Genomic DNA, 144179 nt, shown 5'->3' with positions numbered 1-144179 from the left:
CCTGGGTTTTGACTATTCGGGCTTCAGCTATGAGGTTTAGTGTCGTGTCCTCACATCTGTTTTTAACATGCTGGACTTATGTGTTGTGCATTTCTGAAAACAATCATGTAAGCAAATAAATACGGACATCTAAAGTTGTTCTACCATCAACCAGGTTGTGCCTGGGCAGACACGTGTAGCGCAGCAGGCAGTGGGAATCGTGCTACAGTTACAGCATAGAGGTGGATCAGACCACCGTGAACATGTTCATTCCAACCGTACTGTAGAGCCCTGGCATTTAAGGGTGTGGAGAAAGTCTCGGGAGACAGGCGGAATGTTAGCATAGCGCTGAGCTCGTGTTTCTTCAGTCCGCAAAAAAATTCTCAGAGCACACCTTCACAAAACTAAAACAGCTCAACAGAAACAGACTCGCAGCTTTCAATGAGTCATGTTCATGCTCTGTCTGTGTTTGTGTATTGCACAATCCACCCGCTCAGCCACTTACTCTCATATTACCGCACAAAGAGGCACGAATAAATAGACTGGCTGTAATGAGACACAGGTGAGAAGCATCACACATAACCTGCTGGTTCGATCTGCCTCTTCTGCATCCACAAACCCGTGACAATTCCCTCGCCACCACATGTGTACCAAAAATATTTCTTATTTATTCCTAGTTGTCCTCCAGGCAACTTCCAATAAAAAAAAAAAAACATGCAAAATAATAGCCTGGACACAAAATCTACTTGTATCCAGCACCCAGGCTTGATTTGTCCCTCCCTGCACTTAAAAAGTCTAAAAGCTATACATTTTAATTATAAGTATTCATATTTATTTACTCGTAATAAACTAAAGACCAAGATCTTTTCCACAACCAACCACACTTGAAATACACTCCCTCAGGGAAATTATGCTGAATCCAGACATCCATCACTGCAGAACTCGCAGCTCAAACCCTCAGTGACGTGAGCATGGTGTGGTGGTGATGAGACAGCTGTAACACAGAGCTGGCAAGAACAAGGATTATATAGAATACTGTGAAGAAAATCTTTACCATGGCCATTAACTTGTTGCTTGATTCTTCTTGAATACTAACTGTATGCTGCAAATTTAAAATGCGGCTGAAAAACCCACAGCTCCATCTGGTTCAGATCTGCAGCCACTGTACTACTCCAATGAAACCCCCCTCCACTAATACCACTCCCTTTAAGTCAACATTACTCATTACTGTTCATCTTTTACTACAAAGACTGTTCCTCCTACTAACATACACACACCTAAAACAAATCTCACACACACACACAGAATAGAGAGTGAAGCTGACCAGTGCAATGGCTGTTCCAGGAGACAGAGCCAGCATTAACATATAACAAACATATATGAATATATGATATATACAAAAACAAGTTGAAACGTGAGTGAGTGAGAAAATTGAGAGTTACATTCTACTACACTGGCTACACTTTCTTTCCTTTACTCTGTCTTGCTTCTTCCAACCTAGCTCTGTCTCTCTTTCGTTCCTCTGTGGTCAGTCTTGATCGCAGTCTCCAATTTTTTCCTGTGGTCTCTCTTGGTTTTAATCTTTGTCTCTTTTACTGTGACCTTCTCCATCTAGATCTCGGTCCCTCTCTCTCTCCCTGTGTCTTGTTCTCAGTCTCTCACCCTGCCTGTGTCATCACAGTCTCTCTATGCCCTGATTATAGTCTTTCCCTTTGCTAATCACACACACACTGCCTCTGTGTTGATCTTAGACCTTGTCTAGATCTCGGTCTTGCACATTTCTTGCACACTTTGATGACAATCTCTTTTCCACTCCATCTCTCTCTTTTTCAATGTCTCGGTCTTGAACACTGTCTCTGTTATCACCACAGTCTCTCTGCCATGATAGTGGTTACACACACTGTTTACTCACAGTCTCTCTGTCTCAGTCACTCTTACTTTGTCTCGATCCCCGTCTTTTGGTCGGTGTTGATCTCAAACTCTCCATCAGATTCTCAGTGCCTGGCTCGATCTCCGCGCAATCTCTCACACAAACAGTTGTACAATCTGATTGCCATTTCCAGTGGAGAAAACCTAAACATTACTTTCCATATATTTTGGTTTCAATTCATGAGCAAGTAAAACAGCCAGACAGTGGAAACTCTTGTGGCATGCCAGAATATGCCACAAATAATCTAAAAGGGGGCAGATACTAAAGTCATGATTATAACCAAAATATATACATCTCCTCACTGCAGGTATCTGAAAGAGATATTATATACACACACCATCCAATTTACTGTGCTACACTGACGTCAAATATATTCTTACGTTTTAATTTGTTGTTTTACTTCATTATAACTAATCTGCATTAACTGTTAAGTTGAATGTTTATACCAGTGGCTTTAAGAGCAAAATGGTTACCAATTAGTGTGAACCCAGGGTAAGAGTGAATCTAAGCCAAAATCAATGACACTATTTTTAGCTCCATGTCTCCATTTCTTTGGGTCATTTTTACACTGGTATTCTTTCCCTTAACACTGCTTTGTTTACAATACAAACCTTAACAAGAAATCAGGTAGCTGTACACAGTGCTAGAAAATCTGTACATGTAATATTTTTCATTTCATTGTCTGTACCACTTATCTGATCTATCCTCGGGTTACAGGGATCTCAGGTGTTATCGGGCATCAAGGCAGGATACACCCTGGACGCCCTGGAGTGCCAACCCTTCGCAGAGCACACAAACACTCATTCACTCAAGCAATCACACACCACAGGCAATTTAGAGACTCCAGTCAGCCTTTGGACTGTGGGAGGAAACCGGGGCACCCGGAGGAAACCCACCAATCACGGGGAGAACATGCAAACTCCACACACATAGTGAGTGGGAGCGAGACTTGAACCCAGGACTACAAGTATTGTCTGGAATGTAATTTTTTGAGAGTCTGTACAATTGTTACCAATAACGTTTTTTTTTTTTTGTTAAGAGGTTTTGCACAGTGTTTTCTTGGCTATTCTACCAGAACCCATAGAAATGGATCAAAGTAATAGCATTTCACAGTTCCTTTAAAAATAATAGTAATCTTGAATTCTTGACCTGCTGGAAAACCCGTGCGTGGAGCCCATCACAATGAGCCTCGTCACACTGCAGAGCATGACAAGACCTCCTGCTGACACCAAATCTCTATCAGAGCTGCCTTTTCAGGATGACAAGACAGAAAGAGACGAAAGATTAAGCTTTTGTGTGGAAATTTATGCTCGCTGTCAGTAGATTGTGTAGTTTTCTTACGGCAGGAGGCACAATCTGCCTACGGGCTATACTCATAATCCTGCATCTTTAAAGCAGACGTGCACAGGTGTAAAGGGATATGATCCAACAACTTTTTTTTTTCCACGTGTGCTTTTGTCAGGAGATTGTACATTTAGATTGTTTACAATGCCACAGCCATCCATGAGTGTAAACGTCTCTGTCCATCAGAACAACACTAATCAATCATGGACATCTATATGCTTGTGTATGCAGAGGTTCATGCTTTCCTCCGAGTGTTCAGTTGCCCTGTGATGCAGAATAAGCAGCAGTTTGGAAATATGTGGTGGCTGATTTCATGTTTCGGAAAGGAAGCCTTCTGTCTTGACAGTCTGGAGCTGTCGTTTTTTATATGAGAGAGATGGGAAATGACAAATGGATGAAATGAAAGAAAAACAAAGAAATAAAACCAGTAATGTTTGTTTTACAGATAAGCATCAGGAGATGAACGTTCAGATTGTGTGGCTTAGTTTGTGAACAAATTTACAGAGCTCTTTTGATTCCTAGCGTTATTCTAGGAGGCAACCAGTTTCATCAAAATGAGTTACGTTTTAACAAAATGAGGGATGTGGTAGCTTAGTGGTTAAGGTACTGGACTACTGAATGGAAGGTTGTGAGTTCAAATCCCAGCTCCACCAAGCTGCCACTGCTGAGCCCTTTAGCAAGGCCCTTAACCCCTTGGTTGGGTAAGATCAGATAAAAAAGGGTGTCTGCCAAATGCCAGAAATGTAAGTGTAGCATATGAGCTGTAGTTCCAGGTCATATTTTTAGTTTCTGCTCCAGAGTAAGAGTTGGTTTCTCTTTTCTACCTCCCCCTCCCCAAAAGCATTTTCCAAAAGCATATCTTACATCAACGGTGTTGCGCCATCACTAGATTAAAGGAAGTCTTCCGTGTTGTTTTTGTTTTTAATGAAACCAAATCTTCATGGGAGTGTGTTTTGTACACGTGCGGCATGCTTCTCATGTCAAGGTTCTGAAGTGTGAATTTGTGCTTTGTGAGTCATGACTGCTGATCTGTTGCATGCCACGTGCACCGGTTTTAAAGAAAATACATACTAGCGTCATGTTCGTGTCACTAAGTAATACAAATGCATTGTTTTGCTCTCACTCAGGTTAGTTTTGGGAGTTTCCTCTGACTTCCATTTCCTCGGATTAAGAAACCTTGTTGGAAACGTGTCTCGAGTGTCCCATCATTTGAAACCAAACCTCCAGCATTGTGCACACCTTTATTTGAGTAAATCCTTGTTAATACAGGAAGAACACACCTGGAATTATGCAAGAAAGCAAATACAAAGAAGCTTCTAAAGACTAAGAATAAAAAGACAAAAGCATAACTGGTCAACTTACTCCAAGTTACTGTTGTGTGTAAGAGACTAGGGTGTTCAAAACAGATGCCACAAGAAGTCAAACAGCAAAAGGAGAATAAAGAGAGGTGAATTAGTATTCATGCTGGCATCTCCTGTGCCACTAGTCCAGGTGTTTGGACCAAATACAGAAACTCGTAGAGAGAGGGTGAAAGGGAGAGAGAGAGAGAGAGAGAGAGAGAGAGACAGACAGACAGACAGACAGAGAGGGCTGAGCTACATTCCACAGGATGGAGTAGCGATAGGGAAATGGAAAAGACAACATAAGCGAGTCATGGTGGAAGTGGAAAAAGTGCCCCATTTCTGTTTCCTCTCTCTGAGAAAGGGTGGAGGAAGGGATAGAAAAGTATTTGGAAAATGAATAGTTGAGCAAAATCAATGAAATCTGGTAATGGAAAAAAGATGACAGACTCCCAAGACCATGATTACCTGTTCCCAGTTACAGAATACACACACACACACACACACTGCCTGTCTCCCCTACTGCAAATCTGCTTGGAGAGTGTGTGTGTGACTGAGTGTGTGTGTGTGAGAGAGAGAGAAAGAGAGAGAGAGACAGTTTCAAGCCACAGATGTACCAACACAGTGACTTCATTCCTGATCAGCAGGTCCAGGTTGTCTGCCTGAAGACATATTCAGGGGTAACTTGTATTTTTGGAAGTGTGCACCTACAGTGACTACGCCTGTGCGTGTGTGTGCACATGCGTGTGTGTGTGCATGTGTGTGTGTGCAAGGGCCAGGTTTTTATGTGGCTTTAGGGTGGGCCTAGCAAATTACCTAAAGTGGAAAGAGTGAGATCAGGTGTATTTCTGCTATTTTGGAGTCTACAATAACGAACAAGATGATATCTTACTATCCTTGTGAGGAGATTCCATTACCTATTCTTAATACATCTAATTAAATGTCATGCCTACAACTAAACTTAACTCTAGTAAACGAGTAGAACCCGATGCCAACAGCACTGGCGGGGATACCGCTGCTGCCAACAAGTTTAATTCTTCTTGTTACCAGTTTGCATGCCTGAAAAAAAAAAATCCCCTTAACATATACTTGAAGCAGAAAGGAAACTAGTGGAAAATACTATTTCAGGCATTTGACCCTACTGTGACCTTGACCCTGGATCAATTCCAAAGTCTGTTCAGTTCATCTGCTGGTTATGAGTCCAAACAAATCCTACAAACATTCAAGCACTAGCTCTCGAGATATCATGCTAATGAAAACTGAGAGACGGACAACCAGAAAACATGATGGCTCATGTGGCAGATGCATGACTACAGGAGACACACTTAAGCTGCTTCATTACAATCGTATGCATGCACACACTTTTCTCAAAACCGGAAGAATACACTTTACACAACCTTTGTCTTGCTTATTATAAATTCTGAAACTGACTGAAACACCAGCAGCCTGGTGAGCTGGCTGGGGCTTTGTTTGTGTGTGTGTGTGTGTGTGTGTGTGTGAGAGAGAGTGCACAGGAGATCTCACAGATGAAAAAAGAAAAAAAGAAGAAAGAAGAAAAAAAGAGACCAAACAGACAGACAGAACTGCATGTGTTCCTATACACTTTGCAACCCAGAGATATCTGGAGTCACTGTCTGAACATTTCTTACATTAACACTTCACTCATCTTCTGGACTGAAATGCTGAAGTGGTATTTATTCAATGATGCATTTCAGGTTTTGCCTGAGTGAGTGAGAGAGAGGGAGAGATCCGTGTTTACTCAGCCAACACAACACAACACAACACACAGAAACAGGAGGCGAATTATCTTAAAAGGATGCTGTCGTTATGCTTGTGATCCATTGCATTGTACAGTTAGCTTGGTTATTAAAGCGATGTATATTTAGGATCAGTATCAAAAGATACTGGAGTGGCCTGTACACCGTGCTCTGAGATCAGCATTGCATCATACACAGAAAAGATGTGATCAGTCCCAGTATCACTCCCTGAGATGATATGAGGAAGAAACCTGGAAAGGAACCAGGCTCAGAAGGGAACCCATCCTCATTTGGGTGACAGTGGACAGTAAATAATGTAACTGTAATTGATTAATGTCCTTTCTACAACAGCAATCAAGGGCCCATGAGGAACTATTAGGTCATTGTAGTTTCTGAGTTCATTATAGACAATAATTCCTTGCCGTCACAAGCTGACAGATGAAATGGCAGATCTGCGACAGTGTGAAAGTCCCCAAACTTCTCTTTACTGACAAGTAACACAGATCTTGCATCTCTCTTCTCTCACCAACAGATGGTTTATATGGGGTAGGTCGGATCAATTACAGTAAGGTACCATCAGACATTTAATGATAATATCTCGTATCACAGCGTAATGGAATTCTCGAATTCTGATAGGCCAAATGATGCTGATTATTTCTTATATATATATATATATTTTTAAATATTATCATCAATGATGATTATCCTTTAAAAAATATTATCATTATTATTAATAATATATTATTATTAAACAGCAGTTGTGATAGTAGTGCTGACTAGACTACAAGTCAACTAGTTTGGCCAGCGCCCTCATCCAAAAGTATTGGAACAAGGCGGCCACCCGTTCTTTTTTTGCTATAAACTAAAGACATGTGTGTTTGAGATTATTTATAAAAAAAAAAAAAAAAAAAAAAAAAGAATTAGAGCATTCATTTTCTGATATATACACACACATGTAGACATATTATACAAATTATAACCTGACACTTCTTGCTTGAACCCACTCAATTTTCATGTGATCAAAAATATTGGAACACGCGTTAATTGATGCCTGGGTGTGTCCTGTTATATTGATTACTTTTAAACAGCTGATAGCTCCAAGGGTCTAGTTTTGGTCTGAGCCCTGGGTTTCGCTTGTAAGGACTGCATTTGTTGTTAAAAGGATTAAAAAAAAATCATGAAGACCAGAGATTTGCCTATGGGTGAAGAGGAAGCCACTTCGAAGATCAGAAAGGAAGGAAATTAATCAGAGCCATTGCACAAGACTATCTAGACTATCTAATTATATAATACGTTGGTATGTGCTTTAAAAAAATAAAAATGAAACCACAGGTGTACCAACAACCAGACATTAAAGAGATTGGGAAAAGAAAAACAGCATCAGTTGATGACAGAATCATTGAGTGAGCTGTGAAGAAAAACAAAAAACAACAGTGTGTGTCAGTGACATCAACAACTTCCACAAAGCAGGAATGAAGATATCACAATCCACTGTTTGAAAAAGAAATCCCATAAATCACTCATCAGTGAGAACCAGAAAACCTGGAACCAAGTGATGCAAAGGCCAAAGTGGAGAGAGAAAGGATCTGCTCATGATCCAAAACATACAAAGCTCATCAGTCAAGCACAGTGTGGTAGTATCATGGCTTGGGCTTGCATGACGACTTCTGGAATGGGATCAATAAACTTTATTGATGATGTAACTCACAATGGTAGCAGCAAAATGAATTCTGAAGTCTACAGAAACTTTCTATCTGCCAATTTACAGAGCAATGCATCCAGTCTAACTGTGAGGAACTTCATCATGCAGCAGGACCATCACCCAAAACACACTCAAAACAACAAAAGACTTAGTTGATGATCAGGGAATAGAAGCTTGGAAAAGCATTACAAAAGAAGAATGAACACTTGGATATGTCAGTGGGTCATTAGGTTATTCCAGACACGAGCTATGCAACCAAATATTGAATGTTATTTACACCGATCAGGCATAACATTATGAGCACTGAAAGGTGAAGTGAATAAGACTGATTATCTCCTCAACAAGTGAACATTTTGTCCTCAAAGTTGATGTGTTAGAAGCAGGAAAAATGGGCAAGTGTAAGGATTTGAGAGAGTTTGACAAGGGCCAAATTGTGATGGCTAGACGAATGAATCAGAGCATCTTCAAAACTCCAGCTATTGTGGGGTGTTCCCGGTCTGCAGTGGTCAGTATGTATCAAAAGTGGTCCAAGGAGGGAACAGTGGTGAACCAGTGACAGGGTCAGGGGCGGCCAAAGCTCATTGATATACCTGGGGAGCGAAGGCTGGTCCGTGTGATCCGATCCAACAGACGAGCTACTGCTGCTCAAATTACTGAAGACGTTAATGCTGGTTCTAATAGAAAGGTGTCAGAACACACAGTGCATGATGGGTCAGGGCTGTTTTGGCAGCAAAAAGGGGGACCAATACAATATTAGGCAGGTGGTCATAATGTTATGCCTGATCGGTGTACATCAATGTACAGAAATTCGGATCTAACTCATTTAGGCTGCATTTTGATATCAAACCTTAACATCTTCAGTTTAAAGCAAAGAAATTAAGTCACTGGTGTTCTAATACTTTTAAAGGGGACTGTGAGTTTTAGCTAGGAAAAAAAGAAGTAAAAGTTTAACTACATGTCCCGACATATTAAAGTTATCAGAATGGAGGGATTTCCACATCAGGAGGTTTCTCAGTAACACGACAAGCAGCATTTTTGTATTATTAACTTCAAGGGGAATAAAACAGAAACAAACACTGGTAAGGGAATTGACTGTTTATAGCTGTTCTAAGGACACCAGGAGCTTAACTGTTTCATGGACATTCCTCATCTGCAATCTGATCAAACATATATACATAAAAATTGGAAAATGGTGTACTGTTATTGGAAAATAGTCAGCAAGGGCTGATGTTATCTGTTACCACCCTGAAACCCTACCACCTATTTTCCTATAACACACACCACTTGTTTTATTCCATACATACATTTACATGGGAGTGGTGCATCACTAACTAACTCACAGCTCCAGTACTAAAGCATAAACCTTTAAGTCATATTCTTCACTCAGTCCTTGAATACCCCGAGCCACTCCTCTCTTTTGTACTATTATAGCTCTCTGGACAGGTTTTCAAGATTTTATACCTCTTTCCCCGGGAATTTGAACATATGTTAAATTTTTGTTTACATTAATATCAGTAGAACAGAGCGCTAACCACACTGACCACATCAACTCAGACTGCAGTCTCTCATTATTTTGCCGGACTTTCAACATGCATGTAGTGCGTACTGATTCATTCCACAACTAGGAAACAAGTTTTATTTAAAATGCACACACTCACGTAAATAGCTACAGCAACAGTGTGATTTTCCACTCAGTAAAATAATAATTTCCCCTTCCTTCTACATAAATAATCCATTTAACTGACCCACGGCCATGTAGACTGTATCAAACAATCTAACTGTTCCAAGCCTAACTCTATAATATTTAACAAAAGGAGTGTTGCTCTCATCCTAGTCTCAGCTCTTTACACATATACACACACGCTCAGAACGTTCAGAGAGGAAATAACAGAAGCAAAATTGCCTAATCCTACAGTAAACTGGGTTTCCATTACACAGTTAAACACAGAGAGAGAGAGAGAGAGAGAGAGAAGAGACAGAGTGAGAGAAAGAGAGACAGAGAGAGAGAGAGAGAGAGAGAGGGGAAGAGAGAGAGGGGAAGAGAGAGAGGAGAGAGAGAGAGAGAGAGAGAGAGAAGAGACAGAGTGAGAGAAAGAGAGACAGAGAGAGAGAGAGAGAGAGAGAGGGGAAGAGAGAGAGGAGAGAGAAAGAGACAGCTAGTGAGAGATAGAGAGAGAAGAGACAGAGTGAGAGAAAGAGAGACAGAGAGAGAGAGAGAGAGAGAGAGAGAGAGAGAGAGAGAGAGAGAGAGAGGAGAGAGAAAGAGACAGCAAGTGAGAGAGAGAGAGAGAGAGAGAGAGAGAGAGAGAGAGAGAGAGAGAGAGGAAGAGAGAGAGGAGACAGAGAGAAAGAGAGACAGCGAGTGAGAGATAGAGAGAGAGACAGAAACAGAGAATAATTCACTGTAGGCACAATTTGCCAATCTGTAGACATGTCCAAAAACAGAGAGGAGAGTATACAGTGTAAGATGTCTGACTGGCCTTTAACTAATTAAAGCTGTCTAGCTGTAAATGAAAATAATTGCAGTCTGTTTAGAGATGTGTGTTTGCTGTACATATGTAATTGAATACATCTGAATCTCTTTTTTTAATCATTCAAAACATCTTGCCTCAAGGTGTCTCTTAGTCTTTGTTCTGTATTGAGACACTTTTTGAGGCCTTAGATATGCTACTCTGGCATTTCCTAAAAAGACCCGTGTTTTTTGCTACCCTGCCTCTTTCTGTAGTTTTATCCCAACAGTCCTCTTAATATGACCATCGTGGCCTTTTTGTAAAATTCCTGGAACGGTTTGTACATTTAGTAGTACAGTACATTTATCTCAGCTGTTAGTCAACACCAGAGCTGCTGAGATTTTAAAGACTATTTTAGACATTGTCTGGGCCTTCTGGACTTTCAGCCTCCGCACTGATTCTGCCAGAAATATGTACTAAAGTCTGACTAATCATTATCCCAGGCTACGTATATACCAGCTGTTATGCACTGGGCCTTACACCATCATCTTGCTTGTTAGACTGCGCTCACATACCGCTAAATCTGTTCGGAGAAAACACGACTGATGATGAAAGAGAGAACTGAGAAGCGGCCACGGCTGCATGATGCACAAAAACCAACTCTCTCACGTCAGGACAAGAACTCACAATAACACATGAGTGCAGAAGAGCTGCATTTCATTAACTGTGTAAAGAGATGAATAAGATGACATTCATTATGTGGAGTAAAGCAGAGCAGTCCTTAAACCCTACCCTATTAACACATTGTTATGCTGTAAACACTTCACCACAGGCGTGCTTAAGCTGACCTCAGGACAGCCTCTGACCCTTTTGATGGGGTCTGTAAGGAGAAGCATCAACCTACTGTACCCCAAAGAGTACTTTAAACAGATTTTATATGCAGTTGTCTCTGAAGTACATTTGGTGTAAGTGCATCAGAACCACAACTGTTTTTGTTTATTAAACACAACAATTGTGGTATGAACTTTTGTTTATTAAAGAAAGGGCATGTGGCATTTTTTATCCATTTATAGTTATGTTTACTGTTCTAGACAATCCCCATTTAAGTTAGATTTTTCACTGGGATTTCACTCAACAGCTAGAAATCGTCTTATTCCTCTCTCCACAATCACAAAAATAAAAACCCACTTGTAACCAAAAAAAAAAACTCCTCCACAAACCACTTTCCTGACCATTACAAAGTGAATAAACCTTCTGACCAATCAGATTTGAGAGCTCTGATGTAACAGCAACGTTGCAATAAATGATATACACATTGTAAGACTTTGCTGTATTTTTACAACACCAGCTAGTATTGACCCACTGGTACTTACAGTGAAATACCGCACATTAATTTAACGCGTTATTGGAGCCTAAACAAAGGCCTCAAGGATCATGAGATTTTTTTTTTTGCAATACTGCCCACTCCCACCCACAACCTGTTTACAGCACACAGAGAATGGTGTTTTTCATACTTCCGTCCCAGTAAAGATGAGACAGAAAGATAGCATGTGAGAGGCACATCTGCCAAGTCCTATCATACACACACAACACAAAGAGACACAAAACACCTCGGCCACGCCTGTATGTAGTGTGGAATGCCTGCTCCAGGTGCAGGTACCTGCTTGTAGTTTGGCATCGCATGCCCACTGCTGCCTTCAGTAATTCCTCGAACAGTCAGGGATAAACAGTAACCAGAGCTAATCATTAACAAAGTGTTTAAAAGGGGAAAAAAAAAAAAAAAAAATACACCCTTGCACGGCCATGGAATGTGAGCAAGAACAGAGTTGTTCAGTTGTAACAGAGAAACAGACAGGAAAATTCCATCAGGACAGGACGAGTACAATATCAGGCTTTATAACAACAGGAAGCGTGGCGGAGTGAATCCACTGTGTGTTTCACTCTGAATGTGTTAGGATATTACAGTGCACTTTATGTTCAAAGTGTCTTTTGGAAATGTAGGAGAAGCAGAAATAGGAGGATAACGAATATTCTGACAGATCCACTGACCACTTAAGTAAAATCATACGATTTCTCTTGACACTCCATACTTCACACACGTTATGTGACAAAAGAATGATGGACAGAAATTTCCGTATGAGCAAAAGTAAGAGAAATGAATTAGGGCTGTGGAATATGGCAAAAAATATCATATGATAAACCATTGTAGGTTTACAACCAACTACCAGCAAAACACTTATTTAATGCCTATTAACGTAAGCATTTCCAGTTTCATTTTGTTAGTTTCAATATTAAATCATTTTCACTTACCCGTATTGGCGCACTAGAGAAGCGAACCTTCCTCCTGGCTGAGCATTCTTCCTCCTCCGAGAGACCGATAATTTCATCATACTCCTCATAGTACTGATCATCCTCTTCTTCTTCTTCTTCCTCCTCCTCTTCTTCTTCTTCTTCTTCTTCTTCTTCCTCCTTCTGAGCAGGCCCTGTCTCCTTATCATCCACAAATGCTGCATTTTCAAAGCTATAAAACACTGGTGATGTCTTCGCACTTTCATCCTGGTCATCTTGCTCACTGTCTTCCTCTTCTTCATCATACTGTTGGTCACTCTCTTGCTTTGTAAGCTTCTCGCTCTGTCCCTCCTGTAACTGAGAAACTGCCTTTTCCTGCTTCTTGACCTCTGTAACCTTCTGAAGATCATCTGGAGATGGAGGACTCAAAGCCTCTCTGGTCAGACCTCCTCTCAGGACATCAGGACTGAGCTCCCTTTTGAGCTTCAGCTCTTCAAATACACAGTCCTCCTCATTCTCCTCGCTTTCGGATGATTCGTTCTGGACCCTGACTAGTTCTGCACGAACCACTCCTGCCCCAACAGGATCCAAGCTCTGCGGGGACTGAGGAGGTACCGTGTCTCCGGATGAGCTCCGCAAAGTAATGGACTCGTGCTTTGCCGCCTCTGGACCCTTGACTCTGTTGTAAAAACTGCTGATAAAAGCTGACGACTTCTGATCCCTAGGAGGAACACTGGGTTTGGCTTCCTCAGGGCCTGTGCAAGATTTATGTAAACCATCAGCTGATGAGGACGGATGTCTGGAAGTGGGGACGCAGGTCTCATCACTGCCTTTTGTAGTAGGAGAGGTGGGCTTAGAAGGTGCTTGAGAGACCACCGAGCTAGATTTTGATGCCGGGTCACTGGTTGGTGAGGTCGGAGAGTGAGCTGGTTTGGAATGATTAGTCGGGGAGGTTGGCTTTTGAAAGTGGTCATTTAACGGTGAAGTTGGTTTGGGAGTGGTGTTTCGTACAGGAGGCACGGGTCCTGATTTTTCTGTAGGGCTACACACCTTCTCTGGTGTTTTAGCTGATGTTCTTGCTGACTCTTCATTATCACTATCTGCCATGAAATTCTCCAGTCTTCTCGATATAGGTCCTGCATTTAATAATCGATTGGCCTGCTTCGAGTTCTCAGCATCCTTGCTTTCTGGCGAGGCAGGGCTTCGATCTGTTTTAATAACGCTGTTGTTGCCATTTTCGGATGATCCTACGGGTTTCCTGCCCGCTTTCTTTTCTTCACACACATTACTCTGGGAAAGGCGTCCAGAGGCCCTGCCTGGGGCCTGCCTCTCTACTGTAGTCTGATCCTTTATACCCCTCTCAAATAGTTTTCTAGTTACAGAAAACTTCTCAGCCAAGGCCGCTTTATCGATCTCTGGGTCCTCTCCTTTTGGGGTCCTGTCACTCTGAGGGTCCAAGCTGTTCGGGCCAGGTTTGTGTGTGGCACTAGCTGGGAATTTTGCTGGGGGTGAGATCTGAGGCGCATCCTTCATGGTGGCTTTCCCATCTTGACTCTCTTGCTGCTGGCTATCCATCTGCAGAAAAATGTTCTTGATCTTATTGACACGGTTGCCAAAGTTTCGTCCCCTGGACATGTCCTCACGGAGCTCACCGGAGGAGCCATTAGCACAGGACTTGGAGGCGATGTCGGGCTTGGTTCCGTCAAAGGAGCACTTGATGGCGTGGAAGTCCGCCTTGTACGCGTTTCTGTGAGGAGACGCGCTCCTCAGAGTCCTCTCGCCTTTGCTCTCGGTTTTGATCATTTTCTCACACACACTCCCTAGTGAGCTGAAGGAGTAAACCTCTGATCCGATCTCGCTGTACTATTTGTAGCTGAAGCGTTTTATCCTACTCGCCCGAAGCCATAAAGTCCGGAGTTTCTCGGGGGCATTGTTTCAGACCAAACAGGCGGCGGACATCTGCAAAAAAACAGAGAGAGGCAAATTCCCTGTAGATGGGGGAACAGTGTCACATAACTTGTGTGCTAACTCGTAGCTCCTAGTCACTTTTGTAGTCCATTGTTAAAACAGTAGTGTCCTACAGTCTGGCTAGGCTAGCGATTTTATCAAGTTTCGTTCACAGCTCAACTTAGAGCATCAGTATTACTATTATTATTATTATTATTATTATTATTATTATTATTATTATTATTAGCACACCGTCTACTTGTCTTGTTACTGACTTGTTGCTTGTGTGCTTTTTATATACACGCTATAGATGTATACAAGCTACTACTGAGAAGTTAAACCCTGCAAACAATGGCCTTTTCAAAACACAAAGTCTCAGTGGGAATCTTTTCCTTGGCCGGCGCGAAGATTTTCTGAAGTTGAGTCGCGAAGGAAAATGCAAAAAAAAAAATAATAATAATAAGAAGAAGAAGAATACTTTTACGGGCCTCTCTCGCGCGCACACACACACACTCAGTGTTACCTTCAGCAAAGGTGCTTTGTTCCTTTGTGCCGGTCGACTTGTTCCCGGTGTTCCCGGTGTAACACTTTCAAACTTGTCATTTCTTCCCCGCCATCGTTACTCCTACCTCCTCACCTCACTCCTGTGTGTTTCTCACTCCTTGAAAACTCCAGACCTGTCGAAGCTCCGCCGCCGCCGCTCGTGCTCGTGTGTGTAGCGCGCGCGTGCAACACGGTAAGAGGCGGGCGCGTGCACGCTCGCATTCCAGGACCGCTTGTAAAATCCCCCCCCCCCTCCCTGTGCACGCGCCGGGTGAGCGGAAGCGGTGTGGAGAAAGAAAAAAAAATCAGTTCTCCCTGACTGCCATAGCTCAACAACAAGTGTCCGTGGAAAAGTGCAAGAGTGATAAAATGCTGCGTTTCCTCCTTGTGTAGGTTCAAGCACCGAAGTGGCGTGTTCAGTTATGAGGGCAAAGAGAGGAAAGAGTGGCATCTCAGACTTAAACAAATCTGCATGTGTAGAATAGATTTGTGTCTTGAATAAATGCCACTACTCTACTGGCTTTATGGCTGCTTTACAGTTCAACATTCATTCATTCACTTGTTCATACATACAGCCATTCATCCACCTTCACCAACCGCCGTATCCTGGTTAGTGTTTGCAGTGGAATTCAGCCCAGCCCGTCTTACACACTCACTCACACTCACACACACACATTCACACCTAGGGGCATTTTATCATACTTAACCGTCCTATCTGTATGTTTTTGGTAGATGGCAGGAAACCAGAGAACCCCAAAGAAACCCAGACCGTCACAACCAGCCAGAATATTAACATTGATTACATCATTGGGGTGGGATATATTAGGCAGCAAATGAACAGTCAGTTTGCAAAGTCAATGTGTTGAGAGCAGGAAAAATGGGCAAGCATATGGGCCAAATTGTGATAGCTAAGACTGGGTCAGAGCATCTCCAAAGCAACAGGTCTTTTTTGGGTGTTCCTGGTACGCAGTGGTTAGTACCTACCATAAGTGGACCAAGGAAGGAGAACCAGAAACAAGGTCATGAGCACCCTAGGCTCAGTAATGCACACAGGGAACGAAAGCTATAGGCCGTCTGGTCCGATCTCACAGAAGAGCTACTTTAGCTGTACTGTAGACGGCACCAGGATCCACTCTATGGGAAAAAGGCAATAGGTGGTATGATGCTCTAGGCAATGTTTTGCTGAAAAACATGGAGACTGGCATTCATGTGGGTGTTACTTTGACATGTACCACCTATCAAAACATTCTTGCAGATCACTTCATGGTAACTGTATTCCCTATAGGCAGTGACCTCTTTCAACAGGATTATATGCTTAGCCACACTTCAAAACTTGATCAGGAATTGTTTGAAGAACATGGCACGAGTTTAAGGTGGTGACAGAGCCTCCCTATTCCCCAAAATTCAAAATCCATTCAACCATCTGTAGGATGTGCTGAAGTCCAATCTATGGAGGCTTTACCTTGCAACTTACAGGACTTGCAAAATCTGCTGCTAATGTCTTGGTGCCAAAAACTAGAGCACACCTTTAGAGATCTTGTTTGGAGTCCATGCCATGATGCATAAAAGCTGTTTTGGGAACCTACACATTATTAGGCAGTTGATTTTAATGATATGACTGATGTGTATTAATGGCTGTTTATTTTGTGTGTGTGTGTGTGTATGCAGATGTCTACCAGTGTCTGAAAAGCAAGTGGGTCACAGTTGCAGTGGTGATGTGGCAGTTGGAGTGTTCAACATCCATCACTGCATTCCCATGTGTCTGACTTTTATTTCTAACAGATCTCAACTCTGGCAAGTGGCTCGCCTCATTCAATCAGTTAGATATTTATTGACCTGCTAATGCAGCAGCTTTATGACTGATGTAATGCACTGATGTATCAGATAAATCTATGCAATGCAGACATATAATGTATACATGTTATCATTAATATAAGTTGCTAAAGTCACTTTATTCACTTTGAAACTGTAAGCTGTATAAAACTATACCAGGGTGCATAGACTTTATTTTCCCCCACAGTTTCTTTTAATATTATTCCTTACTGTGAAAAATGTGATTGAATAATCAATCCAATTTGTGAGGCTTGTATGTCATGTATCTTTATTTGAGTTCATCAGGCATCTCTTTCTGAGTATACTGAAATACATTTTGGATGGGTCTAACAGTCTGATGGCTTTAATTAAAATGTTGTATTCATGTGCTGTTAATGTTGCACTGATGTAAGCAATGAATATGTTGGGAGTGTAGGATGTTGGTTTATATACAGTATACACATTATATACAGAATATCTAGCATATACACTGACCAGGCATAACATTATGACCACCTGCCTAATATTGTGTTGGTCCTTTTGATGTCAAAACAGCCCTGATCTGTCAGGCACTGTGTTTTCTGACACCTTTCTATCAGAACCAGCATTAACACTAAACACTAGCATTAAAATTTCAGCAATTTGAGCAACAGTAGCTCGTCTAGTGGATTGGATCACACAGGCCAGCATTCACTCCCCACGTGCATCAATGAACCTTGACCACCCCTGACCCTGTCGCCGGTTCACCACTGTTCCCTCCTTGGACCACTTTTGATAGATACTGACCACTGCAGACCGGGAACACCCCACAAGAGCTGCAGTTTTGGAGATGCTCTGATCCAGTCGTCTAGCCATCACAATTTGGCCCTTCATCAAACTCACTCAAATCCTTACGCTTGCCCATTTTTCCTGCTTCTAACACATCAACTTTGAGGACAAAATGTTCACTTGCTGCCTAATATATCCCACCCACTAACAGGTGCCATGATGAGGAGATAATCAGTGTTATTCACTTCACCTGTCAGTGCTCATAATGTTATGCCTGATCTGTGTATTTGCATACGAGATGCTTATACTCTGATAGACATTCATTCATCTTTAGCAATGTCTTTATCTTGGTCAGGGTTACAATACAGCCAAAGCTTATCCTAGGCCAGAATCACCCTAGAAATACACCCTTAATAAGGTACCAGAACACACACATTCCCATTTTGAGGAAACTGGATACCTCAGATGAAATCCATGCAAACATGTGAATGTGACAATAACCTGAGTTCAAGACTGAGCCAGGGATCCTGTGGCTGTGAGACGAGACAGCAATGCTACCCACTGCACCACCGTTTTGATGCTTGCCAATGATTTGATGGAACCCGTTAGTAGATACGTGACAAAAATAAATTCATTACTACTTAATACCTTAACATATTTTAAACCATGGAACCTGAAATGAAACCTAATTATAGTAACAAATAGAAAACATACGGTTCCTCTCTATAACAGTTTTTTTCAAAGCAAAACTTGGCAGATGATGCCGAAGCAGATGGCGATCTGTTTTACTAATGCATGTCCTGCCTTTTTAGTGTTTTTCACCATGCCAAGACTGCACTAGTATACATATTTATATTTAAAACGTGAAATCAAAACAATGAAACTATTAACACAGAGAAAAGGACTAAACATTCGGAAAATCCATTTAAAAATAGCATAATCATTTACTTAAAATATACCATATACTGGAGGCTTGAAATTCAGTTTGATTAGCTTAAAAATTTTTAAGCCCAAAACGGAGTCTTTGGAATAATACCTAAGTTTTATGTATTTCATTCACTTCAAGAACACCATGGGCAGTATATGTGTGCCATGTCTACTTCTAACTTGCTCACAAGTTATTTCCATGAGTTTGGGTCTTGTGGCATTTCCGGCAGATATCTGCTCTTTCATTTCGGCTTGACTGAACACAGAGTTATCTGATGAGGTCCACGTCGCACAACCATTCAGTCCTCCTCACGTACACAACTGATGTAATCATCTCATAGCTCAAGGCACAACGGAATTATAGGCATATTTCCCCAGTGTTGCGCCAAGAGTAAGGAGATGATTGCCGTGATTGTGTATATGACTTTAGTTAGCAATGTCACTTTATTTATGACTGGCTTCAGGCTTATCCTAGTCCTATAAACAATTTACTCGAGGCAATTTACTATTTACTGTGTAAATTACATACGCTAAGTAAAAATGTCAAATGAATTCCAAATGTATTCATCATGAATAACTCTATCTAGATGTAGGCGTGACTTGGACTGGTTTTTCCTAGTTGTTGATAAAGACATCAACGTGAAACTGATCACTTTATCATACAAGTCTAATTTTAGTTCTTGAGGCCATATAACCTTATGCATGGATAGCTCTGGTTACTTAGGCCAACATGTGTGCAGCAAAAACTGCATGCCTCCTACACATCTCCTAGTAACTGCAGTCTGAAATGCAGACAGACAATTATTAATGGCAGAAGGTCCTCTGCCCTCATTTCCCAGGAGTATAACTGTTTTGTTAAGCACACTGTTGTCAGGCCAACCCCTGCCCCCGCCGTCTCCGTATACTCAATCTGTGACTCTGAAGATTACAAAAAGTCAGGCAAGGGTTCATGGGTGTGCAGAGGGTTTACACCATGCTGCTTTTTCATCAGTCAGGAGAAGCAGCTAAACTGAACAGTACGCTTCATGAGTGTGACGTGATCGCAGCAGTGATGCATTCTCAGAAATAAAGGTAACAAGCTGTATGGTTCCTTGTTACTGGTGTAGTAGACTTGTTTTGTACTAAGGTACAATGGATCACAAAGTAATTCAGTATGTCCTGTGATGAAATAAAAAGCTACCTTGACCTCCTTGATTAAAATCGGCCATGTTAAATATCCACGTCTTCCTGACACAAACTCACAACCCGATGTCCAGGGTTCTCTTTTCTCTCCTAAATGGAATTAAATGGAATAATGTTCGCCAGTAAGATCTTCACTACAAGCGAAACCTTTATATATCTTTTTTTAGGGCATGAAATAACTTTAGTATAAAGAATAAAAAAGAACGCTCATTCATTCATAAGAAAACAGATCTTTAAGACAAGTACATACTTTATTATCATAATGGCTGGACGTTAATGAGACTATAATGAAACTCTTCTAATCCTATCAATAAACCTTGAGAAAGGTAGCAAAGCAGAGCAATATGAAGTGCTGGATAAACACCATGGTCACGTCTTTTATAGGATTACAATAGCCAATCACCATACAGTAAATCTACTGTCTCAAAGACACTGAGTGATTAGGTTAGTGAGTTAGAAATCCACTCTCTTAATTTTATATCACTCATTCATTTTCTCTTACCAACTCACTCATTTCTTCCCCTTCACTAACACAGCAATTCACACACTCTCAAACACACACGCCATGTGAAAGTGTTGACACAACTTGATGTTTTTGCTTAAGCAAAAAAAAAGCACTTTTGTTTGCTTAAGAAAGGTCAAATTGGGACAGTTTTATGCACAAAAACACAGATACCTGGAACACATGTACTCCTGCTCTTTTATGCAATTATTAAATCACTCATTAGTGTGGCAGCTGCACAAGTCCAGAGCTTCATTGGTGGCAAGGTTGTTGGTGCCAAATGGTCTGGTTTGAGCATTTCAGAATCACCTATAAATTTCACAATTTTGTCTCTAGCAAAAAATTTGGTAAAACTGATGCTGATGAACAAGATCAGAAGAAAATGGCCAAGCTGGTTTTAATCGGACAGGAAGGCTGTGGTCACTCAAACAACCACTCTTCAATCATAGTGAAAAGAGAAGCATTGTGAAATGCACAACTCACCAATTTTGAAGTGGTCCCAGACTTTTAAACCTGTGTTTTTATCTTTGTATTTATCCCTTAAGCTGCTTAGTAGTAGTTTAAAATATTCGGTACCTGACTTATGCAGAGCAACAGCCATCTGTGCTCTCTTTCTGCCTTGCTGATGGACGATAAAGAAATCTGTGCAACTTCATACTTCCTCAAAGGCAACAATATCGGTCATTAGCAATATTGACTGAAAGCTCATATAAATATTTTAGGTGAGAAGTTATATAACCATTGTTTTTCTAGGATAATAATTTGTTTATCTCTTAACTATTCTTTGATTCTTCCAATAACTGTTACACACAATCAGGTGACAAAGGAAAAACAGGTTCTTCTACTACTGATCACTGTTATGAATGAATCCGTTGATAAACATTTCATTAAAGAGTATAAAAATGATGTAACTCAGACACTATGGCCTTCACAGTTACCAGATGGCAAATTAACTGTACATGTGTGAGATTTTCATGTGTTAGTGCTGTCCACCATCATCACCATCAAAACACAATCTTTCAGAAGATATTCATCTCTCAAGTACTGTAGCAGACACTTTACGCTAAGTATTACTGAAGTACTGACTCATAGTGACCCAATACCTACTAAGAATATTGTGTTTTCCTGCCAAAGCAGCCCTGACCTGTCATGCACTCTGTATTCTGAAACTTTTCTGTCAGAACCAGCATTAACTTCTTCAGCAATTTGAGCAACAGTAGCCCGCCTGTTGGATCGGATCACACGGTCCAGCCCTCACTCCCCACGTGAGTCAATGAGCCTTGGCCGCCACCAGTTCACCACTGTTCCTTCCTTGGAACTGCAGACCGGGAACACCCCACAAGAGCTGCAGTTTTGGAGATGCTCTGATCCAGTCTTCTAGCCATCACAATTTGGTCCTTGTCAAACTCGCTCAAATCCTTACACTTGCCCATTTTTCCTGCTTCTAACACATCAAACTTGGGGACTAAATGTTCACTTGCTGCCTAATATATCCCACCCACTAACAGGTGCCATGATGAGGAGATAATCAGTGTTATTCACTTCACCTGCTCATAATGTTATGCCTGATCGGTGTATGTCACCCATTTTGTTTGTTTTTGTTGTAAACAAAAACCTGCACTAAAAAAAACGATATAAAGTGTAAATATTATGGATTACATTTGTTTTTATTTTATTAAAGGGTGCCAATAATTCTGGAGGTGATTTGTGTTATAAGGCTCTCTAACTGTGAATAGAAATGTTTTGTAATAATCTTTGTAGCAGACTTTATTAGTAGTACATTATAAATAATGTGAACATTGCTATTATAAAGAATGTGAGTAAATATATTGAATATAGAGAATAGAAAATATAGAATAGAGAATCCATCCATCCCTTTTCCATACTGCTTATCCTACACAGGGCTGCTGTAAGCCTGGAGTCTCAGGGCACAGGGTATCAAACACACACTACGGACAATTTAAACAGGAGGAATCAGGTCCTGCTCCTGCTTGATTGTAATGATAACCTGTACCTGCATTGGCCCTTTGCGAATAAGATTTGACACCATGAATCCACATAAATGCCGCCACCTAGTGGACAAACTATGAATGTTACAATATTTCACTTTACTCGTAAGACATACAGCTGAGAGGCAAATTATTTTAATTTAAATTATTTTAAATTAATTATTAATTAATTTAAATTATTTTAATACTTATTGCATACTTTGTTACATAAACAAAAAAAAACCAAAAAGTCCAAATCCTAGGCATTGCACACATTTTAGTGCAGGACCTTCCGGGTGGTCACGTCCAGTCCCTGCTGTGAAACGAAGCAGAGAAATTGTGAAAAACACAAGCAGGTGTACCTAGTGCCGTAGCTGACAGGGACAAGTGTTGAGTTGAGTCTTTTACCCTTAGTTACCTAGGAGACAAGGAACGTAATGCTGTTTTTACCAGCTATTGCCCACAGAATTTCCATAGCTGACCTTCTGTAAGCACAGAGTCTGAGTGAGACATTATCAAAACCAAGGCACTGGCTCACAGAAGCTATGTATCTTTATCTCCACCAAATTTCTTTTTTATGAGTTGCCAGAAAGCTGTGTTAAATGAGATCTGTGTGGGATGCATTGCTTTTTTTGCACCTAACTGATGTAGCTGTAGTAGGAAGTTCAAAGTCAGCAGGAAAGACTGCTTTCTTTCGCTCACTCTCTCTCTTTGTGTCTGTCCCTTATTTTCTCTGCAGAAATGAATACCTTAGGGTTGCTGAGTGGACACATTACAAATGAGACTCTGTGTCTCAATGTCTGAAGCTTACACAGAACAAAGCAGTTTTCTTCTGATCTGTGCCAGCAGACACAGCTTCTGCAGTACCTACCACAAATCTGACATGGAGCCAAGCTCTGACTGCCACTTATACATTGCCATATTGCTTTACTATTTTAGTTGATTAGTTCTCTATGTAAGGAGTAAACACACAAAGGGGGCACACAAAACATAATCAGCGATGGGATGGTGTGATGCAGCCTGATCCATTACAACAATAACAGCAAGTCCTAAAGTGTTTTATTCCTCTTATACAATAACTATTTTTATATACATGCCATAATTTAATATACATTTATCGTTACATTTAATGTTGTGGAACATCCAAGACAGGCCTCTCTCTTTTCTTCTTGCTTCTCATCTTACAAAGAACCCACAAAACCTTCATCATAAATACTTTTCAGAAAATGTAGATACACTTTACCTCAGACTGTTACAAAGTGCTGACCCTAACGGTGAACACAATAGCGCTATGAAAATCCCTTTGCACAAACGTTTATAGTTTCTTTGCTATAGAAACAATAAGACTTTGGAATGAGCACATTAATCTAAACTTGTGATTTGTCTTGTAGCTGGCACTAATGTCCGAGTCAGGCTTGCATAGAAATTTAATCCGCACCTTTCACATATGAGAATTCAACAACACTGTGGCCTAAATACAGGCTATTACATCAGTGAAACAAAATACGGAAAATATTATATCACACTAATTCTCTATAAATAGTCTGCAAATGGAGAAATAGTCATTTTGACTTCAGTGAACATTGCTATAACTATTAATTGAAGAGTCCCAAAGGCAATTATCAACTATTTTAAAACCAATGACCAGTCCTGAATTTAACACCCATGAAGTTATTCAATTATTCATCATATAATAATGATATAAAGCAGTAACTACCAAAAAACGTTTCAATATGTATTCATATTCTAGATAACTCAATATGATGATGTAATATTGACTGCCATGTTCAGTCCTTATACACTTGTTATGAGTATGTGTATAGTGTAAATTGTGAATAAGGGGAAAACTAAAGAGGAAATATTAGTATTTATTTGGTTGTGTTGCACCTGGCTGCAGCTGTCTGTGGCTCCCCTGCATTGTGTTAGTCTCATGCCTCACTGCACAGTGTGTGGGAGGTGTAGAACAGCAGGTCGGCTGCAGTCTGCCATACACTTCCCTCTGCCTGACATGAAATAAATAACAGCGCTATTCACTACACTTGACACACCTCCATAATATATTTATTTAATACAAGTAACTCCAGTCATGGGAATCCAAACCACTGACCATTTGCATACATGCCCTGGTTTGCTACCACTAGCCCATAAAAAGCCTAAACTATGAAGTACCGTCAACCTCCAGGATTAGAGTTACCTGTTTTCTGATTCTATTTATCACATTTTCCTTTTTAATTAAAGTCATTTAAGTCAATAAAGTCTAGTGCTTTAAGAAGCATTTTGTGTAAATATTCTTAAATGCCACATTTGGGATTATGGTCATGAATTTTGTGGCATACATTTATTCTTATCCTTTAGTCTGAATTTATATTGTCATTTTCATAACAGCTTGCCTCTCTTATTAGTTTCACTGAAATCTGAAATAATATATAGCAATTACTGAATAATTAGCTTTAAGCCGAGTAATTGAATAACAAGCCACATCACTTCCTGGACATTAGAAATACACTCTGTAAGGCTTTCTAGCCATCACAGACTACAAAATGAAGTCTTCTACACACAATATGAAGCACTAAACAATAGGTGTCTAAAAACATCAGCCTTTAAAAACTGTCTACAGATGACATCAGGAAAATTCAACTTCTATGGCTGGCAATATACAGTGCTGAATGTGTTGATCGGCTTGCTGATGCGTTACATAAAAATAAACCATAAAGGTAGAGGTTATGTTTTGAGACCTTCACCATCATCCCAGTGCTGGAAAAATCACCAATGTCCTGCCTCAGGGACTCTTGTTTTTATCCAGGACACTTAATGTGCTGCATCTGCAAAGCCACCAGCATTGCAGACAACCCCTCCCACCAATCGCCTTGGACTATTTATCAGAGCATCCATGCCTTATCAGGCACATTATAACAACTTCCTTCCCTCAAGCAATCCAGCTCCTCAATACCCTGCTCTAATGGACTACACTGTAAAACGCCAAACTAAACAACACCCCAAACAGCACTGTACTCATGTCCTAACAGATGTTCAATGCGACATTTATATTTAATTTCTGATATATAAGTTTCGCCCAGGTCGTGTTGTCATGCAGTGTGTTATATATCATGCCTAATCAAGCCTGAGTTGTGGCTGTGTTCTGCCATATTATCCCACTGTGAAATGTTGGCCAGATGAAATTAGTAAGTGTGAGTCAGCACTTGGGCTCCACTCATTTATCAGATACACCTACCTGCACTGACTGGCCATGTAATCATATAATGCATATATAAATCATATATATATAGGTCCACTTTGTATATAACTCATCTGTTTCAGTGCACAATCTGTCACCTCCTACCCAATCCATCAGAGTGAAAAAGGACCACCAATGGACCTCCGGTCTGGGTAGTGAATTCTGACAGCAGAATAACAGAGGTGGTATTGACATATAGAAGCAGCAGTACTGGCATAGCATGGTGCAATGCTGGTATGAGCAGCATACAACTTTAAAAACAGAATATTCTCGAATAACCTTTAAAGAGGGTACTGATATTTCATGCATAATTTAAAGTAATATCCGTCATCCATTAGAGGGTTCCTGTCTAGGTATCCTCCAGGATCCCTGCGTGTCTCCTTCCATCCCACAAACATGCCAGTAGTGGAACTGGCAAAACAAAACTGACCCTATGCATGAATGATTGTGTGACTGTGTGCATGATACCCTGCAATGGACCGCTGTTACACGCATGGTGTATTCCACCCTGATGACCAGAGTTTCCATTATACATAGTTGAGAAAGATCCATCACCCACTCAAAAATAATACTGTATATATAGTCCTTGTCTAGTGACCTACAAGGAGAAGGGAAAATGACCAAATTTTGCATAGTAATAAATGGTCTATAAATTGGTAGCTATAAAAACAACACTCTTCTGTAGAGGGTGAACCTGCTAAAATGGTTTATGGGCGTGTCTAAAAGGTAGCTGAGTGACTAATAGGGAATTTCTCCTGGCCAGATGTGAGTGAGAGAGGACAGTGCAGCAGTGAAGCAATGCCTACAGAGTGAACCGTTACCGAGTGTGTACACGGCGCCAACGGTCTCTCCAATGATCTCTCCAAAGATGGTAGCAGCTCACACGTCTGCTCATTCCTCAGCATCTTCAGAATGGATAGCCTGTCTCGACAAGCGGTAAGATGCATATGCAGTGCCATTTTCTTTTTCTTTTCTTTTTATATCACGGCGGTTTTTCCATGTGCTTCGCGCTTTGTCACGGAGGTCGACCGTCTCTGTGTGTGTGCGCGTGCGTGTGTGTGTGTGTGTGTATGTATGTGTGAAGCATAATAAACAGCTAACGTTACTCCGCTAGCCTATACGTTATTAATAAGAAACAGTGACTTATTAAAACGTTTGACCAAAATCATCTTTATGTCAGAAGTGTGTGAACAATGTGTCGGTCCGAGCATGCAGTCATCCCCATGTCTTTTATCCCTAGCTCACACCTCTCGACGTCGCACACCTTATGAGTCATGATTTCGCTTACCTTAATCATCTTTTACTAGTACATGCATCCCATATTTATTCATTTTCGAATTTAGGATATTGTTGAGAGTTAAATAAATTAATAAATGAAATAAAAATAAACCAGGAAGTGATGTTTAAAGGGACATGTATAACCTGAGGCAGAGTGGCAGTGACAGTAATACTGCAGACTCATTCATGTTCCTGCTCTGTGCGAGCTGTAAAGCAAAGATATAGTCTTTATGCTGGAATAAGGATTGTACATTCACCCACGTTTCTCTCTGCTTTCATGCTAATAATGCCTCATGAAGCTGTGTGTCCGTATTTATTTCCCAATACGAGCTCTTTCACTGAAACTTTATCTCCGGTCTTTTACAAACAAGCTGACTGTCCGTCATATATTCCTGAGACACAGCCCATTTTTTTTTTCGTTAATTTCACTATTATCGACTATTGTAGCTTTCCTAATGTGCTTATGGCACACGCGGAGACAGCTTAATGAGCTCCGATCTGCCCGTGGTCAGCTTTAATGGACGCATAATCCGTGAGCAAATCAATAATATGCGCAGTTTTACAGGAGGATGTTGAGAATAAGGCAGAGCCACGCCTCAGATGCCCTCGCCCCTTCCTCACATCACTGGGCACAAAGCCTAAAGCCTCCATCTTCACATACACACTAGTCATTTTTTGTCATTTTTTAAATCATATTTTAATTAAAAAGCGTTTTCTTTCTTTCTTTCTTTCTTTCTTTCTTTCTTTCTTTCTTTCTTTCTTTCTTTTTTCCCCCTTCCTCAGTATTGTTGTCTGGGCAAAAACAATAGACCAAGCCCAAAAGGTAAAATATTTAAGCTTTTAACAAATCATTGGTCCAGAAATGAGCTATAATTAAAAACAAAACAAAACAAATGCACTTCTGAGACCTCATGTATCACCATTTACTTCTGCAGTGAACTGTTTGGGCTAGAAAATGATCTGATGAGAAATACAATAGTGATCAAAAATGTGCTGAGAAACACAGTAGAGAACGCATCTTTACCACATTCAAGGTCTCATGGTGTGGGGAGCCTTTTCAGCTGCTGGTACTGGTGAGCTGCTTTACTGTGAAAAGTCCATTAAAAAGTCAATCAAAAGCAGTCCATAAGTTTACCCACAAGGCTTAAACATTTAAAGAAATCAAAGGGAAAATCCCATACTAAGTTACGTGATCTATTTCTTGCTAAATTCCTGACTAATGATTTTTTTTGTTTGTTTGTAAAAGCATGCCATTTTAAGCCCAGGAGTGCATACTGATACTGAAATGATCTGCTTACTACACAGTGCTCTATATATACTCTTTAAATGCAATGAAAAATATTCATTTAAACACTAGAAAGGAGGAAAAAAACAGAGACTTAGAATAAAATTTGAACGTCAGCTGCTTTCGATCAGTTATTTTGTGTAATACATAATGTCATGAAATTGTTTTTAGAAAATCATTAAAAAAAGAGTATAAAAAGATACACTGTCCACAACATCCCTGAAAATCCTATTGAGACATTAATTTCTGGCTATAATGATATCATCTCATTGCCCAGACCTACCTTTAATTCTCAAAATGTATTCAATTTAGTATTCTTTGTCCAAGTATAAGAAATGATTTACAACCAGATTTGGGTTATGTATATAGTTGCCCTTTAGGACAAACCCGGTGAGACAGTGATAGTATAATTTAGGTAGTTTTTAGACACATTCATGTCTAGATGTTCTTAAACTATGTTTCCCATGCTTTAATTTCTCTACTGTGTTTATGTAAATCTATTGTTTGTTTCTTCACAAGGCACTGAAAAGTTGTCATGTTTTATTGAGTTTTCAACCATACAACATCTTCCTGTACAGTTGTTTTGTTCTCTTTTTTGAGAGTCGATGACAACAGACTCCAAGTGCGAATATCACAACTCGAATAAAATCCACAGCTTTTGTTAGTTCTCTTGAGCAAGAAATGGCTTGATGATGCAAGGATACACAGTTGTGCAGTTATTCTTTTGGCCCTTAGAATGAAGGACTGTGTATAAAAAAGCACTGAGAGTGCTGCAAACCCAGTATGGGTGCACATGCTCTCCGATAAAACTGACAACCTGCATTATGACAAGAAGATGCTTTATCTAAGCATTGCACCATAGCTACTCAGTCGTTATCTGTATCTGAGATCATTCACGTTATAAATTACACTGTGGTTAAGGTAACTTTCATATCTTCAATTACTAATTGTGATGATACTTGTGAAGCTTGATTTAAAGCAAAATTGTTTCACTATGGCTGAAGGCTCAATGTATAACAGGCAAAAAAAGAGGAAAAAAGATTTAAGAGTCAGTTAATGTTATATTCATGTTACACGACTGGACACTGTTCTGGGATCAGGGTTACAGTGCAGTGTTCATGGTGATGTGACGCACTGCGCCAGATGTGTTTGCATAGTAAATGGGATGTTAGTTCCGCTTTAACAAACACACTTGCGTACACAGATGAAAGGATGAAAGTTTGCTCAGGTGTAATTCACCTGTAAGCTCCTCATTAAAGGCGCAAGGTTTGTTCACTGTCAAGACTGCTGACATTTCCCTACTGTTTTTTTTTTTCGAAACTGTTGAAATTGTAAGATCTTGATTGTGTAGCTGTAATGCTAAGAGAAAGTGCACAGCTAGTTACTGATTACCTAAATCTTGCTCCGGGCCAAGACCCTGCTTGCTATATAGGTGAGCTTGGCAGCGGTTAAGAGCAACACTTTACAGCTTGCTGTCTTTTGCTTTACTTCCACTATTCTGCTATAGTTTTACTAGCAGTTGATTTAGAATAAGCACAGACTGATATTTTTGATATTTCAACACACTGATGGTTGATTACAGTGACTTTTGCAGACCAAAATGCTTGATATATCTGTGGAAATTTGCGATCTAATGTGCATCGGTTTTTGTGCTTTTTTTTCCCTGGAAACTACTTAAATGGGGGAAATTGCAAACGCAGGACACTTCTTTGCAACTATTACCAGTGAGGACACACGCAATTACTTTCTATAATAGCCGTACTCATGTATGACGCACGTGAATCGAAGAGGGCTTCGGCTCAGTGTCCGTTGCGATGACGTCAAATGACGTGTCTCGACTCAAATCTGCAGAACCTCTGTGGTAATTCTGAAAAATTGCCCCCATCTCCCATTGAATATCCCAAAATTTGCTTGATTTTGCATAAATTTTTCTGATTGCAAAAATAATGAAATTCTAGAAGGTCTGTCTGTAGTATTTTTCTGGTAAAGGTCAGGCACCAGATTTACATCAGCACATTAGATTTAAAGATCTATGGTAATTTCATTACACTTCGTTTGTGTGTGCATGTGTTCAGTTTTGTTTGTTCGTTCTGCATGTAGGATACATTGCAGCAAAGCTATGTCCATTTGTGGGGTGGGCAAACCTGGCTTTAACCGAGTCATGAGTTAAAAAAAAAGGTTATATTTTTTCAGTGTCTTTTAGAGTAGTTAATGCGTGACATGCTTTCAGATGAAGAACTGAAAATTAAGCTGAGGTTTTAAGGGGACTTAAAAGTGGAAACAAATATAATATAAAATATATCTTTTGTTTTGCATGGTTAGCTACATGTATCTTTTGATTGTATCTAGCATTTTTGAAAGTTATGATTGCATGACTGGTCATTACTGACCACGGTTTCCTCAGACCTTGTCTTTATTCAGGCCCAAACCTACAGGGCAACTGTCCAACATAATCAGCTCATTGAGCTTCAAGTCTCACACACACACACACACACACACACACACACACACACACACACACACACACACACTGTTATCTCTGGCTTTAAAAGGGAACATTGTCTCATGCTTCATATTGTACAGCCCACAGTTTAAAAATATACTACTATATAAATCCATACTGTTGTTGTTATTTTGTTTCAAAGGTGTCTGAATCGTTTTCTATAGCTGAAGTGAACAGTCAGAGACCAATCAAATATTTATAATCACGTCTTTCACCTCCAATGCCATAAGCATAAAGAGCAGAATTGGTAATGCATTTTTGAAGTTTTATTTTAGAAAACAAACTCATTTTTTGTTGCTGTTCTCAAAACAGAATTTTTTTCAGACTAATGATGAGAGCAGGAAGCTGCTGATTCATAAGACAAATACTCCGACCAAGCATAACATTAAGACCACCTGCGTAATATTGTGTTGGTCCCCCTTTTGGTGCCAAAACCCTGACCCGTCATGCAATGTGTATTCTGACACCTTTCTATCAGAACCAGCATAAACTTCTTCAGCAGTTTGATCAACAGTAGCTCGTCTGTTGGATCAGATTACACAGACCAGCCTTCACTCCCCATGCATCAATGAACCTTCGCCATCCATGACCCTGTCGCCGGTTCACCACTGTTCCTTCCTTGGACCACTTTTGATAGATACTGACCACTGCAGACCGGGAACACCCCACAAGAGCTGCAGTTTTGGAGATGCTCTGATCCAGTCGTCTAGCCATCACAATTTGGCCCTTTGTCAAACTCACTCAAATCCTTACGCTTGCCCATTTTTCCTGCTTCTAACACATCAACTTTGAGGACAAAATGTTCACTTGCTGCCTAATATAGATAGATGATAGATGAGGAGATAATCACTGTTATTCACTTCACCTCTCACTGCTCATAATGTTATGCCTGATCGGTATATTCTTTATTTGTTTTTTCTTATTTATAATTATTAAAGCAAAAAAAAGAGACACATACAGATTTGTTTGCAGAAAGACACTGAATTCTTAACAATTTTAAACACTTGAATTTATAGCTGGGAGCCAAGGGAGCAAAATTGGGCTTGCGCTCTGGGTGGAATGGATGGCATTACTTTTTCTCCCCTGTCATAGAGACACTAGGTCATTGTGGGCATCTTGTATGTGGAAGAGGTTTTGCTGCATTTCTCCGAATATGTTTCACTGTCCTGTGATGCAGCATGAGCAGGAGCTTTAAAAGATGCTGGTGAATAGGAATTATCTGGTCAAGTCAAGTCAGGAAGCTTTATTGTCATTGTGACCAAATATAGCTGACACAGTACATAGTGAAATGAAATCTCCAGGTCCTCCAGGACCCTGGTGCTATATAAAAACTCAGAGATACAACATAGAACTAAGGGCTAAAAAGTAAGTTAACCTAGCCAGATAACGTGCATGTGTGAAACCTAGTGCAAACAGTGCAGGACAAAAGGAAAAATGACCAAACTTTGAGAAAAACAAAAACAAAAATACAAAAAAAACCCCAAAAAAAGCACAGCACACCTTCCTTGAAATTTCTAGTATATCTATTTCAGTGCTCAGAGCTTCAGTAACTTGTATATACATATAAAACTGTGCACTTTTGTAAAATGTAAATCTCTGAAATTACTAAGAGATCAAGCCAAAAAAGAAATAAATACAGATTCAAAGTAATGTATCTCAGTACTATGAATTCAATTGTGATTTATTTTTCATTTTGCATCCATACTTTATCCTTTTTGTACAACTATTCTGTGTATTTATATACAGTATGTATATGTAATGTTTTTTATATAATAACAATGATTGTCTTGTGTAGACCAGAGGAGCGCTCTGGGGAAGATGTGGACATTATTATGGCACGTCTGAAGCGCGTGAAAGCTTTTGAGAAGTTCCACCCCACCATGTTACAGCAGATCTGTCTATGTGGCTACTATGAGTGTCTGGAAAAAGGCATCACATGTGAGTCATACCATACATTCAATCACAGCGAACATGTACACAAACATAAGCAGACGCAACCGTGCAGTAACAAACTACGTCTATTCATATTGTAACTAGAAGTTACAAGCAAGAGAAAAGAAACAAGAAGACGCTTGTCTCGACTATCATGACTCTTAACTCTGTTGTCTATTCACTTTGCGTTCTGTGCTGTAGTGTACCGGCAGGGTGATATCGGCACTAGTTGGTACGCTGTCCTCTCCGGCTCGCTCGATGTCAAAGTCTCTGAAACTGCCAACCATCAGGTAAAACGCTACACATTTTCTGCTATTGAATGTGTATTTTGAGGAATCCACCTCCTCGTAGACTCCTTTTGCTTGAATCTTATTTGTTGCACACTGTGCTCCTCTAAAATGTATATTCTTAAAAATAATACTTGCTTGTCTTGTATTTGAAAGTAAAACGCCAGCCACATTATAACAGCATCAGTATGTTATGAAGATGATTGAACAGTATTTCAGATAAGGATGATTATACATACAGATTTATAAAGATTTTTTCCCCTTCCTGGTCTGGTATGTTAGACATTATAAATTAGACCTGGTATTTATTGACAGTTTGCTCAGTATAGGATTGGGTTATAGCTTATTTAACACCAAACCTACTGTATATTGACATAGATTGTAAAATATTCTTTGTGTCTCTCAAATACCATGAAATGTAAATGCCATCACTTGACCCTGCAAGCTGCATTGTCTTGTGTATAAAACTGTCGATTCTGAAAATGTTTGCAATTGAACCCACATGAGCTTTACAGTAAACTCAATCACAGCTCTGTTCCTAAGAGAAAATGCATACTGTATTGATACTTTCAGCAATAAATAATTAACATCTTCATGTTTTTGCCAAGTAAGACTTCTACTCATTCTGTCTGTCTCTCTTTCTCTTTCTTCCTTACTCTCTCTCTCTGTCTCTCTCTGCAATTCTCTGTCTTTGTCTCTCTCTCTCTGTCTCCCTCCCTCTCTGCAATTCTCTCTCTCTCTCTCTCTCTCTCTCTCTCTGTGTAATTCTATGTCTCTGTCTCTCTCTCTCTCTCTGCAATTCTCTGTCTCTGTCTCTGTCTCTCTCCCTCTCTGCAATTCTCTGTCTCTCTCTCTCTCTCTCTCTCTCTGCAATTCTCTGTCTCTGTCTCTGTCTCTCTCCCTCTCTGCAAGTCTCTGTCTCTGTCTCTCTCTCTGTGTTTCTGTCTCTCTGCAATTCTGTCTCTCTCTCAATTCTCTCTCTGCAATTCTCTGTCTCTATCTCTCTATCTCTGTCTCTCTCTCTCTTTCGCTCTCTCTCTCTCTCTCTCTTTCGCTCTCTCTCTCTCTCTCTCTCTCTCTCTGTCTCTCTCTCTCTCTCTCTGCAATTCTCTGTCACTATCTCTCTCTCTTGCTTTCTCTGCAATTCTCTATCTCTATCTCTCCATCTCTATCTCTCCATCTCTGTCTCTCTCTCTCTGTCTCTCTGCTCATTGCTGTTTGAGCCGCACTGTAACCTTTTTAACCTTAATGTAGGACAGTACAGTGATTTAAGCGATTGCCTTCTGCCTGGAAATGAGGCTGGAGCCAAACCTTTTTTTTTTTTTTTTTCTGATGGCCTTTAAGTGTTTACTCATGCAGGCTGTGTTCCTTCCTGCTCTACATCCCCTTAAGGATGCAGTTACCATTTGCACACTGGGCATCGGCACAGCATTTGGGGAGTCCGTTTTGGACAATACACCGCGTCACGCCACGATTGTAACCCGAGAGTTCAGTGAGCTGCTGCGCATCGAGCAGAGGGAGTTCAGAAGCCTGTGGGAGGTAAGAGCCCTCACTGAGTTACACTGCCATGTAGGAAATACATACTAATATATTGACATGCAGGTCGTTCATATGTGAAATTACATCAGTGGTTCTTAAAGTGGAGTTCAGAGACCCCCAGGGTTATCCGTGAAGTGTAGCCACGGGTCCAAATTATTATTATTTTTTTTTCATTTCTGTTCTAATAACGATTAGTACAGCTTTTATATTTATTTTTGTTTTTTTTATAATTACTAATCTGAATGAATATAATGTTAATATATAAGTAATGTCAGCTCTGTTTAATGTCTGGAAAGTACAAGAATAAAAATATATATGTGCAGACACTGGGTTCAATTGAGTGCATATTGTGTTGGCTTAATTGCTGGGAGATTTTTTTTATGCTTTGCTTTGTCTGTTGTACCACTGACCAGCAGAGGGGAGTGTTTTGTAAAAGAAACACTTGGTCATCTCCTTCATGACTTTGGACCGATATGATATTCTTCTGTCATCTTTTAGTGCTAATCAATATTGAAAGACGTACAACAGGGTCTGTTTGCATTTGAGGAAATGGAAAACATACTCTTTTATTAAGTGATACACACATACAAAACAAACATAATTGTTAGGGCTATAAATAATTTAAACACTACCAGGTGGTTTACAAAAGAAAAAAAAACCCCACACAATATCACATGGAAATATTTATACAACAAAAACCAATGAAACCTCCAGAAAATATTAAAATGCTGGAGTCCCTTGTGCTCATGAACTGTTAAATAAACATTTTGATCCGGTTTACAGCCACGTTTAATTCTAATTGGAATGACTCACAGATTAGAATTAAGTATAATAAACTACACATGCATATAGCTTCAGTGTTGAAAGAACAACAATACCAGAACAGCAACAGCAATACAAAGATAACAGCCTAGATTGGTAATCTTAATAGTCTTATAAAGACTTAACATATATACATGTTGCACTCACATTTTTATATGAACAGTCCAGTTTTAGAGAGACTGTAGTGCTTCCTGCTGGATGTACCAGAGGATCATAGCACTGGTTTGACACCATTCTCTCTGTTTTGCTCACTAATAATGTGATTAAACCTCTCTTAGAGTGACTTGATTAAAACCAGAAACTACATAAGCTGCTTTATTACATGCACATCTGCTGCTTTCCGTTTTTATAAATCTTTCCCAAGGCTTGAAGTTATATTTGGGGTTGTCTTCTGAAACATTTGACTAGTCGTGTACCTTGCTTTCCTCCTAACTTGACGTAACAGAATAATGTGAGGAAAGCAGTGTCCAAGGGAACATTTCCTAAAGTTTTGGGCCAGGCCCAGGGCTGGATAAGGGCCTGGAGAGAAGTGTTGTGACTGAGAGTTGAAAGAATGAGTCCATCATCCTGCTTCCTCTGAGACAGGAAGCTGTCTCTCTAAGGGGACTGTGCCGTACTTTTGGTGTTGTGGGTCAGTTGGCAAGTTGTTACGGATCTTTGTTTCTGTAATGCTATGAACAACAGGGACAGTACCAGCGGCACTCCGGCTCCTGTGTGAGGTGAGGTGAAGCACAGACCTTTTAAATGTGTACTATGTATATTATATATTAATGCTTGCCTATATGGGTTCAGTGGTGCATTAGTGAAGATGGGCAACAGACTAAGTGAATTATGAAGGAACAATCTGATTTAGTGACGTTTGGAATGGTTATTCTGATGAGCTTAAAGCAATAACGTACATTTTGATACCAAATGAATACTGGCAGTATAGTAATTTCACAATAATTACAATATATGTTAATATAATACCATGTGCAATACCATACCATCATACCATCATGTGCAATATTACAACCATAGTTCCCTAGCACCTTTTTTTGTACTTTGAATACATTATATATATATATAATATTTTATTTATTTTTCATTAATATTTCTTAATATGTTTATTTATTTTTTATTTATATTTCATTTATATTTATTTTTCTTGTAATCTGAAGCAGCAGTCCCTGGCTAAAGAATTTCCTTTGGGATTAATAAAGATCTATCTTATCTTATCCTATCCTATCTTACATTGAAATCTAAAAAAAAAACAGTGGTCTAGTCACAGAGTCTGGTAGTGGATATGGTACTGTACTTGACCATGACCTGCTTTCACAGAAAGGGGTTATTTATCTGACATTGCAAATGGCTGACCACAATCAGCAGCTTAGTGGAGGTTGGGAAATGTCGTGTCATTAACTTTTAACCCTTAAAGATGGGCGGCTGTGAAGCTCACCAAGATTTTTCCAGTCATTGCGTATATTTTTCTCCACAAAGCTCATCATTTCCCTGACATATGGTATCTGGAAGTGTGTACACTCTGAGGTGCTGATAGCCAGTGAGATGGCAAGAATATCTTGGTTGTGGCCAGATAGTTGAGGCCTTCAGACGGTCCGTGGGCGAAGCATCTGAAGCTGAGTCTAATTACGAGGCTAGTGTTCACTGATGCTCTTGATTGTCCTTTTACAGTCTTTCTTCAAGTACGCCTCAGATTAGTGTTTAATTAGATTACCCAAAGAAATGAGGAAACAACAGGTTTAGGACTCAAACCAATTAGAAATGTTTGAGTGAGGTGAGTTTAGCAAGGAGTTGCTAGAAAATGAATGTTTTGGTAGATTTTCTCTTTGAAAAATGAGCAAAGTTTCTTTATACCCTCTAATAAGAAGATGAATGTTTTTATGCTAATGTATCTCCATTAGTCACTCATAACCAGGCCAGAGAAGACAGGGCTCTACCTAATAACACCATGCACACACACTCAACTAATAACTAGAGGTCATTTAGAATTGCAAATCCACTGACTGACATGTCAGTGCTGCCCCTGCTTTTACTAGACCAACACTGTCTGACATGTTAAATGTGAAAATAAATACTTATCTACTAATATTAGATCAATATTAATTGTGTGCTCTAAAGTCCTACTGGAAGTGTTTTAAGGCACTTGGGAGATAAAGTTGTTAAACCTACAGATCAAAGATTTTAAGACACTGCTTATATTAACCGTATAACGTAAATATACAGCAATCAGGCATAACATTATGAGCACTGCCAAGTGAAGTGAATAACACTGATGATCTCCTCATCATGGCACCTGTTAGTGGGTGGGATATATTAGGCAGCAAGTGAACATTTTGTCCTCAAAGTTGATGTGTTAGAAGCAGGAAAAATGGACAAACGTAATAATTTAAGGGAGTTTGACAGAAAGGTGTCAGAATACACAGTGCACGATGGGTCAGGGCTGTTTCAGCAGCAAAAAGGAGACCAACACAATATTAGGCAGGTGGTCATAATGTTATGCCTGATCGGTGTATATTGTTTTACAAGTGCCTAAGTGTGATAAAGAGTTTGGCTTTTTATTAAATTGAATTATTTCCAGATTATTCCAGTAGAATAAAGTATTTTTTGTAATACTGAATTCAGTAGACTCTTAGTGATTATCTGTTTCTCATTCCATTCTCAACATCTTTTGTCTGGATATAAAAATAGTATAAAAATAGTCTTGCATGGCAGTGCACTTTGTTCAAAGACTTTTGTCTGGAAGTGTTATTTATTTCAAGGTTTGGCCAAATCTACAGCCAGGAAACAAGCTTTTGTTTGCACTCTCTTTGTATTATTTCTTATTAGTTAACATTGTGAGTGTCTTCATTCTCAGCTGTGTGGGTGTGTGGGTTAATGTGAGAGTCCCTGTTCCACACATGTTTGGGTGTTTGCATGTCTGGCAATGTTGGATTATTATAGTCAGAGTTCAAGGAAAGCTGACTAACATAGGAAGTGGGAGAGACACTTTGTGTTTATATGTAGACGCAATGACTGTAGGCTTGGGCAGCACAGTCATAGCACAATCCCTGTACCACCCACACAAGTCCATATGCACACGCAGACATCCTTATAACAACTCCACACACACACACACACACACACACACCCCTTGCCTTCAATATCTCCTCTTCTACGGATAAACCAGCACTAGAAACACTGTTGTCTTAAACGAAAAGAAAGACGATGTAAATTAAGATCTCAGCCAGTGCTTGGTGATGTGGGAGTGATCAGATTGTGTTGTTCTGAGCTTCCCACAGCATCCATCATCCAGCTTAAAAAGAAACAAGAAATGATCCATGTTACATCATTTTAAAGCTTTTTTAGCACACACAATCACATCATTTGAAATCGATCTGTTTATATAGAATAGTTGAGAACAAACCTTAAGTACAATAAAGACACATGTAACAAAGTAGCTTGCACATGGAAATAATTCAATGTGCCTTATATTTTTTTGTTTGAATGGCTGGTGTACATTTTATTTTCATTAATTTATGTTTTGATATTTTCAGTGTAATCAGATAAGCTTGTTCAAAGAAAACTGTAAATTCGAAAAAGGAAAATACAGCTAATCACGCTAAGGAAAATCTACATAATAATAATAATAATTCTTTATTAGAGGCATTGAGTCTCATTTTAAAGAAGGATGTCTTAATCTTAAGCTCCTTCATCTATTTTTCCCTATTCTTCAAATACAGTTTCAGAATATCAAGATACAATTCAGCTTTGCAATGAATATTACTGAATGTCACTTGAAAAGGCAAAGCATACAATGTGTTTGTGTCCCATCAGTCCTAATATAAGATCAATACTAACATTAGCAGTTTTACTGTTATTAATCCCATGCCATCCAGAAAGATTAAGGACTTCCTTGTGCATTGGGTATGTTCTTTTCTTTTGTTCATTCATCTTGTATGAAGTAAGCACTTTTATTTCACAGTGCTTTTCCTTTAACCTTCAAATGGCACATTATTTAAGTCTATGGGGTTTATGTATGCATTTTGAAATTGTGTCATGTCTGATAGCCTGTTTTGGAAAGCAATTGGAGCGTAGTGATGTTAGCATACACTCGCAGACACAAAAGTATCTGTACAAGCATTCATCCTAACAGTTATATAATGAATTCTGACGGAAGCTCCAGGCAGAATGCCCCTGCTATGATCAATGCACATTTATAAATGGAAATACTCGACTGATCATGCAGAGGACACACAGAGACACACACACACACACTTTCTCATTCATTTAAAGAGCCACACAAACATGCATGAGCAAAATGCTCCTCGTCTAGCAAAAGAAAGAGGCCCTGACAAAAACCCCCAGCAGCACCTGTTTGTATGTCAAATAACTCATTTCTATTTCAAAGCTGGCGGCTTCTGATTGGTTATTGTGTTGTCTTTGAATGCAAGCTCTTCCTTTTGAAGCCGCATGGCTCTGTCAGCCATAAAACCTTTATAGAGGCAAAGTGAGGCTTTAATGTGAGCAAATGGACAGTGTACTTACTATGTGCAGTCCACCTCACTTTCTGCTCTAATGCAGCCATGAGGTCCAGCATGTCCAAAACAACATCTCGAGCCTTTTCTGCATTTGTGTACAAGGGCAAACCGTGTGCTTTAATTATTTAGACTGAAACTCTTCAGCATTACGCATGGATTAAAGTTGACTGCCATTACTTTCACGTTTGGCTATGTCATCACTGTGACTGTCTCAGTGACTTTGTTTGCTTGTTGGGAAGACGATTTTTTTTTATGATCATTTGCATTTTCAGCAACACATTAGTCTAATATGTGGTTTAAACCCATTAGGGTTGTAAGACAGTACCCCCCCCCCTTGGGGTTGATTGAAAAAATCTCCACACTCTCACCTTGTGATGGCAGATTCAGCCTCAATTTCCTTTGCTTAGGGTTACTCAACTGGTTAAAAAACACAATCGATGACATCAGTGTTGATCAGGTGTTCTTAGTACCACAGTTACATGCAAAATTAGCACTGTATTTCACCCTTTTCCTAATTGGCAGCGGTGGTGAAAGTAATTATCATGCAGAACCAACATACATTAGGACTGAAAAAGTGTTCAAGATAAACTCCACACTCTCACCAACAGGAGAGGTGATGTTAACGTTGTGGAACCTCGAGATGGTGCACGGTGATGGCCATATAGCGGCCATGTCCATGAAGCAGAGATGCTCCTCTTAGAGAGGCATGACTTACAGGGGCTGTGCATCTGGCCAAGGTTTGCAGGTCAATGTTAAGACATCTAACACCCAGTTGGACAGTCTCTGTTTGGACAAGAGAGCTCCTCATGTCTTCCCATCATGGCAGATGATCTGCCATCTTGTCCAAATAGTACCATATGGCAAGAACTGGCCAACAAGCAAAGCTCAATGGGTTTATATACGTATATAATCTAGGTTTTCTGGGTGCAGAGAACCACCTCTGCCCTGCCAAAATTTTCCTGCATCTCCATGACTCCATGTACTCTGGATTTCTGAATGCAGATGCCACTCTCTCTGGTGTATGCACTGTCTTGAAGGAACATATCATAGCACAGATCAGCAGCTTACCTTGTGCTACCATAGTGACTGCTTTATCTGACCACCTGTCACAATGTTGTCCAAACGGACCAGCACAATTTGCCATCTACACTGACCACTCTGAGAGCATGATAAAGTCTGCTACATATTGAGGTGACAGAGTGGCTAGTGTTCTCAATTAATTTAGCATCAGCTGATGAATTATGTGAGCTGCTTTTATATCATAAAGCTTTTTTAACCTGAGACTGAGCACCATGTATACCCATAAGAGGGTAGATATGTCCCAAATGGTCTTGATAATGGGAGGACAGGAACCAGTCAACTAAATATGGTAGTATCATATATCTACAGTCATCAGAAGTTACAGGGCTGCATACATACATCTTGAGAACACCCATGGTGCTAAAGAGAGGCCAAAGGATGGGACATTTTTCCTGGGAATGCCAATCATGGATGGAAATCCTCAGAAAGCATTATTGCATTATCTGCTGACATGAACCAGTCTTGTGACTACATAAATAACTGAATTATATGATGGCTGAAGCCGGAAGGCTTTTAAGAACCAGTTCAGCCCTTTTAAATCTAAACTTAGATGACATCAACAACCCTTATTCTAAAGTAGTAGAAAACCCCCTGCTTCTGAATAGCAAGGTCTATTCCCTCGAGCAAACAGGCATCTTGGAACAGAGTTGCGGGCTTGAGGGGGCCTCTAAACCCAAAAAATTGACCATTGGGGATTGACAATGATTTAATGAGACTGCACTGGTTTGATGGAGTTGTTGATAGAACAATGTTTTCAGCTGGAAAATGTCCAGTTGTCAACCCTCTGTTTTTCAGACGTGTTCAGGTCTTGCTTGAAGCTGATATAAGAAATATGGTGCCAGTTCATTTGGCTCTAGTTTTCTAGTTTACTAAACCTGAGTCGTTATCTCCAGGGCATCTTTGGCTTCAAAGTCTGAAGAGCCCCCTTGGCACACAGGAAATGTTATGCAGGGATAATTTACACATATATTACAGTATGGATTGTGCTGGCCACACTTGGTGCCATCCATAAACCAGATCATCAGATCAATAATGCATCCTGGATTAAGTGTTTCAATGCTATGAGTGAGATTTCAAACAGCCTCCGATGAAAATGGTGTACCCGAGTGGTGCAACCAAAAAGCCATATCCTCAAGGTTTCTGTAGTAAAATTGGCTATAGTCTCTGGGTGTGATGGGATGCGCTCTCTCTCTCTCTCTCTCTCTCTCTCTCTCTCTCCCATGTGAGTCGCAGCAGCACTTATTTATTTTTCTTGTGGCAAATTAGCAGAGAGGCCAAACCTTTGATCTTTGTTGGTATTGCACTACTTCCCTAGTCGTGCTGTGACTGCATCCTAGAGTAACTCTATAATCACTCCAACACCCCTCAGGATTCAGACAGTATCTCTTTAGAAGCTTGTTGTCATCAGATTTTTCAAATACTTTTCAAATTTGTTTGCAGTGTGGATGTCAACATCAGACATTTAGAAGAGTTTTGATTTAGTCTTGGTAACACAGACAACGTCTGAAGTATGGTGTTGCGAGTATGGTTATGTGTGTGTGTGATGCTGGTATGGACCAGTAACTGACCCCTCCCCAAGACTCGGAGTGGTTGCTAGGCAATTAGAGTACTCCAATCATCATCATGCTCAGATGAGTGCTCACTCTCTACAGAGAGCACACACTCTCACACACATGCGCTGCAGTCAGCTTGCTACTCAGTGGGACCTTGGAGCAAAGAACAGGACTCTGGGCATCTCTCTCTCTCTCTCTTTCTCTCTCACACACGCACACACACACACATCCTGTCGTCGGTTTACACATCCACCCTTAGAAGCTATCTCAGAAATATATGCTTCATTGCAGGGGAAAGAAGAGAGAACTTGTATTGTAATGCATAGATTTACTTTGTGATTGGATCTGAAAGCAGGAAAGGATGCACAGAGAGAGCAACAACAGGGAAAGTCTCCGATTCCCTGTGCTTATGGGGTTTACTGTATTGTAGGTAAGTTTTTGCTCTAACTATCTATCTCTGGCACCCCACTGTGGTGTCATATTTTGAATTTCAACATATTTTTTACACAAGTGTAAAAGTGTAAAAGTGTTCTCAAGGTGAATATGCTTAGTCATGGTAGCTTTTTAAGTTTACTTTGTGTTTCACGCTGTGAAAGGTTTATTTAACCCCTTAAATTTCCAGAACCTGCCAGCGGGTCTATACCTAGATTCTTTACTGCTGTAAATACTTACGTGTTCTATTACTTTCACTGTACTTATTGAACAATTTATAGTACTTACTGAAGATCATGCTTTAAAATGAATAACTGTTGCATTCTGTATGTGGTATGTTGTATGCATACAGCAAAAGGCTCTAGGAGAACATATGATTAGCTCAGTTTCCTTGTCTGTCATATCTGTAACACATTGATTCTTTAAATAGCCTTCAAATAAACTAACAGCTAAAGAAGTGTGATTGACTATAGACTATGTGTAAGACTATGTGTAAAAAAAAAAAAAATTTGTAATCTGTATGAACAGATCAACCTCTGCAGTGGAGCATGCTGATGAGATGTGTATCTATCTATACAGGAACTAGATTTTCTCATCAATCAAATTAAGAGTGTTTGTTTATGAAAGATATATTTATATTAATAGCAGCCGGTTTCTTGAATCATGCATTACACCCAGATCTTACGGCACATCATGTGATTCAAATCATTCAGCTATTGTTGGCACACCACTTTAGCTCGCCTTTTAAGGTAATAAGTGATTCAAACTTTGCCCGAATCTTATCATGCATTATGTTATGATCTGAAAGCTTGTATCATATAGAATACAGAGATTGAAGAACACATTAGCAGGTCTTTTTGATTGTTTTTATCAGGCTGCTCCTCCAGCCCCTTATGCATAACATGGCTGGGGTATGTCTCGTATTTCTTTCTCTTTGCTTTAGTTTCCGTCTCGCAGTAAAATCTGAGATGTTAATGTGCAGGACCTGGGAGAGGAGTTTTTTTGCAGTATCTGCACAGAGGGCTCTGGTTGTCATGGAGATATGGAACTCCTATCCTTAATTTATGTTTCATCTTCTGGTGTTGTTCCGATCCGGCAGATGGTTTAAGTCCATCTGTGTAGCCTTCAGAGCAGAAGAGCACATATCTGGTCTTAAATAATTATGGATATTACTTCAGTACAACATTTTATTTAGTGTGTGTGTGTGTGTGTATACACCTGTGTAGACATAATCCATGTTAGTCTTTTCTGATTTCCTGTCTTTTTCTTTCTGCAAAAGAATCTCTATATTACTGTAACGGTCAATGCAAACAACCCAGTTAAGTGACACTGAAGAATGACTTCCAGTATTTATATTAATTCGTTCACGGTAGCAAGTAGAGGCACACAGACAAATGATAGTCTTTACATAGAACACCCCTCTCTTATTGACTAATAAATCTTTTAGATAGAAGGGATAAGCATGCAGAAGAGACACCTGGCCTTTCGCTTCATTCAATTTCTGTATACTCACAGATTTTATGTATATGTAGTAGCTATGTAATAAGCATAGTAATTGACAGAAGGTAAAAGATGGCAGTTTATTTTATTTGGGCAGTACAGGTGCTGCAGAAATGATAGCAATTTTGAGTTATATATACATGTTGTACATGTTTTCTGCTTGCTGGAGTCTTCAGTTGCTGGCACTCCGGTGCACTGAGGCTGGAAATCACATAACACATTTTATTTGGAGTGAGACTATTACACTGCAAAAAACAAGTGGGCATACTTTAAGTAGAGTCAAATTAGCTAGTGTTTTATTTTATAAGATCACCGATCTACTAACCAAGATTATTTAACATGTTTCTTGAAATTCTTTACTCATTTTAGACATGAAATAGTCTTATTCTTTTGGTAGACACATTAATAAGCAAACTTATCTACCAATAGAAATATCCAGAAATAGCTTTAGTAATTCGATATTTGGCTTAAAAATAAAGTACTATATGCACTTGACTATATTTAAGATATTTTCACTTGCTAAGAAGGTATTTTCTTTGCAGTGTAGTGTCTTTGAGGCTCCATGATCACCTGGTTACATCAGCCATGCTCCAGCACAGGGAAGCTGCGATGAGTGTTTATAGATTAGTGTTGTATGAATGGTTGACATGCTCAGAACATTGTTATTGATTTCGAACTTTCAGAGACCAAGGTTTGAATATGAATATGCTGTTAAGTGCCACCGAATATTGCTTGTGCAAATAAATGTTAAGTTGTTTTGGCTTTGTCCTGAGGGCTAAGATTTGAACATTGTGTGTCATCATTCAGCTGTAAATGATGGAAAATAAACTGGTGCTTTGTACCATCCTTATGATTTTAAATAAAGTATATATAATACTGGACTTATAAAAACATTTAGTGTGCTCAATATATTAAAGGAAAATGTTTTAGAAATATGGTAACACTCAGTCATAGGTTTAAGCAGCAATTTCCTGTGTGGGAGTCTGTGCAAGGATATCTAGGATTCAAACAGCTTTATAAAGTGTACAGAAGTATAATGGGTGAAGAACTAATAGCATAATGGGCCCTAGCACTATTAAACTTAATAACTGTTGCAAGGGTTCATGTCCTCCAATGAAAACTATAACTACATGACCAGTATATCAGGCAATGAGTTGGATAGTGAACTAGAGACCGATGTTGATAATTAAGATAGATAAGTGTCCATGAATAGGAAAAGTGTGCCATTTTTAATTAGCTGCTTTTGAATAAACTCTCAGCATGGGTTATTGGATATCCATTAGCATCCATCTTCATCACATTCCACATTTTATGAAATCTGGCCTTATGTACTGTAATGTTATAAAACAAATCAATTTGCTTTTAGTATAATTATGATATGTGGCACTCTCTGTCTCTCTCTCTCTCTCTCTCTCTCTCTCTCACACCTTCTCTCTGACTCTTGTTAAAGCCACTGCTCCTAGGAGGGGAGAAGAATTAAGCCTGCTATAACATCCCAGGTGTCTGTATTGACTAATGGCCCCTGCAGTCTATGTCATCACTCACCATGCTTATTAATGCTAAACTGTACAATGGCTTGCAGATAACAGATATTCACTTATATCAGCTTGATTTGTTTTTTTAGACTGCTTCGGACAACGATCAATCCTGACGGTGTGCAGTATTCACTCTGAAATGCAAATGAATCCTGCCTCAGATGAGCACTGCTGAATACATCGGCCAGGATAATATATTAGAGAACTAGCTAGTGCTGAAGCATAAAATTGTGAATTTTTTCCCCCCATGTCTGAACAAGCAAGCAAATAAGCATGATTTGGAAAGTAAAGCATACAGAGCTTCTTAGGAAATGGGCTTTCGTTTGCTTTCCAAGCATAGTAATTCTGGAAAAAGAAGACTCATGAAAAGTAATTACATTAAGACTCTTCCTGTATTTTGCTGCTTTAGTCTTCTTTGGTTTCTTTCCTCTACACCTAAAAAACTTGAATTTCTTTTTATATCTCCATGAATTCATCTCGTAGTAATGCACTTGCCATTATTCTGTCTCGTTCCTAACTCCACACTGTGATCTCATGCGGATAGAAATGTCATTTTCATTAACCTAAGCATAAAATGTTACATCATCATCACACTGCTGCCACTGACTGCAGCTCTGAGCCTCTGACAGCTGCACTGTTCTGTTGTTGAGCCAAGTGCCACACAGCTAGTGCTGTACTCCATATACATATATACATGACAACCCTCTCCTGAGATGTTTCTTTTTGCTTACTGAATGTAGTGGGTTTGTGTGGCTTTGTGTTGGTCTTTGATTTTAAGGGCTTTTGAGTTTGTTATCCTTTGTAATTCCATCTGAATCTCAAATAGACCAGATTAGAGGGATTATAACCATTCACGGACCACAGTACTATGTTACATTATACAGATACATCATCTCTTCTTACTATTCTAAGCCTCTGACCAGCGCTAAGTGCCATACACTGCACACACCTACACACTGCCTCTGAAAACGTAGCAGGATGAAAGGGTCCCTTAAGGGCATCCCAGCTGTATAGCTATAGTATAGTTTATGCAGATATACAGATGAATTAAGTCTAAACTAATCTCATATTAAAGTAATCAGCGAAGGTTATGTTTTATTGCAAATGCAGAACAAAGCTAGATTTTTCAAATTTCTATGTAACTGGCATCCACGGCTTGGTTGTTTTCTTTTTACTCCCTGATAATACATGCTAGCCAATTAAAAGTGACATGGAATTTGTCCTGTAGGGATTCCTGTTACATTTGGCTGCTATTATGCTGTACAATACAGGAGGAAATTGGATGATTGGCTTTAATTGCTTTATAAAATGTTTGTTTCATAAGAAGAAGCAGGAAGTGTGTAATGGACAGTTTATAGTAGTCTAATCTGGCATCTATGTTCCTCATTCACACACAGATCTTGCCTTGTGACCTTGTGTATGTGTGTGTGTGTGTTAATCTCTATGCAAAGGCCCATGATGAAGTTTTGAACCTATAAACAGGTGCCATCTGTTTCTACCACACTTGGATAGATATCATTAAAATGGTATAATTGCTTAGTCATGGCCCACTCATTCCTTACTCTTTTTTTCCCGTGTTGTCTGTTGTTGTGTGTTGTTGTGTCCTCAGAAGTATCGTCAGTGCATGGCTGGTCTCCTCGCCCCTCCTTATGGTGTTATGGAGAGTGGGACCAGTGCTGACAGTGAGTCTACTCTCTTTTCTTCAATTGATTAAAAATGAATACATTTCTATAATATATCTGATTTTTAAAGATAAAACTCATTTTGCTTATTTGCCAAAATCGCTTAATAAAAAAACAATATGAATTGTTGTGTATGTTGTGTATAAAACAAATGCTTAATGTCAAAATGCACTGTGCAGGTGGGGCCAGAGGGAAAATTACAGAGATTGTATTATCTGTATAATTTCTCCTAGACAATGATGACAAAAAAAAGAAGAAGACTTCTTCTAAAGCCTTTTGTTTCTGTTTTTTTCCTCCCGAGCAAAAAGCTTCATCTCATGTCTTGAGAGTTTTAGTAGACCACGTCAACCAAGTCACACACTGAGCTCAATCAAATATACAGGAAAGCTGAGCTAAATTTACTGCAAGCAGTGATGTTCAATTTATCTTCGGTACACTATCATGTCTAATATGCAGTATTATTAAGAGAAGATACTCTAGTCTAAGTATATACTGTACTTTGTTTTATAATAACTTTGTTTTATGAGTTTACTTTTTTTACAACAATTTTTTATTTTCAAAAGTTTTCATGAAGGTTAAGACAACAGTTCAACTGTTCACTATAACTGGATAAGTAAATAAAATATATATATATATATATAAATAAATAAAGGTAATAATAATAAGAAGAAGAATAATAATAATAATACATGAATAAATAAACACAAAGATAGCTCAATACCCTAAACAAAAAATAATAAATAAATAAATAAATAAATAAATAAATAAATAAATAAATAAATAAATAAATAAATTCTGCAATATTATACTTGTCTATATACCCTGTGTCCATCAATTCCACAAAAGAGTCACCACAATTCTGGAAAAAGTCATAGAACACTTTCTAGATGGACCAAAATACATTTTTTAAAATCTTTTTTAAGGCAAGGCATGAGGTTATCCCCTTATCCACTGAGACATGCCAGGACTTTCTTCCTTTTTCCAAGAACCTGCAATGACATGTTTAGCTTCCAACAAACAGAATTAATAACAATCTTTCATTTTTGGTGATTGCAAAATTCAGAGAGCAAATATGTAATATACACACCCTGGGATCAAGAGGAATTACTTTACCAATGACACTATTCAATATTTTAACCCAGAAACTATTACCTTTAGTGCATTTATAACATACATCAGGAATATTCAGGTTGAAGTGATGTAACTTAACCGGAGTGATATATTGTCTACTCAACCTTTTATACTGAAGCAGTCTCAGATCGGTGCTCATTGTCTGAGTTTGGGCTTTTAAAAATGCTATTTGCCACTCATCCTCAGTTATATCAACCTGCAGGTCAAACCTCCATGCTTGAAATCTGTCATTAAATGATTCATGAGTTTACTGGATGAATAAAAATTGGTCTTTGTAGAAGAGATTTCAATCCAACTTTTACTTTTATTCTTTAACTCAAAAGTTTAATTTTGACATTAATCAGACCCTTTCTTCAATCAAACTCTCAATTTTCACAGAAGTGTTTGTGATATAAGTGTTTCCTGTGGTATCTCACCCGCAGATATCTTTTTAGAATATTTTTAGCAGGGTTTTTCAAAGTCTATAAAAGGAATCATGTCTCAGCTGAGAGAAAGGGTGTGCTTTGTGAAAGATAAGAGTATTAGAAGGCCGGATGCTCTAAATGGACTGTTTGTCCTGAAGGAGCGGTGCTTACGTTTGTAACCTTAAGTGAAGATCAAGCCTCTTTTCCTGACCTCCCTCAGGATGTGCCTCTACAGATTACACACATCCTCACACACACAAACACTCACCATGAATTCCCAGCAGTTGTGTCTCTATCATGGGGCATTTCTGTGCCGTCCTTTACGTTTTTTGCTGCAGTCTCACTGGTGTTTAAACTGTTATATGTTTGACAATCTCTATTAGAGACAGAGAGGGATCTCTATGGCTGTGTACAGTATGTGCTAAGATCGTTGTTCTTCTGGAGAATTTTATCAATGCCTTTTGTAAATGCAGTTGTTTTTTATCTGTTTATAGGAATGCCTGACAAAGAGAATCTGGGTCACTCCCTAGGATCAATGTCCAGACACCTGAATAAGGTATGAATGTACTTCTCATGCATCATTTTCCTCTGCTTAAAGTTTGTACCTTAATACATTCAAATAAATTACAATTAAATATTCAGTCAATTGGAAGCAGATTCATTCTCCAGTGATATGTGACACTTAACTGTAAACTGATTATTAATGACGCTGTACTGCTTCGAGAGCTTCTTATTGAACGATACAATATGATACACCATATTGCTACACACCTATGTGATGTATAACTGAAAGAATTTGAGAGAAGCGTTGTAATGCATAATGCATAATTGAAAGTGGGAGGGTGTTAAAAAATGCAGTGTGCTGGCATGTGAACAGGACATGGCCATGGGGGGGGACGAGGACGGTTCCTCTTTGGCTCCCAGAGACAGCATGGGATCATCTCCTGCAGCTGAGCACATGCTGATGTGCCTGCAGGGCCTCCACTCCCGCTATTCCAGGGGAAATGCAACCTTTTCATGAATGGGAAATCCTTCGATATGTTATGCACTTTAAAAGTTAGGCTCATACAGTGAGCCAGTGTAATTTTTCCAACACTTTGTCACTCTTTCATCATTAGACCCAAGTGGAGCAATTCAGTTCACTTTTGTTTTTTCTATAGACCTTTTGTTTGTCCATGTGTCAAATACACTAACACTCTTGGGTCAACTAGATAACCCTTAAGGAACAGTGTGTTTCCCTATCAGAAAGCCTGTGAAACTAAAGAAAACTATACAAAGAACCCCACTGAAGGGACATTTTTCTAAGGGTATATTTTAGAAACACTTGCTATCTAAAAAACATTATTTATTTAACTCACAAAACGTTGCACTGCTTGATTGAGCGCTGAAATGGATTTGTTTTGAATGGCGCCATTAATGGCTTTAACCCACACAATCACTGTATCTGCTTAGGAAAACATAATTAAAATCAGGACACACTGAAATGCGCTAATGCAATTAATTATTGCAATCGGCGTACCTTTTCATCTTTTCCTTTGACTTGCTCTTATGAGTTATAGTTTATGTACATAGTGGCACACTGCCATTAAATGTGCTGCCTTCCTATTTTTAAAGAGCAGAACTGAGCTGCACTCAGAAAACAGAAAGTTTACTGTGAGTAGTATGTTGATGTGCAAAAAGAAGCTCTTCATGAATTGCCATTATTCAGTTGCTGATAATTATCATGGCTGCATTTTCAGATTGTAGGTATTACCGTAGTCTGAGTCTGTCTTTTTGTCATTTAACAAGACAGAAATAGTCTAAGAAATAGTTATAAACAATTATCAAAGATTTGTAAGATGGAATCAGTAACCTGTACGTCTTCCAGTTTCTCTCTACATTTTGTTTTTCAGCAATCATTTATTGGAAACATTCCCCAACTCATAATACAGATAGTCCATCCCATCATCCGACTGACAGCTGTGTTAGCCAATCACGGTGCAGAAGAATGCACTTTCCTGTGGTGATACAGATATTTGTGAATTTTGTAGGTTCCATCTGAGAAGATCATGCGGGCCGGTAAAGTGCTTAGGAATGCCATCCTCACCCAAGCACCTCACATGATCCGAGACAGGAAATACCACCTAAAGACTTACAAGTAAGCATCCGAGGAGCAGCGACATTCCTGTCTAATAAACTAATGCACATTTGCAGACACATTCACAGAGGCATTTTGGTACAGCTCAGTCTATGAAAGGTGCTTTGTGTGTGTGTGTGTGTGTGTGTGTGTGTGTGTGTGTGTGTGTGTAGGCGGTGTTGTGTAGGCACGGAGCTGGTTGACTGGCAGATGCAGCAGAGTTCCTGTGTGCACACGCGGGTTCAGGCTGTTGGGATGTGGCAGGTGTTGCTGGAGGAAGGCGTACTCAACCACGGTCAGTTATCACCATCATTACTAATTAGAGAAACAGTAATAAATATAAATTTAAATTTTACACTTTGTAATTTTTATTCTGAATTTTTATATTTCTGTAAAGCTACAATTGATACAATGTCCGTTGTTAAAAGTGCTATACATAAAAACTGAATTGAATTGAATTGAGTTACTCTTGTGCAATATAAGAGTATATTTCTGTATATTGATATCAGTGTTTTCTATTCAACCTTTCCTTTAACTTTTTAAATCTTATGCAAAATTGGGATGACTGTATTGTGCACCATTAAGAGCCAAACTGTTTTGGTTTTGGTTTTTAACTCCAACTCTCATTATCCAGAAACTTTATTGTTGTCTTGGCCAAATTATGTATATAAAAATACATATACACTTTAACTCGGGTCACGTACATGGATTATTTAGCATGAAAATGACCCCAAACAAGCAACCAAATCAACCTAACAATATAAAGGACCATGATAACAAAGTAGTGTTATTCTTTCTGAAAGAACTTCACCAAATTGTTGGGGTAGCAATAAAAAACAGAATTTTTAAAGCCAGTGATCATGAGTGTGAATCCTGTTGATGCCACAGCCATCCGTGACTGGGACAGCAAAGTTGCCCATGCTGTGTGGGTGGTAGAGACACCGTACAATAACTGTCAATAGCACTAGCCATTTCTTGCTAACTATTCATAGTGACACTAACCAGTCCTGGGTGTTGTGTATGTGGAAGAGGATGGATACAACTTCCTCTGAATGTGTTATGCTAGGCTGTGAGTAGCAGTTTGAAAAGATGCTTGGCTGCTTCCCGTGTCTCAGAGGTAACACCTTCCCTGGTGAAGCTGTTGTATGATAGGAGAGAGTGTGGGATTTGGTCAAGACTAAATTAGGGAGAGCATGAAAGAAAAAATATGCTGTGCTAAAAATGTGTTTAAGCTGAAAATATCACTTATTGCCTAGGTTCATTTTATTTCTTTTTCTATTTTGGAATGATATTATTATGCCATACTTATTTTTGTCCACTATCATATCTGATTATACACTATCACAGGTAATTACAGTCTAATCACACGTTTGTCTCTGTGTGAAAGAGCTGTATGACTGGAACTGAGCTGATGTTCCACTTGCTGAATGAGGCAGGCGTAATTTACAGGCTTTGTCGCTCTCTGTGGGCACGCACTTGGCACACGCTCCAGTCCAGAGCTAGCACTGGCTTGCCTGCTGCATGAGAAGAATCCTAATTGAACCTTTATTTCCTTTCTGTTCAAATCAATGGGACACACACAGTCAGCGCAGCATATGTTATGGTGCTCTCAGGTGAATGTGTGTTTGTGTGTGTGTTTAGTCCCTCGACAATGAATAACGCTGGCCTTTTTTTTTTGTGGCGCAGTTGATCAGGAGCTGAATTTCCAGGATAAGTACCTGTTCTATCGCTTCCTGGATGATGAGCAGGAAGATGCACCACTCCCCAGTGAAGAGGAAAAGAAAGAGAGTGAGGAGGAACTGCAGGACACCCTCCTTTTCCTGTCTCAGATGGGCCCGGACGCCCACATGCGCATGATCCTTCGAAAACAGTACGTCCCTGCCACAGAAATAGGAGTGACCTCTAGAGCTGTACTGTCATTGTATTTCCTCTCAAGGGCACAGCTATGAATAGAACAGCTGTGAAATTTAACTGATTAATACACACTCTTGTCCTGGCAAGCTTCCTGCTTAGATCTTTTTTTGCAAATAGTGCTGATTAGGCACAGGTTGAGTAACATACAGTAAATCACCACAGGAAATGTCTTTTCTTTTTTTCATCAGATTAGGGGAAAAAACACTAAAAGTGAAGCCAAAACTGTACTGTTCGTTGTTCAGCCTGTATTTTGATGTCTTAAAACTCTCTTTTATAATATTTTCTAATCCTATTCTAGTTATAAAAGTCATCTACATATCTTTCTTTCAGGCCCGGCCAGAGGACAGTAGATGATTTAGAGATTATTTATGAGGAACTGCTGCATATAAAAGCCTTATCTCACCTTTCTACAACAGTAAGTGTGCATGCTGCAGAATTAAATTACATTAATGTCCCTCTGATCTCCCTGTGAGTGGCCTGGCGATGCGCTGTCAGGTCACACAATAATACAGTATAACCTTTAAAGGAGCGATTCCTCGGACCACATTGCACTGAAGAATAACATACTACATAAACAACTGATATTCAACTGATTTCTTAAAACAAACTGAGTAAGAAGCAGAAGATTGTTTATGAAAATATTTCAGAGATAAGGAGATTGTACACTTGGGTTTTTTTATTGTGTGTTATGTATTTTTTAGGTCAAAAGGGAGTTAGCAGGCGTCCTCATTTTTGAGTCCCATGCGAAAGCAGGAACAGTATGTGAGTAGATAAATGAGTCCTGTTTGAGCAGAATTCTACACACACATTTTACTAGATTAAAGCTAGTTTAATATGAAAATGATTACTTCCTGAATATGTATTTCTGTGCCACTTTTCTCATCAGTTTTTCATGGGTGTGTCTGTAATTCTTTCATTGCCAGTGTTTAATCAGGGAGAGGAGGGAACCTCATGGTATATCATCCTGAAGGGTTCAGTCAATGTGGTCATTTATGGCAAGGTGAGATCATTATATTTACTGTTCTTTCTTTTCTAACATAACATAAAACCTGGAAAGACATTTTTTCAGCGGGTTTAATGTGATGATGGTGTGAGGGGTGATGATGGGTGCAACTACAGCGGAGGGGTGTGTGTGTGTGTGTGTGTTTGCAGGGTGTGGTTTGCACACTGCATGAGGGGGATGATTTTGGGAAGCTCGCTCTGGTAAATGATGCACCGCGTGCAGCCTCCATTGTCCTGCGAGAGGACAACTGCCACTTCCTGAGGGTGGACAAAGAGGATTTTAACAGGATCCTCAGGGTGAGATCACAATTAGAATAATATTGATGTTTTCTGTGTTCATTTAATGTGCTCTGTGATGTACTGTGGTACTTTTATTATTGAGTGCTTGTTGCTCAATAATAACTTTTGGGTGCATTGCTACCTCTTTATTTCTCTGTTTCCGTCTCTCCCCTTTTACATGCCATGTCATTTACAAACTGTTGACTTTGACAGGAAAATCCTCTTTGCTTAGACAATAGGAGCCATAGCCCAGGAAGAGCGAAGCAGTGTCTAACCGGATACTCAGAGTTAGACAAAGAAAATTGTCTACTGAGAGTTTTATATATATAGCACATTTATTTATCTGAGCAGATCTGGCCTTATACTAGTTTACTGATCAATTAAAGTCTCCCTCTGTTGGAGGTTTCGCAAAATTGCAACAACAAATTCTGTAACTGTGCTGCTTCAAACCTCATGGAAAATGTTGAGAAATCTTCTACTCAGCACTCTTAGAGAGTCACCACTCTAATACACAGATCAAATATCAGCTATTAGTGTATGAATATAATAAACACTAAAACTATGCCTTACTTTACCATATTTATATTTCAATAGTTACCCAGAGCAATCCTGTGTGTGTGTGTGTGGTAGATCCCAGGATCAGTTAATCTGCTGACTACACTTCTTCTCACAACATTGCTAATCCAGTATGCTGACCCCACTATTCAGCACTCTGTGTGTGTGTGTGTGTGTGTGTATGTGTGTGAGTTTCTACTGTTGTGCATGTCTGCATATTTCCATTAAGCAGTAATGTTTTATTCACTTACTTTTGTAACTGTTAAGATAAGGCCTCTGTGTATTTTGTAGGATGTAGAAGCAAATACAGTGCGTTTGAAGGAACATGAAGCAGATGTTTTAGTTCTTGAAAAGAGCAACATCAGAAGCTCCAGCCATGCAGGCTCCTCACCACTCAAGTATGACCCCAGCACTACCTCTTTATCTCAGTCTCTCTGATTCTCTTCTCTTCGTTCATTAATGATTCATTCACTATGTGTGTGCATCTGCACTTTATCAGATGTTAATAGCGCTTTGTGGATACGCTGAATGTTTATTTAATATTGTGTGCTGTAGATACACTGTGATGTCTGGAACTCCAGAGAAGATTCTTGAACATTTCCTAGAGACCATGAAACTAGATTCCAAGTTTACAGAGTCAGGTACTTTCATCACATGTAAGGAATAAAACTCAATGGTATCAAATTCAAATCACATATTATTTGTCACATACATAACCATACACAGTATGACATAGTGAAATGCTTATAAATGATACATGCTGTTACAAATAAAATAACCTTTCAGTGGGTGGTGTGATGCGGCATACATCTCATTTATTTGCGCAATGTATAGTTATGTTCAGATTGTAGATATGTTTATATATTTTATATAATGGTATCGTATGTAATTATATAGCTACATGTAATGTATGGGGGATGTGGTAGCTTAGTGGTTAAGGTGTTGGTCTACTGATTGGAAAATCCCAGATCCACCAAGCTGCCACTGCTGGGCCCCTGAGCAAGGTCCTTAACCCTAAAAAAACGCTCAGTTGTGTAAAATGAGATAAAACGTAAGTCACTCTGGACAAGGGCATCTGCCAAATGACAGAAATGTAAATGTAATGGAGCATTTAGAAAACAAGTAACCCTTTCTCCCTCTACACTGGTGTCTGCCGAAAGGAAAATGGACTTTTTCAGTCAGAATAAACAAATGAATTATTGTAATGCGTGAAGTCTGCATTAAGATTTGTCAGGACACTGTTGGGTTTCTGTGTGTAGAGCATCATGACTCTAACTGCTAGTGAGAAGGGTAATGGGAAATAAGGGGAGTGTGAGCCCCCTGCTGGCCAAACAATTCTAACCTCTCCACAGTATCATTGATGCACATCACAAGAAAAGGTTTTTTAAAAATAGTAAAACACTGTATACAAAGGACACAAAAAATGAAATCATTTAATCCTATCAGGAAACGGAAATAGTTATTAAAACTGCAAAGTGTTAAGACCTGAGTGTCTCCACTACTGTGGAATTCCACATCACAAATAATTCAGTGCTGAACACGGGCAACCCTAAAATTCTTACTCTTTTAGACTTGACCGGCTTTTAATATAAACTGATACAGACAACAAAATAAAGCTGTATTTTTCTAAAGCTTGTTTGCATAAACAGTTATTGGCTGTAATACCAGCTCATTCATTCATTTGATGTTAATTACAAATGAATATCAGTTAAACAGCTTTTCAGTTATTTGGAGAACCGTGTAGAAATTCTTGTCCAAGGTAATCACATATACTCACACATAGCGAGGCAGTCATTACAAATTAAATTGACAAATGTGGAAAAATTCCCTAGGCTGCATTTTCTAATGAAGTTAGCTCATTTCTTTCAGTGAATGTTGACCAGTCTCAGTCAGGTTCATGGATACAATTTACTGGTAAACTGTTTACCATGTATCCCGCAGCATTTTCCCTCTGAGACGTAGGAGTGTCGGGTGAAGGATGAGTGAACGAGTCCAGATTGGACATGTCTATATTTAGTACTAAACACATCCACTGATCTAATGCAGACCAAGCCATGTGCTTAGTATACAGGGGTCTGGCTTGATGTTTACTGGACATGTTGAAATGTGATAAAGATCATTTTTTCTTCCTCTGTCACTGTTTTTACATTTGTCTATGTTTCTTAATCTGTCTTTCACTCTTTCTATCTGTTTGCAGATCCAGCGTTGGATGACTTTGTGCTTATGCACTGTGTATTTATTCCCAATAAGCAACTGTGTCCACTCCTCATGGCCCAATATCCTTTACCTCTGTAACTTTTACCATATTTTAAATATAGCCTTTCTTTAATATACCTTAAATATGTTAATCTAATATACCTTTAATATTGCTTTATCCTTCTCTCTCCCTGTTTTGCATTAGGCTCTTGCTTATTTTAAGCATTTCTGATAGCCTTAGTAACTTTCTTTTTCAATACCATAGTCAACACATTCTGTAGCATAAATTGGACCATACTTCTCATTTAAACCTTGCAAGGCATTGTATCTAGACACTTCTGGAAGCTTCTCAGCAGTTGTACCCAGGTCATGTGCCGCATTGTACATTGTGTCCTTAACCTCAGTGCACCTACCAGTCGCAGGCGTCTCAGGGCAGTGATCAGGAGAGGCTCGACTACACTCTGAATAACAAGCGCAGAGTCATTCGTCTGGTGCTGCAGTGGGCTGCCATTAACACCCCCCACCTGCAGGAGGAGGAGAGCTCACTGGCCTTCCTCCAGGTCTCCTTCAGCACATAAACACCAAGGGCAATTTTTCAGTCCACGTTACAATCACACACCTGAATAAATGATTCTGCATCAGCTTCAGTAAACGATAGGTTTTATATTACACGGTGGTGCAACATTTCGATTTTCAGGGTTTCATCACTGGCTTAAAATATATTATGATGACACTCCACGTCCTGCATTAATTAGTTTTCCTAAAAATGTATACAGTGAAGTGCAAAAGTTTGCACACCCTTAATTCAATATCGTAAAGTCACAAAGAGAGTACAAACTTTACTTGAATTATTGGATGTATGAAAAAATAATGTCAGAATTATTAAGACTGGAACAATCAAAATGATATTTCTGAATGAGATGATATGGGCTTTTATTCCACTTGTGACTAATAGCGTATTGTTTCTGATTTTTGAGAGTCTCTCAGGCACTCTTTTTTTTCCCCCAGATAATTTTTCCACTCTCTGTAAGTGCTCTTATCTGTGTTCCTTCCATTTCTGAATTATAGATTTTTAATGCTGATAATGACCCCACAACTCTTTTTTTTCTTAGACCATTTTCTTAGTTTCATTTTTCTTTTTTAATTCTTGTTAAAGCTTTTTTTCTGATTGCATTGACTCAACTTTACCGCTCTTTGCAAACTGCTTGAGAGTTTGTGCCTGTTGAAAAATGCTGACATTTTTAGATCATCAGAAAAACCCTAACTAGAGCAAGTCGAGAGTGATTCAAACTTTTCAGCTCATACATATAAATCCTGATTTATACCCCACTGCTGTAATCTTAACACAATTAAGTGAAAAGATACTTCTAAACTGTCCAACCAGAAACCAAATGCAAACATAATTGTGAATATAAGCAGGGTTGTGTGTAGAAGATCTCTGCTTGATACTGAGTGTACTTTATTGTTTGTGCTGCAGGATTTTTACATGGCAGTATCTGAAGATGCCAAACATATCCCTGCACTCAAAGATCAGCTTCCTGAGCTGGAAACTGTCCTCAAACAGAAGTAAGATCGTATTCTTCCTCTAAGTTTCTACTGGTCAGGTATTAAAATGTTTTTTTTTTTTTAAAAAGCCATGATGAAGTTTATTAATTCTGAGCATGACAAATCCATTCATTTTTATTTTCAGTTCAGATGATGCGAATCCCTCTCAGAAAAAGGTGAGGAAAAAAAATATTATGTCTGTGAAAGAACAGAGCGATTTGCATTATTACTTGATGTTCTAGAGTAGGGTGTATCATCAGTAGTTTATGTTTAATCCCTCTGATTGCAGCACAAAGTGCTCCTTCGGCAGTTCAGCATGGGAGATGAGAAACTGCAAAAAAGGCAGCCAATCAAAAGCACAGATGAGAGTAAGTATCCCTGAGTTTGAGTTGTATTGTGTTCTACTTCATAAAGAAACTTTCAGTGCAAAAAAAGGTCAAATGTATGAATTCAGTAAAGGTGGTCAATGATGTGTTTATGCTGTATGTTTGATCATTAATGCAAAAATGTGTCCATTTTATTTTTTTGCTCTGGTACAGATTTTGGTGTTGTTGAGTGTTGGTTTACATTGCCACATGTGTTTTGTTGTGGTTCATGTCCTGTCTCCACCCAATGTCTCGTCATTGGTTGACTCAGTAATGTGTCTTACCTGTTTTTAGTTTGCCCTTTGATTACTCTGTGTATTTAAGCCCTTGCGTTTCTTTGTTCTATGCAACATATTTGCTCTGTATTCATTTTGTTCCATCTGTTACCAAGCCGGTTTATTTAGTTTGCTACTCTGCTTTTATTTGTGTTTCTGGTTTTCTGTTGTTTTTTTTTTTTTGTCTATAGCCTTGCCTGGTTCATGTTGTTTTTTAACAGCCTGACCATTTCTTTTCTTTGACTGGCAAGTACAATCAAGTCTTGTATACTTGCATTTGTGTCCGTACCCGCCTATGAGACAGAATACTTTGCCCTACAATGGATGCAGCGGGGAAGCAAAAGGGAAGTAAGAGTAATGCCAAAATCACCATGCTGGCGTTCAGCTTGATGCAGTTTCCCCCAGTGGATCCCCTTGGACACCCCAGCTCACATTGACAGCACTCAATTTGCACAGGATGGGTTCTAGCTACAGTGCCAATTTGATTTTGAATGTCTGGTGAACCCCAAGGCCAAAGACAAGGAATGGCTGAGGTTCATGTTGTACTGGCTTTAACAGGCTAATGACCGGGTCGCCCAAGGTCAACTGTGTTTGGAAAGCATGCCTTAGTTTGTGATCTTTCTGAGATGCCTCAGTTCTGGGAGACTGAGGAAAAGTTACCCCTAAAAATTTAACCCAGTCGGACACACATGACCTGCTACATGGAGGGAAGGGCTGGAGATGAAGGGGAGATGAAGGCTTAGGCAGCCGATTGGCTGATCTCCCATACAATGCTCATCTCATAGCCCAACAGTGTGGAACCTCCAAACAAGCTTAAGTCAGAGGCCTACGGTGTGGCTTCTCCAGCCAAACACAAGCCAGAAGGTGATGAGCTTCATGAAGTTCAATCCAGTTGTCAGCATGTCATCCTCCCATGTCCACTCTCACTCAGCTACCTGACCCTGGCGAGGATGCCCTGTCTAGGATGCCCTGCTCATGTCCTGTTGTCGGTTGTATCTCTACCGCATCTTTATTACTTTCTTCTGTTTTTAGTTTGCCTTTTGAATATTCTGTCAATTTAAGCCCTTGTGTTTCTTCCTTCTTTGTAAAGTATGCACTTTGTGAGTTCACTTTGTTCCAGATGTTCCAGAGTCATTGTATTTATTTTGCTTTTCTGCTTTAGATCCCATTTTTAGTTTTCTGTATTTTGTCCACAGTCTTGCCTAGTTCATGTTGTTTGTTGAACATCTGACCATTGCCTGTACCTTGTTTGATTTCCAAGTTTAATACAGTCCTGTATGTCTACACCTGTGGCCATAACTGCCTACCTGAAAACACAGCGTGTATGACAGTCAATGTCACAAGAAAAACTGTGGCAGATTCTCTGGGATGCTTCAAAAAACTTACCTTATAAAACTGGACAGTTATAGACATTACTGATGTATATTCTAATTAGTTTACTGTTGTTTACTGGTTATAGACGTGTTGAAAAATCGTAATTTCATGATTTTTGAAGCCGTTTTTGCAGCATTTGCACAGTATTGTACATCTTAGCCAGAAGTCATATTTTTATATTATTTTAAAGAAAACAGACGATGCAGTGAAATCTCATTTCGATTATATCATTTCTTATAATAACATATAAATTAAAATGTAGCATTCCCATATTGTTGGTGCAGTTGAAAGATATAACGGCTAGAAATCCCAGTCAGTAAAAGTAGAAGTGTTGATGATAATTATGAGTTTTAAGCCAGACTCTTCCTTGTCGATACTTTTAACCACTCTTGTGTTTTCTCCCTGCAGTTCTGTTTAAGGTGTACTGTAGTGACCACACTTACACCACCATCCGGGTGCCTGTGTCTGCCTCTGTCAGAGAGGTTGTGTCTGCTGTATCAGATAAACTGGGCTCACAAGACGATCTTCTCCTGGTTCACCTTAGCTCAGCTGGTGGTGAGAACATTTATCTATGCACACGCTTCTTTTGTTATTAGTCATTTTAAGAATGGATTCACCTCTTGTGAAAAAAAATGTTTATTTAAACTTGGTAAGTGATTCATTAGAGTCCACTTTAATTTTCAAGTGTGTTTGATGAATGGCTATGGAAATGCACTCTAAGTGTGTGACCTCTGGCTGCTTGCCACATGAAGGCTTTATTCTCAGCAGCGCATCACTATCACTGCATTATATAAAATTCTGAGCACCACTGTGGCTGCTGGAGAGGAGACAGGCTTTTCCATAATGGCCTAATACTGACCTTCATAATAGCAACACACACACACACATATAGTTGTAACTTTACTAATGTTTACAATGGTACTATTACATTATTTTTTGTCATGGAGTTTCTGATGCCGATGGTAAGACACTGATGTATGTGTGCTGTCTACATCTGCTTGTTACACAGATGTATTACAGCATAAATGTCACATTTAGAGGTTTGAGATGATAAAGAGGAGAGTGAGGGCTCTGGGTTATTATAGAACAGCAAGCACTCTGTTATGGCAACCAGGCAGGAGAACACACACTCCTCGGCCCTGCTTCAGGAAAAGTGTGTGAGTGCTCCAAAACAATAATAACACACTATATTTAGACCTGAAACCATGAGCAGGGATTTTTGGCACCAGTGTTAATGATAGGTGAAGTCATTAATTGGTCTTGTGTGAATTCTGGTGAGCATTTTTCTTTTTTCAATTGGTTTACATACCAACAACAACGTGTTAAGTTTTCATTTGGCAGAATATATATATATATATATTAAACACTCATTAAACACTGGTTAAACATTGTTTTAGGAAACAATGATTATTAAAAGCAGTGTTATAAATCAGATGATTAAAATCCTCCCGCATAATTCACAGAACGATAAATATATTGTTTAACCTGTTAATCTTGTCAAAATGAACATCATTATTATTATTATTATTATTACTGTTAATAATATAATTATTAAATAACTACTACTGTTATTTAATAAGTTTTTTTTTCTTTTTCAGAAAAAGTGGTTTTGAAGCCAAATGAAGTGTCCATTTTCTCCTCTCTCAGCGTTAATGGCCGTTTGTTTGTCTGCTCCAGGGAACAGATTAACTCTTTGGTAAACACAAACACACACATACACACACACACACACACACACACACACAGACACACACACACACACCTTATAGAGTGTGGTGTCAAACTAGTGGCAATGTCTCTCTCTCTCTCTCTCTCTCTCTCTTTCACACACACACACACACACACATGCTTTACTACACTTTTCTGTTCTTTCGGCTGGACTTTGCAGTCTTCATTTGCAAAAAATGTGGAGGTTTATCCAAATTGAAGCAGGATCCTACTGACTAGCTGGTATTCCAAAAACAGCCACTTGAATAAAGAGCACAAAAAATGCTAGGCTAATTTTCTGATACTGACACAGAGTATACACTATTCGTATTTCAGCTTAAAATGCTAGATTTCCCATAATGCATTGCATTTTCTGGCACTTTAAGCGCTTTAATTGCTCGTTTGCTTACAGTACAATCCTGTTCAATACTAACAACATTTTGCTGAAAACAAATGCTATATATATTTACAGGAATTTTTATGTGAATGCATGAAGCCAAACATGGTGTACAAGTTATGATGACAAGTTTATAAATTATTCAGATATGCGCTCAGAGGTTATTTAAAGCTGAATTATAGATAGTCAGGTAAAATCCTTAAGACACTTCAAAAACTCATCAAACACGTCAAAAAACAAGTCATAACTGACTAAAGATGTCTATGAAGCAACAGCTTTTGCAGGTCTAAAGGTGTATAAGGTGCATAGTGTTGTGTTTCATGAAGTCTATAAACCCTGAGTGATTATTATGCTTCAATGTGAACACAGACCCCATTACCAGAGCAAGAGGGACCATCCGCTGGCTCCATGTCCACCCTTGAGCTAATGAGCTCCAAAGAGGTGGCCTACCAGATGACCCTTTATGAATGGGAACTCTTCAACTGTGTGCATGAGGTAAACATGCACACATTTACATTTATTCATTTGGACGATGCTTTTATCCAGAGTGACAGGGCTATGACTACAAACTACACTACAAATTCTAGTGTAGTTTTTCCACAACTATATACCATACAGGAAAGAAAACAAATGCTACAAAATAAATGACTATAAATAAACACTGGCACATAGTATGGTTTAGCACAGGAGAGTGCAATAGTTTCACATTAACAGTTGATGTTACTTTGAGAGATTGTGCAAGATGAACGGAAATAAACTTCTGCTACTGAAAACCACAAATTCACAGCGTGTGCAGAGAGACGTGTAATGAAGGCAACACATCCCAGCAGTTATTCACAGATTATAATGAATGTGACAGAGTGTAGAATCACACTAGTGACAATGTCTCACACGCACACACATACACACTTATGAGCGTGAAAGCATAAGTGATTTGATACCTGACATTATGTGACTGTTTTTTCTTCAGCTGAACTGATAATATTTCCTCTGCTTTCCTTCAGCACGAGTTGATTTACCATACATTCGGTCGGCAGCACTTTAAAAAGGCCACGGCGAATCTAGATCTCTTTCTACGCCGGTTCAATGAGATCCAGCTTTGGGTGGTGACGGAGGTGTGCCTCTGCTCCACCCTCAGTAAACGTGTCCAGCTGCTCAAGAAATTCATCAAGATCGCTGCACAGTGAGACTCATATTTATCTGCTTTTTTATTTAGGACAACCTTTGATAAATCAAAAGAGTTAAAAAAGACACTAGGGCTCCATGATAATGGGTCGAATGCTAATTATTTTGCTCACAAGAATGCATCACAATTACTCAGCTTAGAACTAGCATGGTGTACAAATTATAGTTTATCAATTATTTGGATATGTACTTGTTTCTGAGAGCTTATGCACTGTTTAATGATAGATAGGTAGATAGATAGATAGATAGATAGATAGATAGATAGATAGATAGATAGATAGATAGATAGATAGATAGATAGATAGATAGATAGATAGATAGATAGATAGATAGATAGATAGATAAAATAATGTCTGTGTTTCTCTATTTTTCTTTTTCTTAGCTGTAAAGAGTTTAAGAATCTGAACTCGTTCTTTGCTATTATTATGGGATTAAGTAATCCAGCAGTCAGCCGACTCAGTCAGACATGGGAGGTAAGCATTTACATAATCATCATCATCATCATCATACACTGGGGTCAGACTTAAACTTCCTCAGACCTTCCTCATATGTGCTTTGTATGTGTGTGATGCACATGTTATAAGACCTCATACACATACTTAAATGAGAAGCTTCCATTCAGGGAAAAAAATGTAAGAATATTTTACCTTCTTGCTCCTTACAGAAACTTCCCAGCAAGTTTAAGAAGGTTTATGCAGAGTATGAAAACTTGATGGTAAGCTAAACTCTTACATTGTAGTACATATGGGAAAGAAGTAGAAAGCAAATTGCATCTCTCCCTCACTCACTCACTCACTTCCTCCAACTTTCTTGATCTTTCTGTGAATGTTTCAGGACCCGTCTAGGAACCACAGAGCATACCGCCTCACTGTGGCAAAACTGGACCCTCCCATCATCCCCTTCATGCCTTTACTGATTAAAGGTGGGTGCGATTTGGGCCTGTGTAACTGCATTAATCACTCACTTATAACATAATTATAGAACTAATATACCAGGAGCATTGACGAGTTTATTAATCCGATAAAGTGCTATAACGAATGTCTAATTTATGATTTTATATTCCTGTCAGATATGATTTTTACTCATGAGGGCAACAAGACATTTGTTGACAGTTTGGTGAACTTTGAGAAAATGGTGAGTTTCATATTTAAAGCCATTTAAACCTTTAAACTCCTAGGATGAGGCACTCCTTACTCTCCTGACTGTACCTTTCCTATAACATTTTTGTAGTCACTATAATATTCATGGTAGTTACTGAATAACACCTTCATATCAATAACTGAATAATAAATCATACATTTAAAGAGTTTGTAATATATAACGTTGTAATGGCTCTGTGGCAGATTATTACAATGGTTTTATATTTTTCAGCGAATGATTGCCAACACGGTCCGGATAATAAGATACTGCAGAAGTCAGCCCTTCAGTAAGTCCACAGTTTGAAGGACAGCTTTTTTTCTGGTTTAGCTGACTATGAACAAATTAAGTTGTCCAGTTTCATTTTTTTTCGGCTTACAGACACTATTCTTTATAATTGGGGTTAGTAGCTTGTAGTTAGGAAAATTCGATGGTAATTCTGAAACTTTCTTTTTCTTCTCTTTCCTCTCTTTTTTTTATTCTCTTTTTTTCCAGCAATATGTGAGTCAGTTAACCTTTTTTTTATTATGACAGCCAGTAAATTTAAATTATATATTTATATAATATAATAATTATTATTTGTATCTATGTTTAATTATATAGAATTATAATGGCAAAGGGTATTTGCCATTTTAACCAGGTAGCAGTCAAATTATAACATGAATATGAACAAACCACATCCAAAATTGCTTGCACTCTGATCCCCTTGTATCATTTTCATATGTTTATAGACCATGAAGCTCCTCAAGCTACCAAGAACCACCAGGACGTTCGGCTCTATGTGCGACAAATCAGTGTGATCGACAACCAACGTACTCTGTCCCAACTTTCTCACAAGCTGGAGCCCCGACGCCCCTGAGCCCTGCTCATCACAGAACAGAACCATGCTGCTTCACTTCTTCCAGTGAATAATCTAGCTGTATACAACCACTGGTCACTTTAATAGGAACAGCTGTATATCTGCTCATTCGCAATTATCCAATAACCCTGTCAGGTGGCAGCACTGCAGTGCATAACATTATACAGAGGAAAGTTATGCATTGCACAGCTGCCACTTGACCGACTGATTAGAGTGTATGACTGAACAGGTGTACAGCTATTCGTATTAAAGTGGTCAGTGAGTGTATATATGACAAGCCTACAGAGCTCTTCCTCTCATGTTCAGCAGAATCCACAAGCATACCCACAGTGAAAATATATGTGCCATTTGTAGGATGCTGTTTTCATTTTAATCCATAAGGAAATTATCCGAGACAATCTTTTGCAGTTTTTTGTACCTTTATGTACATAGTATATTTTTCTGACATGCTGAGGTGTTGTCCTATAATTGTTTTCAGATCCATCAAAAAATGTTAAAGGACTGGGCTTTCTACTAAAACCTCAATGGTTTTATGGAGGAATCTGGAGGAACTATCTGTTTATTACTTGTACTGTTCTGTTTGGTGGAGTATCAGTGAGCTTGTTGAATTGCAGATGATCTCGTGATGAACGTTGCACAAGGTGTGTTCTTTTATTTTTGCACACAAGTTAATTTGAACGAATGGGGTTTGTTGATGTTGTGCATCTGATGTAATATCAAGTGTTACTTCATTTGCACCTCAGCATGAAATTAGTTCGACATTAAATGAAGGGACCCCAAGCACAAGTCCGTGGGTAAGCTTTGTTCAAACTTTTAACTGTTATATGTGGACTGCACTGTGTAAATAATTGGAGTGTTTCCTGAGGGATGTATGCATTTTGTAAATATTTGAAGTCTATTAAAGAAGGCCTGTTTGCCGATCTAAATTGTCTCACAGTATGTTCATCTATAATATGATTTCAGTTGTCATTTTATCAGGTGTGTGACTTCAGAGTTCTGTTACGGACAGATTTAGGTGGTGGATCATTCTCAGCACAGCAGTGACAGAGAAATGGCAGTGATAGAGTACTACAGTATGTATGGCGATGGTAAGAGGGTGTCTGGCACTGTAACACCAAGAGGTTCACGAAGTTAGACTGTAGCTACTATTTTATCATGCACAGATTGTGTTAATTGACTTTTGTCACTTTTAAGAAAAATTTTTGAAGGGATCTTAACAGTGAAGTGTTTCAACGAATCAGCACCATACAGATAGATAGATAGATAGATAGATAGATAGATAGATAGATAGATAGATAGATAGATAGATAGATAGATAGATAGATAGATAGATACTTTATTGATCCCTAAGGCAATTCCATATACCATTACTATGTCGCTGAATAAGGAGTGTAACACTGGGCTACAGTGAGTGATTGTAAACCTTTGTCCATCTCAGAGTTTAGATTGGCCTGGCAGTACAGTTTCCGTCCACCATGTGACGCTGTTGTCACGTGTGTACGTGTGTGTGTGTGTGTGTGTGCGCGTGTGTGTGTAAGAGGTAGTCACCGCTGTTTCTAGACATTAGCAGCTGAAAGTAGTTGAGCAACACGTGAATTCCCGGCGGAAAGGAGAGTCGCGAGTGTCACAAGCTCCGTGCTGACCTTTACCAAGCCTGAAACAAGTCCAGCCTAAAGAGCGGACAGGGCGCGGAGCAACAACACCTGGTATGCAACCATTTGTTTGATGTGTTAGTAAAATAAGTTTATTCCTAATAGCGCGTTTCTGCGTGGGTTTTCTGTTCAGGAAGTGACGCTGTATTCATCGGTCACCACTTGATATATATCTCACCATGTAATTATAGGATATGGGGCAATGTCTAATCGCATGGCATTTAAACATGCACCAAATACTGTTTAATATCACCTTTGTAATGTTCTTTGTAGTATTGGTCAGTTTCGGATTTAATATATGTTTTAATGCTCGTGCACATCTGTACGTCACGCGCGTTTATTAGCAATGTGAAGGTGAAGTTTTCCAGGCCCTCAAGCCTTACTTTGTGGGCTACAAGTATACTTGTATATCTATATACTTGCCATTGCTGCGTACTATTAAATGTCAGGATAGGAGGGTTCTCCTGGCCTCCATTTCTGTTGGGGTTTTATGTAAGACAGGCCATATATACAATGTGGTTACAGCAGATTTACGTATGTGCTACACCTCGAAGCTGTACTAAATATACACAATAAGACAGGCTTGTTGCTCCTGTCATCTGTCAAGTTTCAGTTGGACACAGAAATTGGTGTTGTAGTTTGATAAAGTGTGCACCAGGGGCTTGGGAGGCTTTTCGGCTGTTAGTGTAGTGTCGGTGAAAGGGTCTCTGCTTTTATAAATGGACAGAGCATCAGGACCATATTGGGAGCTTTTACTTTCTTTTTCCAGTTTCAGTCACGTGGTCACGTGACCGCGCCTGGTATGCGTGAATTTCCGATAATACTGATCGCCTCTGTTCGTTTTTGTCGATAATGCACATTCATTTATATACCTCATGCTATATTACGCAAGCACATTGTTTTCCGGTGACGCTTTGGGCTAATTAAAACTTTTGAGCATGGTCTTGGACTTACATAACTGCCTGCAGTAGAGCAGATCGAGGCCATTAAATGTATGTGGATTTATTACTTTCCGAGATGTTTTGAAGTTGTGCCAGCCTAAAGCGTATGTACGCGAGATTTTGCCTTGACCTCTGCTATAGAGGTTAGTACAGACAGTGTAATACCCGCTGTCATCTCCTTTTGTGTGGAGCAGCCATGCTGCTGAACTGCAGCGCTAAATATAGACTTGCAAGGAGAGAGAGAGAGAGAGAGAGAGAGAGACAGACAGAGAGAGAGAGAGAGAGAGAGAGAGGGAGAGACAGACAGAGAGAGAGAGGGAGAGAGAGAGAGAAAGAGAGAGAGAGACTGTACGCCTCTGCCTCTATCACCCTCATGCCCACATCACTGCTGCGTTACATGCAAGCAGGAGCTATATTTAAGGGTAAAACTGATTGATATCACTGATTTTATTTTTGACCCAATTCCAAGTGAATCCAATACGCATGCACAAGTCTTCTTTTGTAAATGAAAAGAAGGAAATTTAAAAACGAGAATTTGCACATATGGATATCAAGCATTGGTAATTCTAAATTGCCCACAGGAGTGAGTGTGAGTGTGTGTGGTTGTCTGTCTATATGTGGCCCTGTGATGGACTGGCGACCTGTCCAGGGTGTACCCCTGCCTTTTGCCCCATTGTGCGCTGGGATAGGCTCCAGCAGAACCCCGTGAACCTAATTTGGAATAAAGCTGGTATAGACAATGGATGGACCGATATCATCATTTGTGAACTTAATAGTGTTTTCTTATTGGGTCCTGTGTGATACAGAAATAAGAAATATACAGCCTATTAGATACATTTACAATACATGGTCGCTTCCTTGTTGGAATGTGTGTGAGTGTTTATAAGAGGCAGAGGGAGGTGACAGAAAAGTAGTTCCTGTCATGCACAACAATCTTATTTTTTAACTGTCACATGTTTGATAAAAAATGCACATAGTATATTAAAAACTGACACAACAGAACTGGAAGTATACACTTTGTGGCCAAACGTTGTGGACACCTAACCATCACACCCACATGTGGAAGCACAAAATTATCTAGAAAATAAGATTTCCCTTCACTGGAAATGGAACAGTTTAATCCAAACATGTTTCAGCAGGACAGTGAAGTCATGGTTTGACAAGGTTAGAGTGGAAGAATGTGTGTGCCTCGTACTCCACTGAACAACTTTGGGATGAACTGCAACACCACCTGCATGTCAAACATCAGTACCTGACCTCACTAATGCTCTTGTGGCTGAATGAGCACAAATCCCCACAGCCACTCTTCAAAATCTAGTGGAAAGCCTTTACAGAGGAGTAGGGGTTATTTACGTCTAGAATAGGCTAAAGCATCACCTTTTAACCATGTTATGTAGACGTGCAGAAATGCAGTCTCGCAAAAAACATCATAAACCTTGGATCATAGGATCAGAGAGAGTGTGTAACGTGATACTTGTTCAACCATTTAACAATGAAATTTGAACTGCAATATATTTAGAAACTAATTCAAGCAAAGCTTTCAAAAGCAGGGAAAGAAAACAAGACAGTGTTTTCAAATAAATTACTTGCTGAAGAGTAGCTTCCTCTGCTTCTTTGTTTGAAAATGCTGTCTCACAATTTGTTTGCAAAAGAGCAACGTTGAGCGCCTTTGTTCTTTTTATTTCTGGACCAGAAATATGTAAACAGAGGCCTGAAACAAAGAAATTAGCATGGCAAGTTTGTGAATCACAGTTTTTCTGTCATCTTCAAAATTACATGATTATTACAGGCCTATAATCTCTACTAAGAGTTACAAACTGCAGCTTTAAATTAATGGCCTGAATTAAAATTTCTACATCAGTGACTCTACTATCTATAACGTTGTCAGTCATTATCTTTACTTTTCTTAGTTAACATGCTAAATGAAACAACATTCATTTAAGATGAATCATTATATTAGGTGGATATACTCAATATAATCAATCCTATACTCTCAGATAGGATTGATTCATCGAGTTGTCAAGTGTGTAACCTGTGGAATTGAAATGCACAATAGAGAGAATACACTGGGGCATGGTTTTTATTTAAAGCTGATCTGGAGTGGTCGGGAATGTTCTAGAACAGTCTCGGGTTCCCCGTGATGACTGGTGATCTCGGAAATTCATGCACTGTGTTTGACATGAGTGTGTAACAGGCTGAATGCCAGGAATACCTCAGGCCTAAACTAGGGCCAAGAGACTGTGTGCTGTATATGACTGACTCACGCACTCAGTTTGGGGTTAGCTGAAGGAGGGGGTAAAGGAGGAATCTGCTGAAAAGCACTTGCATGGAGGACGAATACCACACACACATACGCATATATATGTAGTAGTTCAGACGGCTCACATTTTCAAACAAATAGTCACCTACATTTACTGTCACTTAAATAGTCTTCTGTAGACTCTGGCTTTGGAAATACACCACTCCCCGCTGGCACAAACGCCTCTTGCATTCGAGACAGCCCATGACACCGGAGTCAAACATGTTACTGTGAGTGCTCAGTGAGCTCACACTGCCGGTAACTCTAACCACGTGTGTGTTTGTGTGAGTGTGTGTGAGTGAGGTGGTGGGTGGAAGAGTGTATATCTTTATCCGTGTCACTCCACAATGATGCCAAAGTAGACATAAGAGCAGCTCAGACCTGGATGTCACTGCGCACAGGGACTCAAATCAACTTCATCTCTAATTTGCCCGTTTCTCTCCCCTCTTTTTCTGCCTACTCACTGCCTATACAGGAGAGCGGAGTGTTTTAAAAGTGTCATTATGCCATGGCGTCTCTGGGCGCCTCCTTCGTTCAAATCAAATTCGATGACATCCACTTCTACGAGAACTGTGGCGGCGGGAGCTTTGGCAGTGTATACCGTGCCCGCTGGATCTCGCAGGACAAAGAGGTGGCGGTGAAAAAGCTGCTGAAGATTGAGAAAGAGGTGGGCGACGTAATTGCCTGCGCTTTTCATATTCGCGTTTTAATTGTCAGTGTGATAATCATTTTAATTGCCTCTCTGCATGCAGTGCCTGGTGCTACGCACCAGCCTCGAATATGCTTCCCCCTTGCTCTGAAGAGGGTGTGTGGTGCTGAGGGTTTCATTTGTGATCTTAGAAATGCATGCACTGTGTCTTTAAAAGAAAATTATCACATAATTAAATCATATTAGTCTCAGGTGAGAACTGTGTTTGGCTTCAAATTACTTTGAAGTGATGGATTTGTCATTTTTTTTTAACGTTTTAATTTTAGCTCAGACTATGTCATGTATTACTGTGATCCCGGTAATACAGCTGAAAAAATAAAATAAAATAAAATATAAAATAATAAAATAATAAAAAAAAATGTTATGTGAATATGTACAAAATCTCTTTTACAATAGTATTGTAAATATTCTTGCCACCCTAATATATAAAATTTGAATGTCATAAGCAACTCATACACTGTAAAGACATTTAACACATGAAATGGTGTTACAATTTTGTTAGAAACCTCGGAGTGAACAGATATCACAGGATGGTTTGGTTATGGTAACTGTTATATGTACTGTTAGTGTTATTGATGAATGTAAAATCATGTATTAATGTATTTTGTTTTTGGTCTTTATTTTTTGCCTCATCTGTCACAGGCAGAGATCTTGAGTGTACTCAGCCATCGAAATATCATCCAGTTTTATGGCGCCATTCTTGAGGCCCCAAACTATGGAATCGTCACAGGTCTGTTTTTGTACCTCTTCTACCTCGTAGTCTTTTTCTGCTCTGAGTGATTATCTCAACTATCCTTTTTTCCCTGGTGACTTACTCACAACAGAATAATTAAAAAGCCAGTGACAACGTCTAAATATGTAATAATAATGTAACCTCTGGCAGTGTATGAATGTCAATATTTGCTCGGTCATGTTCATAAATTTTTTATTGACGCTTTCGAAAAAAATGGACACACAAAGTCAACAAATGTTAATCACAGTGTATTTTATCACATTCATCACTGGTTAAAGTCAGCATTGCTGGGTTTGTGTAAATTGTCAAGGCGCCATGGTAGTTGTAATTTTGCGTTTATTAAAGCTTGTAGTAGACTGTCAGGTGTAAAATCTCTTATTTAACAGCCTGCTCCAAATAATGAAATAAAAATACATACTAACCTCTGAAGAAGGTAACGTTAGACTTATTATAATTAATATTGTTATATTAATGTTGTAAAGTTGTTAGATGGTAGAAATATTTTCCTGTTACTGAACCAAGCCAGATTTCGTGAAGAGACTATACTCCCCAATCTTAGCAGACATACCAGAGACGTTTAAAGTCCTGTGTTCTGTCGGACATTATTTAGCATTGCCTTTAAAATAATGGCTTGGCCTTGCACAGCTATAGGCAGAGCATTATATAATGTTAAATGTTTATTTGAAAGACTGTCAGCCCAGTGATCAGTGCAGCAGTAGGAAAGCTATAGTATATAGATGGAGTGTGGGTTGTCAGGGAACTGCCATCTCTATTTATCAAAGACTGAACTAATTAGCACCAGGTAAAGGAAAGACATTTACAGGCAGCCTGGCTGGCAACTTGTGTTTCCAGTTTCATCAGCAGGGTTATAAATCTCCCGTCCAATCATATTTCAATAATGAAGCCCAGTGTTTAATAGACAGTTTATTACGATTCTCTTGCTTCTGTAGATGAAATGGCCTCTCTGTGATATATCTTTTAAATTTCATACAAATAGCATTTGAAACATTGTTGAAGTTTCTGTATTGTAGTCAGGTGCAGTTTATGTTAAAGATCTGATCACATGCCAAAAAAACACTTCCCAGAAATAGGTAGGGCATGTCCTCGAGGAAGTCAAGATAAAGAGTAGGCAGGATATGGCTCATGAAAGAATGAAAAGTCCCTAGCAAAGAAAGCTTCTTGCATCAGTTAGTGTTGTGGTATTTTATGAAATGTAGCTTGACATAAATGGCACATTTTTTTTTTATTTACAAGTTTGATATCTTAGTATCTGAAAGAAAGAAATTTGAAAGAAACATACACTCCTATACATACACCGCTAGATGAAATTATAGAACACATGTAAATTATTTCACTTATTGCTTTTGCTTGTTGCTTTAGCTTGGACATGATGTTTTTCCTCATGATAAGGTTATGCAATAAACTATGATTTCCCCTGAAAGAAGGAGGAACTCCACTGCTGAGAAGGGTTATATATCTTTCACCATACTGTTTATAAAGTGTATTTATATATGTAAGGGTGTAAACCCTTGGACATATTAACTGGCCACATTCCCATGGGAAAGGTACTGGACAGTAGGGGTCACTCTCACTCCTTCATGGAAATATAAGCTGAACACCAGAACCATAAATATATATAACATAATGAATATGAGTAGTTAGTGGTCTTCTCTAAATATATTAAGGCTTTTTCATTTAAAAAAAAAATAGGCTTAGGCCTGTTACTGTAACTGTGAGTTTAAAAACCATATAAAATATTTTGCTTTTGCATTTCTAACATTTATTTCAGAGTATGCTAGTGGAGGGTCGTTGTATGAGTACCTGTCAAGTGATGCAAGTGAAGAAATCAGCATGAGACAGATCATGACCTGGGCAACAGAGATAGCTAAAGGTACACACAAACATGCACATAACACTAAAATGTAACTGGAACTAATGACAAAAAAAAACATTAAATATTAAAAACACATGATGTAATTTGAAACATTTAGATCCTCACCCCAAATATTGCGATTTCATCAATAACAACAGTATTGATTCGCAATGAAAGAAGTGAACATTGTGAAAACTTGTTTTGTACATAGTTACAGCTGCAGTCATTTCTCTCTTTGTTTACTGCAGGAATGCATTATTTACATGCAGAGGCCCCGGTCAAAGTTATCCACAGGGATCTCAAGTCCAGAAATGGTACTGTTGCCAGTTCTCATGAGTTTTTCCCAGAGAAATCAGAGTGATTCATCTTAAAATGCCTGATTCAGTAACTACTAAACTATGTACAGTAGATGCAAAAGCAAGAAATATGAGTGTAGACTAAAGATTAAGAAAGTTCTTATGAATGTAAAACTCTGGCCAGAAATAGTACAAGCCTATTTACAACAGGAAATGTTTATGCTGTCTTTCTTTACAGTGGTCATGACAGCAGACAAAGTTCTCAAGGTATTTCTCGAGCTCTATTCATCAGTTCATTGATGGTGATCTCATCATGCATCTACTGACAATTAACAGTTGTATAAATGTGATTATAGATCTGTGATTTTGGAGCATCAAAGTTTCACTCCCACACCACACACATGTCTTTGGTTGGCACGTTCCCCTGGATGGCACCGGAGGTCATCCAGAGCCTTCCTGTTTCTGAAACATGTGATACATACTCCTATGGAGTGGTGAGTCTGCCTGTCTCTCTGTTTGTGTGTGTGTGTGTATGTGTATATGTGAAAACCCTTGACATGGGCAAATTTTACATAATTCTGACCTGATAAAGGTTTCTCATTTGTATGTATCTCAACGACCGTAAAGCGCCAGCATTTAATTTTCAGGGTCACACCAAAAGTGAACAGGGAGAAAATTGTAATTGTATATAAAATTTCAATTCCACATAAAGGCATCAGTAGCCTGCAAAATAAACTTGAATTTAATTTAATTGTTAAATTGTTCCCTTTTTATACCCACCTTTATTCGGAGTCTGTTAAACCTTAAAATTGGCTTTTTATCTACCTGACATGAAATATATTGTTTTCTTAAAATTCTTCTGTCAATTTCTGTTCTAGGCAGAAAATCTCAGTTTTGGTTAAAATCAATAGTCAATGGATTTTGTGCAGCATTTATGACTTATATTTGACTTTGATGATTTGGAATTGAGACTATTTGTTAATTTCAGAATTCTCTCTCTCTCTTTCTCTCTCTCTCTCTCTCTGTGTGTGTGTGTGTGTGTGTGTTAGGTCCTATGGGAGATGCTGACTCGCGAGATTCCATTCAAAGGTCTTGAGGGGCTGCAAGTAGCTTGGCTAGTTGTGGAGAAGAACGAGGTAAACCATAACTAATCATTCTAATCTAATCTACAAAACACAGCTCTCTGTCTCTGTATAAACATGCTCAGGCCTGCACTCTTTGATTTTCATCTAATCAGAAATACAGTACTTATATTCGCTCAGACTGGTCATGTGAAACTGGGTTTCGGTTCACCAAACCCATAACCCTGTGTGCTGCAGAGTGATATGCTCCTTTCCATGTTCCGAGCTCTTTGTATCTTGTGTGTTGTAAAGTGGAAAGGATGTTAAAAGTAAAATGTGTGTGTGTGTGCTGCAGAGATTGACTATTCCCAGCAGCTGTCCTGCCAGTTTTGCAAACCTGATGAGGAAATGCTGGGAAACAGAACCTATGGTAAGAATTCAGTCTTTAGTCATGAAAAAAGTTAATCTCTATTAAAAAGGGTCTGTTTCCGCAAACACAATTTATTCATGTTAAAATTTATGACGTTACACGAATGCCCTGCAATAAACTCTTAATAATATATAATGCAAACATTATAAAATGTTCTGAGTTACTACCTTTATTTTAGTGTTAATCCCATATGTAGTCAGTTCAGCAGAGCAGAGCAAACAATTCACTAAGAGGAGTAAGTCATCCACATTAAGACATGACCCGATGTTTCACTTGCTACGCTTCCTAATGCTTCATATCATTTGAATGAAATGGTAAGCTCCAAGAATCCAGAGGGCTTCTGTCATCTCTCCATCAGGCTTCAGTTTGTCAGGTCACATATCTCCTCAAACACTTCCACACCCAGTCCAGTGAAGATGATAAATAGACATTCACTGGCTCAGCCCTCATCCTGCCACTCAGTGAGCCAGCTTTTTTTTATTATTTATTTATTTAAAACCAAATTCCCAACTAAACATGTCAGTGAATTTTTTTTATAGTGGGATAAAAGGCTGTTTATAGGCTGTGTAAGAATGATGTCTATCTCTTAAAGCACTTCGAAAAATATAATATCTTCTTATGATGACTTGTTTAATCAGGTCCTGGATATTACTACTGCATGTGATTCAAGTTTTGAGTATCTATTTTCACAGCCAAATGATGATGTATTTATTTTTTAAAGGAGCATTTAATAGTGATGGACTGTTCTGCCATTTTAATCATTGCAGTAATATATGACTACTAGCCAACTGTGTGCCAGAATTAGCACAAACAAGCTTATTAAACTTCCTGAAGCGCTATTTATTATAAATCCTTATAGGTTTGCCAAAAAACACTAGAAGATTCATTTTCCCTGCATATTTTTTCCATGCACAGTTATTCATATTAGTATTAGAGTTGGTCACAGGATGTTGTTGGCTGAAGATTTTTGTTTAGGGGAGAAACCCAACAGAAATTTTTGGGTGTGTGTGTTTTTTCTTTTATAATCTCAACAATGCTGCTAAACCTGATATATTACCATATCAGTGTTTCTGCTGTACTGAGAACGAACACCAATAATATCTGTTTAGTAAATTGTACATAGTGACATTTGGACTACTAGTCACTAGTCCTTCAAAACAAACTTACATAGTAAGCGATGAACAAACTGCCCTGTGTAAACAAGTTATACCCATTCCACTTCTGGTCTTTTAGAAAAGTAGTGCATTTTTTAATATTAAACAAATGTATTTTTGTTCTATTGTAGAAAAGGCCTCTGTTTAAAGAGATCCTGTCCATCCTAGAAGCCATGTGCAATGACAGCCAGCTCTCTGACCAGTGCAACTCCTTTCTGCATAACAAAGCAGAATGGCGGTATGGTTATTCACATCCACATCCACACACACACACACACACACAGACATGCAGTATATGGTCATGCATGGTCAAATACCAGAGAAATGTAATGTATTATTTGTCACATAAACATGCTTAGGCCCTCATTTACTGTTTATGTGATGTTATGTTATCAACTCTGAAGTTGATAACACTCGCAAACAATGTTCAAGGTGATTTATGACAACACTTTAGGAATAAGGTTCACCTCATATATATTCATTTGTGCTTTCAAATCCACAAAATGAATAAGCATTTGCTTTTAATAAGCATAAGCCTTTTCAGGACAAAAGCCACTGTGCGCACGCAGTGAGATTCGCTTCCCTTTAAAAATCACATAGAAACTAAAAGCTCGATGTGCAAAAAGCAGGTGTTCCTTTATAGCCATTTCAACAATATAGAGATAAAATAAAGACCTAATTATATTATAGTTTCTCAAAAAACTTTAATCTTCTCATGCATCTAAAAATGTTATGACTTTATGAAAATATTATGTCTTTAATATCACATATTACTATGCGAAAATCTTTTCTCCAGGTTTTTTTTTTTTGCTCAATTTTGCTCCAGTTATGTTTTGAAAAGTTGTTTTTCAGTTGAGTTTTAGTTTACTCATCAGCAATCTAAGCTCACCACTATAATCAAGAAGAAATAACAAGATTTAAATATTGGTTCCTCCCCTGCATTAAATTGGGATGTCAGGAAATCAAGGTTTTGGATTTGATTGAAATTGGGATAGTATTTATAACATTGCACAAATCTGTCAATATGCAATTTAAATTAATTTAGTCACTCTTTCACTGCAAATCTAATATGCTAGATGGAGCACAAAATCTAAACAAAAAGGATGCCTTTGTGTAAGTGTTTACTGGCTGCACTGCATACTGTGATTTTTAGATATAAAAAGTTAGCTATATGATGTCAGCTGTGTAATGAGATATTATGAAGGCTTATTTGGAAGGAGTAAAACATGGTCAGTATGAAGTTTTTCCACCATGCAGGCTGGGACTTCAGTGTTTTGGTGCTGTGACAGACAGCTGTAGAAGGTTCTGGGTGTATGATGTTAGACCTATATTAAGACCGGGTGGAAGAGGCCCCTGGAGCAGAACAAGAGATTCCCGTCTATCAGGTCCTCCCTATAGAAAGAGAGAAAGTAAAAGTAGCAAATGTGATGTCTGGAAAACAAGTAAGCTAATGGCACATGTGAATGTGAAATTCCGTGTGTGATTGTCGAGTAAGTGACAAGCATGGAAAGCAATTACATGGGAAGTTTGGAGTGGGAGTGGAAGCCTGGCTGGAGGGCGCTGAGTGGGAGGTCTGGGTTGCGTCACATGCTACTTTATAAATAACGGCCGTGGGACAAAAATTTGCAGCCTACCCACTGCCCCCTCTTGTGGTCTTCTTGGTGATCACAAGTCAGTAAGACGCCTATGTGGTGGCACCCAAAAGAGTTGAAGTGGTTCCCTCTTAAGATTTTTTCCATTTTAAGATGTCATCTCAGAGAGGTTTTCCCCCGCCGTTGTCACCTCTGGTTTACTCATCCAGATTTCTGTAAACCTGCTTTGGAACCATGCCTAATGCCAGTGGTGCTATAGAAATAGAATAAAATAATATTGAATTGAAATTAAAATGAAAACAGAGTGTATGTACTGTAACTAGCATTTAAATGAAATTAACAGCATCTCATTATTTAAATGAAAAGTTGTACAAAAAGCATATTAGAATATAATAATAAATTATAAGAAGGATGCGTTGTTGAGTACGTTGGTAAAGGTGAATAAAACAGGAAGTAATAAAGAATTTTGGACCTTGTGATATGTCTGTGATTGTTGAATTGGTGTGCGGGTTAGTCTCTGTGAATGAGTGCACCTGTGATATGAAGGTGTTTGTGTAATGTTTCCCCTGTGTGAAGGCGTGAGATCGAGGCGACTCTGGATCGCTTGAAGAAGCTGGAGAGAGACCTGAGCACTAAAGAGCAGGAGCTGAAGGAGAGAGAGCGCCGCCTCAAGATGTGGGAAAAGAAACTCATAGAGCAGTCCAACACTCCGGTGAGTCCTCGCTCTCTCTCTCTGTCTGTCTTTTTTCACACCATCACCTGCCAACTTTCTCATACACACGCACTCACTCTGTGTAAGGCAGGAGGTAAATGCATTGTGGAAAGAATCATTGGGTTTGTTTTGTGCTGCTGCTCCACACAGCATGCTGACAGATATTAATCTGGATGTGTTCACATGGCCTGCTGCAGAATGCTTGCAGAGCACTAAAAGGGAGACAGTGATGAACATTTAGTGGCACAAACTTCTAGGCTATCCTCATTTTCACATTTCACCTGGTGCTATTCTGTGTGACCATTCCACTATCATGAAGAAAAAAATCACTAATTTCCTCCTTTCCATCTTATGTTGGAGTTTCGCTTTTTGTTTATGTCTGTTTGTCTATTTACTCTCCCTCTTTTCATTTCCCATCTCATTTTGTCTCATTTTCCCTTTCTCCCATTTTCTCCTCTTTTCTGCTTTCTCTCATCTACCTTGCTTTTTCCGCTCTCCTCTCAGCGCTTTGCCCCCCTGGCCACTAAGATAAGTTCGGAGTCATTTTTTGAGGCTAAGATGGAGGAGTCAAAGAGGTCGGAGCTGTCGTGTGAGATAAGGGGCTGCTGTAACGGAGAGCTGGGCGCTTTGGCTCTGCAGGCTGTGATGAAAGGCTTCGAGGACGTGTTCAGCCTGGACGCCCCCTCTGTCCCTGTCCTGCACTCGGACATGCAGGTCAGCATGCAGGCCACGCAGAACTCCTCCAAGACCTGCTCCATGCGAGAAGGACACAAAATCAGCATGGCTGCATTTAGCTGGTCTGATGACAGTGACAGCGATTAGGAGTAGCCCCTCTCGGTTAATTAGCCGGCCTCAAAAACTGTGGTCTTATACCAGCTTTCTTCACTGTTTGCAAAAAAAATATTATAGATATTATTCATATTATAGATATTACTATAAAAACAAATGTTATCTGTAAGGTTTTGGATCTCTTTGTAGGTATGATCTATATGTAGTCCTGATATCCCAGTATATGTGCTTTTTTGTTGGTTTATTTTTCTAATAATAACACCACCTTTTTCTTTTTTTTTTTTCAAAACACATGAAGAAACACATATAGAAACCTCAGATTGAGCTAAGAGGTGAAAGTAATAATTGTTTCCCACTCCTACGTATGGACTGCATTAGCCCTGCCGGTCCTACGCCTACAGAGTCCTTATGGATGTCATTTATGGCAAATGAAGTGGACGTATAGCAGCGTGCTGAGGGGCGAGTGAGCCGCGTGTCAGCCTAGTGAAGATTCGTCGCTTTTATGATGAAGTGACATTTTGCTGACATTAAGATTGGCCAATTTGAGCAGTGAGGCTGGGAGATACTCACATAGGCAAGAAAGGCTAGAGAGAGAGTGTGAGAGTGTGTGTGTGTGTGTGTGTGTGTGAGAGAGAGAGAGAGAGATTTCTGTAAAACTTTGTTCTTGATAGAAAAGACTAAACAAACATTTCTTTATGTTCTTGGATTATCTAAAAAAAATCCTTACATTAGATAAGCTACGAAGTTTGCATGGTCATGAATGTAGCATAAATACATTGCCGGACATTTGTTCCCTACATAATTTCCTGAATTTGATGCAGTTTAGATCTGTATTCATTACAGTCTAATTAAAAAGGAACTAATAACTGCATGGTTTATCAGGGTAAATACCTCACATATGATCTATACACACATATGAATGAGGCCACACGTTTGCTTTCGTTTAATAAAACACATAATGAACTGTTCACATTCTAATATTTATTCCTTAAATGTTTTTTTTTTTTTTTTTTACTTGTAGTGCTCATGTTTGCGGTATCACATTATTCAGACTTTGATAAGGTTTGCATTTAACAATCAAATTAATTTACAACTAAGAACACTCATATACACAAATACAGTATACACATATATACTGTATATATATATATATATATATACATTATAGAAGGATTTGCATTTGTCTTTGCAGTTTGTCTTAGATCCAGTGTTTTCCTCTGACATTATATTATTCATATTCTGTTTTCTTTTTTTGATCTTGATTCTTTCTGCCTTTTGCAATAAACTTTGTCACAAAAATTATGCTTAAACTCTCTTACTTCCATATTTTGCTTTTTATACTTTGCATAAATCTGATACAAAGCTCCAGTTTTGTGAGTTTTCATGACGGGTATGTTGAGTCAGATGACCTGATTTCAGGAGACAGATGTGCCACTACTTAAATGACTGTACGCAACACACATAATAAAGCACATATACACTGCAACTGCAATTTTTTAGATCAAGAGTGGCAAAGGATGGGGTTGCCTTGATGTGTCCCCGAATAAGCTCTATTTTTCAATGTGATCTCTGGACGTGATGTGTGGAGGTGCTCCTGCGGCGTCAAGTGAACATAAGGTCAAATCATGGCCGTATTCTCTCGGATAACACCAGCAGGACAGAGTGCACTCTGCACCCTGCTGAACTCTGCTGAGCTCTTAAAGGAATTTCAATTACAGAGTCATTTGTGCTGACTGTCTCCACGCCTCCCTTCATCCCGTCTCCTCTTTTGTCAACAGTCTGCTTCCTATCCTTATGAAACCATGCAAGCCAGTTGTGAAATACAAGATGGCTGCTTAAAATGCACTGTTATATCACTCTAATTAGGCAAATGTATGTCATGGAGCTTTAGCGTGTGGCAGATGTTTTTTTTTTATACATATTATAATTTTGTTTACATCCTCAGATATGAGTCCTGCACAGACGGGGGAGTTAAGGGCCCATCTGGCTACACAGAGGGAAAACACAACAGTTGTGCTTTCTCTGTCTTTCCACCTCTCGCTCCATATTTTTTATGCACGTTACATACTCCATGCACAGATTACTGATTCAATTTGATTTCCTTCACCATCTTTTTGCACAGCAGTGTTCTTCTACGACAATATTACCTGCTAATAATGCGATTTGTGTTTTGACTGGCATTTGCCTTTTAACGCATATGTTCCCCTGGAGTTTGTTAGGACATTTCATACAAAAGTGCTGCATATTACATTTGGTACATTTGGCATTTTAGCTTGATGAAGAATTGATGGAATTTATGTTAACATACATTATAATGTGCATTCATGAGTCAATTAAAATCATTCTGTAATAAGAGTTCACTGTTTGTATGCATCACTCTCTCTTTCTCTCTCCAGCTGCTCCCGAACCTGGCCATCCATATCTGGACAGAGGAGCATGTGGTCAGTATCAGTGTTAAAATGTGCATTATGATATCAGTAGATAGCACATGGCTTTTTTTTTTTTTTAATTTGTAGTCATTTTACATTAAATCATTTCTAAAGCTTAAATTAGTCTCAATCAGCAGTGAGCTAAAATGTGAGTTTAAACACAGATAGATAGATAGATAGATAGATAGATAGATAGATAGATAGATAGATAGATAGATAGATAGATAGATAGAAAGATAGATAGATAGATAGATAGATAGATAGATAGATAGATAGATAGATAGATTCTTTTTTGATCCAAAAGGAAATTCAAGACAAACCAACAAAACATTTAGTGTGTGAAATTTCACAGATGTCAAGATATTAATCAATATATCTTATTATTAATTAATCATTTATAAATGGAATAAACAAAAATAAGATCAACACTTTTTATCTCTCTTTTTAAATTATTGATATGATCTGTATATGGTATATATGGTCTTTACCTATTTTTTATTCTCTGAACATCTTTTGGATGATCTTACACATAATCTCTGTAATATAAAGATGTCAACTTTCCTTTAGAAATTGATCAAATGTTCCTAATTATTTACCCCAACAGAACATACTGCTTGCTTGAATTGTAACAGGTTTATTTACTAAAAGATCCTCCATTCCACAGTACTTCTGGATGTCGCAGATATTTGGCACAGGTAAGACGTTCTCATAAGACGATTATTTATAACATACACTTGGTTTCAAAAATACTTCCCAGATGTTCATGCGAAGCAGTCAGGGTAGTGGTGGTGCATGTAGTATAGTTGTAAGTGTAAGTTAAGATTTCCTGCTGTACATGTGTGTTTGTGGCGCTGTTGTTGCAGGAGTAGAGTGCGAGATGCAGCGCTACGCCGATGTCTTCAAGAATAACCACATCACCGGACGCAGGCTGCTGCTCCTCTCTGAGGCAGATATGAGAGATATGGGCATCTCCTCTAAAGGGCATATCATACACCTGAAGGTAGTGTAGTGAAACTGCTCCATGAGATGGAAAGCTGCTTGCTTGTAATATAATTTAAAAGAACCGAATGAAAAAAGCATACAGATTTTTCGAAGTATAATTAACACGTTCAGGTAGAATTGGGTCTGAGTCAGTTTGAGAGATTTGATGCACAAATGAGGCATATAGTCATAATAAAATTATCATTGTGAGGTGATGTATGGAAAGGCTGGTGAGGGAACAACTGTTTATTATTTCAACATCAGAAATAACTTAACATTATCTTTTAATTCATAAAAAAAAAAGAGAAAGAGAAATATAAGGAAATAATTTTACATTTCGGAAATTATCAACTTTTCCCTAGTAATGGACATTTCCGAATATCACCTCATCGTTGATTTTTCCTATAACAGAATATTTTGCAAGGTTTTATTGCTTCTATATTGCTTCTTTATGAGTTTTTTAGCCTTTTTCATCCAAACATGAAATTCTCACTTCATGAAATTCAGGTACTCTACAATCTGAGTGTATCTGTATCAATCTGTATCATGTATTATGTTTCATGTTCCTGAGATATGATGTTCATTTTATTTTTTTCCAGGCTGAAATTGAAAAATTAAGAAATGATTACCTGGCACTGCTTCATTTCCCCCCACTAACAAAGGTATGGTCAGTGTTGTTTGAGAGGCCTGTTTTGTATTTATGGTCATTTTTGGTTTTGTAATAATTAAAGTCTTTTTTTTTTTAATTTCATTTCTATTTATGTTTCCTATTCTGTAATAACCATGAAACCTACCTGGGTCTTTCTTGTTAATGTGTTAATGGTGTAAGTAGAGGTTTGACTATTGAAATGTCCCTCTGGCCTCTGTCAGGATGAATGTGATGAAGAGGAGAAGGAAAGCTGGAGGAAGACTGTGAATCTGGAGCTGGTGTTTGGTTATCACTGGAAACCAGGGACAGGGCCACAGGTACGACAGATGCCTTAAGACACAACACGCATTTGGGGAAACAAGGATTACCGAAAAGATTTTAAGGTTTTTGAAGTTATCCTGGTGTAAGACAACAAATGCTGGTTTTTGTTTTATTTCACACTTGAATGAGGGGGTATACATTTTTACATGAAATAATTATGAAATGAAACTTTCTGACAAGCAGTGATTAAGAGGTTTAATCCTTGATTTGTTATTGTTTAAAACTTTGATGCAAAAATAAAACTTTGGAAACTTATTTAAAGGAACTTTAGAAACTTAGAAAAGTTACAGCCAGAAAGCCCCTAGCTCTATATCAGAGTTTACAATTTGCTGATTCATAATCATACTTTAGTTATTTTTCACCTCACACCACAGATATGTTTTTGCATTCATTATTCTGAATTGTTATTTGCGCTGTGGTGTAGACTGAGGTCTTTTGTTCTCAGGGCGATGACTTGTCATCAGTGTATAGAACCGAGACTCTTTGGGATGTCAAGATGGCGACACTCGCCTTGAAGTTGCCATTTCCTTAAGTAAAGACGCCTGTTATTCTCCCATCAGCTATTGACCACCGTCTCACTAAGCACATTTTTTCTGTTTGCAAGATTGATTTTTTTCTTCTTCCCTCCTTTAAAAATAAACAGAAAAAAAAGATAAATAAATCTTCCATCAAGAGTGATACATAGCATCCACCCCCTCTTGCTTGCGAAGGCTTTGTTCAGGTCTCAAAGAAGGGGAGAAAGGCCGCTTCTCCACTTGCTGCTTGAATTTAATCAAAAATGGCCCATTTAGCCAGAAGTCATTTTCTTTTTAAAAGGCAAATGTTATTTAATCTTTCAGCTGTTCATTGTCCCATCATAAATAGTCCCCTTTCAGTGCGTGCGGCGGGGCTGAAGCGAGGCCGCTAATTGCCTCCCATTTCTCCTGACATGTGGTGGTTTAGTGGGGAGGAAACTCAGCAGGGAGAAGGAAACAGGAGGCTGAGAAAATGAGAGCTAATTATTTTCCCCTGCCTGGTGTCAGGCTCTGTGTCAGCCTTGTTTTTACAAACTGGAAGGTTCTTTTGGACTAAATAAAACAAACCCGCTCTGCTCACTTTTCCCCACTCTCTCCTCTCTCTTCCCCCGCCTTCTCTCTCTTTCTCTTCTCTCTCTCTTTCTCTCTTCCTCTCTCTGTCTCTCGTTCTCCTCTCTCTCTCTCTCTCTCTCTCTCTCTCTCTCTCTGGCGGTGTCATGGTAGCAGCTGCACTTCTCAAAGACTAAATGAGGGGCCTGCGATTGTGCACTGGCCATCTGACAGGCAGCGAGTGTGCTGTTAATGAGGATATCAGCACTGAGTCGAGGGAAAGGTGCTGAATTATGTATGAGGCGTCATTAGACGCTTGCTGCGCTGGCCGCCATCATGGCGCATTGTTTCTGCCGGTGTGATTAGGCCAGGCCCAACAGCACCAGGCCAAGGCGCTAGCAGCCTGTTCCAACGAGGTGGAGTCTGGCACCTTTACAGCGAGACATGGCTTCTGACATACACACACTCAGGACCTCTGACACTTTTGCTTTGAGATCCATCCAGCAAACACATACACACACTCAGTCCAAAACACAAAACACACCCTCAGAACACACACATGCTCATCCATGGCACACACCTCATTTTAACGCTCACACCACACACTTGTGAGGAAGTAAAGATGTGTGTTAGGACTCTCCTGTGATGTGTCCCGCTCTGATCTCAGTACACAGTAGATTGGCTTGCATCAGGAGCAGTGTGTTTTAAGTAATGATCGGTGAATTGCGCTCGAGGCCTGGAGGAATGGAGGAATCATTATTGCTATGTCAGCATGTGCACAGCATCCAGCGCCAGCCAGGACTTTATAACATGTCCTCTGATGAGGAGCGCATTTGCGTCGATTGATGGGAAAGAGAGTGGATGTTATAAGCTCACTTGCTCATTTTGTCTTTTTCAGTGAAAAATCTTCATAGTGCCATTTAGTTGGCGTTAATGAGCAATATGCTTGGTTGGATGATACACTGGCTATTTACATATGCCAATCTCTGAACTCAGTATTTGGCTTTTTGATAAAGTTTTGGAGCAAAAATTCATAATGACAAACATCGTCATGTATCATACACAGATAATTCTGAGACATTGTTGTGTAGTGATTGTTTTTGCATCTAATGTTAACTTCGAGTTCTATTTGAAAATATTATACCACCTACTGGGTGGCATGTTCGTCCAGTGGGTGATGTTGTTGCCAACAGCCCTGGATTGATCCTGAGTTCAGCTTTTCGCCTGTTTGGAGTTTCTGTGCATGCTCTCTACTTATCTGTGTGGGATCCTACAGGTTTTCCAGTTCCAAAAACACACCAGTAGGTTAATTAACTATCCTAAAGTGCCCATTGGTGTGAAAGTGTGTGCATAGTGTCCTGTGATGAAATGGCATCTTATACACTGTGTATTCTCATGTGCAGCGTGCCTGAAATAGGATTCAGATTTACCAGAACCTTGACCAAGATAAAGCGAATGAATGAATGAATGAATGAATGAATGAATGAATGAATGAATGAATGAATGAATGAATGAATGAATGAGCTATACCAGCTTATTCTCTCTATGTGGAGAAAGTTTGAATATAAACATCTTTGTTTGAATTTCCCAGGTAAAATTGGTTACATGACAATAAATAATTTTTTACATTTTCTTTAGATATTTGATTATTGTTCATCTTAAACTGCAGATATTTAAAAAGGTTAGTGGTTACAGTATATAATATTTCCCCTTGGATTTGCATATACTGCATAAAGCTGTTGGGTATCATGAGCATAAATTTTATTATCTTATGGAAAGTCTATTGCTTGATTATTTTATCCAGATAAAATAAATAGATAAATTCTGTCACTGGTTTCCTCCCACCCACTGAAAGCATGCCAGCAGGCTCTGCTAAATTATTATGAGGTGTGAATCAGTGTGTGTATATAAGTGATGCATGGGTCTATCTTGGGAACATTGGATGTAAGGCAGGAATACACCCACCCAACACACACACATACACACATACACACACACAAGGGAAACATGCACAACTCCACACAGGCTCAGCTGTGACCTGCTACACCACCATGCCATCCAGATCTAACATGTCCACACCAAAGGATATATACAGTATATTTTATTTTACAAGACGTCCCTCATGCCTGTGCTTGCACTGTATTGAACCTTCCTGTCATTACTTGAACTTTAGTCCCTTCAGGAATTGATAGTTAGCTTCTGAATGTCTTCTTCCGTCTTCAATGTGCCTTTTGCAGGACTGCAAATGGAAAATGTACTTGGAGCTTGATGGAGATGAAATTGCTTTAACCTATATCAGAGACGTCACGTTTAATGCAAACAGACCAGATGTGGAAGTCTCAAAGATGACCAAGGTACATTCTGTTTGTCCATATTGTTTAGAATACAGTGATAAACCACAGTGTAGGTTGTGAGCTGATGTATGAAGATGTACTTTTTCTTCTCAGCCACCGTTTGTGATGGAGAAATGGATTGTTGGGATATCTGACAAACAGACTGTTGACTGCGTTGTAAATTATGAGGTAATTAAAATTCACAAAGAAAGATGGCACAAAACATGTAAAGAATATTACATATCTCTGAAACAATATCAGGCTTTTGTTTCTTTGCACATATATACTATAAAAATGCCAGGATTCATAGTAAAGTGAATGTAGATATCTTTCCTTTTTCTTGGCCCAAACCAGAATAAGTCTTTCTCTTACACTTCACTTGAATTGTTTGATTTAAGCCATTAAACCAACAGCTTTTTCAACCACATCGAGGGCAGTATGAACTTTTCTCTATCCAGTGATGTCAAATCTGCAGTAGGGCACTAGAAGAAGATTGTAGGGCTTGGTTCCTGTTTGGACCCATGTATAACTCACTGTGTGCTTATTGTCTCATCAGAGTGATGTCAGGTCTCCAAAGAACACAAAGCATGTGCACTCAGTGCGGTGGAGCCTGGTCAGTGGTGCAGATGAAATCAGAAGCGTGGAGCTGCTCATAGGAACACCACCAACAAACGGGGATGGGAATTTCAGGAGCCGTTCCAACTCTGGTAATCGTAATCTTTACCTTTTTTTGGAACCACAGACATAGACTGTGAGTAAGGAGTTTAAAATTAGAGCAAGATTCTTTAAAAGTAATGGTTGTATGTAAGGTTAAGTCTCTGCATATACTTACAAAGATAAACAAAGTATAGAAATAAAAGTGGTAAAGAAAGTTGAAATCAATTATTATCCCCTAATACAACTTTTTGAGAAATAACAAAACTCATTTTTAATCTTTTCTTGAATTCACCAACTATCTCCTTGGTTCATCAAGTTTCTTTCCATCCACAACTGGCCTCATCAACAATAACCAGGACCCATTATGGTCTCTTATCTGCCTACCTGAACATTCACGATTACTCCATTTTGCTGTTTTATATGTGTTACATTAACACACACAACACTATACTGCACCTCCCTACTTCACTTGCTTTATGGGCAAAAAAATATTTAGAAACCTGACCATCACACCTATGTGTGCTTGCTAAGCATCCCATTCCAAAAACAGGGGCATAAATATAGAGCTGGTTTCCCCTTTACAACAGCCTCCAGTATTTTGGGAAGATTTACCACTACATTTTGGAACGTGACTGTTAAGCTGATTCAGCCACAAGAGCATTAGTGAGGTCATGTTCTGGTGTCCAATAACAAGGTCCAAGCCAGTCTGTGCTTCATTTCATCCCAAAGGTATTCAGAGGGGTTGAGGTCAGTGCAGGCCACTTGAGTTCTTCAACACCAGCTTTGGCAAATTATATCTTCATGGACCTCGCTTTGCGCACAGGGGCACTGTCATGCTGGTAGAGGTTTGGTCCAGCAATGACAAAACTTAACGCTACAGCGTACAAATACATCCTATACAACTGTGTGCTTCCAACTTTGTGGCAACAATTTGGGGAAAAGCCACATATGGTGATGGTCAAGTGTCTACAAACTTTTTTGGCTACATAGTGTACATAGTTAAACAGAAAAAATTGTACTTGCGCTAATGTGCTATATTGACCTCTGTGCTTTTGGAAATCAAGGAGCTTGTATAATGGACTGTTCAGTGCAAAAATATGTATACCCCATGGTGTCTAGGTGCAAAGAATCTTTTTAAATTGAATTGAACAGCTGAAAGACATGAAAAGGCATATAATGGCATATTTATAGTTACATTATTTACTGTTTAGTGTCACCCAAAAGGATGGGTTCCCTTCTGAGCCTGGTTCCTCTCAAGGTTTCTTCCTCATATCATCTCAGGGAGTATTTCCTTGCCACCGTTGCCACAGGCTTGCTCATTAGGGATAAAATAAAATAAGGATAAAATTGTTTAATTTAATTTAATAATTTATTTTTATTTCTAGTTATTTATTTATTTCCCCTCTCCTTTCTCTGTTTATCTTCTTTTGTAAAGCTGCTTTGAGACAATGTCCATTGTAAAAGGCACTATACAAATAAATTGAATTGAATTGAATTGAATTATTTATAACAGATATGTCATAGAGATGTTCAGAACTGTATGTTAAAGCTCAGGGAACCCAAAACCCTAAGCCCAGATGATATGAAACAGTTAGAAAAGCAAAGGGTGGAGTACTTTTCGAATATTTATGTAATATTTAAAAAAAAAAACTTCTTTTCACAAAAAAACTATTTTTGTTTCTAGTGGTAATAAATGAACATATGTGAAACACGGTAGATTTTTGCACTGAAATGTTTTTTGTGTTATCTCACAGGTGTTGATCCTCAGTGGATTTCCAGTCTCAGATCAAAGCAGCTCAGAGATGACCAATCCCAGGAGCGCCACAGTGCCACTATAAGCAGCCAATCAGACAGCATGACTCTCCCACAGTTCCTGTCTGTTTTTGGTAACCAGTCCTCATATGCTTCCGCTGTGCGTAGATCACCCAGTCGCAGTCCACTTTCATCGACTCCATGGGCCGACTCCAGAAGCTCCTCACCTACACTTTCAACCAAACTCTCCTCAATCCACCTGGGGTCAAAGGGTAGCAGCCCATCCAGTACGACTTCAGAGAGCACATCAGATAGAGAGCGCACGCATAGCAGTAGACACACGTACAACTACCAAAGAAAGAGCTCCTATAACTCTCTAACTGCAACTGGAGGAGGAGACCGGAGAATCTTTAGAGGGGGCAGTCATACATCTCATGGCGGCTCTAAAGGCGGAAGACACCGGACCAACCACGTAGTACCACAGAACCAACCACCGATCATCCCAGGACTGGCAACAACAACAGTAGGAGAAAAGCAGAAAGACGAGATTGAGGATGCCAAAGCTACAGAAGGAGGATGGATTAAAGTAGAACGTAAAAAGCCTCCCAAACAAGACCATAAGCAACTTGACCAAAGACAGCTCAGAGGCCGTCCTCGAAGGGGCGGAAGAGGGGGGCGAGGGCGGAATTAAGGGTTTTAATACTGTATATGTGTGGGCATGTGGTTCGAAGAATTAAATTATTGCACCAAAGAAAAAAAAGCATATTTTCACATGATGGAGTCATGGTGCTGGTATAATAGAGCTGCTTGGCAAGGGGTTATAAATAGAAGTTTTTTAACTAATAATTCATGATGCCCATTTACAGGCAATCACAGGGCAAAAACACAGGTTAAACATGAAAAAAACAAGAAACTTTTAAGCGCACAATAGCTAAACCAAAAACCTTCCTTCCTGATTGAGTCTCACTCTCCAATATAGCTGACAAAGCTAGGAATGTAAACAACACAACCTTTTACCTGTGGTTTTCAGTCTAGTGGTCTGTGAGCCAGTAGAGTTTTTTGTATATGTTGGTTTTTTTCCCTTTAAATACATTTTAGTAAAATTATCGAAGATGACGGCTGTACATGGAACTATGACTGAAATGTACTTAATGATTAAAAAGCAGTCATGTACTGTATATCTGCATGTTACAATCAAGTATGCAGTAAATACAATCAAGTATTTATTGTTTTTAAAATGTGGGTGGGAATATAATTAGTGCCTTAAACTTTAGAACAGACAAGGGCACACAATAAAACCAAATATATACATATATATATATATATATATACTGGTCACTGGTCATGAATCCTCATGCTCCTGAATATTTCCTGCTTTTGAAAAGGGTCTTTTCCACAAACACAAGAAATAGTATGATGTGATTTTTTAGTGATTCAGACTACTAATATTGTTTGGGATTTGCACACACACACACACACACACACACACACACCACTGCCACTACTAGATGAATTATCATTATTTTTTATTATTATTATGCCTCATGTTTCAGACTGTTGTGTTTTGTTATAGTTTATATATTTTTTCGCCAACTATATCCTATTATATCAGAATAAAATGGATTTAAAATGCCTGGTGTGTGCATGTTTTTGGGCGGAACTACAAAGTACAGGATGTTTGGTCGCGCTTCACACCACCTTAGGTAAATCTGATAGAGAGGTTTGGCGCCACCACCGAGGGTCCTGAAAGGGTGTCATCGTAAACCAGCGTTTCTTCTTTATCTTTAATATGCATCCAATAATATTTAGTGTCTGTATCATATTGGCTTCATTCTAAGGAGGATCTAAATTGAACAGACAAGATCTATTTATTCTTTAGGTGAAGTTATTTCCAAAAGTTGCTAAGCATCTTACAGGACTCCGTCGTGGCGCGAATAAGACCACGCCTCCTGAGATTTTCCCGCGAACTTCCACAGTGCGTAAGCTGTAGCAGATCACTTCCCTCTCATTTACTCAACCCAGAGTAGTGTGAGCTACCTAGTTAGAAGAGCAACACCACAATGCGCCCTAAGGTATGTAATCTTTACTAATTTTTTTTTCTTCAGTTTCAGTTAAAGCACATTGTTTGTTTTTCACGCTCCTATAATTTGGGACTGTTTTTTTTGTAAATCAGAAAAGAGTTAATTCATGTTCGTGCATTGATGAAAACGTGCAAAATTGTTAGAATTTAGACTGCATGTTAAACACTTGCTTTGTTAAAACAGTATTGCTTGCAGAACTGCATGGTGTGGTTGTTCAATGAATTGCACGCATTAAACAACCAAATCACAAGCCGCGATAAATCACGGCCTGTTTAAAGGTGTTCGAGTTTATTGAAGTTTGCATGATCTTAGGATCTGATATACTTGATTTCACTTAGAATCCAAATATTAAACAAACTCGTGGCCGTATATGTATCGTGGCCAACAATCTAGCTTTCTGCAAAGGGCAAACTCCATAGTTCCCGTGTGTTCAACAACCCCCCTTTGATTCTTTCCCGCCACAGCGTCAGCAGGCCCCGCCCCCCTCTACCAGAATGAACCTGAGGAGTTACCGGAACTCGTCCTTGGTCCCCATGGAGACCTCATCCTCAGAGGACAGCTGTGACAGCTTCGCTTCTGATGGCTTTGCACCAATGGTAGCTAAATTAATGATGTATATTTTAAAGCATGTATTTATTTCTGGACTTTTTTTGTTCAAAAGTAAACTTTTTCAGATCACTCTCTTTCACAGCAGTACTCAGGTTCAGTAGTGAATACTCATGTCTCAAATGAACACCGATCTTGAATGTAGGTCCATGTTGAGTAACAGATATGATTACTTAAGCAGGACCGAGTTATTCATCACGTTACTGTGAGGCCGTTTTGAGTAGGACTACTTTGGGGGAATTCATTGGTTTGCTCTGGTGATTACTTGCCAGATTGAAGAAACTGGGTGTTAAATGTTCAAACAGGATTAAAGTAATTTCAAAAAAACTTCAAGCTTTGTGTGTGTGATATGATCCTTCTCGGACAAAATGAAACCAGTTTTTAGTGCTCTAAGTAGAACAGACTTTAACATGTAGATTTCCCTCACAGAAAAGACCTCTTAGACCGACGAGAAGCTCCGCTCGGCAGGCAAAACTCTTAGAAACTCCTCCTGTGTCAGAGGAGGAAGGCTGCAGCGGTTTTGAGGAAAGCGACTTTAATAATGAGATGAGCACCATGGTGAGTGGCAATAAGATTACTTTTACTGTTAATCACACACCGTAGTGGAGTTTTCAGTTTCTGTTTGCTGTTCATTCATTTCTCCCCCCCCCATTCCTTCAACGTTTTGTGCTTCTTTCAGAAAATGGATTCCGACTCTGATTCAGAACCCCCCAGAAAAACTCGCCGCTCCTTCACTCTTCGAGTGGCCATGAAGTTCCCTGCTAAAAATGCCTCTCCAAAGAAATCCCCAAGTCCTAAGCCTGCTCCTAAACCCAAAGACCCAGAATTAGATTCTGAAGAAGAGGACTTTATTGCAAAGAGGGCACTGAATATTAAAGAAAACAAAGCGATGGTAAGAGTTTGTGAAGACGCTTCAATCAACCTTTGATTAAGTCATTATGAGTAGCAGACAATTTCTCTCAAATGGTCTATTGAGACCTTTTTAAAATGGTCACATGCAAACACTGCTGTGAAATGTTGATCAAAGTTTATAAAACTTATGATGCCCTTGCCAACACATACAAACTTAAAGAATTATTGCTTTTGTCTTACAGCTGGCTAAACTAATGGCAGAGTTAAACAAAGTCCCTGGAATTTTCCCTAAGAAGACATCTGCTGCGGGCAATACAGTGAGTAAAATAAAATTTACCACTTATAATGAATTTTTAGATTAATTTTGTATTTGGCTGACTTTTTTTTTTCTCTTTTCTCCCCTCCCCCACTTTTAGCCTACCCGTGTGCCCCGACGCTCTTTGGGAACCCCTGAAACCCGCAGGCAGAATCCGGAGCGTTTGTCAAGGATTCGCACACGTTCCCGCTCACTGGTGGATGGCCCTCCCTCTCCCCCTCCTGGAGAAGAGTCTGAGGACAAGTTCAGTCTGGTGCGCAGGACCAGAGATGACGACGATGATGATTATACACCGGTGAGACTTTATCAGAATTGTTATTGCATAACATTCTGATTTTGTTTTTCTCAGTTTAATCAATATTTGATTTAAAATCTAGGAGCCACGGCGCCGGCGCACATACAATGGTGTTCTTGCTATCCCTCACGTGGTAAGACCTGTGGAGGAGATCACTCAGGATGAGTTGGACAATATTTGCACTAATGCCAGAGAGAAGATCTACAATCGTGCCACCGTGAGTTGTGCTTATGTTTCGAGCTTAAATATACCCATACACCACAGTTCATTTGACCTCTTCCTGACTTTTGAGGACTTTGGTCATGCTGTCAGTAGCTGCACTGAGTAAATACTGGGAAAACTGTTCTGAAATTCGGTTTGTTTCATAGGGCAGCACCTGTCACCAGTGTCGTCAGAAGACGATCGACACGAAGACTAATTGCCGCAACCCTGAGTGTGTTGGAGTCAGGGGTCAGTTTTGTGGCCCCTGTTTGCGTAACCGCTATGGAGAGGAGGTTCATGATGCACTTTTGGACCCGGTATGTACATGCTTGCACTGAACAGTTCTTGCATGTAAAAGTTTTAATGTAACATTTGAAGCTCCTCTGTTTAACATGTAACTCGTACTACTACCACTTCTATAAGCAGTTTCTCACTTGTATAAAGAAATGTATGCATATATTAAGAGTTTTTTTTCCTCCAGGAGTGGCAATGCCCTCCATGCAGAGGCATTTGTAACTGCAGCTTCTGCAGGGCCAGAGAGGGGCGCTGTGCTACAGGTGTGCTTGTCTACCTGGCTAAATACCATGGCTATGACAATGTCCATGCTTACCTGAACAGGTAATGACTTTTATTTGGTTAAGGCCTTTATTATGCACATTACCCACACATAATTTCAAGAAGACAGTTGCAGTGCAGCTCAAATGTTGATTGCAGTTTATGGAATTGTGCCCCCCCCCCCTTTGTTCTGCAGCCTGAAGAAGGAGCTAGAAGAGAGTGAGTGAAAATGCTGATCCTGCTGACTTTTAATCTGTGGCCTGTTTTCGTCTTTTGGTTCTCTTGATATGTTTTAGAATTTGCTTTATGGTCCTTATACATTTTAATGCAAGTTTGTGCCTTATGAGTAGACAGGTGTTAATGGACTACCTGAGGTGTTCATTTACATTGTTTTAAATGTAACGTCGCTCATTGTTGATTGTAGTGCTCTGTTGCACTGTAAATTTGCCTCTGATGCCTTTTAAGCTGTTGGGAAACTAAACTAATGCTAATAACTCAAAATGTAGCAGAATATTGTTTCTCTTGTTAAGCCTAGCACAATTTCTCCAACCAATAAAAGCTGCTTTTATTTTTTAAACCAGAGCTTGTGGAGTGCATTTATTTATTTATTTTTTGCTTCTCTTCTCTATTTGGAGTGTTTAAACTCTAATGGAAGTTTATGAGCTTTATTCCACGTCCCTTGCAGGCAGAGTGCTTCATCTTCCCACTTGTCCTGCTTTTACTAGAGCGCACTGATGTACTGCATCGCTTTCTCTGATCCTTCATTAGAGAGCTGCCACTAATGGTGTGGAAATAATTAGCAGACTCTAATGGGAAATTTTATACCTGTAAATCATTTCCCTAGCATATTTGCCTCTCGCTCTTTCTTTCTCCCTCTTCCTGTAACATTGTCATTTATATGACAGAATGTGGTGTTGGTGTGAAACTAAGTAGTTTTTTTTTTTTTTAACACTGAACTTCATTTTCTCACCAGGCATGTTTATTCATGCTGGAGGCCTAGACTGGCTTGGAGAGCCTCAATCCCAGTGGGTTTGATTCAGAGTGATCCCACGTCATTTTTTTAAAGAATATCCAATGTGTTTTATTTCCCAGTGTGACTGCTCGATTCTGCAGGAAACCAATGCTTCAAAAAAACTATTTTAATTTGCATAATAAAGATGCACTTGAAAAATACTGGCATTAAATACCAAACGATCATCCACTTTAGGGCGATGAATATTTAGGGAAATAATTGTTTACGACGCTCGAGCATTGAGACGATCTGGCAATCAGGCTATGAAATACAATATTTATTCATTAGAGCGGACTTAATGAGGCCTCGCGGCGCTAATTAAGAAAAGCAGCGTAGCGCTAAATGAGGCTCGCGGAGCGGCGGCAGTCCACACGGTCTTACCTGCATGTGGAGGAAGAGGAGGAGGAGGAGGAGGAGGTCCGAGTCTATTGCTCTCCCGAACCCCACCCGCCGCTCCTGGCGATTTTATGGCGCCATAACGTGTTATCCAACTACTGCTAGTGGTGCTGAGGCTGTTATATTTTAGGTATCATGAGCTTCATCTAAAACCGCCTCCTAACCCTACTAGTCCAAAATCTGGACCCACTAGTCTGAATAAGTAGGCTTATGCTTGCCATTGGTTTTTAAAGCCAATGGTAAACTTAGTGAATACTCATGTATAACCCTATTTTTAGTGAATACTCATGTATAACCCTATTTTTAGTGAATACTCATGTATAACCCTATTTTTAGTGAATACCCATGTATAACCCTATTTTTAGTGAATACTCATGTATAACCCTATTTTTAGTGAATACTCATGTATAACCCTATTTTTAGTGAATACTCATGTATAACCCTATTTTTAGTGAATACTCATGTATAACCCTATTTTTAGTGAATACTCATGTATAACCCTATTTTTAGTGAATACTCATGTATAACCCTATTTTTAGTGAATACTCATGTATAACCCTATTTTTAGTGAATACTCATGTATAACCCTATTTTTAGTGAATACCCATGTATAACCCTATTTTTAGTGAATACCCATGTATAACCCTATTTTTAGTGAATACCCATGTATAACCCTATTTTTAGTGAATACTCATGTATAACCCTATTTTTAGTGAATACTCATGTATAAACCCATTTCTTTATCAAAATGTCAGTCTTATGTTTGTTTTTATAACTATAACAGTAGTTTTCATTAAAAATTTAGAAAAAGCATCTAACATGAAAATCCTCCTTCTCAAAGAATCTAGCTCCTTCATGAACTTTGTTCTGAAGACACCAAGAATGTGCAAGGCTTCACTGAGGATACGGTTTAGAATATAAAATAGGAAAAAAGTTTTTGATTTGTTTAACATGTTTCTTCTTGGTGGCATAATTCTGTTATTTCATAATGTTAATGAATTCATTATTGTAAAGTAATAGTAAACAGGAGCAATATCAGAGTTTTGACTGGTAGTGTAGTGTTTGACATATCCTGCTATATACAGTAGGCCTACCTGCACTAAATTGCTTGTTTTTGAACATTTCCCTTGTAATTTTGCTTAAAACTAACCTGTGTACTTGTTCAGCGAATATGCTGGAACGTCAAGTAACTTGGAATTTACTTTTGTTTTGTTTTCTGGCTTTAATCGTAGACAGTTATGATATTTTTAAAGCATAGAGGATTTTGAGAGAGAGAGAAAGATTTTCAAGACCTTTACTATGAACTCTTAGAGTGTGAATAAACATTAAGACTGTATTTTCTTCCAGTCACAAATAGGCCTGGGTTTACACAGTCAGATCCTTTTCTCATCTTCACAATTTCCGGCTTGGGAAAATTAAGTGCAGTCTTGTTTTGTTCCTGAGGAGGGAGCTCTAATACAGGCATCCCAGGTTATAGTGAGGGTAAATGCACCTGAATGAGAGTGAGGGTACATGGTGCAGCCATTTAAAGGTCTTATTGTCTAAATTGAGGGACACTGGACAGAAGTGTCATGGCTACCAAGGGCGCACCAAGGACACACGGTATTAAAATAACAGTAATTCACACGTAATGCAAACTCCATTAGCAGCTTTACCTCACATTTCAACCTTTGATTAGGTTAAGAAGACTTTATATTTGACTGCATGCCGGGTAGTTATGCAGTGCTGGAGTCCAGCTTGTTTTTCTACTTGGGTGTGTATGTAAAAGAGGATAGTGTAACTGAAACACTGTAATCATGACATCTTTGATTGTATCCTCGGAAATTGCGGTTTATCATGTTATATTAGCCCGTGTATAGTAGTTCACGAGTACACCATGAGACACAGAGCCCCCTAAACATTCTACTTCAGCACCATAAGCATTACATATAGCAAACCTATAATCCTATAATCTTTAAAAGTAAGACTTTTACTCCTTCTGTGAAGTCATTGTCATTTATGCACAACCATGAGAAAATTTTGAAAACTGTTTTGACATGTCATCTGTCATACACTCCTTGGTCAGCTCTTAAAGACAGTGTACTACTTGCAACATATTCTTCTTAGGATTCCTGTAAGCGTTCTCTGTCATTTCTCTGAAGCTAGTCCAGGATACATTAGGCTTGCTTCAGGCTTTGTAACATTGTTTAGTAGACTGAAACAGCTTTTCCTGTAATACATGCTGGCATGTTGCTCAGTCCATTTATCCTTCAGTCTTAACAAGCCCTGACTGATGAGACGCAAACCTCAGCATGATGCTGCTGTCACCCTGCTTCTCTGTAGGGATTATATATAGGACAAAATGCTTCATGTTATGTGTGAGAAACACTTTAACTGCCATGTCTTATATTTGTATACAGTTTATTTTCCCCCCACAATTTTATTGGACATTTCAGGTGCTTTGAGAGTTAGGGCTCTAGCAGAACATTGAGATGGTGATTCTGGCTAACCAGCTGTATAAACAAAATCTGCACTGGATTCAGTGTTGACTTGTGGACAGTTGGTGGTCAGTAATAATATAAGTTAAAACTGACCTCATAGTAGCAACTTCTCATCAGTATTATTTCAACTCCTTCAGCTGTTCGGATCAACAGTTACTTTAGTACACACACAAGGTCATTTTGAAACCTCCGGTCTTGTGCTATTTATATTTAAATTCTAATTCTAATTCTAATTCTAATTCTAATTCTAATTCTAATTCTAATTCTTCTTCTTCTTCTTCTTCTTCTTCTTCTTCTTCTTCTTCTTCTTCTTCTTCTTCTTCTTCTATACTTCATCTTTATAACAGTGGTCAGGTTCTTGATCTTCTGTGTTATTTTTCCCTCTTTTTAAAATTATTGCCTTTATATCTGCTTACTTTTCTTCATTCTTATTTTTCTATTGTTTTTTGTATACATTTAACTTTTAAAGATGCTTTCTGAATTATTTTTTAAAAGTATATTTTGTTTAATAATTAAAGTTTGTTTTTCTTCATTTCTTTATCAATATTCAAATGATCATGTATTATTACTATTATTTTTTTTTTTTACTAAATTAAGACATCACCAGAAATACTTTCCCCTTTTTCCCCATAAGCTCCATGCACTGTGCTGTCTGTCTCAGCTCTGTGCTTAGAGGTCATGGCACTTTGGACCACAGGAAAAAAAAAAAGAGAGCATATGATATACCCTGCACATCCTGACCAGAGTGTGAAGGGGTCAGGAGGTACTCTAATTGTAGCCCATCCAGGTAGCAGGCTATAATGTGTACATTTAATCTGGTCATAAGAGTGTACTGAGGGAATGAACTGATTTTATTGAGACCATACATTATGAGGAGAGTGTGTGAGAGTCTCTCAGCTGTGATGTGCTGGCTCTCATAAGCTTCATTAGTTTTTACCTCATTAATTTGCTCGCTCATAACCTCACTGGACCCACTAAGAGAATTGTGGTTTGATTCATATAACAAAATTTTATTCGTGTTTTACAGACATATTGGTATGCAAACAGGCAAACAAATTAGATTCAGTTAGAATGTGTACACCAGAGGCCAAACAAAAATATGTCTATAAATTAATTTTCGAATATGTGACATACACCGTTATTTTAAGACAGCAGTTTTTGCCTGTTTCTGTTACGTTAGACTTATAGTGTATATTATAGCACAGCAGGATGACTTTCTTTTCTACCCATTTATTAACAATCATTGTGGTTATATTTTCTCCAGGCTTACTGGGTTTATTTGGTGTTTATTTGTGAATCATGACAGGCAAATTTATTATACAGCAGTTTGTTATTCTCCAAGGATTAACTTGAATCAGTCTAAAATTAGAACTGTAGAAAAGTCTTGGTACATCCAAACATCAGGAGCTTTTCTCATGAATCACAAGCCATAGGGCATGTGTTATGTTGATATTGATATTCTAATAGCCTGTTGTTGTTGTACTGTTGTTGTACCGGTTGCTGTTCCAGCACTGCACAGCGCAAGTTGATTTCCCTAATAAGCTCTCGTCCTTCTAATAGGAAAGACAACCTAATTAGTGATTAGTGAAATCAGAAACAGCGGGTTATAACAAACACCTGTAGAAACTGTTGGCACTGTGGCCACTAAAGGACCAAACTGCATATCCACGGCCTGTATTATTGTAATTAGAAGAAATGGTCCTCTGTCTTATTTATTTATTTATTTGTTAATCTATTTATTTATTTATTCATTCATTCATTCATTCATAAAGCAAAACTCAGTTAAAGTCTTATTCAGCTTTTATTTGCACATTTACCTCATTCATGCTTCTCCTTGAAACAGAATACACTGGGTATTATGTATAACAACTCAGATCGATTTTAGTTGATCTTAGCTTGAAGAATAAGAAGATATCTCTTACCTGGTAGATTCTCCTGAAATAGATGTCAGCATTTACAGTGCCTCCTCCTCTTCCATGGACCATTTATTTAATGCTATACTCTAACCTTGCAATGTCAATCAGTCATGAAAGTACGTCTGCATGATTTCATGCCCTCTTCCAACGAATGCCTTCATTACCTGCACCTCCAGGTTCAAACTCAGACGTCTGCGCTGGTTTGTGTGAGCGTTTAACATGGGCTTTTGATCTAGTCACCTTCACATACAACACGTGTATGGCTGATACAACATCTGTTCAAGCAAAACATCTTGGCTTATGCTCAATTAATTCTGACAAGTTCTTTCCTGGATTATCCAGACTGTAATGCTAATTCGACCTCTACGATATGTGCCTTTTTCTACGCAGTACCTGTTCAGTATATAACCTAACAAAGCATAACATCTAACATTAGAGAAAGCTAAAATAAAAGAGCATGTTTTACATTTATATTTCTGCCATTTGGCACATCTATTTGAAGTGATAATTTTCTGTATATAATGTGTATACAATTTTGTACCATAATGATAGCTCGAATAATTTCTGTATCTCTGTAGGATATATACAAAGATCTAAAATAAATTTAAAACTGGCAAAAATTATATAATAATACCTCAAATGACAGGTCAAGTCTTGTCAACTACATATACACCTAGTATATATCACTAATAATTCCAAATTTATTTAATAGTATGCTTTACCATTTATAACTTTGATAAATTTTATATAATAATTATAATAAACTGGGATTGAAACTTGCTATGAAGGTTTGTGATTCATACAAATATCTAGCGTATTATGCAGGCTTATAAAGCCCTTGTTATCCTGAACATCTGCAAACTTCAACTGCATCACCATTTAGCACACCAGTTAATCTACATGGAATCATGAACACAGTGAACTGATTCAATTCCACCTTGCATTCCCCCCAAATCCCACAAGTAATGTATTGTTTAAAAACCCTAAAATATCCCAAAGCTAAGATAATTTAAATAATACATTAAATTTTGTCCCGGGAAAAAAAATGTAATTGGCAAATAGGAAATTGAACCCTGGAGCTTAGTTCCTTAACCAAACATGCTGTGGTTGGTTAGGCTCTGTCACAGAGGAGACGCCTGACGCACAGATTAATTTTCTCTCTCTGTGGAGTCGGAGGCAAGAAAACAATTAGGTGTCTAAAATGCGTTTCACTGTGTGCCACTTGATACAGCTTTGCTCATAAAAGGGGCAATTGTCTCCAAAGAGGTCAGAGACGGAGATGACTTCAGTGTCTCAGAAAGACGCCGTTGTCATTCGCACCATTCGCTAACATTTCAATTAGGAGTGACAGAGTGGTAATAAACATAATGGTGTAAGAGTTCCATTGTTGTTCTTTCTGCTGTCACATTCTTGTGGATGTGGTAACTGCCTGGAGGCCAAAGGTGGTGTGTATGTGTGTGTATATATATATATATATATATATATATATACGTACGTGTGTGTGTGTGTGTGTGTAGGGGTGGGTGTAAAACCCCTTCCTCCTCACCATTTCCCCTGACCTCAGTCCATTAATGTAGTCACGCTACTCAAAACAAGGTGAAATCTATAAAGTTATCGTGATCAAACAGTCACATAATGTGTGTGTGTGTGCGTGTGTGTGGTGACAGGGGCAGTGCCTACAGATTTCTTTAATTGTGCCAGGCCTCACTGCCCCTGTCTGTCAATCTCACAGCTTTGAATTGGAGGAATTTCCCCTGCTCACGCTGTTAAATGATGTACCCAATTAAAAGCGTTAGAATTCATGATCTTCAGTCAAGGTTAAATGAAAGCGCTCAGTCCTGTCAGTGGGGGTGATTAAACGTTGCCTAGATCAGGCACATTCGGCAGAAAAATTAAAATTTGGGTCTAAAGCATGAATCTTTATTCATTATCCCACAGCCTGGCTGTCCAAATGCTCAGCACATACGCTCTTAATCACTGCATTCATTTTAAAACTGCCCGCTGTTACCACACTAAAAAAGGATTAAAACCTTCAAATGACAGTGTTTTAGACACACTCGCAGAAGGAACTGAGAAGTGACACTGCGATTGATTTTTCAAAGGCGCCTTTTTAAACAGGGAAAGACAGGTTTGTTTTTGTGTGGGCTGATTGCGCCTTTAGTTTATTTAAGATGACAGACGGACTGAACTGGCCATTAGTGGTTTGAAAAGGGACTTTGTAACACGCTAAGAGACGGGCTGCCGAATTACACATGAGTATTTTTGGTAAACATGAAACCAAATAAAAATCCTCCATCAAATCTCGAGGAAAGTGTTAAGCATGTCCACACATTAACCATGCTAAATCTCTGATCACAAATGCGTCTGTTCAGCGCAATTACAGGACACAATATAGCTGTATTATCACAGCAGAACATCTTGCACAGCTCTCAGATCATATTAGAATAATAAATACATTTAATGAGATGAGTGCATTATTACAGTTGCTCTCAAGTCCCTTACTTCTGTTTCCCCCCATCTTCACTGATACATCTGATTCAAGATATGAATGGCTTGATAATTAGCTGATGAGCTGATTCAGTTGTGTTAAAAAAGGCAAAACGTGAAACGATCAGAGGACTGAGACGGAAGACCACGGCATTATTACAAAGCTCTTCATATGCTGCATACTAATTGTCAAACTCGTTAATTGCCTTTAAAAGCACTTAATGAATAAACGTGTGAAATGTATTAAAACAATGTTACCAAGTCCTTTGTAAGCAAACACTAAAAATCATTTTATCCCTTTAGAACTGTGTAAAATAATCCAACGTATGAGCTTTTCAAGGGTAGAAAGCAAGAAACAACACAAAAAAACCCTAGACTGAGAAGAAAGAATCATAACTCAGTGTGACGTGAATTAATTCATGGCAGTAAGATGAATAGTTTAGGGGCTTATTAATATGCACAGTAGTTTGGTGAATAAGTTTCATGTTCAGCTGTGATGAATGAGAAGCACCCAGAGAGGTTGCTTATGAGTAATGACCTTAGGATAAAACAGAAATCAGCCGTCCTACCAGGAGGCCTACACCTTGTACAAAAATCCCTTGACTTGTGTGTGTGTGTGTGTGTTGTACAAATCTCTCTCTAATGGGATTTTAGCTTGATGGTATTCTTATTAAACTAGTATACGGATAAGTTTCTGATGGAGACTATAAGGCAAGTCACTTTAGATAAGAGCTTCTGATAAATGCTGTCAATTTAATGTTAAATTGTTCACACACACACACACACCAGCATTATTTGAAAATATAAATACAAATGCCTTTACTGTTGGTGTAAAAGTACAAGATTCAGCATGCAAGCTTTAGACATATCTTCATGTCTGCTCTAGCAACTGTAAATTGAATGGAATAGTTTATAGTTGATAGTAAATGTTTTGTGATGAATAAATAAATAGACAGGACTTTAAGCGGTTAAAGCTTAAGGCTTACATGCTTCATTCGATTGTAGTTACTTTCAGAACCCATCGAGCTGTGTACAAGCAATATTTTAAATCACATTAGTTTAAAATAGTGAGATTTTAAAGATCACATGGTCTTTAATTTGACCTTTTTCAGTCAGAGATCAGAGCCTGGTTAAGCAGCCAAGGAGCAGGATCAAGGGATAATGTGTACAAACTTATTTCAGCATTCTGACACTCTATTATGAAACGCTGTCATTTGAATGACTGCCAGAGCGACTGCAGTTTCCCTGCTCAAGGGTGCAACATTCATAAATAAGATTTTGGATAACAAGAAGCATATCACAGCTCGCCAGAGCAACAAAGCAAGTGCTCACCCACAGGACAGCACCCTAAGGACAGCAGCACGGCACAGGCATCAGCGGCGGGTCTCATTTAAACAAGTCTGAGAGAGAAAGAGGAAATAAATAAGGCCTCAGGCTCCTCTCTCCTTTAATGTATTCAATTAAACTGCTTCCCTCTGGAGATGGGCGACACACACACACACACATACACATACACACATACACCCACACACAAATACACTGGTGTGAAGAGACACGATTGCCTGGAGAAGAATGCTCTGAATACTCTCATTCTCAGCCGGCTGATTAGAAATCTCTCTCAACAGGTTTTTTCTTAATTAAACTTCCCAAGAGCTGAGACCCTCTCGCTTTCACTGGGAAATAAAGAAATTAATAAATAAACTTTTTCAATGAAATTTTTACTCTGCAAAAGAGAAAGTCAATGTGGAATCGTTTGAAGTTGTTGAAATGACTTAAATGTGGTAAGATACGAAGCTTCGAAAGCACAGAGTTCATGGTGATGTACCTTGTGGATGAAGGGTTCCATACATCCATATTCAGTTTCACACAACCGCAGCTATTCATTGTGATCATATAAAGTGTAAGTGGAAATGTGAAAATGACACTGCCTGAACATGTGTTCTTCAAAGAATTAAAAATGTCATTACATGTAACATTGTCTCCAACTGAAGGTGGTGGTTTGTCTTAGAAAATTCATGACAAAAGCTTGAACTGCACCCTCGAGTTCGCCTGCTAACCCTCCTTTCAAAATTCTGTCTGTCGTCGGCGGCAGGTATACGGCGTAATGAGCCTCGTTGGTGCAATTATGAAAAATATGTCTGTGAAAGAATTAATTTGGTGTCCCTTTGTACTTGGTGCTAATTTTCCATGCAGTCCCATTGTGTTCCAAAACCCCACTGAATTTGTATCTATTAAAATGAATCTCTTATTACATTGCCTACATCGCCCCTTTGCTCTCTCATTTTTTTCCATAACAAATCAACTTAATCAAGCTCATTAAGTGTCATTATTAGCCATTTATTGTTATCTTTCCCAGTGCTCTACTGACAGGCAATTCCCACCCACTCATGTCCTCATGGCACTGCGGGCATCACTGGGCCTTGACACACACACACACACGCACACACACGCACACACGCACACACACACACATCTCTCTGAAAGGCTAGCATGTGCGCACTTCAGCATGTGCATTCTATCTTACATTGAGGTCCACACACACACACAGACACACACACACACACACCATACAGGTGCACTTTGTAATACAATTACTCTCTATGGCCCATCTGTTGCTATGCACAATTTGCCATGTCCCCTCTACCCCAGTCATCAATAAAAGGGACCACCATGGAACAGATATAGTTTGGGTGGTATATATTTCTTGGCCACTTTATTAGAGATGTTGTATTGGTTAGAGACTGTAGCATTGATGGAAATGTTATTGGAGTGATTGACAAAACAGAAGAGATAGACACAGTAATAGACCTACAAAAGTGCACCTGGCAAATGACTATGTATAGATGCAGTATTATGTCTTCTTGTCTTAGTCACATACTGTATTTTTGACAAATATTGATGGAAAAAAAATAAGAAAGCATTAAATACGTAGATATAAAATTTACCAATGTTGCTTAGCATAAAGTGACATTTAAGGATGTGCAACTAGAATGAACTGTACTGTGAAATCTCTCTCTCTCTCTCTCACACACACACACACACACACACGCACACACGCACACACACGACCAGAGCAGCTGGTTAATTAGAGTCATTTCTCCTGTCATGTGGTCTTTAGCCTAAGTGTAACTGATCATTGATGTTGGCACTTAATGTTTTAGTGTCCCCTCAAGTTTATGTCTCCACCACTGTGTGGGTATGTGTGTGTTAGAAAGCCTTTTAGGAAGTTAATGAACTGATTCATCCATCAGAAGCCTTTGATTTTCATGACTGAATGAGATAAAAACACGCCGACATATTCAACAACATCCTGAGCAACAGGATGTCACTGATGGATTATATGAACTCTGAGAAGGAGTTCAGTGATCGTAATTCTTTGACCTTTAAGCTCTGAAAAGTTTCACTAAACCGTATAATACAGGAGACATTACATATTTTATTTCATGAGAGAAAGTCATATGCCTTTAAACCTCAAAAACGAATGTATAAAACAGCAAGAGTTTTGACAAAAATAGAATCCGAGCAATGCAAACGTTTCGGCTTAATTGCATCTACTTAAGCAATTAGTTCCTACCGTGTTTAGGTTAATTACATCACTATCTGGTAGGCAGAAATATGCAGAGCGAGAAAAATGACGTATGGTAACGCTTGGGAAATGCTAATGAGGCAGATATTTATTCCTAATTAATGAGAAACACAACACCACCACAGATAGCAGCTTTCAAACTTTAACTTAAGTTTGCAATGATGTATCTAGCGCATTATCCCAGGAACATGAACGCACTGAGGGCCACAAACTGGGAAGCAACAGTTTGTGCAATAGTTTTAACTCAGACTTTGACCTTGAATTCTGCACAAACGTCATATATTACAGCTCGCTGTTCTTTTGTATAAGTGAATGCTTTCGTTACCACCAGTTAAAGGGTAAAGATAGAATGATTAGGTCACAGTAGTAGTATCCACTACAATCAAGTTAAAAAAGAACCTGTCAAAAGAACTGACAAAAAAAACTGTATGATTTTTTGTCAAAAAAGTATATTTACAAATCAGACCCATAGAGACTGGGTACTAGAACACCAGCTATTTCCTTCTCAGCAAGACCAGCTACATTACACGGGCTCATTTTCATCTCACCATTTCAAACTTTAATCAGACTTTAACTGTGGCAATATGAAAGTGTCTTAAACAAAGGCGCCTACTCTCCACAATAACACTTAAAAAGGTCCTTTGTGTGGCTCTTTCCCCCTGTGAACAATAGCAAATTATATCAGGGTAAGAAATCTTTTATAATGAATCACACATTTGCTGATTGCAAATAATTGCGTTAGGCATGTAATATTGGCGGGGTCGCGGAGGTGACTGAGCCATGAGTAATATGAGGATTTGATCTGTGGCCCTCGTTGATGAGGTCTATTCACAGCGCCGCTGACCTGCACCCCCTCCCCAAGAGCTCACCCCCCACCACCGCCACTCCACCCGCACCAAACCCCCCCACCCCACTCCGCACACCGACACTTCACTATGATCATGAGCGTGTTGGTTAAAGTTTGAAGCAAGGTGCTATAAGAACTCAGACTTTTCTGCTCCCTGTACACCAACATTCCTCTTCCACTTTCACCCGGGGCTGTTACACTGCAGTCTGTGTGGATGAAAGAGGCAGGTTATAAAATGATGTTTGGCTCTGTGTGAAGCAGCAGAAAGCATAGAGTAGCACTCAGCAAGGCACAGGGGGGCATAGATTGAGAACGGCATATCTATCCACAGCTTTGTGGACAAAATCTATAACTATCAATTACAACAGGTACTTAACATGAGAGAATTTAATTTTTTAGAACACTTTCAGATTTTTTATGATCAAAAATGTGAAAACACGATAGATAGATAGATAGATAGATAGATAGATAGATAGATAGATAGATAGATAGATAGATAGATCTTATTTATATATATATATATATATATATATATATATATATATATATATATATATATATATATATATATATATATAATATATATATATATATATGAGAGACTCCCAAAATGTGATGCGAATAAACATTGTAACTCTCCAAAATAAGCAATGATTATGATCAAAACAATGAATGACTTCAAGTTCATTTTTATAAGCAAAAACCTAGTGATATAAAACCATATAATCTATAAGAAAGTTACATACTGGCTAGTTTTTACACAAAGCTTAGAGTACTTTTCATGCCTTCATACCTTCAGTAGCAGGTGCAGAACAACACTTGTGTATTTCAAAAACAGAATAATTATATTACTGACTAAACAAATAACAATTACATTTCATTCTCTTGCGACTAAACTATTATATGCTGTTTAAAAAACAATACTTACCAGATGTATTTACTAATCCCTGGAAACAAACACACACAGGTTGGGAAGATTAGGAATAATTAATAGTGTAATGTTATATGAAGAAAGTGGGCCCTTAGAAGTTTGTTCACACAATCTAATTGCTCTGTGGAAGTAAGTATAGGTCATTACACTGAATTCAACAAAGCCTACATGACGTTTTAGACGGAGTTATTACAGACTTAACCCCAACGTTTTGCTCCGCTCAGTTATTCAGTCACAGACTGGCATTAGTAAATGGACACGGCTTATTTACTGCCTGCTTAATGACAAAAAGTGTAAACAAAGAATCGAGTCACTGAGCACATTGTTCTGAATTTGAAAGGAAATATCAGGGGAAATAATCAAAAACACAAACACCTGCATTTCAAATGAATTAGACTGTAATTACTTCAGGGTATGAACGTCTCCTGTGAACATGTTTCTGAATCAATTGTGTCCGAGGCTTGTGAAACAAATATGTTATGGGAGAGCAAAATAGACCAAAAAATAGCAGGATAAACACCTTGATACTCCCAGGTCTCTCTGTCTTTCTCCCTCACACACACCAACAAATATTTCTATATTTATTTATTCATGAACAAGTCTAGATATTTCTGTGAACATTTATCGTATGCTAATTAAAAAGTATGCAAGATTTTGGTACAAAACTACAAATATTCCTGACATGTAACCAGTACATTTAATGTGTTTAATAAAAAAAAAAAAATAAAAATAAATAAATAAATAAATAAATAAATATATATATATATATATATATATATATATATATATATATATATATATATATATATATATATACATATATATATATAACACTGATGTTGTTGTTATTTAAGATTAACATATTCTGATCATTTCTAATCCGTAATTCCAGTATTGATTAACTGTGAACTGCTGTACATTGGATTTAATGGCTAATTTTTTTAAGTATTCATAGTAGGAAGTTACACAAGGCTACTAGGACATGTGTTTAAATAATTACAGCCTGCCTTCAGTCGATAATGAGATGAAGAGAAAGAGATAAGTGAGGAATAGGAACGGTAGGAGTTTTCTGGAGGCATGTGGTTAGCGCTTAATGCAGACTGTATGTGGTTATGGTTAGTGGGGGACGGGTAATAAGTGAATGTGTGTGTTCTGAGATTAAACCCAGGTTTAGTGAACAACTGAAACCCAGAACTGGTGTTTTATTAATGACCTTGAACAACTGAAAGCAGCAGCTGTTTATCTGTCTCATGGTGTTCCTCCTGCCTAGCTGAGATGTTCACATGTATAATCACTGCTTCAGCATGTGTATGTGATAGTGTATTGTCATGACTGAAAATGAAACTCTCAAACCATCTCTCAAACCATACAAATTCCAATACTTACCACAAAGATAAAGACCCCTTATGGAAAACAAACCTCTATAGTGACTAAGGACAATAATAGTGTAAGGAAACACAACACCACAAACTGCAAAGTGAGCATGATGCTCTGTTTGTGGGAATGAAACCTTTACGCAGCACAAGAACACTATTACATGCTATTAAGTGAGGCCTATAGTCCTATAATACCCTATAGATCAATATATGAAACATATATAAAAGTAGTTTATTTATTAAAAATGTATTCGACATCACTGTTCAAATTCTCAAATTTGGTTGGGCCTATGACTGTGGATACTGACTGTGCAAATCTCTTATACTTTAAACCTTACTACTAAGCTGGAAAATCTCAGTCTGGTTTTACATTTTATAGATTTAATATTTTAGTCATTACAAATCAAGTTTATAATTTAAGTATGAACATTTTTGAGACCTTTAGGCACTAACACTGATATATCATTAGTTACAATAGAAATACAATATGAAGCTGTCTCTATAAACAGAATAGACTGATTTATTTTTATATTCTTATGAAGAGTAAGAGTATTATTATTTTGATAGAAAATTAGTGCAGCAAAAATCATTCTCAATTTCTAACAATTTCATCTTATTTATTGACAAGTATATCCATACAGGATTAACAGTGTAATAACAGTCAGTCTGAAATTCGATGGGGAACGTGACCTCCTGATCTCTCAGTCACTGGGAATTGGCTAATGAGGAAAAATGAAAATATCATTACTGTTTCTCTGCTCATTGATTTCAGCAACTTGATAGAAACTTCTACTGGGTAAAAGAAAGAAATAAATATAAGTAAATATCAGTAAAAGATTATCTAAGTGACGGAAGGGCAGATAAAGACAATCATGTGCGTTAGGTTATACTAAAACCATGAACTTGGAGAAATGATAGAAAAGATTCAACATTTTTACACAATCGAATGTAGTCAGCTTTGTGTGAAAGGTTTGAATATGAGGACATATTTTCTTACAATAGGATATAATTAGGCTATAGTCCGATCACATTTCGGGATAATGATGTAAATAGACACTGCGAGAAAAATGGACAAAAATAATAAGAGAAGTTAACTAAGAATTTCATCTCATTAGAGAAAAAATGCTTAGATTTCATTTTCAACGGTTGATTCCTAACAACAGATGGACATCTACTGTTTAGATGGATAGATTATTTGAAACAGTAACCTTCAGCCTATATGTGTCTGTCATTTCAGTCTTGTGAAAGACACATTTTTGCATCAATCTATAGTCTCCCAATTTGAGCAACAACTCAGACACGTCTATCATCAATGTAGAACAGGAACATCTACACAGCGGCTTTAAGTGCATTTCCTGTGGAAACGTACCACAAAAGAGAGAACTAAAAAGCTCATGAAAAAGACTATTAGAGAGCACAAGGCCCCAGCTATGAAAAACACCCAACAGCACCAGAGCAATCTTCACACAGAACCCTTTCCACAAACCGATTATCAGCTTGAAATGCAATTTTATGCATTAATACCGAACATACGCCTCCCCCTTCTTCTCAAAACGTTTTTAGAGCACAAAGCACCCTGACATATGATTACCAGTGAACTAAACAATCCTCTCTCCTCCCTGCCAGCATTTCTCCCGTCCCTGTGTGCCCCTGCAGTCTTCCCTCAGTCCTGTCATGGCCGACATGATGGAGGTGCCCACAGGCCTCCAGGAGCTAAATCGTCGCCAGCAGATGATGTTCTTTGATTTTTAACCATTACAGAGTTTTCACAGAGCTGCAGTCAATTTATTTTATTTATTCTAATGAGGAGCATTAACGGTGGCATGGTGAGCGGAGGCCCGGGCTCGTCGCCTCGTTAATCACACTTTGCAGACACTCGCAAATCAAGGTCTAACAGCAAGCACTGAATCAAGACCAATGGAGCGTACACTCCTTCACAATTTATGATCTTTCAAATTGCATCTTTTCAACCATTAAATTGTAAGATACCATAAATTTTTATCTCTTCTACTTCAGTCCTGGTATTGATTCTGCTGTGTGAAAAATAGAAAAGTAGTAAATTTGGGGCAGTTATTGAGAATTTAAGTCTTGTCTCCGGAAAGGAAACCCAATGGCAAAGTGAAGGCTGTTAATTTGCCATAGAGAACAAATACCAGGAGTGATAAAATTTGAAGGCTCCACAGGGAGTAAAATCTGGCCTGGGTGAACGGCAGTCCTCTACAACCTTGAGTCCTGTGTGTGTGTGTGTGCATGTGTGTGTGTGTTAAAAGAACACTTAAAGCCACCATCACTCTACTTTGTGCCGAAGTGTAGCTGAATTCCTGAATTATAGTCCAGTGTAGTGAAGTGCAAGGCTTGGAATTAAGAGAGGAGGCTGCTCAGTACCCACCCAATGGATGGACAGACACTAGCAAAAGAGATGGAACGTCAACATGTCTAGATATAGAATAATACATTCAATATAATAGTAAATAATACTATGTTGCTAACTTTATTAGAAAATAAACTTTTGGTACATTTTGCATGTGCAGATTTCCTTCTCTGATGTAAATAAAAAAAACATAAACTATCATAATTACAAAAAATTTATATTCCTTAATGCATTAATCCAGTGAAATAACATTGAATAAAAAAAATTGCTCACTGACAGTACGCAAAAGCTGTTAACATACGTAAGATCTGACCGATATTCGATGATCTAGATGCCATCAATAATTAAAGCTTTAAGGATTATGCCTGGTAAACTTTCATTTAGTATACCTTTCTATGGCTCATCTAGCAGTTCATCATGGCTGAATCTGAATATCAAAGTGGAACTAAAGACCAAATGTGAACATGCAGCAATCCAGCAGCACTGTGCTGAAGACTGGCATGAAAAAGAGCCGAATTTTTTTTCAAACTTTGACTATACAAACTTTAACTAACTTCTAACTCTTGAAATTCACTTTTAAAATGAAGGAAATGGAAAGGCCATTGAATTTAACCTGAAGAAGGTTAAAAACATGCTACTTACCTGCACCATACTGTTCCTAGGGAATTGGGATAATTGTTTCAGATTACATCTCCATAGCTGGGAGCAGTAAGGAACACACTTGTCAAACAATATGGACAGATTAGCTATTTCTGATTGGGTGCGTGGAGGAGCAATCTCACTCATTACATACCTAAGAAAAGAAACAAAAGTGCGGTTTAAAGTGACTCAATTACGCACATAAAGAGTGGAGTGACAAAGCCAGCCGTTGGACTCCGAGTGGAGGATTAACCCCTTCACTCCTCTCAAACTCGCACTTACACTACCAGAACTGAGCTAACACTACTGCAGGGGGCCAGCCACTGAATCAAGACTATGAGACAGCCAGTATGTGGTAAAATAAAAGAAAAATACTTTAGTGGAAAGCTAGTACATTAAGTTCTACCACACTCACATTAGTGGATATGGCACTGTGCATGCAGTGTATTTGAGCTACTTGCATTCAGTGACTGCCCTGAAATTAAGATGAAAATAATCTAAAATCAAAAAAAGTTGATACAGGAAGAAGTTTTTTCGTTGTACTTTACCAAATATTAATTTTGAGGTGTCAAATCTAGTTGCAAAAGGACACAAGATAGAAGCTTATTCTATGTGGGATTCATTGTAGTTGACTGAATACAACCAAAAACAATTTTTAAAAAAAAATAAATGTCATCATCTATGTGATTCTCTCTCTCTCTCTCTCTCTCTCTCTCTCTCTCTCAGAAAACTGAAAAAAACTTTTAAACCTCAAACATGCACTCCCGTTCCCATCAACTTCTGTATTATATTACTGATCATTTGAAAGTCCATCATATATCATACTAGGACATATGGCAAGCTGAATTACATTTCAATCATTCAGACAGTTGTGCTTGCCTTTACCTTAAAGTGCAAAGCAATCTTCCTGTATATCAAAGCCAGGAAACACATACCTGAGCATTAGGCTCGTATTAACCTGTCAATTCTTCGCAGACATCATTATGTTTAACAGGGGACATTTTAGAAGGTACGTTATTACTGCAGGGGACATGGTGAAATAGATTCTAAAAAAAAAATGTGCTGTGAAATAAATTTGGAGGACAAGTTCAGATATAGGAGAGTGAGAGATAAAAGCAAGTGATAAAAAAAGTTACTGAACCACTTAAACCATGTCAGTAATGAGTGTTCTACATATTTTATAGACCTCTATACTAATACTAATCACCTCCGGCAATTTTTAAATATAGTTTACTTGTGCACCCAGACTTCCTTCAGAACTTGAATGATATACAATTACTTAAGAGGATGCCATCAGCTTATTTGCACTATTCTTATAACACAGGCTCTGAAAGTGAAGTGAATACATTAGCCATATGTTGCCACAGAATGCAGGTCTCTAGCGTGGGCACTAAAAACCGGCCTGGCATAACTGACATCATGCATGAGCCACACATACACACCTGGCATACTGGGCATGTGCCTGTCTGTGTGACACAGTATAACCTTTCATGCTTGCCAGTTGTGTGTGTGTGTATGTGTGTGTGTGTGTGTGTGTGTGTGTGTGCGGGCACATGGGTAGCACACAGGCTCTCCCCTGGGAGGGATGCTGGAATCTGCAGACTGAATAATACATAAGCAAAGCAAACCATAATAAAAGGCATAAAAGTTCACAAACATTGGATTAAGCAGACAATTATAACCCATCTGGCTTGTTAAACTCAATCTGCTAGACTCACACTGCCTTTTCTTTTTTTTTGTCCACTTACTGACGCAAAACATTTCTGCATCTGGGGTACAATCATGAACTCAGGTGAGTGTCCATGTATGTCTAGCCCATTAATAAGAAAGCAAGGCTTTGGTCAAATACATGCTCAAATTATTTGCGACTGAATAGAAGCCTAGTAAATGACAATGACCGTACAGCCAAGTAGAGACTTATTGCCATAAATTTATTATCATTAATTCATTTTCAGTACCCGCTTTTCAGGGCCGAGGTGGATTTGAAGCTTATTCTGTTAACACTGGCTTTGAAGTGAGAATGTGCCCTACATGGTAAAACAGTCAAACACACAGCACACACACTCACACACTCAATTACATCTGTGGGCACTTTAGTATTGCCAGCCTACCCCTACTGGCATGTTTTCTGGGGGTGGGAGAAAACCAGAAAACAAGGAAACATACATGAACATGGAGTGAACATACTAAATGTAAGTACACAGTAAACAGTGCTTAGGATTGAACTGAGGACCAAGGAGGCGTCAAAAGGCTATGATACACAGTGCCACTGTGCGTCCCACAAAAAAGTAAAATTAAATTAAATTAAATTAAATTAAATTAAATTAAATTAAAATCAATGAATTGAAATTTATTAAAAATAAATCACAATTTTTTACATTTTGTGCCATTTATCTCAAAAAGTATTTACCTTTCCTCTTAGAAAAATCATTCTATAAAAAACCCCAAACACTATATATATTCTTCCTCAATGCTGCCTTGGCCATGTCCCTTGTGTATAAATATACAGTAAGGTAACACATACAAAAAACCCCAAAGCCATTAATCAATGTCTTGGCTTCTATAAGTTAAAAAGTTAAAAATGCACTATATGGCCAAATGTATTTGAACACCTAACACTACATTTCTTTTAAGACCAAACCATTTGGACAGGTTGCATGAAAGAGTGTAAGAAATGTAAGCACCTGGATTTCATAAAGTTGTCCAAAACTAGACCACCAGCTCTTCATCAAGAATTTTACCAGAATAATTTATTCCAAAATCTCATTTGACTCTGTCAGGAAGTTAATATTGGGCCGGAGATGTTTCTTGGAACTCGACCCCACACTACATTTTGCAATGACCATCTCATTCAATAGATTTTGATCCCTATTGAAAACCTATGGTTTAAAGTGAACAGTGAAGAGTGAACAATCCATAACTGCCAACTCATGAATAAAAGGGACTTAAAATTATAGAGATCTCTCTCTGCAGGTGTGTCTAACTTCAATAGTTACAATAAGAGGCTCGGTTTAGAGTTATTCTCTCTAGTAGAGACTTCACCAAATATTATTTATGGTGTGTTTAAACTAATGAGAAACAAATGGGACCTTATGCTAAATTCAGATCCATTTTAATTAAACAAGATACCTGAATTCCTCATTAGGCAACACTAAAAAAAAAAAAACATGGACTGAATTCTACAAGTACAACCTTTGTTACTATATAAAAGAGTGATGAAAAAAGAGCCTTTAAAAAAATTCACTTATTAATATAATCTGTCCGTGAAAATAGACACATTGAATAGACGTGTGAACTCAACTGAGGTACAATTCCACCATCTTACAAAGAAAAAGAATGAAACCTGATGTTTAATTCATGGCTGCCTTGGACATCATGTACGTATCTGGGAACACTGTTTCAATGTGTAAAGCTGGAAGGAAAAAAAATTTGAATATAAAGGCAGGTGAACATTTTGGGAAATCTGTTCCGGTAGATGGAAAAATTGAACCTGTCATGAATACAAAGACCCAGCCACGATCGCAAAGATCTTTATCTTTTCATAAAGCAGAGACAGAGAGAGAAAGCATGAGGCATGTAAGTGGTGAACATGCAGTAGTTGAAATAATGTGTGTCGGTGTGTGTGTGTGTGTGTATGAGAGAGAGAGAGAGAGAGAGAGATGTTTGGTACAGCTGTAATAGGCTGAGTAATTGTGTGATGACAGTTTCAGTGCACAGTGATCTTCAGGGTATTGTGATCATCTCTGACAGGTGATTCACCTGCAGTGGGAAACAGCCTTATTTTACAGTGCTGCTCAGAAAGTCACACACACACTGTCATAGATACAGCAGTGTTACTTTAACCACAAACTCTGTACACACACATGCACAATAACAGTCACAGTAACATCACTAAGGTTTGAAAAGATCTGCAGATGTGGAGGGTGCACGAGCATATACCACACACACACACACACACACACACACATGTCCATGTGCAGTATACTGTACAAGCAAAGCAAGGTTCCAGTGGTGTCGCAATAATGTTAATGAGTGGCCGCTTAAGCAGCAATAATGATCACCAAAGACAGACTCAGGAGCACAGAATATGTGCTGATTCAAAACATACTGTCAGAAAATGACACCACAAACACAAAATGCACCCCCCCACACACACACAAGTAATGTTTTTTCCCTAGGATTTATGTAGAGTGTATAATTATACTAACACATTAATTATCCCACGTCTAAGGTTTAACCTGGCAAAAAGTACATGTAAACGTCTCTGCCTGTCAAAAACCCCAAATAACCTTCAGGATTGTATGAATGAACTCAAAACACCCATTGTTTTAATAAAAGTATAATTTGCCATAATAGAAATCTGTTTCTACTATTACCTAAAGTTTGCAGAATACATGATGTCCTTTCACTTGTCCTGCACAGGGTAGAAGTGGAAGCATGGAAACCCTGGGGGCAAATTAGGAACATTCCATGGATAAAGCAGTCTTCTCTCTCGCTCCCACACACACACTCACACACGCACTCACACACACACACACACTCCCACAACTTCCTGTCCAGTAGCCATTCTATCTATTAGCTTGTGGGATTAAAATGGAGCAAACTTTATGTAGGCATAAGGAGAACATGTGAAACTGCACAAACAACAAACAGGGCAAAAACTGTGAGGCACCAAGGTTATTTGCTGCTCCATGTGTGTTTTTCAAGAACCACACTGTAGTCTAAAGAATAAATAATAACTTATAATGCATGTAGCATTATGCATGTAACTGTTATTGTTGTTTGATATCTATCTAATTTCTAATAGCATTCAACTTCTTTTTTTAATCTTTTAAAGTAATATCATTATGAATCACTGTCAAGCAAGATACTGGTCAAAAATATACACCTGATGTATATATCATAATCATAATATTCATTTACATCTATTTTATATATTATATTTGTTTTATCTATTATTCCTCATAGATATTTCATCTGATAGATTTAGATTTAACAATTTGCTTTTTCATAAAATTCATCCTAATAGTACAAATACAATAATAGCACAGTAAGTATAATTTCCTAGTACTGGTTTGGTTGGAAGTTTGGGATCACTTGCATATTTCAGCTTGATTTCAGCTACTGAGGTATGTCATCAAGAGGAAGATGGATGGTCACAAACCATCAAGCAAAGCTGAGCTGTTTGCTTTTTTGCAAAAAGAGTGGTATAAAGTTCCTCAACAGCAATATGAAAAACTGGTGGAGAGCATGGAGCCAAAACGCATGCAAATCAGGGTTATTCCACCAAATACTGATTTCTTAATGTTATTTAGCCAAAGCATTAACACAATTTGTTTACAAATCATTTACATTTTGTTTTATTTGAGTTATTAAAGCTCTGCAAATACTGCATGATCTTGGGTTATTTTGATGTGTTGTCATTTCCTTTAAATATACACTCTAAATAACAATAGTTACAATAGAGAACAATAGAGAAATATTGTCAGCAGTTCACAAAAAATAAAACAAAACTGTTCATCTCACCAATACATAAACCTGTAAGAAAAAAACATAGCTGCTTATATATATATATATATATAATATATATATATATATATATATGTATATATATATATACAGTTTTTAATGTATTTTTTAAATAATTACCTGCATTTTATAGACTGACTCATGATTAGCAGCACAGACTTTCCTATTTCACCTATTTCTAAATGTATTCTAAAATAATTGTGCATTAAAGAGCACTCCTAGTCAGTGTTCTCACCTACTGCCTCGTCAGAGAGGTGATTTGTGAGAGAGAGCTTGTTCTGGGCTCTTGTGCCTCTCGAGCATAGAGCACATTTCCCTCACATGTTAACAAACATGTAATTTCCATAAACAAACTGCTGAAATTGACAGCTTGATTTGGGCTCGTCTGCCAAAAAAAAAGAGGCAGAAGGGGCTGAGAGAGAGCCTGGTGTGCAGGACTGGGATTACCAGCCGCTCTGCTGGCAACAGTAAGATTTGCAAGTGTACAAAGTAGGCACACTACCTTGCCGGGGTTTATGAATCCTGCAGCTTTTGAAGGATTATAGCCATTATATGTGGATTTCCAGCTCATAAAAAGTAAGCTCCAGCATTCAGGGTAAATACACCATGCACTTGAATACTCTCTTGGGACACTGGTAGATGTAATGACCTGTTTAATTGCTTTTTGGTAATTATTAACATACTAAGATCTAAATATGATTCACATGATTCACATCTGACACACAATGAGACTAACAGATGCACTAAAATTCAATTATCTTCAAAATAGATATACCATATACATGAATAATTCTGCTTTTACCGTGTGTGTAAATATCTCCTACACCCTACACTCTTGTCTGGGTTTATGGAAATACACACAAAAAAAATGTACAAAGTCTAGTTGAACAAGGCAAAATACTAAAGCAAATGTAGCCACCAGTCACTATCTGTGTGACTGCAAAAAAAAAAATTCTTTATGTGCTTTCCCAGGGATCACACCAGAAGACACAATGGTGAAAATGAGTGAGAAAGACCCAAATCTGATCAAATTTATATAGCAGTTATTGAGCACTGTCTGAGTAGCTTCTTATAAATATTTATGTTGACAGAAGGATTTGCAAGTGAATAAAAAGGCATAGGGATTAGACATTGCTCTCCTTAGAGAGGCCGGCCTGAGCAGTGGCGGCCTTCTGCGGGACTCGCGCTTATCTGATCCGTCTGTGAGTGGGAGAACCACACACACTACAGCCTTATCTACACCAGGCCTCTCTGAGAGGTTATAATTTCTCGCTTCGCTGGAGCCTGAGCAGGGCTTGTTAGTGCTACAAAGCAGAGAGAGGGAGAGAGAGAGAGAGAGAGAGAGAGAGAGAGGGAGAGAGAGAGAGAGAGAGCAAGAAAGCAGCACTCATCCCTCTGGCTAGACACATTTCCGTTTTTGATAACGGTCAACTTGTAGGGTAACGGTGGAGGACAAGTCCTCTCACTGACATGTAGACACTTCTTACATACTCACTGAACTAGATGCTCAAGCAGCTCACTATAAAACTGTTGAAAGAAACTGTATGAAAGAAATTGATTCTTGTATTAATTCTAGGCCTTGCAAAGACAAGAAGGGACATAAGGACAAACTAGGCTGTATAGTTTACACTTTACCACTGATAGTGCTCTTGTTCTGTGGACGTTCATATCCTCTTATCACTACTTTTTGTTTTCAACTGTGCAGCACTTGCATTGTATCCTGCCTAAATTTTAAATCCATTTGGATAAAAGCATCTGCCAAAGGAATGAATGTAAATGCTCACTGACTCTGTATTGTATTTTGATTCCGAGTGTACATGTATGAGATGACAAAACTGAATTGATCAGTTTCCAGCAGCTAACTATTGCATGCTGAGAAACAGAGAGAGGCCAAGAAAAGAACCACCGCAGGTTTCTCTTACATCTGGTGGTTTTATAATGACTCAGGATGGTTAGACTTTTTGTGTTTTCCATGTAGGTTTATCCCTAAAGTGTCCTAATATTTTACCAGTTGATCTGTGACAGATTAGATTCTAAGACAGGTTTGATTGCTTTCTAATGGGATCCTGAGATGTTCTGAAAGAATATGGTGGTCTCTGATGGTGACCTTAAGGTAATAGGCTGTGGATTATTGGTGATTTGATGGAGCTAATGGACATCTGTAATGAGCCTTCCTTTGGAAGATAGAAACCTTTACGATGCAGGGTAGTGGGTCCCCAGGACGGACATGAGAACCCAGGAACTAGCAAAAGCAAAAATATCCCATTAAGATGCAGTCTCAGAAAACATTGATTTCTGAGGCAATACCCTAAAGTTTACATCTTCCTTTCATTGTGGAAATATTGTGCCTTTAAATAGTTTAAGATATAAAGATCGTTTTAAAGTTACAACGTTAAATGTTTTAGTGAAGAAACATTAAATGTAAATCTAGGTAAAATGTAAAACAATGCACTGGATTGCAAACTGGAAAAAAATAAATAAATCCTGAATCAGTAACTAAGAGAATAGTGAGTCAACCCTTAAAAACCATTCTGATAGGATGATGTGTGAAGGAATCCAGCAGGCCAGCAGTTTGCTGTGTATGATCCCACATGGATACCTTAAAGATTGCACTTATATAAGAACCATTCTTCAGTGGATTCTTAAGTTCTCTCAGAGGATTTTTAGACCTTAAACTTCTGCTGTGACCATAAAGAACCTGATCCTCATATGCAATACACATTACATCATTGTAGAGGATTAACAATGTACAATCCTATTAATCTGTGTCACAGAGAAGTCACTGAGTTCCCTTTTTGACTCGGGTGACTTTCAAGGTTTCTTTCTCGTGACGTCTTCAGGGAGTTTTTCCTTTTCACTGTCGTCTCTGGTTTGCTCACCGGGGATCTAAATCTATATCCAGATTCCTTTCAAACTGCTTTGTGACAATGACAGAAGTGCATTAGGACTAAAATTAGACTGAAACTGAATTGAAATTGAATTACCATTAGAAAGCACAACATTTCAACTAATTTTCTCCAACAGTAAAGAGTTCAGGCCAAAGGTCACACCCCTGAAGGATCAGCAGGGGGTGGACAGAGAGCCCACTCTGAAACCAATTGTGGTTTCAGATTCGATAAGAAAATAATAACTTTTCAGAAGAACAAGTGTCGCCATGACAGAAAGTGTCTCATACACACACACACACAGCAGAGCAAATGGAAAAGGAGCAGTTTGGACGCTGCGTCTTAACAACGTTACTTCTTCATTACCGCTCTTGTCAGTCTCGTGAGCGCAGGGGCGAGTGAGCAAATGCTAGCATATGCTGCTGGCTAGTGATAGGAAGGTAAGAGCAGGAGAGAGAGAGAGAGAGAGAGAGGTTGTCTGAGTCTGAAACATTTCCCCCCAACTGCGAGTAAATACCGAGCGGGCCGCTTCATCAGGCGCGCGGAGGTTTGCGCTGACAGCGCGCGCATTGTTTTTGCCGCGCGCCGCACGCTGCGAAATTCTATTTTCAGTTTTACTTGCCGCAGTAATTATATGCATTGTTGGCGAGGATAAAGAAAATAAAAGTGCATGAATGTGTCCCCCCGGTCAATTGGATTCTGTCAGTTCGAGCCGAATTGGGTACACACACATGCGAGCGCCTTGCCAGCTCGTAATGACGACGCTGTTTGTGTGGAACAATTTCGCTCTAAACAGCTCATCAGCGACCGAGAGAGACTGTCAGCGCGCGCGCCGACTGACACGTCTTCCGTGTCTCCGCCTGTTATTAGCGCGTCTCTTAAGACAAGCTCAATTATCTGACACTGCCCGTAATTTTCCTTCCTTTTCCAGCACAATGTAAAGTTCCTCTCCTTTATTTCCCAAGCCGCTCATTTGGACGGCAAAAACAAGGAGAGAGACAAGAGTGGGTGGAGGAGACAATTTGACGAGAAAATCTGAAGGAGGGGTTTGGTGGGGTGGGGAAGAAGGGGTGGACGGGACAACATGAGTCAAAAACTAATTTGATGCTTACTTTACAAGAATAAATAGTTTCAGCAGATACTTTGTCAAATATATGTGCCAGATATTTGTATGATAACTTGATAGATGTCTGTCAACTAAAACAAAGAGGAACATGCTGCATCATTGGTCTTGTTGGCTTAAAAAATAAAGAAAGAAAAAATTAAAGACAAAAATAATTCAAGGCAAAACACAATTTTACTCCAATACTTTTACCATCCATCTTGGTCTAAATATCCCTATTTATCACTGACACTGGTTCTGACAGGAATATATATATAAATAAATAAATAAATAAATAAATAAATAACTAAGGCAGCCCTCGACTTTCTGTATTACTAATCCTTTGTGCTGACTTAAAGGCACCCAATTAGATAATAAGGAGAGAGCTTCTTTCAGCAGAATCTGATGGTATTTATTTCACCATGGCGATACCTGCTAATGCTGCACTGCATGACCATGAGTTGCCATGAGAACGGGCAGGAAGTGGTAATGATGGCAGTTCTAACGCAGTGTAAGTGCAGTAACGCGTGTCAGGAGCAATCGCCCTGAACACATCACCTCTCCCACGGGAAACCATGCTAATGTGCTACGGCACATGCGCTAATGTGTTACATATCGTCTGCTGAGCAGCGACCTACTGTCAAAACTGAAATTTCCCTCATTTACAGACAAGACTAATGTGAAAGACAAGGTTACAGGGATGGCAACGTGTCTTTGTGGGAAACATCCCTGACAAAATAGATTCAAGGCACTCTTTCAAAGAGTGTGCATATGTGTGTGGAGGGACAATTGCGTGTATGTGACAGGCTTTCAAAAGAAAAGTGTTCCTTCATGTAAAACACCCATTCTTCCAGCCACTTACTCACTGGCCTTTGCAGCAATCTGTGAGCTCGGGTGTAGACTGCAGCAGGGGTCACTCCTGTAAAGAGGCCTAGCCTGTAATCATGGCTAGTCAGAGAAAATAGTGAAACACAACTGGAAAAAAAAAACAAAAAAAAAAACAAAAACCCTGAAGCATTACAAGAAGTTTCCTCTCCTTTTGTGAAGGATTTTGTGTTTTCTCACCAGGGAGTGCAGTGACCTTGGAAGTCAGGTGGATGTATGTTAGATGCTTACAGACAGCCACTGTTTGACCACTGAGCACACGGTGTGTCTCATCAACACACATAAGCAGAGCACAAATGGGATGGAGATTGCGATGGCCTTCAGGGCAGTGCACTCTCAGGGATGTGGAGAGAGAGAACAAATCGACGGCGTTACGCACAGAACAGAACCCAGCTGCGGCACTGCCTCTGTGTTTTTCCTGCTGCAGACGGATGGCTGTAATCAGAGAGACAGTCCTACCCAGATTATAGTCTTCAATCAGTCAGCCAGGAAAATGATATGTACATCACCTGTGCTATGGATGGTATGGCAACCCACTGCGTATTACCTGTGTCAGACCTGACAAAGGCATGATAGGAGAGATGGAGAGCCATCAGACACCTGCCATTCCAGAGGGTTGGGAGGGTGGTATAACTGTCAGCAAGGGGACCTGCTGTTGTCATATCTCGATTTAGTAGTGCACGCAGTTTAATGTACATTTCTGCAAAAGAGACAATGCCTCTCTCATCAGTACCTCTGTGAATGGCAGCTTACGGGATTTCAGTGAGGAAGGGTGGAGGGAATGTTGTGGTTTCAGGTAGGCAAATGTATAAATGAAAAAAGCATTATATACCTGTAAGTTGACAGGAAAATGCACTGACTGGATATCATTTTGAAAAGTGAAAAGGGCTTTATAAACCTCTGAGCCACAGATAGCAGTACATGATGTAAGATTAGTTTATAACACAGAAACTTTTCTACAACTGAGGAGTTCGTCATACACAAAAAATACATTTCTAAAATATATCTAGATAAAAGATCTAAAGAAATTATTTGTAATTCTCGCAGTCAATGCGTGTTCAGCAAGAAACAGAACCACACAGCTGAAAAAGCCTAAATATGCCAGTGAAATGTCATTCTAAAGCTCTTAAACAAACAAAAATGACAATGAATAAAATTATTTAAATTTTTCTCCTTGGAAGAGCAGAGAGATACAAACCTATAATTTCCTCAGAAACAAGAAAGCACCTAATTAGACCCTCCGAGCATCACACACCTCTCTATTGGCCAGAGAAAACACTTTTGCAAACACAATTGCAGCTCAGGGTGTTTTCTATTTTTCTGCTCCCCCTGTTTCAAATTCCACATCTCACCATCTTGCATCCACTAAGACACCTCAGTTAAATGCAGATGACAAATAATGGGTGAAAACTTTTGGACAAAAACAATCCAAAGCAATGTGCTCTGTGTTCGGAGGGAATTATTTGCATAAATATCCCCCTTATCACATTCAGGTAGCACATCACCCTGAAACTAATGCCCTGACCACAATGTCACTATCCTCTTCTATCTAAATCTATTTTCTCACCCTCCAGTATCTCTGTTTCAATATTTTCAAACACACACACCTCCTTGAGTCCTGCTGGCAGTGTAGAGGAGGTCACTAAATTGTCTCTACTTTGAAAAAATAGGGGGGGGGGGGAATCACTGACCTGCTGCAAAATTGGCCATATTCAGCAGTAGGGGAATATCAGATTATTGAGTTGATCCATGCTGAGTTGTCTTTACCCATGGAAAATGATCTGCTTCATTGTGTTTGTGTGTGTGTGTGTATTCTGCAGTTGATCAAGGGCAGGAGTGTGCTGCGAATGCATAGCGAGTGGGTAGGAGACACGCCAAGAGCTTTCACTTTCTAAAGACAGATAGAGGAGACGGAGAAACACGGTTGAGAAACTTTCAGCTCCGACACCATCAATGTGTCAAACTGACAGTATAACTTCTACAACTCAAGCATTCTGCGAATGTCAAAAGAAGAAGAAAAAAGTTAGAATAACAAAATTGTGCATCATGGATGCACTGATGCGTCATGATCATTTCACCTGAACAGGATATTTCCTTACAATTCACTTACAATAAATAATTACAGTACAATAAAGTCATTCATTTAAATATATCCTTACAAATATAATTACACTTACAATAAAAACAAGCGACAAACAATTAATTAAACAAAAATAATCAGTATGAATCTACACATAATAACTGCATTTATTTTATTAGAATTATAGGAAAAAGTAAAGAAAAAAACAAAAAAAAAAACCAAAAAAACAATGCAAACATTAAAAATCATTTACGGTTAACAGTCTAAAATTATTTTTAAGATTATAAAACTTAACACATTCATTTCATTTTAAATGACTACACATGCCTGTGCAAACTTAATATGATTCATTAAACAACTGCAATTGAACTGTTTTGTGCAAATTTATTACATTTATTTATTGTGATTCACACACAAACAAAACACAAGTTAATTGCATCATGTCTACGTACATAACATAGAACAGATTGTGTGAATAGCAATGAATAGCATGTTAAAATCTAGCCCTGTCAAAGCAATGCAGTTTGAATCGCAATTGTGAACGTTTCTGAATAAGATCTTGTTCAAATGATGCATAAATACAGAAATGATTCTTTAGACTCAGCAAAGCAGTTGGCTCTTTCAGTCTGATTGAATGCTGGTCATCTTAGTAAATTGCAGAGGGACTGAATGAGTGATGCCATTAGATTAAACGTGAAACACATGAGGATTTTAAATTGGACCAAATACAAAAGATAATAAAATAAGAAAAAAGAAATTCCTTCAACTGTTCCCATTATAAACCTGTGGTAAAGCCCCCCTTTCTGAGAAACAGCAAACTGTGTCATAAAAACAGCGGCCAAGAACGCCGTTACGCTATTATACCATGATTTCTCTGCTCGGCTCGGAGAATCTTGCTAGTTATCTTATTTATATTGCACGTGTATTGAAATGAAAAAAATATGAGACTGTGCAATTACTCTGCAATTCAGGAAGAGTGGGCCAGGGAATGGGGAATATGCAGAAGCCATTTACCACCACAAACCCCATAATGTCTCAAAGATATAAGTGGGCCATTGGAATTATAGCCCTCCATCCCAAATCACACCTCAAATTGGAGGTGCTGAAGCCTTTTTCACTTTTAAATTAAAACCTGCCATTTTCTTCCACTGGCCTGTGCTCAGATCTCTTGAGCAGCTTTCTGCTGTATTATACAAACACTGTACAACACCAGTGTTAACATCTTAACAAGACTCAAGAAGGTGCTTGTTGTGTCCTAATAGAAATATTTCTATGTGAAAGATTTGAGAACCTCAGGCCCAAATAATTGGACTGGAATAAACCCCTTCAACATTCCGCTAGATTTCTTTTTCTTTTCCTCCATGGCAATCACTCAGTATGTTGGTGTTGTCACAACATAAGCAAGACGCTACTAGAAAGCACCAACAAATAGACAAATACGACATTTACAGCGCCCTATATACTTCACCTGTCGAGGATGGTTTCCAGCACTTCGGCCCTGCTTACTTCACTTCCTAGCCTTTATCTAGCCAGTCCAGCAGAAACTCTTCTCTGAACTCCTCCATCCACACCGGTGCAATTCCACTTTATCAGTATGGCCGTGTGGTCAGGGCTCCACGCAGGGCCGAAATCGATCTCTTCGCACCATGGGCGCTGACTTTATTGAGGTCTACAGCATTCTGCTTCTCATCCCTCTATCAGAAAAGAAAAGGCAAGCACTGTACAACACACATAAGGCAAAAAAAGGAACTCGACAACAAAACTCACCTATCTGAGCACAGATTTGAGAGCCTTATCAGTCAGAATGCAGGTGAAGGCCATGTGAGCTGGTGTATATTCAGCACACTTCATTCTGGACTCCACAGAAGCAAGTGTAGTTAGCAGAAACTCTTGAGGACTTTGCCGTAATGGGTGTGCTCATGCAGAGGAAAGGTAAGGCTATGATTCATGAACCCTGAATCACCCTTTTTTCCCCATCTCTGCCCCTCAATGCTACCCCCCCTCTACCCTTCCGGCAGGCCTGCACAGCGCTATTACAATATTCAGATTACCGTGCACTGGAAATTAATTGGACTAATTAACATACAAGTAAATGATGATACCGTTAACACATTTCATTAACTCAAACTGTCATTCCATGTTCGTTGTGCACTCCATATTGCATTACAATGAATTGAATTCATTAAATTATGCAAATGAAAGGTGGCAGGGAATGGACGTGTCCTTTTCTCAACGTTCACAGACCTGCTTTTCTCTGGATCTCATCTATGGCAAATTGACTTTAATACAGGAACATGTGCTTTCCACTTTGATGTGACAGATAAAAGATTTTAGCAGACATACTTTCAATCAAGCAAACCTTCACACCAGGAAAAAGATAACATGGAACATTTGTGCTGCTTTGTTCATACTGGAGTGGTTGGTTTCTTTTTTTTTTCCCAGTGGCAAGGGAGAGTATACAGAACACACCACCCACTGAGCAACAGAATATTAGTGATGGCTTCACCATAATTTGAAATGTGAGCAGACGCAAAATGAAAACTTTATCAGGAACAAAAGACACAGATATCGAGCCCTTGAGACAAGAAAAAAACCATTCTCAAATATTTCCAGGGAAATCATCTGTAATATTAGATTAATTATTCATTAAAATAACTCATCAAGAGAGTCAAGTACATTGTTAATTTTGTTCATGATTAAAATATAATCCAGAAAGAAAGATATAAACTCTTGAAGTAATGTAGGAATGTAGTTTTAATGGAGGATTAATCTCCTGCAAATTTCGAGCCATAGACATTTTCTAACCATGTTCTTCACCATATCAGTAATATCCTCACCTTTTATGAAAGATGATTTAGACCATCAGCTCAGGTCACCAGGGTGGGGTTAGTCTGGTCCGAGGGTCAACTGGCCTCTTTCACTGCAGCTGTGGATGTAGTGACATCTGCTGGACTACACCCAGGGGTTTTACACACACACACACACACACAGGAACACTGTAGCATCATTTAGTACAATGTAGGGTTAAAAAAAAAAAACACCTACATGGTCTTGGTTCTCTACACATGATCCTACTGTATGTGTGTGTGTGTGAGAGAGAGAGAGAGAGAGAGAGAAAGAGAATATGAAAATCTCATTTCATATTCAGTAATAAGCCCTACTAGTTAATGAAAAGGCATTATATAAACTATAAATTCAGATAAGAGAGAAAATAGGAGACCTGACAACCAGAAACTTCTTTTTAGTCATTTTAGTGTGAAATAAAAAGCTGCCCTCAAAAGTGGGCATTGTACAATAGTTTGAAGCTTTTTCAGAAAAAAAAGACCAAATAACAATACAAGAGACGTTACAATGCTATTTATAGTGAACAAAATTATATTTGACCTCACAAACTAGGGCAACATATTAAAAATGCAAATAGTAGGAAGGAAATAGAAAAAGAAAAAAAAAAAAGAAAAGAAGATAATTCAGAAAAAACAAAATAGTGTTTCATCAATTACACTTTAACTAATGACGTTATTTGTTTCAGCAAGGTTGGGTAGTTTAGCATGGATCATCATTAGCATGTTTAAATTTCTCGTCCATAATAGCAGAAACTCCTAAAACAGACTGGCAACTGAACTCATAATTCATGTCTGGATTACTCGGAATAATCCATCATATGAAAGTGCAAAACAATCCTGGAGATAAAGAGGGAAATATTCCTACACCATTGCTTGAAGAACAAACTGCATACTGAGGGCAAGAAATATGTCCTTCAGCAACCTGTGAGTATATAAAAGAGTTAGGCTCTCTTTATAAAAAAAGTTCATTATCAAACTGTGAGTATATACCAGTAATAATAAAAGTGTATTTGCACATGAAAATGGACATTTTTCTTTCTCTCTGCACAGGATCTCAAATCAGGAGTACCGCAGCCGTCTCCTAACATGGCTATGGCAGATCAGAACAAAGTCAATCAAATTCCTGCAGAACCCAGCAGAACCATCATGAAGCTAAAAATCTCGATACAGGGTGAAATTCTGGGTGAACTGGCTGGCCTAAAAATAAACTGGACGTTTGTTGTTCTTGCGACATGATGGTTGGAAGAATCAGTCCTTGTCTCTTGAGCAGTTTAAAAGTGATTTGAGTGAATTTGGTCCAAACAGTTTAAACACCGGTGGCACAGCACCCCTGTAATCGAGTACTCCTTATTCCTAATGGATCACTGTGTGGTTCAGCTCTACACACATACAAGCCAGAGAGATAAACCTCCAGCCAGGCACAACCAGACAAAAATCACATCCTCTTCATGCGACACTGAAATGTCACCGATTCCTAGAGCACAAATCTGCCCGTTACAAACGATTCTGATAATGATTCAGTTTAGATAGTTCAGTCTTAGAAAAACGACATACTGGAATTATTATACATATTTAAAAAATTCAGGAAAAAGAAAAAAAAAAAAAAAAAAGCTCATTTAAAGAGATGTAGACACCACAAAACCAGTTTACTATGCAAAGCCTCATATAAATATTGTCTTGCTCAAAAAGACTTAACAAATGCATAACATCTGATCAACTGTAAGAGGTTGAAGAAGAAGAAGAAGAAGAAGAAGAAGAAGAAGAAGAAGAAGAAAAAAAAGGTTTTTAATTACACTGATTGTTTTCCGGTTTTTATCATTTTCTTTACAACGCTTCGGTTTAAAGAGAAAGAGCTTCGCAGAGCCTTGATTGGACTAAATAAAATAAAAGGACCACATTGAAAAAAAAAAATAATAATAATATACATATGCATGTTTTCAGAGTAAAGCATCAGAAACACGTACATTAAAGACACATTTGGACATGAAGAACTTCATAACGCCCAGCACCAGAGTGGCACACTTCATTCTAATGTTCTACCCTGAACATCCTCCCTTATAATGCGGCCAACTATCGCCACAACATACCCTAAACTAGCCATGACATTAGATTAACATCACTCCCACTGACCAGACCTAGATTCCTTTAAAAAGGTTACTCCCATTCAAACAAATACATGTCGTAACAGTTGCTTTAAAGCTCGTCAGCAACTCTACTTTTGTACACATGGGTATGATACAAAATAAGGCATTTCAGTGTTTTTCATATGGAAACCACTTTTGACGATTTGCTTCTCTTCCTCTCTTTTCCAATAAAAAAACTGCAGACAAACATAAATTGATACTCTATATTTGTAAAATATATTTTTATATATGTGCATTTACGTAAATGGATATATTTACGTAAATGAGAATAATCTGTGTGGGTATAAAAAGCAGGATAAACTCGAGGGAGAGGAGTCTTGTGGTCAGACTGATTTCCGGGAAGAAGAGATAGGAGAAGATAATAATGACACTATGCCCAAAGCAACATAACCTTGGCAGTCTGATAAAACGTTTACTTGAATCCTTGTGAAGCAGTTTCTTTCCTGACAATTGAGGAAGTCCTCTCTGTTAGTTGCTGTGTTGCGTGCACGTCACTCTGCAGCTTCACTGGCTGCCACGGTGACTAGCTGCAGCGGAATCTCTGCTGTAGTGAGCAGCTCCTGCGAGTTGGACGTGTTAACGGTAGCGTTAACGGTAGCAAGACCCTGCACGGCACCTGGCTGGATGTTGGTAAGGATGAGTGTGGTAGCTCCTGAGGTGATGATGCTGTCAGAAGAGGCAGAGGTCTCCACGCTTGCCACCACTGCACCACCGCTGCCCTTCTTCTGATGCGTCTTTATGTGCTTGGCCAGGTGATCGCTTCGCATGAAGCGCTTTGAGCACTCAGGACACACAAACTTCTTCTCGCCTGCCACAGAAGCAAAAGGTATAATTTATACTAACAGTGAAAAACTGCTATTATTATTATATAAGCTAAAAAAATCTGGATGGGAGCTGCAATGCACTAGCTTTAGTACTTCATGTTCATGTGATGTTAAGAGAATTTGTCTAGTTTTAAAATAGGATCTGGGGACCCCAGGGGTGCCTGTGAAGCGTAGCCATAAGGTCCATGTATTGTTGCAGCAAAGAGTTTGAGCTCTTATAGACATTAGTTTAATAAAGAAATAAATATTGAACACATTTTTTGTACATGTAACTTTTGTCAGAGTTTATAATGTTGTTGGTCATCTTACTAGTTTTCAGTCTCTTAATTATGAAGTACTTAACTATGATTTGATGCTATATAAATAAATCTGAGTTGGGTTAAATAATAAACCCTTATAAGTAGGATAAAAGATAACAGTTTTTTTACTGATAGATATATATTTAGATCTTGTCATTTAATTAAATATTTTGAAAGTACAGTGGCCTCACTCAAGATAAAGGCTAAATGTAATTTCTGGGAAAAACTTATTATATAATTTACTGTTATTAGGATTGTCTAAATAACACTTAGTAAAAAAAAAAAGAAAATGTACTGACAAACCTAATAAACTGTTTAACATTTACATTTATTCATTTGATGAATTCTTTTATCGAAAGTGATACAGCTGATCTGTGCGGGTCTGGTGAACTGTCAGAAACCACCACAGAGCAACCACCATATCTGTGATTCTGTGCTAAGGTATACAGCAAGTTAGTCCTATATATAACAAAAACAAGCCCTAGAGGCTTTTATAGTCTGCAGAAAGAAAGTAAAGGGAAAAGAAAAGAACAGCATATGACATGGGTACCTGTATGTGTTCTCCGATGTCGCTGCAGCTCATCACTGCGTGTGAACCTTTTGCCACAGAACATCCAGTTGCAGACGAATGGTCTCTCTCCTGAGTGCCAGCGCAGGTGAGCTCGCAGATGAGATGTCTTCCCGTACACCTTCCCACAGCCTACTATATGACATACATGCTGCTTCTTCTTCCCCATGTTGGCGCCCCTGCAGCAAAAACATTATATAGAAATTGCCAGATATCAAATTATACACAGACATTTTACTCAGTATACCTGGAAAGTGTTAGGAGGATTAACAGAAGATTATACGGCTTGTTTTAGGATTATAAACTTGAAACACACACACACACAGTAACAGTTAGAGACTAAATAAACTAAAAACACCAGCAATAGTAAATTCACTTAGTGGGATCAATGGAAATATATATAAATAAATATTTAAATAAATAAATAAATAAAATTTAAAAAAGATGCAATATGATTACAAAACTAAACAGATACAATTTTAATTAAATTGACTTTAAATTGCTTGGTTCTTTTTTAATTGCTGTAACCAGTGGGTTATCAAAAAATCAACAGATACATGCTACCAAAATAAACAAACCCATGATTGAGCTTTTAAATCACTTATTCTCTGTTAAAGGCAAATCTAGTGCAGGGGTAATTGTATGTTTTTGAGGAACAACCCATTACTATGTGCAAAGCCACGAGTGTGGTGCATTTCACTGTGGTACAATGGTTTATCACACACTAAAAGGCCTGTCAAAGAGCATGTAGCGAGGTTGTAGCTGTGGTAGGAGAATATAGTAATAATTGTTATTGAGCACTTCAAACATGCACATGTCCTATAATGGACTGCAAAATGTAAGTGCATTAGAGAATGAGAGATTAGACTTGATGGTCAAAATTTGAACATATATGAAAGAGTTTTTAAGCATGAAATGTCTCAATTAGGTGTTACATAATGTGGCCACTATTGCATCACTAGTGCTTTAGCCTTGTCTAAAGATGACAGGATGTACGTGTTACCTTCCTCCTCCCTCTTTGCAGTTGGGGCAGGTGCAGGCGACCCTGCGCAGCCGTTTACCCTCCTGGCCCAGACCCTCCATCTCGTCTTCTACTAAGCGCACACGCAGGTGAGACAGGTCATTAGTATTCAGAGTTGAGTCACCAGCAAGAGACCACTCTTCTGAGTCTGGCTCCTCCTTTATCCGAATATCTAATCAGAGAAAGAAAAATCTTTTTCTGCCACTATGGAACTAGCAATTCCACGAAAAGTCCAACTGGGTCATCTATTTCAGTTATCCACATTTCATTCCATCGTTAAATAAAAGAATACACACAGAGACATTATATCAGCTTTTATATAAATATCTTGTTTATATAAATTTCATTTGTATAACCTCACAGGGTTGCCAGGTCTGGTCTAAAACTATTAAAGTCTGCATTAAAGCATTCTGGTGGTTATGATACAGTAACAGCATTACCTCCAGGACTGTCTGTGTCATCAGCCTGGAGCTGGAGCCCTGCATGATCCACTGAATTAACCGTGACTGTCTGCAGGTTGGGAATCTGCCCAGAGCTGATGCTAACTGGAGTGGTACTTAGTGTAGCTCCCTGCCCTATAGAGAGGGTCTGCACTGGGGCTAATGTGATCTGTTGTGCTGGGGCTGTCTGAAGTTGCAAGTTCTGGAGGTTCTGAATACCCTGAACCTGGGGAAAAAACATAGTACAAAAAAATAACGTTAGCTTCCAATATTAGGTCAAATTAGGAACTTGAAACAAGATATATATTATCTTCAAATATTTTCAGCAGTAAAGAATGAGAGTACAATACGGCACCATTTTATATTACACATTAAACCAAAATATTAAAGACAAAAAAAAGAAAGGCAACAAATAATCTGGCATATGGCGTAATTCAGCCACAGCTTGGCATGTCTTTTCTTGAAAAAGTAGATTGGCCTGTTTCAAATATCTTGTAACAGAGTTTAGGAGACATGCCAACCAAAATAACCTATCACCTATTTTTACGTTTCACAGTATGCCATAACACATCCACACCAAGTACCTACCTGGAAGGTCTGCCACTGTATCTGGCCTGATGGTGTGACGGTCTGCGCCTGAATGAGGAAGGTCCCTGGGTTGAGGAGCTGGACGTTCTGAAGAGGCTGTTGCCCCTGGGTGATCTGGTGCTGGCCCAGCTGCCCGTCGCTGCTCTGGAGTGGCACCTGCTGCAGCTGGATCACCTGCTGCCCTGTGGATGCTTGCACCTGGCTCTGAGCAAGGAATCCTTCGGTCTGTTCAGGCGTGCCATGTGTCAGCACACCCGTGCCATCGATTGTGCTGGCGGGCAATTGTGAGGACGAAGATGACGACGATGATGAGGAAGATGTGGTAGGCACAAACATCTCTGCTGCATTAGTGTTGTTGACCACTAGTGTTTGCTGTTGGAGCTGTTCTCCTGTTTTCTCTGAGCCTTCTGTGTTTTCCACCGTCTGATTGGTCATGATTAGCTGTCCATCAGCAGTCAGCCCCGTGGCTATCGTCTGTGCCCCAGAGAGCCCAAGTGAGTCCAGATCTACACTGTTAATGGGCACAAAGGTAATATTCCCAGGCAAACCCACAGGCACGTTAGCAACCACCTGCCCCTGACTGTTAAAGGCTGAGCTTCCCAGAGTGACTCCCTGGATCTGCTGCACTTGGCCAGTCTGGGCCATGAGGTTCTGGCTGTTACTTAGAATGCCAGCTGAGGCAGTGCCGGCTACACTGATGGCCTGAGAGCCATCAGGGAGAATCTGGATCTGCCCTGAGGCATCCTGAGCCAGCGAAGCACCCTCTACAGTTGAAGCAGAGAATCCCAGCTGCCCATCAGTTGTCTGGATCTGAGGGATAACCTGGTACTGGATGTTAGGCACTGTGTTGGTGGAGTCTGTCCCTGATGTTAACAAAATGGGCTGGCTCTGGAGGCCCTGAAGGCCCTGAATAGGAAGAACATACTGCCCGTTGGAGGTGACTATGCCCCCACTGGGCAGCTGCACAATGTTTGAGTCATCCTTGACTCCATCCCATCTTTCTGACGAGGTTGTCAGCTGCACTGATCCGGAATCTGCAGCCTGGGAAAAAGAAGATTAACATGTTACCCAAGAAACTCAATGCTGAAATCATAGACTTGACAATGTTATTAAACTTAACAAAATAATTTGGCTAATTTGTTCATTAGAGAGATCACTTAAGGATGATTCTTTAGGGAATGTATCAGTGTGAAACACACTGCCAACATAACACATAACCCTACATTCACACTACCAAGTGCCAAGTTGTAGTTTATCTCTTATGGGAGCCTGGTGACTGCTGGCTGTTGATGGCTGTTTGTGTGCATTGTTTTTTTCTTTTTTTAATGACAGTTGATAAATAAAACATCTGAAGATAATGTAATAAATTACATACATAAAATGTGAATGCTTTAATTTACTTATCTTATAAACTATAGTTTATCTTATAAACTCATCAGAAGCAACAACAATCTCTACCTTCTTCCAAGCTTTATTTTTCTCAATAAATGTTTAGTGAGAGGTTGTATAGGACAGGATAAGATTACAAGTGATTACAAGTTCTTTCACTTTTGCATGCCAAACAATAAATGCGAACCAACTCAGTGTAGGAACAGAAAGTGAGTGGGGAACTGAGGAAACACCAGACCACATGCCCACAGAATTAGGCATGTTCAATCCAAGTGACAAATCAAATGTTTGTCACTTTACCTGTCTGTTATACCTAATTTACAGAGTATTAAAAGTGTATTGTCGCCACTGCTGAAATCAGGGCTCTACGTCACACATGTACACATCTCTGCACTCATCTGCAGCTCGTCAGCATGAACACTGGGTTATCGTGTAAAGAAGCATCCTAACCGTCACCTCTCGGACTACCACTGTTAAAGTAATGATGGAGTCTGGTAAAAGTTTGTGTTTTGGTGCAAATGTTATATGCAGTGTTTGGAATTTGATACAAAAAAAATATGAGCATTGCAATCATTTTTGGATGCAAGTAAACATGGTGGCTTTTTTTTGGTTCACACGGTGCTATTGTGGTAATCAAAACATTGCAATGGAAAAGTCACAGAGCGATTTGTGTTCAGTTTGATTAGCTGATTATAAACAAAAATGGAAACGAGATGTAAAAGGAGAATTAGATTCAAGATAGTCAGATAGTTTTTTTTATCATTATTTTACCATACAAAAATTAACATCCAGAGTCCACTTAGGTCAGGCCCAACATGACGATTTTTGTCTTTTCCTCCAGTTGGACTGAGTTACAGATGGGGTTAGATGGCAGGCGGGCAGGATGAGGGGTCGGGAGGCGGTGTGTGAGGGACTTACCCCGGCAGCGGCAGCCCTGTTCTCCCCCCGGGAGGAGGGCGAGCCGAGCTCGCTGCAGGTGGCCGCCAACAGAGCGAGCGGCGACGGCGGACTGGCCTACCCACAATGGGCGGGTTCAAACAGGAGAAAAGGGGGTGGCCGTTAGTCCGGAGCCACACAGGAAGTACCACTTTTTTTAAACAACAAATTTAAAAACGTGTGAACTTCACAAAAGCACCATGCGTCCAGCTACGGCAACAAAAAGCCCTACCAGAGGAAGAGAGACGAGACGGAAAAGAGTACCTGATCTCCTCTGCTACCATCTTGCTGCAGAAACTCGCTTTGACTGCTGTCCACGTCTAAGGCAGCCATTTCCTCTTGTCTCCCCGGCTGTTTAGGCGCTGTACACAGGCACGGTGCGCGGAAACCAAGCAAAACAGCTCAGTCGGACGTACTGCCAGCTCAACTCTCCGACCACGACAAAGAATACTTCAACAAACCGAGCGCAAACACAGCCGCTATATCTGCACACAAATCGGAAGATTCAGAAGTGGCTAAGCTAACTGGCTAACGTTAACAGTTAGCACAACTGCAAAGAGATTAGCAAACCAAACCTACACACATAGCCAGCATTAGCATTAGCTTAGCTAAGGACAGGGCTGCGGAATGCGTCTAATGGAAATGTATTGAGTCTTACATACCAGTCATTACTTAGATTACTTTAATGGAAAAAAATCTCGATTTAATTACACGCCAAGCATGATTATATTATTCGGAGGCGGGCTGCGATCGCTGAATCGAGTCTATTTTTTCTATTTTGATTGACGGTGCGGGAAACACAAAAGGTGGAGCTTCCGATGTTGACTGTGAAAATTTGCGTCACGGACAGGATGTCCCACCGTTCTTCTCTTCCGCTATTGGCTGCCGGAGTTCAGACTTTGAGCTCTGATTGGCCGTGCGACCAATCAATCCGTTTGAATCGCGCAACTTCCTTTTCCTACTCGGAGCAAACGTTAAACGATGTAGCTACGAAGTTACTGTTTAGCTTGTCCATGTTGTCATAGCTCTTTTAGTATTTTAGTATTTTATAATAGGATATATATATATATATATATATATATATATATATATATAATGTATTCTATAGACTTATATGCTAATAAAATGACTTGTAGGCTTTATGATATTTAGATGTGTATTGTTTGTTTGCTTGTCTATTATATAATTAAATTAGTAGCACGCTAACCTTATCTGTCCCAGCTTTTTGTTTGGTGATCTTTAGGCCGGTCAGTTGAGCTGGTCGTTCACAATAAAGAGCAAAAATCTTTTAGGTGTGTCAGTTATGTCGGTAACACTGAAACTTTAAATTCACTTCTCAGCAAAACCTTTGCATTTGTGCTTATTTTCGGCACACTGTCCAGTTACCAGTAATAAAATTGTATACTAATGTTGAAGGGAAAGTGTTGAAGGTTGCCCAGTTACACATTTTCCTGTTCTCTGAATTTACAGCAGGCAGGTCATGCTGTTCTAGAGAAATAGGTGTGGTGCATCACTCCTCAGTGTTTAATTCCTCTTACGCCATAGGAATTTGCCACTGATTACAATCTGTATTAATTGAAGGTCTCTTCATTCCTTCTTTTTTTGACTGCAAATACTTGTACACTGACCAGGCATTACATTATGACCATCTACCTAATATTGTGTTGGTCCTCCTTTTGCCGCCAAAACAGCCCTGACCCGTCATGCACTGTGTATTCTGACACTTTTCTATCAGAACCAGCATTAACTTCTTCAACAATTTGAGCAACAGTAGCTCATCTGTTGGATCAGATCACATTGGCTAGCCTTTGCTCCCCACATGCATCAGTGAGCCTTGGCCGCCCATGACCCTGTCACCGGTTCACCACTGTTCCCTCCTTGGACCACTTTTGATAGATACTGACCACTGCAGACCGGGAACACCCCACAAGAGCTGCAGTTTTGGAGATGCTCTGATCCAGTCGTCTAGCCATCACAATTCGTCCCTTGTCAAACTCACTCAAATCCTTACTCTTGCCCATTTTTCCTGCTTCTAACACATCAGCTTTGAGGACAAAATCTTCACTTGTTGCCTAATATATCCCACCCACTAACAGGTGCCATGATGAGGAGATAATCAGTGTTATTCACTTCACCTGGCTTGCCTGGTGTATATGGAAACTTTCTTTAAAAATTGTTACAACTTTCCCTCCGACTGTTCTAAGGCACTAAGACTGGAGACTCCTTCCTAAGATGCTAAATCAATATGTAATTAATATATACCCAAGTTACACTCAAATCTGTTTTGTGTAGCATTCTCCATGAAAGACCCTGGCAACATTTTTAGTATACAAGTCATAGCTATTAAACCAAGCACATTAATATAAATTTTGCAGTTGAAAGTGCAGACGACTGTGATGTCATTTAAAAATACAGATAATGAAGTAGTTGCTCGGAATTTCTTACACGCGTTATCTTGTCTGTGCTTGTCGAGCCATGTCAGCGTGGCTTGTTTGACTGTGTAGTTACTTGGTTTCTAAGTGTGTTATAAACAATTGTGTTTTTTAAATGCTATTTGAATATAATAGTGTTTCTCTCTCACCCCTTCTACAAACCAAAGAAACTGAATGCTTGTATTTTTAAATAACTGAAATTTGAAAAAAGTGCACAGGACATCATGTTATGTAGGATAATGGTAGACACTGATTTTTGAGGTCAAACAGTACAGACATGAACCAGCAAAAAGCCTTACTGATAAATGAGAGCCATGACAATATATTAACCTGATTAAAAGGTTCATTTGGAAAGTTTCCTACCCATACTGCTACGATTGAGCACAGTGGAATTGGTGTAAGTGATATCTCCTTTCACTGGCTTGCTTATTGTTGCTGGTGATGTAATTAGTGTAGAATTGACAGTTAAATGGAAAAGTATACACACACCTAGAGCTATTATCAAATTAACAAAAATGTCTAATAATGTGTGTCACTTATAAAAAAAAACAGTTTTCTAAAGCTTGCATTTTCTTTTTTAAATGAAATGTCTAATAACTTTGCAAACTCATTTCTATCTTCTGAGCTATGCGCCACACATTATTTTCTTAAAATTGGGTCTGCAGCCTGAGCCATTCATATCAAATTTCTGTCTTTGTGTTATTTGTTTCCTGTGTTATTAACAGGTTAAAGGAAGTTCCCAAGTCTCCTTTTTAATTGTATAATTTTTTTAAAAATCATAAAATAGAAGCATTTTTAAAATTATACTTTTCTTTCTTTCTTTCTTTCTTTCTTTCTTTCTTTCTTTCTTTCTTTCTTTCTTTCTTTCTTTCTTTCTTTCTTTCTTTCTTTCTTTCTTTCTTTCTTTTCTTTTTTTTTTTTCTTGATATATCTTTATATTTTTGATGGAAACACATGGCATTTCTGTTATCTGCTCTAGATAATGACACTGAACACTTTAAATGTAAATGTAAGATGCACTTGACTTTTCTCTCGGCCCAGAATCTAATAAACATTTTTACTTAAATGTATACTACAAGAGTTATTCTGAACCCTTTGCGAAAAGACTGTGTGTAGCACAGCTATGCCAAATAGTTTATCAAAGAAAATTAGAAGGTTTTTTTTTTTTTTTTGCGTGACAGAAATGCAATTTTCTTAATGGCAAATAGTCAGAAGCTCTTTAGTTCACAAGTTAAAACAGAGGAAATAACATCATGGAGACCTGAGAATGTTGTAGGTAAAGTATAGTCAACGTGTATGGAAACAAATAGATAAACAAAGAGACATCTTTATCATAAAGCAGGGGTGTCCAAGCTTATCCAGAAAGGGCTGGTGTGGATGCTGGTTTTCATTCCAGCCAAGCAAGAGAATTTATTGAAATCCAAGATCAACTGATTAAAGAGGTGGAATCAAGAGTGTCTCCTGCTTGATTGGAATGAAAACCTGCACCCACACCGGCCCTTTCTGGACAGAACTGGACACTCCTGTTAGAATGTCTCAATATTGTCCCAATGTTTATTGTGATTTTGGTTGTTTCTCCACATTATTCCATACATATACACATATATAATCTAACTTCTATATCTTATTGTTCAACTTGAGTATGGTACCTGAAAGAAAGAAAAGGTGGAAATGTGTGGTAGGATGTTGTCCACAGAGGTGCTGTTGCTCCTATAAATGCTAAAACATTAGTAAGAGTGCATTGAGATAACAGCTGAGAAAGGTTCAGTGCGCTCCTGCTCTATGACTGTTCCTGCATCATTTCCACTGTGTCAGCTCCTCCCTGAGAGTGGCCAGAGTGCAGCATTTTCCCTCAACCTTCAATTCAAACTTGAACCATTACAGCAAGACTACAAAGGCACTTTCGCTGCACTCAGGGGCTCGCGCCAGTGAATGGTGGATATTTCCAATCACTCTGCTGTCAGTCCAAGTGTCAGGTAAACACAGGCTGGCAGACGGAGCCTTTAGAGTGCTTCACAGCTGTGTCTCGCTCACCTTAGCTTTGCTCAGCAATCTTTCACACAAAGACCCCATGCTCAAATGGAAAGGCAAAACGCAGCTGGGCTTATCTTATATATTTAGATAAATACAAAAACTTAATTACCATGATATCACTGCTGTATGTGAGAACATGCATTCTGAAGTCGATGAACTGAACTGACGACCAAACTCATCTGCAATCATCAGACAATCAGAGCAGAAACATGGAACATGGGATTGTATTGGTGTTATTGACTGATTCAGCCCCGATAACTCCAGCTGTGAATGACATGAGTCAACCTGCAGGCAGCGAAGGAAGGACAAGAGAAATGATTGCTTTATGCAGGCGGGCTTATAATATTGGTTCCTGTGACAAATCAACATTGCACATACTTAAGCTAATAAAGAAAAACTGTTTCGAAGCCACCAATATATAAAAGATTTCTATCAGTAATCTCCATCAGGATGGTCCAGTCCTATCTGCAAAGGGCTGCCATGGCTGCAGGTTGTTGTTCGAGGTTGTTGTTTTGGTCTTCCTTCAATTGATTGGATTGAAAACCTGCAGCCACACCGTTTATTTGCAGATACGATTGGACACCCCTCATATACATGTTTTGATTTGGGCAGGAAAGTAAGTCATTGTCCGGTGTTCATGAAATGGAAAGGTATTGCATGCTCAAAGCGTGGTGAAAATAGCAGGGGCTGCTGAACGAAGTAAGCTCGAGTGGTCTGTGAAAGCGTCACATTAACATATTGACAGAGGCACTAGCTGGGCCTGGTGTGTGATGGTGTGGACCACATGGAGATAGCTACTCTGGCTGGAGATTCCTGTAGATCTGGGGAAATGGAGCCTCACTGGGAGGTTTCCAAACAGAAAACTACTGCAGAGAAGGATGTGGCCAGAATATCAAATATGTCTCAATGTCATGACAGTGAAAAGACCATAATGAGGATGCTATTGAAGTACAGAGACCACCAATGGTGAGTATCATATATCTACATATATGTGCTTTTTTTATCCATGTGTACTAAGGTCAATTCTAACAATTTACTTGTAATTATCCATTCGCATCTGGTAAACATATGAACTATTTGCCAAGAATTATATAACCAATAGAAAAATGTTGTCCTAAGAGAAAATTTTGTCTGTCTATTATTGATTTTTATTTTATTTACAATTAGCATTTACATGGTTAATCAGCAGCTATTATACGTTATTAGCCCTCACAGAATCTGGATGAATAAATGTTTATCATGCAAAAAGACTGGATTGCTCATAAACAAGGGAAAATAACGTTTTCTTTCACTACTTTACATTATTATTATAAATGACAGTTTCTTTCTTTTTATATACATCGCATTATTTTCCTGTTTATTGCATCTTCTAAAAAAATGACAATAATGTCACTGTTTATTTCTGTCCACCACAACATTCAATATGAAAAAGTCTACATATTCTTCCAAGCGTGTCACGGCTATGCAAGTATGCCGTTGTGGTTTGTCTCTGGGACGAGTGGCACCATTTGATTGATGATTCTGTCAGTGCGTTTGTAGCAGAGACACAGCACCCCTAAAACCAGCAGCTTTAATCATCAGCCTTTAATATTCTCTGATTCTTCATTTTAGAAATCTAGCTAGAAAAAAATAAATCAACAGCTTAGAATGAGATGGAGATAAAGCAGTTAAGCAGAGTCACAGAGATTCATCTCCTGTGACTTTAGTGTCAGTTTAGATTCTTAAATACACATCTGTTCATAGCTTCAGCTCTGTATATGGGTCATTGTGTTTGCCTCTGCGTCTCTTAAGTGTGACAACGTTTTATCACTTTAGGTAAACCTGCATAGTTTTGAATAACTTGTTAGTGACTACTGCTCAACCAAGCCATAGCACAGAAAACATCATCAGCCTGAGTTCATTAAAGTCTGATGAACACCCCTTACTAATGACTTTATTAATGATAAGTCAATACCAGCGAGAAACAGAAGCTTAAAGCGCTATCTATCCTCCAAGAAACTTCCTTCAGGGAACACCACAACTTTACTTTCAGCCAGTAAACAATCGACAGCGTAGTTTGGTATTCAAATATAAGTGATGCCTCTCATTTTATTACTTGCGCTTTGTATTGTTTTGACATTGTTTACTTTTTGTTTGGCTTCTGCATGTTTTCATATTGCTGAAACATTTTAAACCATACAGCAGAGATAGTCTGCTAATATTAGACAGAATATAAGAAAAAATATTAAGCTTGAATCTCCACCCACCATGTGAAAACACTGCCCACATTTAATTCCACAATACACAACGTTTGCTGGTCTGTGGAATTCATTTGATGGTGTGAATGGTGCGTGTTAGAAAGCGTGAAAAGGACACATTCTCTATGCATGGATGCCCAGACTTCCTGCGGAGTAAATATAGATATCTCTCAAAATGACCCACAATCAAAACATGCAAATCACTACAATTTCTAATATTCTATCAGCTCTCACATTTTATCATTCATATTTTCCAGCCTATCACATACTGAAGTACTGCAGCAGGAATGAAAAAGTCATTTCATTTCCAATACCTTAGAGTGCAATTTCAGCAGTGAACACTACACTAGGCAGAATCAACACAGACTTTTTTCCCTTGTAAATACGAGTAAAGATGACAATTTTTATTCAATTTCTAGTCAGAGTGAGAGGAGTGATTTGTTGTGTCTTGGAGAGTAGTGTTATAAGAAGAGGAGTGATCGCCTCTC

General features: G+C 38.8%; 5 protein-coding genes across 17 annotated transcripts in view; 3 read left to right on the top strand and 2 right to left on the bottom strand.

Moving 5' to 3' along the window:
* ppp1r9ala (protein phosphatase 1 regulatory subunit 9A-like A) overlaps positions 1–15455 on the bottom strand; it is a 32160-nt gene extending 16705 nt beyond the window's left edge. For 4 of the 5 annotated variants that reach the window (XM_058390992.1, XM_058390995.1, XM_058390997.1 and 1 more), the window contains exons 1-2: positions 15262–15455; positions 12813–14750 (exon numbers count right to left, since the gene is read on the bottom strand). In XM_058390992.1, coding sequence (XP_058246975.1) covers positions 12813–14594 — 1782 coding nt within the window. In that variant the 5' untranslated portion in view covers positions 14595–14750; positions 15262–15455. Of the gene's footprint in view, positions 1–12812; positions 14780–15261 lie in introns of all 5 variants that reach the window. The other variant, XM_058390993.1, reaches the window with a different exon arrangement.
* Positions 15456–26474: 11019 nt separating this feature from the next.
* Positions 26475–66486, top strand: rapgef4a (Rap guanine nucleotide exchange factor 4a). 6 transcript variants are annotated; one of them, XM_058391513.1, is made up of 31 exons: positions 26475–26631; positions 32557–32699; positions 32895–32983; positions 34373–34519; positions 47568–47640; positions 49670–49731; positions 51068–51109; positions 51206–51312; positions 51465–51586; positions 52978–53161; positions 53536–53620; positions 53907–53967; positions 54129–54205; positions 54358–54504; positions 55333–55439; positions 55597–55682; positions 57239–57317; positions 57647–57797; positions 58715–58803; positions 58928–58958; positions 59072–59150; positions 61205–61351; positions 62395–62492; positions 63270–63395; positions 63905–64083; positions 64468–64558; positions 64750–64800; positions 64920–65007; positions 65155–65219; positions 65457–65511; positions 65954–66486. In XM_058391513.1, the coding sequence occupies exons 1-31, from the start codon at positions 26549–26551 to the stop codon at positions 66079–66081; spliced, it is 3072 nt and encodes a 1023-aa protein (XP_058247496.1). In that variant the 5' UTR covers positions 26475–26548; the 3' UTR covers positions 66082–66486. The 6 variants fall into 6 exon arrangements, with proteins under 6 accessions (XP_058247496.1, XP_058247492.1, XP_058247491.1 ...); XM_058391509.1 differs by lacking the exon at positions 51068–51109; XM_058391508.1 differs by lacking the exon at positions 51068–51109 and having other exon boundaries at positions 55597–55697.
* A 989-nt stretch (positions 66487–67475) lies between these two features.
* map3k20a (mitogen-activated protein kinase kinase kinase 20a) lies at positions 67476–92128 on the top strand. 3 transcript variants are annotated; one of them, XM_058391514.1, is made up of 20 exons: positions 67476–67787; positions 71449–71640; positions 72325–72412; positions 74205–74306; positions 74537–74602; positions 74823–74851; positions 74941–75078; positions 75634–75720; positions 76001–76075; positions 77361–77467; positions 79398–79533; positions 82719–82763; positions 83416–83446; positions 83615–83751; positions 84332–84394; positions 84603–84698; positions 88004–88120; positions 88214–88288; positions 88656–88806; positions 90511–92127. In XM_058391514.1, the coding sequence occupies exons 2-20, from the start codon at positions 71482–71484 to the stop codon at positions 91197–91199; spliced, it is 2391 nt and encodes a 796-aa protein (XP_058247497.1). In that variant the 5' UTR covers positions 67476–67787; positions 71449–71481; the 3' UTR covers positions 91200–92127. The 3 variants fall into 3 exon arrangements, with proteins under 3 accessions (XP_058247497.1, XP_058247499.1, XP_058247498.1); XM_058391515.1 differs by lacking the exon at positions 67476–67787 and having other exon boundaries at positions 71472–71640; positions 90511–92128; XM_058391516.1 differs by lacking the exons at positions 82719–82763; positions 83416–83446; positions 83615–83751; ... (4 more) ...; positions 88656–88806; positions 90511–92127 and adding an exon at positions 80038–80611 and having other exon boundaries at positions 67580–67787.
* A 299-nt stretch (positions 92129–92427) lies between these two features.
* Positions 92428–95991, top strand: cdca7a (cell division cycle associated 7a). Its single transcript, XM_058391517.1, has 10 exons — positions 92428–92580; positions 93054–93185; positions 93625–93753; positions 93875–94087; positions 94290–94364; positions 94464–94658; positions 94741–94875; positions 95027–95176; positions 95341–95477; positions 95611–95991. The coding sequence occupies exons 1-10, from the start codon at positions 92569–92571 to the stop codon at positions 95639–95641; spliced, it is 1209 nt and encodes a 402-aa protein (XP_058247500.1). The 5' UTR covers positions 92428–92568; the 3' UTR covers positions 95642–95991.
* A 33180-nt stretch (positions 95992–129171) lies between these two features.
* sp3a (sp3a transcription factor) lies at positions 129172–137828 on the bottom strand. 2 transcript variants are annotated; one of them, XM_058392788.1, is made up of 8 exons: positions 137651–137828; positions 137253–137473; positions 136971–137066; positions 134664–135704; positions 134076–134301; positions 133618–133807; positions 132597–132793; positions 129172–131731 (listed from the first exon to the last, which is right to left on the bottom strand). In XM_058392788.1, exons 2-8 carry the CDS (start codon positions 137319–137321, stop codon positions 131415–131417), a joined length of 2136 nt encoding a protein of 711 aa, XP_058248771.1. In that variant the 5' UTR covers positions 137322–137473; positions 137651–137828; the 3' UTR covers positions 129172–131414. The 2 variants fall into 2 exon arrangements, with proteins under 2 accessions (XP_058248771.1, XP_058248772.1); XM_058392789.1 differs by lacking the exon at positions 136971–137066 and having other exon boundaries at positions 129173–131731; positions 137253–137828.
* Between the last annotated feature and the right edge of the window lie 6351 nt (positions 137829–144179).

The sequence above is a fragment of the Hemibagrus wyckioides genome, linkage group LG06, assembly GCF_019097595.1.
Source record: "Hemibagrus wyckioides isolate EC202008001 linkage group LG06, SWU_Hwy_1.0, whole genome shotgun sequence".
NCBI lineage: Eukaryota > Metazoa > Chordata > Actinopteri > Siluriformes > Bagridae > Hemibagrus > Hemibagrus wyckioides.
This window is presented reverse-complemented; position numbering and strand designations above follow the sequence as displayed.

Coding starts and splice junctions, on each gene's coding strand:
- rapgef4a (XM_058391513.1), top strand. CDS start 26,549: ATGATCTCTCCAAAGATGGTAGCAGCTCACACGTCTGCTCATTCCTCA. Junction 49,732..51,067: donor TGTCCAGACACCTGAATAAG/GTATGAATGTAC, acceptor TTTGTTTTTCAG/CAATCATTTATTGGAAACAT. Junction 57,798..58,714: donor GCTCACTGGCCTTCCTCCAG/GTCTCCTTCAGC, acceptor TTTGTGCTGCAG/GATTTTTACATGGCAGTATC.
- map3k20a (XM_058391515.1), top strand. CDS start 71,482: ATGGCGTCTCTGGGCGCCTCCTTCGTTCAAATCAAATTCGATGACATC. Junction 76,076..77,360: donor GCTGGGAAACAGAACCTATG/GTAAGAATTCAG, acceptor GTTCTATTGTAG/AAAAGGCCTCTGTTTAAAGA. Junction 82,764..83,415: donor TCTGGACAGAGGAGCATGTG/GTCAGTATCAGT, acceptor TCCATTCCACAG/TACTTCTGGATGTCGCAGAT.
- cdca7a (XM_058391517.1), top strand. Junction 93,186..93,624: donor CTGATGGCTTTGCACCAATG/GTAGCTAAATTA, acceptor TTTCCCTCACAG/AAAAGACCTCTTAGACCGAC. Junction 94,088..94,289: donor TTAAAGAAAACAAAGCGATG/GTAAGAGTTTGT, acceptor TTTGTCTTACAG/CTGGCTAAACTAATGGCAGA.
- sp3a (XM_058392788.1), bottom strand. CDS start 137,321: ATGGCTGCCTTAGACGTGGACAGCAGTCAAAGCGAGTTTCTGCAGCAA. Junction 134,302..134,663: donor TACAGTGGCAGACCTTCCAG/GTAGGTACTTGG, acceptor TTTTTTCCCCAG/GTTCAGGGTATTCAGAACCT. Junction 132,794..133,617: donor TGCAAAGAGGGAGGAGGAAG/GTAACACGTACA, acceptor TTTTTGCTGCAG/GGGCGCCAACATGGGGAAGA.